General features: G+C 44.2%; 4 protein-coding genes across 5 annotated transcripts; 3 read left to right on the forward strand and 1 right to left on the reverse strand.

The window, feature by feature from the left end:
• Positions 1–45,524: 45,524 nt before the first annotated feature.
• Msantd2 (Myb/SANT DNA binding domain containing 2) lies at positions 45,525–80,222 on the forward strand. 2 transcript variants are annotated; one of them, XM_021172060.3, is made up of 4 exons: positions 45,525–46,346; positions 73,230–73,485; positions 74,756–74,816; positions 78,715–80,222. In XM_021172060.3, the coding sequence occupies exons 1-4, from the start codon at positions 45,573–45,575 to the stop codon at positions 79,565–79,567; spliced, it is 1,944 nt and encodes a 647-aa protein (XP_021027719.2). In that variant the 5' UTR covers positions 45,525–45,572; the 3' UTR covers positions 79,568–80,222. The 2 variants fall into 2 exon arrangements, with proteins under 2 accessions (XP_021027719.2, XP_029337435.1); XM_029481575.2 differs by having other exon boundaries at positions 73,386–73,485.
• A 3,924-nt stretch (positions 80,223–84,146) lies between these two features.
• On the forward strand, positions 84,147–94,525 carry Esam (endothelial cell adhesion molecule). Its single transcript, XM_021172515.3, has 7 exons — positions 84,147–84,354; positions 87,613–87,800; positions 90,377–90,578; positions 90,764–90,919; positions 92,839–92,961; positions 93,246–93,372; positions 93,674–94,525. The coding sequence occupies exons 1-7, from the start codon at positions 84,285–84,287 to the stop codon at positions 93,990–93,992; spliced, it is 1,185 nt and encodes a 394-aa protein (XP_021028174.1). The 5' UTR covers positions 84,147–84,284; the 3' UTR covers positions 93,993–94,525.
• A 1,258-nt stretch (positions 94,526–95,783) lies between these two features.
• Positions 95,784–100,633, forward strand: Vsig2 (V-set and immunoglobulin domain containing 2). The gene is made up of 7 exons (XM_085828235.1): positions 95,784–95,847; positions 96,222–96,436; positions 96,705–96,912; positions 97,732–97,890; positions 98,762–98,881; positions 99,000–99,144; positions 100,408–100,633. The coding sequence occupies exons 1-7, from the start codon at positions 95,784–95,786 to the stop codon at positions 100,538–100,540; spliced, it is 1,044 nt and encodes a 347-aa protein (XP_085684361.1). The 3' UTR covers positions 100,541–100,633.
• A 254-nt stretch (positions 100,634–100,887) lies between these two features.
• Positions 100,888–109,417, reverse strand: Nrgn (neurogranin). The gene is made up of 4 exons (XM_021173296.3): positions 109,175–109,417; positions 102,341–102,567; positions 102,093–102,110; positions 100,888–101,723 (listed from the first exon to the last, which is right to left on the reverse strand). Exons 1-2 carry the CDS (start codon positions 109,187–109,189, stop codon positions 102,346–102,348), a joined length of 237 nt encoding a protein of 78 aa, XP_021028955.1. The 5' UTR covers positions 109,190–109,417; the 3' UTR covers positions 100,888–101,723; positions 102,093–102,110; positions 102,341–102,345.
• Positions 109,418–143,507: the final 34,090 nt, after the last annotated feature.

Raw genomic sequence — 143,507 nt, forward strand, 5'->3', positions numbered from 1 at the left:
TGCATATCAAGTGACTTCTTTTGTGATTGGGTTACCTCACTCAGGATGATATCCTCCAGCTACATCCATTTGCCTAAGAATTGCATAAATTCATTGTTTTTAATAGCTGAGTAGTACTCCATTGCGTAAATGTACCACATTTTCTGTATCCATTCCTCTGTTGAGGAACATCTGGGTTCTTTCCAGCTTCTGGCTATTATAAATAAGGCTGCTATGAACATAGTGGAGCATGTGTCCTTCTTACCGGCTGGAACATCTTCTGGATATATGCCCAGGAGAGGTATTGCGGGATCTTCTGGTAGTACTATGTCTTCTGAGGAACCGCCAGACTGATTTCCAGAGTGGTTGTACAAGCTTGCAATCCCACCAGCAATGGAGGAGTGTTCCTCTTTCTCCATATCCTCACCAGCATCTGCTGTTACCTGAATTTTTGATCTTAGCCATTCTGACAGGAGTGATGCCGGGGATCCATCCCATAATCAGCCACCAAACCCAGACACTATTGCATATGCCAGCAAGATTTTGCTGAAAGGACCCTGATATAGCTGTCTCATGTGAGGCTATGCCAATGCCTGGCAAATACAGAAGTGGATGCTCACAGTCATCTATAGGATGGAACACAGGGGCCCCAATGTAGGAGCTAGAGAAAGTACCCAAGGAGCTGAAGGGATCTGCAACCCTATAGGTGGAACAACAATATGAACTAACCAGTACCCCCAGAGCTCATGTCTCTAGCTCTATATGTAGCAGAAGATGGCCTAGTCGGCCATCATTGGGAAAAGAGGCCCTTTAGTCTTGCAAACTTTATATGCCCCAGTACAGGGGAACACCAGGGCCAAGAAGTGGAAGTGGGTGAGTAGGGCAGCAGGGAGGGGGGAAGGTATAGGGAACTTTCGGGATACCATTTGAAATATAAATAAAGATATATAAATAAATTATATATTATATAAATATATAATTTTTTAAAAAGACAAAAAAAAAGAAAGAAAAGAAAAAAAGGAAAGAGCTGGGAAGAGAAAAGGGGGTTTTAAAGGGTAGTTGGTAAAGAAGGAAATTGACAAAGGCCATGGGGGGATGGGAGGGGTTGTGTGTATAGCCTAATAGAGTTCTGTTCTTGAAGGGAAAGAAGTGTGTGTTTACAGGTGGAGCTGCAGAAGAGAACATGGGGCAGGGGCTGATGAGGTAGACATCTTTCTGGGGAGGGAGGTTCATTTTGGAGACTGCACTGATTGTGTCATACAGGAATCTGACATGAATGGTGTTTGGGGAATCAAGTGAGTCTAAAGGGACTCCTCACCTGTCAGAGATAGAGGGGGGATCTGAATTGAATAAGAGAATAGTACCCCAGGCTAACATTTGTTGGCCTAGTGCCAGCACAAAGGCCAGAGAATGTGGTTGGGAATTTTCAGTGACCAAGCTGGGGGCCATATGTGAAGGCTTCTTGGTGGTCCTACACCCATATGCCAGCTGGTAGTGATGGGGCTGCTGGCATGTGATTGCCCCAGAGGGTAGTCTGAAGACAGCCCCTGCAGTCTCACACTGATTATTGCCTCTGCCTCTTCACACACACACACACACACACACACACACAGAGAGAGAGAGAGAGAGAGAGAGAGAGAGAGAGAGAGAGAGAGAGAGAGAACTCTGTTTATATCCCCCTAGAGCTTACTGCCTCCCACCATCCTCCCTGCCTGGATCTCTTCCCAAGGCATGGATTCCCACTGAACATATGTGTGGGTGTATGTGTTTGTTTGTGTGGGAGGGGGAAGGGACACACGGACCTAACATCTGCCCCACCCCCACTGAGCTATGCCAAGAATAACACAACAGGGTTGCTAACTTCAGAATGATGATTCCTGGGCTAGAGAGGTGACAGGAGGGGGGATCAGAGAGCAAAGAGCAGCACCCAGCTGGCAGGCAGACAGCAGGAGCTTCCCCCTGGCAGGAGCCAAGGTTCCTTGGCTGAGACCCTGTAGCTGCAGAGATAATAAGTCAGCCCCCCCCTGCCCACGAGTATCCCTTTCCCTACAGGGTTCCAATGGAAAGCCCTGCAGGGGCACACTTTGCCATACACCCTACCAAGCCCAGAAATCTGGAGGCACCTAGGTGGAAGTGTACACATCTTGCTGCAGATATAACAAAGGCTGAAAAAAAGTGGGGCTGTTTTCTCCACATTGTTAGCTCTTCTTTTGAAGTTTTATAAAAGCATCTAAGCACATATATTGTTATCCTTTGAGAACCTGAATACCACCATATTTTGCTGAACAGTGCACAACTGTACCATGCACTTACAACCAGTCCCCTACGCAGTCATATTTAGTTTATTTCTGGATTTTGTTTTGCAGACTGTGCTACAAATAAGGTTCGTACGAATACACATATGTCTTTGCATATTAGTGTATCTGCAGGATACATTTTTATTATTCTGTAATTTTTTTGTTTTGGATTTTGGTATTGTTGGTTGGGGTAGACAGTGTTTGTTTATTTGTTTGTTTGTTTGTTTGTTTGTTTGTTTGCAAGTCAGGATCTCACCATGTAACCCTGCTTGGCCAGAACCTGCTTTGTAGAACAGGCTGGCTTTGATTGAACTTACAGAATTTTCCCTGTTTTTGCCTCCCAAATGCTGAAATTGAAGGTACATGTAACTATGCCCAGCTGTTTTGGAGTTTTTGATTCAGGCTCTTACTATGTAGGCCAGGCTAGATTAAAATCTTACTGCTCAGACTCCAGATGCTGGGATTACAGCAAGCACCACTATACCCAGCTATTGGTTTTATGGAAGGTTTTGCTGTGTAGCACAGGTTGATTTCAAACCCTTTTGCTGGAATTAGAACTCTGTACTACCACACCTGGTAAGATAAACTATTTTTTTATTTTATTTTATTTTATTTTATTTTATTTTATTTTATTTTATTTATTTATTTAGGGGTCTTTGATACATGTAGCCCAGACTCACCTGGCGGTGTAGCCAAGGATAGCCTTGAACACCTGATTCTTTTTTTCACTTAACTATTGTTGTTTTAATGTGCATGGATGTCTTATTTGTATGTGTATCTATGCACCATGTGTATGCAGTGACAGAAGAGGGGGCACCAGATACTATAGGCCTGGACTTACAGATGGCTGTGAGCTGTCATGTGGCTGCTGGAAATTGAACCTTGACCTCTGGAAGAGCAGTTAGTGTTCTTAATCGCTGAGCTATCTCTCTAGCCCCAACTCCTGATCTTGCTTTGACTTCCTAACCATCACGACTAGTTGCACTTAAACAAATGTTTGTGGAGGTTAGATGGCAACCCATGGGAACCGGTTATTTCCTAACATGTAGGTTCCAGCAGGTAAAATTCAGGTTGTCAGGTTTAGTGACAATTGCCTTTACTCGCTGACCCACCTTGCTGTCTCTCCTACTGCACCTTATCTGTGGAGGCCTATGATAGGGTCCAGTCAGTAAAGCTCTTACCACCAAGCCAGATGACCTGAGTCCAAACTGCAGAACCCCGATGGTAGAACAAGAGAACAAATTCCTTCAAATTGTCCTCTGACCTCCACATGTATGTGGGACCTCCATGCTTGCGTGCACACACTCACACTCTCACACACAGAAATAAATAATAAACATTAGTTTATATATTTATTTTATGTGTACGAGTGCTTTGTGTGCACATATGTCTGAGTTACTTTCAGCTGTAGGCTGGTATGTAGGTGCTAGGAGCATAAACTGGATCCTCCAGAAAAGCAGCCATTGTAAGATCAAAAATTCAGGTGACAGCAGATGCTGGCGAGGATGTGGAGAAAGAGGAACACTCCTCCATTGTTGGTGGGATTGCAAGCTTGTACAACCACTCTGGAAATCAGTCTGGCGGTTCCTCAGAAAATTGGACATAGTACTACCGGAGGATCCAGCAATACCTCTCCTGGGCATATATCCAGAAGATGTCCCAACCGGTAAAAAAGACACATGCTCCACTATGTTCATAGCAGCCCTATTTATAATAGCCAGAAGCTGGAAAGAACCCAGATGTCCCTCAACAGAGGAATGGATACAGAAATTATGGTACATTTACACAATGGAGTACTACTCAGCTATTAAAAAGAATGAATTTATGAAATTCCTAGCCAAATGGATGGACCTGGAGGGCATCATCTTGAGTGAAGTAACACAATCACAAATGAACTCACACAATATGTATTCACTGATAAGTGGATATTAGCCCAAAACTTAGGATACCCAAGATATAAGATACAATTTGATAAACGCATGAAACTCAAGAAGAATGAAGACCAAAGTGTGGACACTGTGCCCCTTCTTAGAATTGGGAACAAAACACCCAGGGAAGAAGTTACAGAGACAAAGTTCGTAGCTGTGATGAAAGGATGGACCATTTAGAGACTGCCGTATCCAGGGATCCATCCCATAAGCAGCTTCTAAACGCTGACACCATTGCATACACTAGCAAGATTTTGCTGAAAGGACCCAAATATAGCTGTCTCTTGTGAGACGATGCCGGGGCCTAGCAAACACAGGAGTGGATGTTCACAGTCAGCTATTGGATGTATCACAGGGCTCCCAATGGAGAAGCTAGAGAAAGTACCCAAGGAGCTAAAGGGATCTGCAACCCTATTGTTGGAACAACATGATGTACTAACCAGAACCCCGGAGCTCTTGTCTCTAGCTGCATATGTATCGAAAGATGGCCTAGTCGGCCATCACTGGAAAGAGAGGCCCATTGGACTTGCAAACTTTATATGCCCCAATATAGGGGAATGCCAGGGCCAAAAGAATGGGAATGGGTGGGTAGGGAAGTGGGGGGCGCTATGGGGGACTTTTGGGATAGCATTGGAAATGTAATTGAGGAAAATATGTAATAAAAATATTAAAAATTTAAAAAAAAAGAAAAAAAAAGAAAAAAAAAAAGAAAAGCAGCCATTGGTCTTAATCATTGAGCCAATCTCCAGCCAAAATGCAAAACTCTTTATTTTTTTTAAGATTTATTTATTTTATGTGAGTACACTGTTACTCTCTTCAGACACACCAGAAGAGGGCATTGGATCCCATTGCAGATGGTTATGAGCCACCATATGGTTACTGGGAATTGAACTCAGGATCTCTGGAAGAACAGTCAGTGCTCCTAACCACTAAGCCATCTCTCCAGCCTCAATGCAAAACACTTTTAAGGATAAAAACATTATCCTTAGGCAAGTTTGTGGTGAGCAAATGCTTGTGATCCCATTACTTGGGATGTGCAGACAATCAGGAGTTCAAGGCCTCCCAGTGAGTTTTGAGGCCAGTATGAGCTATATGAGACCATGCCTTAAGTACACAGTTATTTTCATTAAGTAAACTGCCTAAAGTTTCATAGCAGCATACAACCTTCTTTCTTTTGTAATAATCTGCATTGACTAAGCTGGCCTTGACTTTGAACTCCTCCTGCTCTTCAGCCTCTTGAGTGCTGGAGCTGCATAGTCAGCATGGTCCACCATACCTAGTGAGCTTAATCTGCTTTCTTTCTTCTTCATTTTGAGATTAATAATATAAGCACAACATTTACCCCTTCCCTTTTCTCTGTCCAAACCTTCCCATATATCCCTCCCTGTTCTTTATCAAATTTATGGTCTTTTCTTTCATTAATTGTTGTTGCATATGTACATATGTATGTATATATGATACATGTTTTCAGGGATGACTCTTTGGCAGTGGATAACTATTGGTGTGCTCTTCCCCTGAGAAGACTATTTCTCCCACTCTCAGCATCTCTTAGTTGCCCCTCATGGCTCATTGTGAAAGGTTGAAACGCCCCCATGAACTTTCTCCTATTCACATTAGCATGCCTACTTTTTTGTTTTTATTCAGCTCTTCCATTATGTGATTCTATCTATAAACCAGGAAGGAAGTCCTTACCATTGACTCTGTCAGCACTTTTGCTTGGACTTCCCAGCTCTGGGAGTTGTGATGACAGTTCAAATGGACTAAGACAAGTAAAATAAAGACCAAGATGGGCCTGAATCTAATCGTGGGAATGCCACTATTACCCTTGTTAAAAGTAGATAGGAAACCAAGTGTGTATGGAGCAGAATCAAAATAAACAGAAAGAAATTAGAGTATATTGAAATTCGGTGGCGGTTGGGTGGGAGGATGAGATAGTTAAAAAATAAGATAAAGAAAATGTTTGTATTAAGTTGAGAGAAACATGTTGATATAGTCACTAAGGTTGTCATTGAAAGGGAAAACATGACAGAGAGAAAGGAGAGTTTCAGGAGCAGTGTCCCCAAGCAGGAAAGGTATAGTCTAAATGGGCAAGGTAATGAGTACACTTGGCTAGCACTTAGACTTGAGATAGCTCAAAAGATGCAAACTGTGGGACCCACATAAGGACAGAAGCACAGAACTGACTCTATCAAGTTGTCTTCTGACCTCCATGTGCACCCCAACAAGACAAAGAAGAGCATGTAGGGGTACAGTGGAGGCGGGTGGTAAGGTGTGTAGTATTGGAAGCCCACAGCAGTCCCTGCTTTTCTGATTGTTTCCTGTTCTCCATAAGATAGAAAGCAACATTATCAGGTGAGAGTGAACTTAGCAGAAACCAACCTGAGGTTAGTGGTCATGAACGACATGGCTTTGTCATTCCATTTGGCTCTCTGAGCACAGGTACAGGAGATGTGATCGGCTGCCTTTGTCCATAGCTGTAGGTGAGCCAGACAAGCTCACCTCAGTGAGAGTCAGGGAAGGATGCACACAGGAAACACCCTGATGAGTGGCCATGCCAGTTTAAGGTGAGGATGGGAATGGAGCCATGAATTAATGAACTGAAGAAGCTATGTGAAAAGAAGTGGAAGCCAATGGACGGGAATTGAGTTCAGTAGATCATCCAGTTCTGATCTAAGACCTGTTGAAACCAAAATAATAACAATGCTGTCTGAGAAGATGTCTCAAAGGATGCAAAGATGACATCCTACATCTATTCCCTGGAACCCACATAAAGACAGAAGCACAGAATTGACTCCATCAAGTTGTCTTCTGACCACCCCCCCAACATGCACATTAATAATGATAACACATTAAGAATTACTTAAAGAAATAATAATAACAAGTGTAGGCAAGACATAGGAGGTGGAGACAGAACATACAAATGCTTGAAATTGAGATCATGGAGTTGTTATTGTTTATGGCAGTCTAACAGGATGTGACCACAGGCCATAGGAACAGGTGGCTAAGGTTGAGTGGACAAGGTTGTGGGAGAACAGGAGGTCAGGAAATGCAGGTAGTGGATGGGTTGCTTGAGTTCATATTAATGTCACAGAATATTAGTGCCGAGGAAGGAAGAGTTGGTGAAAACTGCAGAGACCTGGGAGCAAACTGTATGAGAAGTGAGAGACCATAGCCTTAGAAGGACTGAGCTGGGCACAGTGGCGCTCGCCTTTAATCTCAGCACTCAGGAGTCAGAGGCAGGTGGATCTCTGAGTTGGAGGCCAGCTTGTTCTACAAAGCGAGTTCCAGGACATCCAGAGAGACACCGAGAAACCCTGCCTCAAAAAAAAAATTATTTAATTAAAACTTAAAATTAAAATTAATTTTTTTAAAAAAGAAAAAACAAAAAAGTAATCACTGGTTAGCGACGAGATGGAGAGCACCAGAATATTACTATGTTTTAGGGAGGAGGAAGAGACTAAATCGGAAATAACCATGAGAAGATTACTCCACTTCTAAGTCTGCGGATACAGGTTATGAGATTAGCTACCAGGCTTACCTTTAATAATTGTAAAGCTTTATTCTTTTATATCTAGAACAGTTTTTGTTACACTTCCTCTAATGTTTATATCACTGTTGAGTTGCAATAATAAATGCTCTTTTTTTTTTTGCTGAACTTTTTCTAACTTCATGTCTCAACTCAAAACGACTGTGCCACTCTAGTGAGTTTCCAAGTGGTAACGTCACCCCTTACACATCTCCGTTGTCGCTAGGTCAGTTTAGATTCCTGCCACCTTTCACCCAGACTACAGCAAAACCTAACTCTCTACCTTCCCTCTTCTACTGAGAATCATCCTTCCTGCACACCAGTACTCCAGGAAGTACTTATGCTTTTGTCCCGCTCCCACTTAGAACACACTTACAAAGTGCCAGGCACTGAAGTACATGTCTGCCTCTGTACAATCTGATCATGTTGCATCACAGTGGCTCCCTCCTTTCTGTAGGACACAACAGACAGCATTCACCATAGTCCCAAGGCACTGTCTACTTTCCCAAACCATTGTCATTACTCTTTACTGTCACCCCAGACCCCTAGCCATCAGAATCCCAACATCAAACTCCCTTTTCTCCTTGTCTTTGTGACAGTCTTCATACTTCTCTGCCTTGGTGCTTGCTATTTCTTCCTCCAGTACTGTCTCCCCCCCCCCCCCATTCACCAGCATCTAAATTCCTTCTACCCACTGATCCAGCCTTAGTCACCTGGTTAGTGTATCTTCCTGAATATCTTAATGTAGAGCCCTTCCCCAGACCAGTTGGTTTATTCCCCTCTTGTATGCCTTCATAGGTGATATTATTATTATTATCTTTTATTTGATGTTGCCTCAAACCCTCTGTCTTAGTCAGGGTTTGTATTCTTGCACAAAACATCATGACCAAGGAGCAAGTTGGGGAGGAAAAGATTTATTCAGCTTACACTTCCACATTACTGTTCATCACCAAAGGAAGTCAGGGCAGGAACTCACACAGGGCAGGAAATTGGAGGTAGGAGCTGATGCAGAGGCCTTGGAGGGGTGCTGCTTACTGGATTGCTTCCCCTGGCTTGCTCAGCTTGCTTTCTTAGAGAACCCAGGACTACCAGCCCAGGGTCGACACCACCCACAATGGGCCCTCCCACCCTTGATCACTAATTGAGAAAATGCCTTATAGCTCAATCTCAAGGAGGCATTCCTTCAAGTTTTGCTCCTATCTCTGTGATATCTCCAGCTTGTGTCAAGTTGACACACAAAACCAGCCAGGATACTCTCTATGCAAATAACATGACCCTGAACTTCTGATCCTCCTGACTCTGCCTCACAAGTGCTGGGATTACAAGCATATGACATTACACCCAATTTACACAATGCTGAGGAGCAAACCCAGGGCCTGGTGCATATGGTGCATACTAAGCAAGCACTTTGCCAACTGAGCTACATGTCTGGTTCTCATAGATGGTATTTTATTTTTATTTCCTCTCCATAAATTTCAAGTTCTGTTTAAAGAGCAAGGGAGTTTCTTTGTTTCTTTTATCTTTGTATTTCTGGTACCCACCATACATATGACACATTATTAAAGGGCCTCATTTAATGCTGAAGATATTATAAACATACTATTACTAAGGCTGTTCTGTGTGTGTTTGATGTATTTACTCCATTCACTCTAATAACTGTACTTAGGTACAATTATTATTCATATGTTATAGGTGGGGAGGCAAGCAGAGTGGTTTAAGAAGTGGCCCAGAGCTATCTGATTAGGAAATGGAGGGTCCAGGACCCTACACAGATAGGCTTAATCAGAAAGGCTTACAGTATCTCCACAAAAACCCTGCATCTCCTTAGAAGAAAAGCTTCCCTTGCCCCACCTCCCACACAGACATATTCTACCCTCATGCATAATTCAAGGGGCAGAATGACATCTACAGTCACTTTGCTGTATGAAATTCACCAAGACCTATGACTCCTTTTCTGCTATTCTGTTTTTAAGTCTGAAATTCTCCAGCCTCTCAAGTAAGCCTGCTGCTATCTGTATTTGCTCATATTTGTAATACCTGGCGTTTCTCCAGTCTCAGGAAAGTCCAAAATGGACTCTCTTACATTTCTTCTTAATTTCTTTCCTCTCTCTCCCTCTTTTTCCCCTCCCCTGGCCCTTCTTCTTTGGTGGGAATGAAATTAACAAAGGAAGAGACCAATTAGGATCTTCAAATCCCCTAAGTCCTACAGAGGATGTCCCACTTTTCAATTAACGAGGAATATTCCCTTGTCTCTAATGAGTCCCATTCAGAGGGAAATGCTTTTGTGTTAAATACATATGTGAGTTTTCCAGGTCACATAGCTGAGAGTTGTTCATGCTTTGTTGTTGCTTATGGGTTCATAGATTTTTTTTTTCCTATTCTCCTTGAATGCCAGATTTAGCTCCAGAATCAACAGGGACCCTTTACTCCCTGTTGGTTTCTCACACCATGAGGTGTTCTTTTCCATTGGTTCTCCAGAAGCTCAATCCTTAGCATAAAGGTGACTCCAAAAATCTCTCCGAGCGCCCCACAGAGGAGAGCAACCCGAGAAGCCCAGCCTTGCTGGAGCCTCAGTCCCCATCTACATAGAGAGCAAAGGAATAGAAGGAGAGGTTATTATGTAGAAAACATATTTTCTTTCCTTTTCTCTTCTGTCCTTTTCTCTTCTCTGTGCCTTTTGACCACCCCCCATCCTGCAGCCCCGTTTATTCTTTAAGCCTTACCTCCTCAGTCCTGATTGCATAGCTCATACATATTCAGCATTTCCTAGGAGCAACCTCAGGATGCTATTTCAGCACTGGAGTTGTTCACCCATCTCATCACAAAGGGGGCTGGACTTTCCTCAGTCTCCTGCCGCTGTCCCTTTCACCTTGCACTTATCAGCAGGAGGCTTAATCACAAAGGGATTTCCTACTGTTACTGGAACCCCTTATGGATTTGTACATTGATAGTCTCAGGCCCCTATCTCTAAATACTCCATGATGAGAAGATTTACCCATCCCACGACAAAAGCCTTGCCACTGAGAAAGGAGAAGGAAACAGGAATAGATCTGCAATTACAATGCAGGTATAAAAATGATTAAGTGCTATGCCTGGTATGTAGACACTAAACAAACTTCTGTTTTATTATGTTAAATGATTTATACATAGACAAATAGAAAAGAAGAAATCAAATGTGTAAGCAACTGTTGAATCACGTGAGAAAGAATGTATCCTTTTCTTTTTCATCCTTCCCACACTTTTTCTTATTTGAAACAGTCTCAATATCTAGCTCTGACTGACCTTGAACTCAGAAACCTCTTTATCTAATGCTGAGATTATAAGCATATGTCAAACATGCTCACATTCTGACCTGATTTTCAACATCAATAATGAAAAGAATTTTAAAAGATTACTTATAAAAGGGCTAGTTGGCTGAAGAGACAGACAGCTTGTGTGCTTAGAACCTTCAGGCTGCAGAGCTTCTGCCTCAATGGACACTTGAGAACTGCCCAAGACCAAATAACAACCATACCACCTTCCCTCCTTGGTTTGATATGATGGTCTACCTTTGCATTCGATGAAAGGAGGGAGCAGAGAGGTTAGGACGTAAGTGTGGGGAGTCAGACAATGATGGTCCTTTTGCAAACATCCCCTAAAACAGCCTTCTGTGAAATTCTAAACAAATGTCAACCCACTTGGCTTCCAGTCAGGGAATTCAAGCCTGATGTGCTATGCCAAGCAGCCCTGGGCTGTAGAGTCAGTCGCCTCTGCTGGGTTTGGTGCGGGTCCTGCCTTGGAGCTGAGGAATTGGTTTGGAAGGGAGTGGCAATAGAATTATGGTCATGAGACAGAGAGGGGAGGTCAAACTGTGAAGAGAAGAAACGCTGTTGGTTAAGAAAGAGACTGTGAACCCGGAGCTCTTGTCTCTAGCTGCATATGTATCGAAAGATGGCCTAGTCAGCCATCAATGGAAAGAGAGGCCCATTGGACTTGCAAACTTTATATGCCCCAATATAGGGGAATGCCAGGGCCAAAAGAATGGGAATGGGTGGGTAGGGAAGTGGGGGGCGCTATGGGGGACTTTTGGGATAGCATTGGAAACGTAATTGAGGAAAATATGTAATAAAAATATTAAAAAAAAAAAAAGAAAGAGACTGTGGATCCCTGACATTCACCTCTGGCCAAAACTAACATGAGGACTTAACTTGGCAAAGACTGTGGATGGGCTATGTAGCAATGACTTGGGCCAGTGTCCAAGAAAGCATCTTCATCAACCCCATTTAAACTGTATTTCAGCATTGTACATGTCGGACATAAGTTTGGGGACTATTCCATGGGGCTACCTTTAAGAGATGAAGGATGCTGCCAGAGGACACTGCAGAAGTGTCAGGGAAGGGAGCAATGTGTGTAGAGACAGGGCCCATGTGTTTTGGGCTCTATTAACTAACTCCCTCCCATCCATCACAGCCTCCCCCCAAGGCCACTGCAACCCTGGCAGCTGGGTCACCCCGGGAGGCTGGGCTGGGGGTCCCTAAAGGGAGCCAAGCTTCAGGCAGAGCAGTGGAGACACATGTGTGTCTGACTGAGTTGGGGCCGGCACCTCATTGAGAAGGGGGCCCTCCAAGCTGGGCTTCATTAGGGTAGTGGCACTAATAGGGAGGGGGTTCAGGGGGCTGGGCTGACAGCCAATTACTTGCTCGTCTGCATTATGGATTAACCCATCTGGGCCTGGGAGATTGGCTCTGAAAGGGGCACAAAAGGGGGGGCGTGACCACAATCACACACTGAATTATCCTGTCTGAACACTATTGTGCACCAACAAACGGGGCCTCTGGATGGGTGACCCCCTTGGGTGATCTCCATCCCCACTGCTTGCCTCATTGGAAGAGCCAGAGGTAAACTGCAGCCTGGTTAAAAGGCAAGGTCTTTTAACCTTGGACAAGGAGAGAGAGGGCATCATTTCAGAGAGGTAGGGGATTTAGACAGAGGAACCAGGCTGAGGTATCATGCTCTCCTGTCTTCTGTCTTCCTCTTTTCTCTCCCAACCCGTACTTTGGTTTTGATTTCAGTTCTTTCAGACAAAGACTTATGTAATAAGCTCAGGCAGGCCTCAAATCCATTATGTAGCCAAGGATGACCTTGAACTCCTGATCTCCCTACCCACCACTTTCCAAGTGCTGTGCTTATGGTCATGCACCACTGTGTGGGGTCCTAAGATTATCTTAACATCTTTAAAAAAACAAACAAACAAACAAACAAAAAAAACTTCTGCTCTTCATCTTAGCAAGGAATAAAATAAGGAACTTGCTACCCTGAATTCAATGCAGAATCCCACTGGAGAGAGATCGTTCGGGGAGATGGGGGACAAGGGGAGGTGACTAGGAAGGACCAAAGTCAGGTGCCTCCCATCTCACCCATCACCTCTCCTGGGCTAATTGATTCAAGACATGAATAGGGGCTCTCACATGGGTCTTGAAGGGCCCTGGCCCTGCTCTGGCATTTCGGATGTTCTCCCTGTGGGAGGGCCCAACCCCCTCCCCCACACTCCTCTTCCAGGAGTAAGCCCACCCTGCCTGGCGAGGGAGAGATGTTGGAAATAATGGGAGAGGGCGGCAAGCAGGGAGCTCTCCTCTAGCTAATCCCCTCATTACCATCTCATAATCAGAACCACGCTTTCAATGTAAATGGGGATGTTAAATATTGGTTTCTCTAGACTCAAGCTCCTTTGGAGAAAATTATTGATGCTTCCCTTTTTGTAGGTGCTGCTGGCTCTCACTGTGTGTGTGTGTGTGTGTGTGTGTGTGTGTGTGTGTAGCATCAGCAAGGATGAAGTTTTCAGGGTTCATTTAGTGTCTGACAAGAAAGGGCAGATAGATTTGTTTTCTGTAGACCTGAGTAACTCCAGTGTCCTTGATTCAGCAGACTAGAAGATACCCGTTCAGGAGTCAGTGAATCCCTAACTCATTCACTCTGTGTTGGAAGTTGATTGATCTCAAGCCATTCTTTTATATATATTCTCTCTCTCCCTGGTCCTCCCTTTCCCCCTCTTCTCACCTCCTCTCCCCTTCCCCCCCCCCGCCCCTCCGGGAACGCGCCAGTGTGTGATTGTTGGGTTCCGCAGGAACCAGAAGAGGTCATTGGGTCCCCTGGAACTCAAGTCACATAAGGTTGGGAACTGCCCAATATGGATGCTAGGGATCAAACTCCAGTCCTGCAAGAGCACCAAACACTCTTGATTACTGAGCCGTCTCATGCAGACTCGCAGAAGTTAAGGGCCAAGGACAGACTCTTGGAAAGATGATCATCACTATTCTCTTTCTGTTTGAGGGTTCCATCCCCGACAGTCACTTTGAGAACAGCACTATATGTAACCGGATGCTAAGAATGAAGAATCTGATAACTATGTCTGTGTGCCCTCAGTTACCAGCTCCACTGCTTAAGTGCTGAGTCACTGGATCACAGCAGACAGGTAGCTAAATTGGATGACCGCGGGCTATATGTCACGGTTCCCAGTTTCAGTGCCCTAATCTGTGGGATCAAGGTATTAATGTTAGAGTCTGCTCCGGAGAGCAGATGGGAAGAATACGTGAGAACTTCACACCAAGTTCTTATTATTCATTCCAGATAAGAGCAAGGCATGTTTAGTATGCTAGAGTATGACACGGGTTTACAGGTGCATTAGTCTCTCACAGGACTAAACCTGCCTGAGGTCGCTGGGTCGATGATAGCAGAGCTGCTTCTCAGCCCTGGCCAGGAGTGAAATCTGCAGGTGGTCTGAGACCTAGGTTCAAAGTTTCCCATAAAGAAAATAAAAGTGGGCTCTCCAGACGTCCTTTGTTGTTTTAGATGCAGGGTCAGGTTCTGTCCAGCATCCGCAGAGGAAGGACAAAATGACTTCTCCATTGAGACTGGCTGTGGTAAGAGCACTCCCCCTCCCCTGAGTCAAAGCTGAGATTGGAGCCAGGGGCACCATGTGGCTGGCGCTACCACCGCTGCCGCTGAGAAGAGGGCGGGAGATGCCTTCGGAGGGCCCCCCTCCAGGGCTGCAGAGAGGGCTTCCTCTGCTCAGCTCCACCGTTTAGCTTTCTCCTCATTAACTCCCCGGCCTCATTAATCAGCCCCGATGAAATGCGCCCCCGGGAACACTGCCCGCCCGCTCCGCCGTTTGGCGCTTTAATTATCCTCCCAGCGGGAGGAAGGAGGGGTTGGCGGGCGCGGAGCTACGCCGGTATACACAGACCCACAGATTCACACACTGGTTGAAGGATGGCTGGACTCAGGTAGCTCCAGGCGTGACCCAGCCAAAAGCACGACTTTGGGCTGTTTCCAGGATGCCATATCAATCACAAGGAATCCTAGTGTCTCTCGGGCTTCAGTCAGGAGCCACTGTGGAGTCTTTTCTCCTCTTTGTAAGGCTTCAAAGATCCTCTCTGCACAAAACTTCACCAACCCAGTTTTTTCACCTGACTTCATTTACTCGCCACATCCTCCAAGTGTTGAACATACAGACATAGCTCTGGTTAGGAGCATGGGCCCAAACACACTTAAATATCCAAACAAAGTAAAAAGCCACCAGTAGCAAGGTGCTATTTAAGGAAAACACCATGCTGTGGAAAGGCAGGCAAAGTGGTTGGTGACCTGCCAAGGCAGGTCAGAAACAGAGTTTAAGTTCAAGCCTTGAAGTGGGTCTTAACCTGTAAATGGGAATTAAAAAGCTAAGGGCTAATCGAAAGGGTAAAACTACACAGATCAGTGTGTATGGAGTCGCACAATTCAGTGTAGCTGGTCATGACCAGGTGACAGGATGGGTAGAAGGCAGCAAGACTTTGAAGACAGTGCTAAGTTCTACTTAGATGTACTATAAAGGCAATGATGAGTTAGCGGTAGATTTTAAAACCATTAGAGTAATATTTTGGAAAACCTCTGTGCAAAGGAGGATGAATGGGAGGGGCCTGAAATGAAGGCAGGGAGGTTAATTAGTAAGCAAGGTGACTGGGTGTGGGAGGTAACAGAGAGAAGCGTTTGGAATATTCCTAGTGTTCTTCTGCAAAGCATGCTCTGGGAATCAGGAAGATTTTCTTGGGATGTTCCTAGGCCCCTGGTTCAGTTCAACTAGAAGGTAGCACAGGCCACTCCTCCCCGCCCCCAACCCCAATCTGCCTTTTCCTCTTGGTAAGTAGCCAGGATACTTCCATCCAGGCCAGGTTAGGTAAATTATTGTATCAGTTTTTATGGTTTATAAGATGAGAACATTGGAATGTATCTAGCTGACCAACACACACACACACAGCTGCAACAACCCAAGGAAGAGATAGAAAAGACCCAGGCAAGATGAAGTACCCACTGGAGGGATGGTGCCCCTCAGGCAAAGCCTGCTCTAATCTTCTGGAAAAGGGACAAAGAACAGACACTTTAGCTTAGTGGAATCTCATTTTAAAGTAGCAGTCAACACATACTGAGTCTAAAACACTTCAACTCTATTTAAGTCTCAACTGTAATGATATTTTTCTTTTGGCTAGTTTTTGCAGTTCTGGGGACAAAGCTTAGGGCCTATCAAATACCAGGCAAATGCTCTACCACTGAGCTAAACCCCAGCCACCCATCTGGGTAGGTTTTGGTTTGGTTTGGATTAAATTTTAAAAGCATCATTTACCTTTAGAAGATGCCAACAAATCAACCTGGTTATTTCAAAAATACTAAGTAAGCAAGGTATGATGGTGGTCCCCGCACTTGGAAAGCAGAGGCAGGTGGATCTCTGAGACCAGCCTAATTTGCAGAGAGAGTTCAAGCCAAACATTTATCTTGCCTTTCTTACTCAAAGCAGGATAAACAAATAGTTGAAGACAGGCTCACCTTAGAAAAGTATCTTAGCTCATAATGAGGAAATGATAGAGACAGAATGCCATGAATTAGCTGTCTCCCATGAATAATGAACCTGGGCGATCACTGTCACTGGATGCTCATATAACAACAAAGCAGAGCAACAGACATTAACATTACTCCTGATAGATGGAGACACATTGCCTATGACGTATTCTAGCGGGGGGGGGATGTGGAAATCAAGCGTTAATTGATCACGCCTCTATATCTAACAGCCAATTTACAGGAAATAATAGGGACAGAAAAACATGTGAAATGACACCACAGGGATACATTCAACAGAAAACAGACTGGAAACTCCACAGAACAAATGACCTGCTTTCCCCCCAACAAATGAATTGTACGGAGGGAAAAAAAATTAAGGGATGGGAAGGACAGCAGATTAAAAGAGACAACACGCTGTATATATTCACTTGGGTCTAAGTCTGAACACTGATGGGAATAAGACAGTGGGAACAGTGGTGAAATATGTGCACTATTCCATTGGAGATGGACAAATTGAGACTTTCCTTTCCACAATTTCCTTTTCACTTGTGAGCTGGAATCCTCTCTAAAGATTATCCGTCATCAGATTTGTAGATAAAGAATTGTTATTTTAGATATGCTAATCCTATTGCTCTTTATTTTTATTTAAAACGTTTTAGTGCAATCTATTTGTGCATATATGTGTGGGACTGAGCATGCATCAGAATTCACCTGTGAAGGATAGAGGACAACTTGTGAGGAAGGTTGGTTTTTCTCCTTCGACTCTCTGTGAGTCTGGGGTTCAAATTAAAATCATATCTTAAGTTTGGCAGCAAGCACATTTACCCGTAGAGCCATCTCATTGGCCCATTACTGCTATTTAAAAGATTCCTGCATTGAAATATTTACAGAAGAAGTTGTAAGGTTTCTGATATTTGCTTCAAAACCATGAGCAGATGCTGGGGTTGATAATGATATTGACAGATATCAGATGTATAAGTGCTGAGCTGAATATTGAGGGCTCTAATTTTGTGTGTTTGTCTTACCCATAAAAATAGTCTGGATAACAGAGTGTATATAGAATACATTTATAGGCCAAAACGTGCCTGTGCTTTAAATTTGGTCCATGGGCTGTGACAGACTGTGACATTGGATCTGATCCAATCCACCTCTATAGTGAACTCAAAGCCTTTCTACCAGACCTCGCTCCCATAAACCCTTTTTAGTCCATTTTTAGGTCCTTTTCTAGGGAGGAGAGTTAAATAAGGCCACCCGAGTCCCTGGCCATGGGACACTACACGATAAGGATCTAGAACTGGTTCCTAAGTTCTTTACCCATTTCTCTCCAAGCTGTCTTCTCACCCTAGCATTAAAGGTGGACCGTACACGTAGCCAGGCTTCACCCTTGCAGAGGCCAAAGGCATCTACTGCCTAGGAGAATAAATAAACGAAGGAATGGCTGGACCCCCGCGACCCAGCAGCTAGAAAGGAGGTGTTAAACTGGAGAGCCAGAGCGCTGGGGAGGAAAGGGGAAGCTAGGGAAAGTCCGCTCATCGAAAGGCACGTTGAGAGACCCAGCCAACCCCAGCACCGTGCGATTGATTTCTGTACAGTCTCTTTCCTCTTTGCACGCCTTTATATAAGGAGAACCCCTTCGCTAGACACGCGTCTGTGGCGCTGGCTGCTCTCTTAGTGAAGAAAGGGCGGCTGGGAGAAATTGCACCCACGCGGCGCGAGCGCCAGTGGGGCTCAGGCTGACACTGCGCGGCAAACACAATGGGCCATCGCAGACGCCCCGCACAGCGAGAGGCGCGCCTCGGTCCCTCCCCAGCCCCACCATCCAGCGCCGTGCCGAGGACCCGCTCCTCCGGTTGGCCGTTGGTCCCCGGTGCAGACTTCTTCATCATCCCCGCGCGCCACGGCCCCGCTGTCTTTCTAGCGACTCGGTGGCAGCGCTCTTGGCTCCCACCTTCTCCATTAGCCGCTCCCCGGCGGGCCGAAGTAATGAGCCGCTAGGCAACTGGCCCCACGCCATTGTGTGCGCGCCGGGGCGAGGCCGGGTCTCCGCGGCGCGGTGGAGGGTGACCACGCGCGCCGCAGCGCTCCTCGCTTCACACCTGCTCCCCGCCCCCGGCCGGCGAGCACGGGCGTGGCCTCCCCCTCCCCGGGGGAGGGGCCTCAGCTGGGGCAGCACTTGGTAAAGAGGCCGTAGAGAGGACACCCGCGGCCGGAGGAGGAGTCGTAAATTTGGAGCAGATGCGTCCTGACAGTCAGTCACCCAGCTCGGGGCGGCGGGGGAGGGCTCCGCTCCGCGCCCACGCCCCTCTTCTAGTCAGCAGCTGAGTCCCGCGGACTCCACACCTAGGTGACCCCGGACTTAGGACATATGGAGCCTGTCTCCCACTCCCCCGCATCTGTCCTGTGCTTTTTTGTGTCCTTACTGCTGGGAGAAGTCATGAAGAGAAAAGGGAGATGCCTGAATTCAGCTACGACTTTCTTCCTGAAAAAGAGTGGTTTCTTCAGATGAGACTGTGACAGTCTGCCACCCTGGTCCTGAGCTGTCGCTTTTTGACAGTAGCTGAAGAGAGCAAGAAAAATAGAAGAAGCGCGTTTCGATGTGTAATGCCCATTTTAAGCTAGAAACGCAAGTAGGGAGGCACAAACAAACAAAAAAGGATAGGGTGGGGTGGGCAAGGAAGACAGAGTAAAAATGCTAAGGAATAATACTTGCTGTAGTTTATTGCCATGATACTGTAGCATTGCAACCATCCAACAGAGCAAGGGGGGTTGGTTGCCCCTGGGACTCGATGGGGCCAATTCTGTCGCACTTTCCAGTCTACCACACTATAGGGAAGTGAGGTGAGTCTTCCATGAGTCTTGAAGGGATGAAGAAAAGAATACTGGGATAGAAACAGTCCCGATTACTTATTCTGGACACGGTGGAGGTCTCTCTCTAAAGCAATATGAAATGAAGTCTGAGTCTCTGGCTCTGTATAAAGACCACAGTACCATAACCTGTCTCACCAAGACTAATTTGGAAATTATGTTCACAGCAACAGTGCCAAGTGGAGTTGGCAAAAACCCTCTGTGATGACCCTGTGTTTTTCCATTTGGAGCTGTTTTGTTCCCTCTACCACTCAGGGGAAGTAACTAGGTTGTCTGACGGGTTCGTTGGCCTCCTTCCCTCTCACTCCCAGCCTCCTCCAGGTCTGCGACTTTCTGCCAGTGCTGGTCAAAATACAGTTTGCATCACAATCACTTGGAGATCCGAACACCCACAGTTTCTGATTCTTTTCATCTGGGAAGGGGCCAGGAGATTTGAATTTCTAAGAGCTGCCGGGCGACTAGTGTGGTAATGGTGTTGTAATAGCATCCTTAGCGAGAGCTTAGTCTAGCTGGAAAGGAACAATCTGGGCTGCTGAAATTGGTGGAAGCAGAAGTACTCAGTCCTGGAAAAGCTGAGAATCTTCACTCTCAAGGAGAGATCCACAAGCGAATGCCTGGAAGATCCGCAGGTTGTGGGTGTGCATGCGCGTGCGTCTGTTTGTCTGTCTGTATTTGGAGATTTGGAGGAGTCTCTTAATAGACGCATAATTTACTCTTGCCCTTAGCCTTTCAAAGCAGGCCATGGTGGTACATACCTTTAACCCTCACATTCAGAAGGGAGAGACAGGAGGATCTCTGTAAGTTTGAGGTCAGCCTGGTCCAGGACAGCAGGATATCCTGTCTCAAAGCACAAACAAAAAAACATATCAGCAAACAAAAAACCCCACAGCCTTTCAATGGGACAAAGGGAGCAAGAGCTACCTGATTTATATTCTAACTTGTCCATCAGTCACCGGAGCAGTACAGATGTGATCTAAACATTTTTGCCTGTAAATCAACATAGGTTTTAGTACATAAGAGCAATTCAGTGTATGTGTATGAATATCCCCCCTCTGCTGCTTCTGGCTGTTTTGAAACACTCTTAAGGTGAGATGAGTTTCAGCTATCTGCTGACAATTATTCCCTAAAGTGTCAAATTATTATCGGTAAAGGGCCATTGGTTTATCACAAGTAATGCTGGAATTAACAAAAAGTAAATAAAAATTACATTAAAAAATTATTTGAGGGGCTGGAGAGATGGGTCAGAGGTTAAGAGCACTGACTGCTCTCCCAGAGTTCCTGAGCTCAATTCCCAGCAACCATATGGTAGCTCACAACCATCTGTAATGGGATCTGATGCCCTCTTCTGGTGTGTGAAGACAGCAACAGTGTACTCATAATATATATAAAATAAAGAAATAAAATCTTTAAAATTAAAAATTATTTGAAAGAAGCATTAGATGAGAAAGCAAGTGGCTTTTTATTTCTTACCACCAGGTGGCAGACCTTGACTCATTAATGAGAATCCTCCCCCAGAGCTAAAGACTGGGAGATGATTCTCAAATCAGAGCCAGGGCAAAGGGGACTGCTTCTGTACTTAGATGGGGATTGCAAGAGAGAGGGTGGGTAGTTGAAAATGCCGTTGTATCTGCTGCCAAGATACCTAAGGCATCCTGTGATTCCTCATCTGTGAAAGTGGGGCGGCGAAGCTTAGACATGCTACATTTTCCTTCTGGAAAGGGACATACTCTCTGGTAAAGGCCAGAAAATAGGCTTCTCAACTAAGAACAATGCAAAAAAAAAAAAAATCTAGTTTTAAACTAGACGTTTCTGAAGTCATAAACATGTGGCATCTCTGCACAACTTAGTGAGCACACAGCTTGGCTTCTCCTGCTTCCAGTCCATGTCTGTTGGTCACTCTCTTATGTATTGCATGGTCTGGGGTGGGTTTTAGAGAAGGATAGCTGGGGCTGGAGAGATGGTGATTAAGAGCATTGGTTGTTCTTCTGGAGGACCCAGACTTCTATTCCCAGCATCCACATGGCAGCTAACACCTGTCTGTATCTCCTGTCTCAGGGGATCAGACACCTTCACATAGACATACATGTAGGCAAAATGCCAATGCACATAAAATAAACATTACTATAAAATAAAAGGATAGTTGAACATACCCAAGGCAAAAGTGGGTGCGGACATCTCAAGATACACACACACACACACAGAGACACACACAGACACACACACACAGACACACACAGACACACACACACACCATGTATGTGTGTGTTTAAAACTTTTTATTGATTCTTTGTGAATTTTACATTATCTTACTTATCTTCCAGTCCCTTTGTATCTACTCTCTGCCCTTGCAACCTCCTCCCAGAAAGAATAAAATGTCTCTCATCCTGGAAGCTACAGTGTGCCACAGTGTGTCACACAGTATACTCTTTTGTACATATTTCTTTACTTGCAAATGTTCTTTGCAATGAGTCATTGGTCTGGTTCGAGGCTTCTGGCTTCTGCTACACTATCGATAGTGAATCCTCACCTTGATTCCTCTCAGATATCCTGTTGCTGCTCCATGTCATAGAGATCCTGCAGATTTGGATATGCAGGACTGGTCCCTTCACACACTCCAGCAGTTTATAGATGGCGTAGATGTTAGTGTGAGCCAATTCAAAGCCTTGGATCTGATTGAGCCTGGGTGGTAACTGAGTTGGTTAGCCCACCATCCCTCCTACAACCATACTACCAGGGCCACGTCTCTAGCACTGTTCCAGCTAACTCACCCAGCAAGAAGTAGGGCAAGCTCTCTCTGTTGCTGGAGGCAGTGAGGAGAGAGGGGTTTGGAAGGGCATCTTTCTCTTACTCATACCACTACTGGGCAGACAGGGCTGGAGTCTGCTCACCACCCTATCCACCTACCCTTGTGTATGTACACACACACACACACACACACACACACACACACACACACCAGGGCCAGTTCTATTTGTGCTGTCCAGGTGTGATGCAAGGCCTGCTCTCCCGAGTGCTGCAGTGAGAGGGAAAGGGCCAGCTAACTGCCAAGGTCTAACTATCTAAGTATTGAAGTCCAGCAATCAAAACCCCCCCTTTGGGTCACCTAATTAACATGCCCAGTGAAAATTAAACACCTCATCCTGACACAGGGTTTCCCCTTGTACCTTCTTTATAAACTACCATTTTTCTATGTGCCACGTCTGTCTCCTCTGTATCCAGAGGTAGTCCTTTGTCCCTCCAGGATAAATATCCCTCCTCCCTCTCTCTTGTTCCTTTCCCCTTCTCCCTTGTCCTCTATTTCCTGTCTTTGTCTCTTATTCCCTGTCCTCTGTCCCCTGGGGCAAATAAATCTTCTTTGTGCTCAGAAATTGACTTAATCTCGAGCCAATACTTAACAATCTTGACTCTCAAATGATACTCAGTGTATAACAAAACCTAAATAACTATAGGAAGAGTGGCACATAGCAAGAATATGGAGGATTTTATTGTGAGCTGAGTTGATCACTTAGTGAAAAAATTGTATGCCTAGCATGTGAAAAATCCTGGGCCTTATCCCCAGTATAATGCATACATACACATACACAAATAATGTTTTTCTCTTATAGGACTATTTTGCTTGCATACCTCATCTTAGCTTTCTTTATAATAAATCCTAATAATATAAAAGCATCCATCACAAAGTCAAGATGAGTTCAAATCTATACCTTGCACAGAAATTAAGATTGTCAAATTAGGGATGTAAGTCAATGGCAGAATATTTGCCTAGCATGCAGGGGCCTAATATTCAGTCTCTAATACCAGATGAATAATATAAAAATGTAGTATCAAATAAGTAAATAAAATTGTTTATATTAACACAAGTGAGGAATTGTCCTTTTAGCCTGAATGGCTATTCTTTTTCTGAGGACTCATTCCCCTATTTAGAGTAAGCTGGCTCTTACTCCTGCTTCTCTCCCTTGCCTCTTGCACCCTTGCTCCCCCTCTCTCCCCATTCTCTTCCCCCTCACTCTACGTGGTCATGGCCAGGCCCCACAACTCTCTACTCTTTCCTTCTTTCTGCCTTTCTCTGCCTCTGCTATTCTCATAACTCCCCTCCCCATGCCCTGAATAAACTCTATTCTATACTTAAAAAAAAAATAGGGTAAGCTGATCTCAATACATACTAACCCTCCTTTGTTATTTATTTATTTATTTATTTATTTATTTATTTATTTATTTATTTGGCTTTTCTGCAGTACTAATGATTGAACTTGGTGGCCTGTATACTAGACAATTGATCTAGCATTGAGTTATATTTCCAGACCTCTTTCATTGTTTTTGCTGTTGCCACATTTTATTTTAAGGCAGGCTCTCATGGAGCTGCTCTGGCTGGTTTTCAACTCACTCTGTGGCTCTCTTTCTCTATGAAGCAGCATATGGCTCTCTGCCCAACCATGACCTCCAGTCCAGCCTGCTTCTGTGCTCTCGATGGTACACATTTACTGCAGAGGCTCCCTTGTGAATCATACAGGTTTAAAGATGTGCTAACGGGGCCTAGAAGAAACAGTATTCGAAGACTGAAGCTATACATATTTGGGTCTTTTTCTATGTGGGCTGCAGAAAGAGTTAGTCTAAATATATTTATGGAATGCCTGCAGGCTACATAACTTAGCACTTCACCCTTCATTGAGAATCCATTAAAACAATTGCCAGGTCATGCTTGGAAGCTTTTTTTTTTTTTCTACAAAGGAATTTTCTTAGTTGTTACATTGGCAGGAACTAAGTTGAGATACAAAACTAACAATCCCATTTGAACTAAGCAGGTCTTATGTAAACTATGGCACTCTGCAGATAATATATGTAAATTTGTTCCCGTGTCCAGGCTTAAAGGCTGAAGCCCCAGTGGCCCTAACATGGACATATAAGGGAAAGGGGGTTTAAAACTAGTGAGTCATCGTATGCTAATGCTCCAAAGTTAAATGTTTACCTAGAAGGTTAGAGGCTATTAGTGACCCCAGTAAATAAAACTGTTCACATCTATAACAGTCATGGAATGCCATGCCCTCTTGCCTTCATGCCAGAAAACTAGGCTTGAAGAAAGACAGCTTTTCTTGACCAATGTAAAAACAGACTCATTCAATCCAACATATGGCCTTTACATTTGATTTATAAATGTAAGGAGATGACATAAGTTTATTTTTTTTTCATTGACAATTTCAACTTTTTTAGCATATGCGTATATTCGGTTGGTTGCATCCTCTTTCATTTATTTATTTATTTATTTATTTACTTACTTATTTATTTAGGTCTATGGTTGTTCTGACTGTGTGCCACATGCATACCTGGTGCCAGAGGAGGTCAGAACGATCATTGGATCCCCTGGAACTGGAGTTATGGACAGCTGTGAGCCACCAAGTCTGGTCCTCAGCAAGAGCGAGTGGTTTTGACTGCTGAGCCATCTGTCTAGACCTGTTATTCCAATTAGTTAGCAGGACAGTTATGTTGACTACTTCAGGTCCTGGGATAGAAAGTGCCCCCATTTCTTACATAGCATCTATGTTATGAGGTCTTATTAAAAGTTTTCAACTGCAGTGGGATGTACCGTTTCTATCTCTGTCCCGTGATCCTACTCCGGAATTTTCTAAAATGCCAATCCAAACCCTCTATTGGATTTTCTTAGGGCAGCAAAAGAAAGATCACAGTTGGGCAAGAGAACCTTCTCCTTCCCTTTCCAATCTCTCTCTCTCTCCTTTTCCTTTTTTGCCCCAGCTGTGTCCTGGAACTCTCTCTATATACCAGACTTGCCTCAGTTTCACAGAGATCTACCTGCCTCTGCCTCCTGAGAATTGGGATTAAAGGCATGTGCCACTATGTTGGATAACAAATACCATTTTTTGTTTGTTTGGTTTTTGGTTTTTGGAGACAGGGTTTCTCTGTGCAGCCCTGGCTGTCCTGGAACTCACTCTGTAGACCAGGCTGGCCTCGAACTCAGAATTTTGTCTGCCTCTGCCTCCCAAGAGCTGGGATTAAAGGTGTATGTCACCACGCCTGGCTTTTGTTTTGTTTTTTAAGGAAGGGTTTCTCTGTGTAGCCCTGGCTGTCCTGGAACTTGCTCTGTAGACCAGGCCTGGAACTCAGAAATCTGCCTGCCTCTGCTTCCCAAGTGCTGGGATTAAAGGTGTGTGCCATCACTGCCCAGCACAAATGCCGTTTTTGAAAGAGGCACAGTATGGGGAGATGGCTCATCCATTAAGAGCACATGTAGCTTTTCTAAAGGATTTGAGATCAAATTCCAGCACCCATGTCAGGAGCTCATAACTTCCTGCAACTATAGCTTTGGGAGATTCAATGCCTTTTTTCTGGCCCCTGCTAACACCAGTAGACAACACACACACACACACACACACACACACACACATACACACACGTAACATAAGTAAGTTTTGGTTTTTTCGATGTTTTAAAGACGGATAGTTTAATGGTTGGACACTTGTAGTCACTTGTAGTCCTGGTCATCAGAAGGCTGAGTCCTGGGGCTATAAGAAAACAGGCTGAACAAGCCAGTAGGTAGCATTCCTCCATGGCCTCTGATTCAGTTTCTGCCTTGAGTTCCTGCCCAGACTTTTCTGAATGATGTACTACAAGATTTAAAATGAAAAAAACTCTTTCCTCCCCAAGTTGCTTTTGGTCATGGCTAACATCAACCCTTAGACAACATCAATTCAACAAACAAACAAACAAACAAACAAAATGCACTTCTTTCTGTCATCAATTGGGAAACTGTGGTGACTAACTTTAGGATAACTGTATAAATTTAGAGCAAAAACTGGGATCAGGTAATTTTGTGACCAGAGCTCAGCTCATGCACTTTCAGTAGTATGGTGTCTTAGGGTTTCCATTGCTGTGAAGAGACACCATGACCAAGGCAACTCTTTTAAAGAACAACATTTAATTGGGGCTGGCTTAAAGGTTCTGTGGTTCAGCCCATTTCCATCATGGCAGAAAGCATGGTAGCATCTAGGCAGACATAGCACTGGAGGAGCTGAGAGTTCTACATCTTGTTCTGAAGGCAAACAGGAGACTGTTTTCAGGAAGCTAGGAGGAGAGTCTCAAAGCCCAAGCCTACAATGACATACTTCCTCCAAAAAGACCACAATTGTGGGGTGTGATGGCACACGCCTTTAATCCCAGCACTCCAGAGGCAGAGGCAGGAGGATTTCTGAGTTCAAGGCCAGCCTGGTCTACAAAGTGAGTTCCAGGACAGCCAGGGCTACACAGAGAAACCCTGTCTTAAAAAAACAAAACAAAACAACCCAAAAACAAAAAACAAAAACAAAACAAAACAACAAAAAAAAAAAACCCAAACAAACAAAAAGGCCATACTTCCTACTAGTGCCACTCCCCAGGGCAAAGCATATAGAAACAGCCCCATGTGGTATTTCAGATCCCAGACAAGTACTGTTTTGTCTTTCCAGCAACTTACTTGGGTAGTCCAGGATAGCCAACCAAAACATGCATTACTAACACTTCAAGTGATACATTATGAATCACATATTAAATCTCTCTCTCATCTCATTTCATCTTATTTTCCTCTGTGTACAACAACTGTGAAGGGCTAAAGAGACCCTAGCAGAGTTCAAGGAGTTACAAAGAGGTCTCAGAGGCAGAGACTGGGAAACCAATAAAGACTTAGAGTCTTTGTGGGGTAAGTTAGTGAATTGGCTGGAGTGGTCCAAAACCTGCTTCTGCTTCTTGAGTCAGACCACAGGCTCAGAGTTAAGCTGAAGAAGTAGGAGAGACAGGAAAAATGAAGGGCAAGACTGGGTCTGGGTGAACAAAAGGACAGATTGTCAGATGGCAGATCCAGAGGAATGAACAAACAGGCAGACTAACAGACAGCAACTCCAACAGGACCAGTCAACAGCAGGAAACAAGCCGAGCTGAAGACCCTGGCACAGTCCAGGGTTCTCTGCCTGTCAGGTCCCTGATCACACTCTGTGTTATCACAGGACAAGTTGACATTATAGTGTTCATTTTCATGGAGTCGGGAGAGGAGTTGTTCCTTTTCCTCAGCCTAGTGTGTCTGGTGAGTTCTCTGGTCTGGCTTTCCAAATGATTTTAACATCTCCATGTGTTCCTTTAGTCCTGCTTTACTTTGAAAAGTGTATAAAGTGGCACCTTTATTTACTCTTAAGAATAAGTTATTTATCGCTCTGTGCCTGTGGGTGGTGCTGAACAGCTGGTGTTGTTTACTGGTCTGCTAAGGTGCAGAGTCATTTTGGCTCTGTGTTTGCACTCAGAATGGAGTAAAAAGCTGTTTGTAAAATGGAGTCTCTTTGGGCAAGGCACAGCCTAGAGAAAGCACCATTTTTGCCCAATATAGAGTAACATAGACCAGTGTTTAGCCTAATCCCAGCATATGGTAGTACCTTCTTTTGTAAAGTAAGTGAAATTACAGTTCTTACGGAATGCTTGCTGTGATACAAAGCATTAGTGAGTGGACGTTCATAGAGCCCACCAAACCCACAAAGAAGCTGGCCTGAGCTATGTGACTTCCAACTGCCTTACCTCTGTTGTTGTGAATTATTATTATTATTATCCTCTATTTATACAAACCTCCTAATACCCTTCAGATCTCTGGGAGTGACAAGAATCCTTATCATGCTAATGAGGTGGCTGGGGCACCATCCTGAAGCTGTTCACAAAGGATAAAGGTTGGGAGTTTCAGCAGTTGACCCTCTGGAAGATGAGAGGGACCTATGGATGTAGGACCGGATTCCTAGAGACCAATGATGTAATCAATTATGCCTACTTAGAGAAGGTTCTAGAGTCCATGGAGCTTTGCATAGCTGAACAGGGGGAGGTTTCCAGACTGGTGCTCTGCAGAGGGTGAGGAGACATGGCACCATTTCTCAGATGCTTGCCCCATGCATATCTTCTATCTGGTTGCCCATCTGAGTCCTTTGTAGTAGTCTAAATATTAAATCAGTAGATGGCAAGTAAAAGGTTCCCCTAAGTTCTGTGAGCCATTCTGGTGAGCTAAATCCAAGGAAGGTGTTCATGAGAACTTCCAATTTACAGCAGGTCATTCAGAGGCCTCTAGGTAACACACTGTGAGAAGGCATCTGGAGTAAGGACACTGCTATCAGGCTGAGCCTCAGCCAGTGGACTTTGCAGCCTAAGGTCACAGACACCTCCTTGCAAGAAAACAAACCAAATGGAGATGAGAGGGATGATTAAAGAGATTTGTTACTGTTTTTTGTTTGTTTCTTTGTTTCTTTGTTTCTTTGTTTGTTTTCTCAAGACAGGGTTTCTCTTTGAAGCTCTGGGCTGTCCTGGAACTTGCTCTGTAGACCAGGCTGGCCTCAAACTCAGAGATCTGCTTGCCTCCACCTCCCAAGTGCTGGGATTAAAAGCACACACTATTACCACCTCTCCACTAAGGAAACTTTTAAAGAAACCAAATAATCCTGTGAAAACCTTTCACATTGTGATCAGTTTAGGACCCTAAGCTGTTCTTTTGGTCATTTTAAACCAGAAAATGACAAACATTTTGAGGGTTGTTTGCTGAAAATGAAAGTTTTAAGAGCTACTCTGAGGATCTGTTTTCCCTCCCAATTCCCTAAATCTTTGCTTATAGTCTCAGTTACGTCTCCCATAATAAAATGCTCTGCCAAGAGCAACGTAGACATGTTTATCTCAGCTCACAGTGTGAGGGTGTGAGTCATCCTGAGATGGTGGCAGAGTTCTGGAGGCTGGCCACATTGCCTTCTCAGGTGAGCACCACTGCTCACCTAACCTGCTCCTTCTGATGTGGTCCAGGATTCCAGCATATGGAATGGTGCTGTGCATATTTAAAGTAGGTCTTCTTACCTCAATTAACCCAATCTACCCAATGCCTCACAAACATACCCAGGGCTAGCCTAATACAGATGGCTCCCACAGGCATGCCCAGAGACTTGTCTCCTTCGTGATTCTCGAACCTGTAAAGTTTGACAATCAATATCTACCATAATCCATCTTCCCAAATGACTCTAACTTGCGTTAACAAAAATCAGCCTGCACAGTGTCTGTACTGCTAAGCTGTCTCTCCAGACCCATTATTTTTTTCTACTGCCTTTAGAAGCATCCATTAGTACAGGCAAATAGAACAAAAATCTCACTGAAGTCCCAGTCAAAAATCTCTTGTTTCAAAGGGATTTTTATGTTCTTGGAGAAAGCTCTGTTTTGAGGAGTTTTCAAAGATGAACAAGCTATCTGTACTGGCTGATTTTGTGTGTCAACTTGACACAAACTGGAGTTATCACACAGAAAGGAGCCTCCCTTGAAGAAGTACCTCCATGAGAGCCAGCTGTAAGGCATTTTCTCAATTAGTGATGTGGGGGGGGATTGTAGGTTGTACCATCTCTGGGCTGGTAGTCTTGGGTTCTATAAGAGAGTAAGCTGAGCAAGCCAGGGGAGGCAAGCCAGTAAGTAACATCCCTCCATGGCCTCTGTATCAGCTCCTGCTTCCTGACCTGCTTGAGTTCCAGTCCTGACTTTCTTTGGTGATGAACAGCAATGTGGAAAGTGTAAGCTGAATAAACCCTTTCCTCCCCAACTTGCTTCTTGGTCAGGATGTTTTGTGCAGGAATAGAAACCCTGACTAAGACAGTGTCTTATCTTCTAATTTCTGGTGGGTCAGGTCTTTTGGAGGTAACACTGAGACAAAGTTTTGCGCACAGAAGTTTATGGGGGAAATGAGTTGGCAGTAAGGCAACAGATGTATAAGAAAAAGGAATGGAGCCAATAGAAGTGAAGAGCTGGAGCTTAATCTTTTGAGAGAGGGTGTAAAGCTCTTCTCAGACTTATTCCGTCAGAGTAGCAAAGTTGGGATATCCAGCTGCAAACTCTCCATCTGCCGCATCTCCATTTCTCTTAACTGAGAGCAAGGTGTGAAATGGCCTCACAAAACCCTAGATAATAGAAAACCATAGCTTTTAAAAATGCACATGAGTGCTTTGACTGCATGTGTAAGTGTGCCAGTAAATGCAGTGCTTGGGGATGCCAGAAGGGACAGTGGATCCTTTTAACTAGTTATAGATACTTGGGAGCCTCCTTGTGGATGCTGGGAGCTCAACTCAGGTCCTCTTTCAGAGCAGCAAGCGCCATTAACAACAGAACTGGCTCTTTAGCTCTTTATTACAACTTTCTTAATGGAGTTTGTGAGAGCCTCCATGTGGCATGTTCAGCTATGAAAAATACCTCTAGTAACATGGAGTTACTGCCACATGATCCAAGCAGCAAGGCCACTCTAACTGTAGCCAGATACTGCCACAGAGCCTTTTCTTGTTCTGAGTCCCCTTCAAACCTTCTGAGCCATCTTATATATGGATGGGAAGGGTTCTGTTGTTTTTGTTTGTTTATTTTGGTTTGGTCTTTTGTTTTGCTTGCTTGTTTTATTTTCAGTGCTAGAGACGGAACCCATGGCTCTAAGAAAACTTTAACCACCGAGAAAAGGAATGAGTCAGCTATTATAAGCATCCATGCTTCACTGAAGAATGACAACCTGGACTCAAATCGTCATCAGGCCAGGTGGTGGAGCAGTTCTGATTAGCTGCCTAAAGCCTGGGTTTTTAAGCCTAATCTCCTGAACTGCCAATTTGAAGTCTGTCATGGGTTAGAAGGTTAGTGAGAAGGTTAGGCTGAAGCAAAGACAATGGGTCAGCAGTTTCCAGCCAGCCCCCATGCCCCAGTAATGGAAAGTCCTTAGAGATAGAGTAAGACAAAGTCCACCTACATCAGGATTCCCCTAAGGGCTTTAAATTGGACCTTCCGGCTCACTTTTGGGGGGTGTGTGTGTCTATCTTGGTAATGGGGAGACCCCAGCATGCTGTATTTTGCAGAATAAAACACTCTGTATTTACATACTATTTGAGTGGGGGGGCGGGGAGACTTGTGGCACCTACTTGTAATCCCAGCATTCTGGAGGCACAGGCAAGAGGATCCCTGAGTTTGAGGCTAGCCTGGCCTATAGAGCTAGTTTCAGGACAGCCAGGGATACATAAAGAAACCCTATCTCCAAAAAGAAAAAGAAAAAGAAAAAAAAGAATTCCTCTAAATTCTGCCTGTAAAAGGGATAATTTCTCCTTCTGTTCATCTGTTACAGTGATGTTTTTGTACACTGTGTGAAGATATGTCTCTGTCCTTTCTTGCCTGCCTAAGGCACTTTCTGATTGGTTAAAATAAAAAGCCTATTAAAAGGCATGGTAGTAGGTGACATTCAGCAGAGAGATAGGAACTTTGGGAGGGAGTCAGGTGTTGGATGTATGAAACTGAGGAGAGGTAACCAGTCATGTGGCAGAACACAGAGTAGTATAAAGGTGTTAATATAAGTTAACTCTAGTTGGGGACCAAGCCTAAACTAAGACCAAAAGCATTGTAAATATATAGAGTTAGGAGATACCAAATGGAATTTACACATTCTGCCCTACCACCTCCTTACTTAAAACCCTGAAACAGCCGATGAGATAGCTCTGAAGTCAAGTATCTTCTTACCTGAATATGCATGCTACGGTATGCCCCACCCCCCCCACATCTATATACCCCACAACCGCATAGCACACACACACACACACACACACACACACATACCTACACACATAGATACCACACACATACACACACATTCCCATACTATGCGCACATACAGTAAACAAGTCCAAATACTGTTTGAGACATTATTAAAGATCTTCTCTCTCACACTGCCAAAGGCCAGCCACACAAGGACTACCTAGCATGAGTTGCCACTTCTCCTGCCACAGCAACTACTTCCTCATTCTTTCCCAGCACTGGCAGCTGTTGTTCCACCATTCTTCCAGCCTTCCCTCACAGCCTCCTTGGTGGGTATCCAGTTCTTAGTACCAGCTGGTCCGAAGGCAGAATTCCAACACGGCAGTAGAAGACTCAAGCCTGCAGAGGTTAGGCTCCAGCACAACGTGGCTTCTTCCACATTTTACAGATACAACCAAATCACAGGGCTATCTCAGATCCAGGGTGTAAGGAAAGTGACTCGGATGTTAACGAAAGTTATTAAATATTGGGACGGTGTTATACAAATTGTAGCAAATGGCTCTTTGCCAACATGTGCACAGACCTGTGGTAAGTTCCTGAAGGTGAACTTACTGAGTCAAACGTCTTAGCAGTTTTCTGAGACATTCCCATGTTGCCTTTCACAGAAGTTTCACTCAATCTGAATCCCACCTGTGATGTGTGAGGCCACCAGACCAGGTTTCCCTAGGCCTTACAATGTGGTATAATATCTAACAATTTTCCTTTGCCAATCTGATGGATTAAAACGTTATCTTCCTGTAGCTTTGACTCACATATCTCACACTAAGGAAAGGGATATTTTACTTAGTTATATTGATTTTTCTTGAAATTGGTCATTCATCAATCTCCTCTTGTCCCTTTGGTTTGTTGGCTATACTAAAGAACTAACTTGCACGTGTTATTGTAGTGTGCTTGGTACCAATTCTGGGACAGTTTACACAGTCTTTACTCTGAACTAGAAGTTTCCTTAGATACCCAATTTTGCTCCTAGGGAGGTCTACAAAGTCTCTCCTCCCCTGAGAAAGTCTGATAGTATGAGAGATCATGATGCCTCTTAAATAAGTAAATGTGCCAATTGCATTCATTATGTGCAGATTCATTTAATTTTAATGAACTAGTTATATATAAATCAGGAGTTCCCATGATTACTTGAAAGTTCCAAAAATCTTCTGGAACAAGTCTCAGAACTTGGGATTAACAGATGTAGCTCAACACTAACGAAATGATACAGTGAAGAACCAGCTGCTGCATTTGGTATAGGGGCTACATGTCTGCCCCAGCACTTGGAATGCTAAAGTAGGATTGTGAGTTCAAGGTTAGCCTGGACTACACAGCCAAACCCAGTCTCAAGAAATCAAAGCAAATAACCAGCCAAAGGTAGAAACGCCTTCAACAGAGGTCCCAAGTTTTACGTCTTGGGGTCAGTATCATCCTCCCAAATTTGATGTGTTTGAGGGTATGACCCATGATGACAACTGTAGTTCTATGGTATTGAACTCAGGTTGCAGTCAGTTAGAGAAGCGTGATTGACTCAAGTGTTACCCTCACTGGTGAACTCAGTTTCCAGTCACATTCCTGCTAGTGTCAGGCTGGCTTTATTCCTCCACCTTTCAGGGAATTTCAAAAGGTCAGAGAGAAGCTCTGAGGAATGTGTACAGAAGTCAGACCTTTCCCCAGGTAAAGGCAAATCTCCATAGCATATGCATCTATGTTCTTCTTTGGGGCCTTTTTTTTTTTTTTTTTTTTTTGGTTTTTAGAGACAGGGTTTCTCTGTATAGCCCTGGTTGTCCTGGAACTCACTTTGTAGACCAGGCTGGCCTCGAACCCAGAAACTCTGCCACCGGAGTGCTGGGATTAAAGGCGTGCGCCACCACACCTGGTGTTATTTTTTTAATCTTTTAATTTTTTCATTGAGCTCTGTTTTGATATTGAGACAGGGTTTTCCTCTTCAGCCTAAACTGGCCTAGGACTAACTTACTGTGAAGGCTGGCTTCAAACTCAAGGAAATCCTCCTGTCTCAGCCATATGAATGCTGAAATTACCAGTGTTATTACATCTATCTTTCTCTCCTAATTCTGAAAGTATTTTTATTATATAGCAGCAGAATAATTAAAACTGACACTTATACTTCATGGTTTGTGTGGCCAATGTCCCATGCTTCTGAAATATTTTAATCAACTTCTTAGTGTATCATTTCTTATGAAGGTATTTGTGGCATATGCTTTCTGGTTTCTCTTCATTCTCAGCTTAAAAAACAAAACAGTAACGAAACAACTGCATTATTATTATTTATAGGTGTGTGAGAGAGAATGTATGGATGTGTGGGGTTAGAGGGCAGGTTTTGGTAGCTGGTTCTTGGCTTCCACTGTGGATATCTTCAGGCCTGATAGGTCAAGCTCTTTTATCTGTTGAACCATATCACCAGCCTCACCTCTTCTGTTTTTTGGAAGGGACTCACTATGTAGCTCCACTATGTAGCTCGGGCTGGTCCAGAACTGACTCTGTAGAGCAAGTTAGCCTCAAACTCACATTGCTTCTGCCTCTGCCTGCTTCTGCTGTTTGCTGCCATACCCAGCTCACCAAACTGCCTCCTCCCCAACCCATTTGAACAAGGTCTCTCTATTGTGTATCTCTAACTGCCCTGTTCTTTATGCTGACCAGACTAGCCTCAAACTCATAGAGACCCACCTGCCTCTGCCACTGAGTGCTGGGATTAAAGTCATGCACCACCACACCCAACAACTCTTTTCTAAAAAGTATTTTGTTATATGTTTGTGCATGTATGAGTGTGGAATATGTGCCTGTGGGTATCAGAGGATAACCTTCAGGAGTTGGCTCTTTCCTTCCACTGTGGGTTCTGGAGCTCAGACTCAGACAATCAGGCTTGCATGTGAAAGAAAATAAAACTTGAGACCTGTGATTCATGTAATTTATGTCAAATAGCCCAAAGAGTTGTTTGTGAGCTTTGAAACCTGGGGCTGAGAACATAGCAGAACAGGTCAGGACATGCCCAGGCAGGCCTGTCATTAAGGCATTCCTGAGGCTGCTTGGCCATAAAGATAAAGAGAATGACATGTCCGGACTGGCCCAGAGCCTCCCTATCTCCCGCCCTTCTGACCCAAGTTAAATGTTATCTGCATGTACAGTCTGCTTATGTTTAAATAGACCAATCATGTGAAACTGTGCCAATTCCTCCCCCAGCCCCAGACCCTTTCCTATAAAAACCCTTAGCTTCCAAGCCTCGTAATCGAATCCACTGTCTCCTGCATGAGATATGTTTCAACCCAGAGCTCCGACATTAAACTACCTAGTGTATTTACATCAAGACGGTCTGTTTGTTCGTGATTCTTGGGTGCACACTGAATCGCCGAATTGGAGTTGAGTGGGGGGTTCCCCACTAGATTCTTTCACATGTAAACACCTTTACCCCTGATTCATCTCAAGGGCTCTCCTTTCATCCTCCTAGTAATGTGGTAACACAGTGCTTTAGGACAGACAGAATGTGAATTTCATGTCTCTAACTTCCTTCTTTTAGATGATCTCCCTCTCCCTCTCCCTCTCCCTCTCCCTCTCCCTCTCCCTCTCCCTCTCCCTCTCCCTCTCCCTCTCCCTCTCCCTCTCCCTCTCCCTCTCCCTCTCCCTCTCTCTCTTTCTTTCTTTCTCTCTCTCATTTCTCTTTCTCTCTCTTTTTAAAAAGATTTGTTTGAGCCGGGCGTGGTGGCGCACGCCTTTAATCCCAGCACTCGGGAGGCAGAGGCAGGCGGATTTCTGAGTTCGAGGCCAGCCTGGTCTACAAAGTGAGTTCCAGGACAGCCAGGGCTATACAGAGAAACCCTGTCTCGAAAAACCAAAAAAAAAAAAAAAAGATTTATTTATTTATTTATTAATTATATGTAAGTACACTGTAGCTGTCTTCAGACACTCCAGAAGAGGGCATCAGATTTCATTATGGATGGTTGTGAGCCACCATGTGGTTGATGGGATTTGAACTCGGGACCTTCAGAAGAACAGTCAGCGCCCTTAACCACTGAGCAATCTCGCCAGCCCCTCTCTTTCTCTTTTTTCTCTGTGTATCTATCTATTTATTTATTTAGCCCAGGGCTTGGAGCATGCTAGATAAATGCTCTACTCTTGAGCTATAACCCATCACTTCCTCTCTCCCTCTCCCTCTCCCTCTCCCCCTTCTCTCTCCAGTATCTCCCTATGTGTTAAATAGCAAAAACTTTTCCTGGGGAGACCCAACACACACATCTACTCACCCCAGATAGGGACCCCATGACAGAACAAAATATAACTTGGTGAACCAATACATTTTATTGGGGTTACTTACAGGAATATGGGTGAGGGGTTACTTATAGGACCAAAAAAGATTCAAAGACAACATCAAAGTCCACCCCAGCGTAAGTAACAGCACACAAAAGCTGGACATATGCACACATGTTGTAGGTAGCTCAACGATTTGAAGACTGCCCTTTCTGGTCCCTCGGTTGCTCTAAACCTCTTGTAAGCAGCTCCACTGGTTTCTGCTTCTTCTAGGCAGCCGGTTTGCTGTCAGAGGCTTCTCTGCCACTTTTGTTGGTTACACTGGCAAGCTAGAGCCTAATGAATCTGGTCAATTGCAGGGATTTCCTGAACAGTATTTTGAGTTGTTTTCCTTCCTGCTTAAGGAACTTCCCTGCAGGATGGAATGTTTCAACTGTTACAGAACATGTGGCTCTGGCTGATCAGGAACTCAATATGTAGACCAGATTGGCCTGGAACTCACAAGAGATCTACCTGTATCTGCCTCCCTAGTGCTAGGATTAAAGGCATTGAAAGACTCCAAAACTCCCAAAGGGAGGCACTTACTCAAGCCTCGGGTCAGCCGCGCACCCAAGAAGACACTGAGACCGAACTTAAGATGTATAGAGAGTAAGATTTAATATAGCAATGACAAGAAAGAACATAAAAAGCACATATACCAGATATCTGGGGTCGAAACTCGCAGAGGAGATTCGGCAATTAGCCCAAACTTTTCACAAGCTTTTATAGGAAATAGCCAGGTAAAAAGTACAAGTTTTACGTCACCAAGGTGTTCTGCCAAGGGGCTTTACATAACCAAGGGGTCGTGTCCTATATTTTGGCAATGTACTCGATCTATTGGAACATTACCAGGAGGCCCCTATCTCAAAAATGTTCTTGGCATAGTCTTCAGTTGGGAGGGGTAGGACTAGGTTTTTTCCAGGAGACCCCTTATCTAAAAAATGTTCCTGGAGCAGTTTCCAATTGGGAGGGGGTACCTTGGGGTAAAAAGTTCAGGAGTGCTCCGGGAACTATCTCTGGATGGGAGGGGTAAGAGAACTCTGAGCTGAAGAGTTCATGGAGAGTTCAGGTGTCCAGTAATTAACTCTTTCAGCATGTGGCACCATGGTTAGCCAGATTATCTATCTATCTATCTATCTATCTATCTATCTATCTATCTATCTATCTATCTATCTATCTGAAGATAGGGATTTTCTGTGCAGCCTGGCTATCCTGAAACTTGCTCTATAGACCAAGGTTGCCTTGAATTTAGAGATCCATTTGCCTCTGCTTCCAGAGGGTTGGGATTAAAGGTGTGTGCCACCGTAGCCCAGCAGATTATTATTTTTTTTTTTTTTGAGTTTCATGAGAGATCAGTAATAACTCAAGGAATACAATTTGTCAACTAGCATTTCATAAACATTTATTTCTTCAGACATTCAGTGGCAGCCGGGCTTTCTCTCTCTCTCTCTCTCTCTCTCTCTCTCTCTCTCTATATATATATATATATATATATATATATATATACACACCTTCAACAAGCCTGAAGCAGGCTGAGCCAGACCTTGACTTTGCTGCCATTAAGGAGATTACCTAGGGTGGAGCCTGCCTCCATTGATCACTCTATTGTTTAGCCACTGTCACTGCTGCTACCTGCTGGGAGCCTAGCTATTCTGGAGACTACAGTGGTCACCTGCAGCTGGGCTCCAAGGATGAATTGATGGGAATGGGCCTCCCCCCTCCTTTATAAAGCGTGTCCACCATTAAACATTAGAACCTTGAGCAGACTAGTTGTCTTGGTTCCATTCTTTCTTTTTTTTTGGTTTTCCGAGACAGGGTTTCTCTGTGTAGCCCTGGCTGTCCTGGAACTCACTTTGTAGACCAGGCTGGCCTCGAACTCAGAAATCTGCCTGCCTCTGCCTCCCGAGTGCTGGGATTAAAGGTGTGCGCCACCACGCCCGGCCCATTATTTCTTGACATGAGAGCCACAGGCTGGCCCCAACAATATACATATTTATTTTAAATATTTATTTATTTTATGTATATGAGTACACTGTAGCTGTCTTCAGACACACCAGAAGAGGGTATTGGATCTTGTTACTGATGGTTGTGAGCCACCATGTGGTTTCTGGGAATTGAACTCAGGACATCTGGAAGAACAGAGCAATCAGTGCTCTTAACCTCTGAGCCATCTCTTCAGCCCCGATTAATTTTTTGGTTTTGTTTTGTTTTTTTGAGACAGGGTTTCTCTGTAAAGCCCTGGCTGTCCTGGAACTCACTTTGTAGACCAGGCTGGCCTCGAACTCAGAAATCCGCCTGCCTCTGCCTCCCACCTCCCAAGTGCTGGGATTAAAGGCATGTGCCATCACTGCCTGGTTTTTGTTTTGTTTTGTTTTGTTTTGTTTTGTTTTGTTTTGTTTTGTTTTGTTTTGTTTTGTTTTGTTTTTAGGAAATGTTTAGGTAGGCATGGTGGTGCTTGCCTTTAGTCTTAGGACTCCTGATGCAGAGACCAGAGTATCTCTGTGAATTCAAGTACAGCCACTTCTAATTAGAGGCTGGTGAGTTGGCTAAGAGCCTACACTTCTCTTCCAGAGGACCCAGATTCTGTTATTAGCACCCATGTCAGATAGCTTATAGCTAGCTACCAGGGAGTTCCTGTGATCTACATGGTGGAAAGAGAGAACAAGTTGTCCTCTGACCTCTGCACAAGCACTGTAAGCTCATGCTCCCGCCTTCAGTTAAAAAATGCACGTACATATATAAAAATGTGTATACATGTATATTCTTCCCTATGTGTTGATGGAATGCCTAGTGAAATAGTATGTTGGTATATCTGCTCAATAATTTGATTTATGAATGTCATGTTTTAGTATTTATCACCTACCCATTGGATTCATGTCATTTAAGTGGCACAAAGATAAGAATTTTTCTGACAAAATGTTTATCTTTGTTAGCAATTGAAGAAATACAAATGAAATAATGAAACACTATTTTTAACCTTTCAATTTCCAAATAATTTAAAATGATAGCATAAGCATGAATTCTCTTTATATTCAGCAAATAAAAGGAAGAGATTTCCATTTCTAAAGGATTTCATAATACCGATTTGACAATGCTACTCAGAAATAAAAGGAAATGAACTCCCTGGAGGTGGTGGCAAGAGATTGACAAGGGGTTGTGGGATAGGTGTATTTCTCCGCAATGCTAAAAAGAATGTAAACTGGAAGAAATTTTCTATAGAAAAATTTTGACAAATATCAAAATCTTCAAAAACATAAGAACCTGACATTCTTCTTCTAAGTATGTATATTAGGAAAAGATCACACTGGAAGATTTAGTTACAAGACTTCTAATCCTACATGAACAAGGTTTCATTCTGTAGAATCATTACCATATCACATTCTGAAAAAGGCAAACTATAAAGACAGTAAAGGCTGGTGAGGTAGTAAAGGTGCTTGCTCCCAAACCTGAGGGCCTCAGTTCCATCCCTGGGTACATCTGTGGATGATTGAGGACAACTTGGCAAGGTCACTCTCTCTTTCCACAATATGGATCCCCAGGATTGAACTTAAGTCATTAAGCTAGGCAGCAAGTGCCCACTGAACCAACTTAAAAACAGTAGCTCGGGCTGGAGAGATGGCTCAGAGGTTAAGAGCACTGACTGCTCTTCCAAAGGTCCTGAGTTCAATTCCCAGCAGCCACATGGTGGCTCACAACCATCTATTATAGGACCTTCCGGTGTGTCTGAAGACAGCTACAATGTACTCATATAAATAAAATAAATAAATCTTAAAACCAAACCAAACCAACCAAACAAACAAAAAACCCAGTAGCTCGATTGAGATAGAGCTAACATACAAGGAGCTGAAGCTATTTAAAGTTTGTTATTTGATCTTTTCTTTAAATGTGTGAGCCCATGAGTACAGGTGTGCTCACCCCTCTGTGTCTGCCCCACACGTGCTACCTTGCTTGTCTTTTGAATGGGATAAACATTCCCAGCAGCCCGTATAGCATCTTCCAGCACAATGAAAGCTAGTCATCATGGAGGACACTTCCAGCTCAGATCCAGCTTGAATTCCCATATCCTGCAAATGAAGCCTGTGTTGTCTTAAGCAGTAGGGCCTTACCGTCTAGTCCTATTTAAAAGCCTGATTCTACAACTAAACTACCAGCTCTTTAGAAATCTCTATCAGTGTCATTGTACTGAGCTAGCCCACACTTCTCTTGAGCGCCTCCAAAGCCAAGAGGGCTCCCCAGCTCTCTTTCCTAGAATACTATTCTACTGTGTCCTGTCAGATGCTTCTTTGTTGTCCCTGCAAGTCTAAAGAGGAAAACCTCTTACTCGGGACTCCCTCCATAAAGCTCTTCCAAGCCAAAAGACAGAGCTCCCAAAGGTCCAGTTGCCATAAAGGAAGTCTCCATCTCCTGCCCTACACAGCTTAGCACACTGTACCATATCACTGTAATGGTGGGGGGACTCCGAGCTAAGTCAGTAAGGGCAGAACCATTTCCCCTTTAAGGTGGGGCAGCTCAGACCACCCAGTTGGTTTTGCCTTGGGTAATAGGTCAAAGACCACAAGACCGCCCAAGCAATTTGCCTTAAAATAGGCAGGAACTTTACATTCTTTTTTTTTTTTTTAATTTTTTTTATTAGGTATTTTCCTCAATTACATTTCCAATGCTATCCAAAAAGTCCCCAATACACTCCCCACCCCAGTCCTCTACCCACCCACTCCCACTTTTTGGCCCTGGCATTCCCCTGTACTGGGGCATATAAAGTTGGCAAGTCCAATGGGCCTCTCTTTCCAGTGATGGCCGACTAGGCCATCTTTTGATACAAATGCAGCTAGAGTCAAGAGCTCTGGGGTACTGGTTAGTTCATAATAATGTTCCACCTATGGGGTTGCAGTTCCCTTTAGCTCCTTGGGTACTTTCTCTAGCTCCTCCATTGGGGGCCCTGTGATCCATCCAATAGCTGACTGTGAGCATCCACTTCTGTGTTTGCTAGGCCCCGGCATTGTCTCACAAGAGACAGCTATATCTGGGTCCTTTCAGCAAAATCTTGCTAGTGTATGCAATGGTGTCAGCGTTTGGAAGCTGATTATGGGATGGATCCCTGGATATGGCAGTCTTTAGATGGTCTATCCTTTCTTCACAGCTCCAAACTTTATCTGGAACTTTACATTCTTTAGCTTTAACAAAGGAAGCTTTCAGACTGCATCTCTACAGGACACTCCTAACTGCATCCGACAAATGCATTATCTCTCTAAACATACACTATATATATATATATATATATATATATATATATATATATATATGCAGGCACTCACAGCTATACACAAAATAAAAGCAAATTAATATTTAAATTCAGGAAAACACCTGATACAAAGTGACACCTGAAGGAAGTGACAGAGAGTAAAGGGATAGTCTAAAGTAGTCAGATAGTGTATATTGTTTAATACTTTATTTCATATACTGCCTTACAAGTAGATGTTTATTTATTTACTAGATGTTTATTTATTTACAACTATCATTCGGATTCACAGTTTTACTTTTTAGGATGCTACTGGAATTTTAATCTTGCTACAATTTTTTCTTATTAGGGAGGCTCAGAGGTATGGGAAAGAAGAGGAATGAAACAGAAATAAGTAGTGACTGAAGTCTGTGAGAGGGGAGCCCTATAAGTCGGCTTTATCTAGAAAGGCTTCCTGAGTGAGACTTGATTTGAGAATCATCCAGAATTAGGTGACAGAAGGGAGGACTACTGTCAGGCTTACATTAAGAGAAAAATAAATCAGTAATTTAAAAGCTCTTTGGAATTTCTCATTTTGTATATGATTTAAGAATGACTCTTGTGTGGAGATGGCAACCAGTGGGCAGCAGAACAACATCAGCATGGTGGTCATCCGAGGAAACAGCATCATCAAGTTAGAAGCCTTGGAAAGAGTCTGACCAGTGCTCAGCAAGCAGTGTGTACACATCCCTCCCCAAAGGCCTGTTTGGTTGTGATGTAGAATTAGGTCGTGTACATTTTCATATGGGACTTTTTACTAAATAAACTTTTGTGATACTCAAAAAAAAAAAAAAGACTCTCCCTTTTATGTATGCTCAGTACTTTATATTAAAAACAAAAACCTGGGCCTCATGCAGTGTTTACTGTGAACTGTCCAATATTTTCAGGTTCATCCACTATTTTCAGGTTCTTCCTGTATTTACCCATTTAACTCTTAAATAATGCTGTGAGATCTGCCTCACTTCTTAGATGAAGAAATTGTTGCAGGTCACAGAAGTGGAATTTGAAGCCAGGCATTCAGATTTCAGAATCCTTAGCCTTATCCAAGATGACTGCGTCTTGCTTTTAGATAAAAGGGAACCACTAGTACATGAAAGACAGAGCCAGGCAGATCAGGGGTTCAAGGTCATCTTTGACTATAGTTAGGACTTGTCCAAATAAATACATTCTGTAACGGCTCTTAAGAATTCTTTAGGGCTGGTGAGATGGCTCAGTGGGTAAGAGCACCCGACTGCTCTTCCGAAGGTCCAGAGTTCAAATCCCAGCAACCACATGGTGGCTCACAACCATCCGCAGCGAGATTTGGCGCCCTCTTCTGGAGTGTCTGAAGACAGCTACAGTGTACTTACATATAATAAATATATAAATCTTTAAAAAAAAAAAAAAAAGAATTCTTTATACAGCAAACTTAACAAAATACAGTGGTCTCACTTTGTAGTGCTGGCCTGGAACTCATGTAAGACTAGGCTAGTCACAGAACTCTTATCTGCTTCTGTCTCCTGAGTGCTGGGGTTAAAGCATGCTACGATGGCATTTTACTATGACAGATGAAGATAGTTATGCCTGATTTTGCCTGATTTTATTACTTAAAGCATAATCCTTTGGCTTTTCAACAATGACCACCGCTATTCTGTAACTGGCTGACTTCAGCTTTTTCTTTTCCTTTCAAAACCATAACATATATTTGTTAGTTATAAAAACACTGAGTGACTGAGAGAGACTGCATAATTTATTCATAATATCATTGGTCAGCTGCCTCAGTTACAGTCTGCTTTAAAAACAAAAAACAGAGGCAGGCTGATTTCTGAGTTCTAGGCCAGCCTGGTCTACAAAGTGAGTGCCCAGGACAGCCAGGGCTATAACAGAGAAACCCTGTCTCGAAAAAACAAAAAACAAACAAACAGAACCAACAAAAAACCCTTAATTTTTTTTTTTTTAATTATCTTGCGTTGAAGAAGTAAAACGTAAAAACAAAATTCTAGGCCTTTGGGCCCATGCTTGGGAGTGGGGCCTTTGTGGCTCAGTGCTCTGAGGTGTGCTTGTCATAAAACAGATAGTGACATTCCTTCCTCCACCCACCCGCTTCCTGGGTTCAAAGAGTGTTCATTCAAAGAAAGTCACCCTGACCATTACCGGAACCTGCAATGCAAATGTACTATTGTTAGGGGCTCTTAGAAACTGTCTTGAGATAACCTGATACTTGTGACTCTTTTTTTTTTTTTTTTTTGGTTTTTCGAGACAGGGTTTCTCTGTATAGCCCTGGCTGTCCTGGAACTCACTTTGTAGACCAGGCTGGCCTCGAACTCAGAAATCCGCCTGCCTCTGCCTCCCGAGTGCTGGGATTAAAGGCGTGCGCCACCACGCCAGGCTTCCTTGTGACTCTTAACTGGTATTTTTGGTATTTTCCAACAACGTCCTCCCCACCTCCTTGAGTTGTGGTTTCTTCCTTTAAATACCCCCTTATCCAGCTACTCGGGGCGCCACGGTCCTCTACCCCTGCATGGTGTATGACCGTAGGCCCGAGAGCGCTCTTGAACAAAAATCCTCTTGCAGTTTGCAGCAAGACCGTTTCTTGTGGGTGTTTTTGGGGTGTCACCTCTCCTGAGTCAGAACATGCGGGGGTCCTCACGTTGTGGGTCTTTCAGCGTGGGGCCTGGAGAGATTACTCATTAGTTACTCTTACAAGGGTCTCAGAACCTGCAGATGGCTTGCAAGTCTTGTAATTCCAGTTCTAAGGGATCTGATGCCTTTTGCTGACTGTTACCAACATCAGGCCCCTTCACACATAGGCAAACGTTTATACACATAAAACTAAAGGAACACATTTTAAAATGAAGTTTTATTTTGTGTGTGTGTAAGTGTGGGGATATGGGTGGCATATCCCATGCGTGACAGTCAAAGAACAAGTCGTGAGAGCCGGTTGTCTTCGGTCATCAGGCGGGCTTGGCAGCAAATACCTGTACCGGTTGAGCCATCTCTCTGTGCCACTACTGAGGTTTTAAAGTTAATGATCTGAGATAAACAGGATTTCCATTTTAAAAGAATATGTAAATTGACTAGGTTGTGATGGCAGCTCAGGCCTTTAATCCCAACATTCCAGAGGCAGAGGCAGAGGCAGAGGCAGAGGCAGGCGGAGTTTGAGGCCAGCCTGGTCTACAGACTTGGTTCCAGGACAGCCAGGGTAACACAGAAAAACCTTGTGTCAAAAACCAAACTAAAACCACACAAACAAGGTTATATCTTTTTTTTTTAATTTTTAATATTTTTTTATTATATATTTTCCTCAATTACACAAGGTTATATCTTATAGCTATATGATACTTCAATGTTCAAGACTTTACGGAAATATTCAGGAGTGAGTGATGAGTGCTAATTTACTACTAGGTCACAGGAACAGTTTCATTTCCTTGAACTTGACTGGGAAATTTTAAACCAGTTCCAAATCCCAGTGGACTGAGATACCGGAGTAGCTATTCTGCTGGGCTCTGGATCTCTTTCATGCCCCCCCCCCCCCATTATAGATGCTGTATAAAAGCAAGAAAGACATTTACTTTGTCATTGGCCACACAGTTACTCAGAGGAACAAGAAAACAAACGAAACGAAGCTTGTGGGTGTGGCTCAGTGACAGGGTGTTTGCCTAGCAGAACACGTGAGTGCAATCGGAGTTGCTATAGTGGCTGAGTTTCTTGGCTAAAGCGTGCAAACTCTAGCTCATATGAATCTGTTCTCGAAAGTCTTGTCCAGAACCACTACAAGCAGCCTTCGCGCCTTGCCTTCTTCCACATACCCTTTGTAGGGTTTCCTAGTCTCCAATTTGGACATCGGTCCCCCGTACCTAAAGGCGGGCTTAGAGGGAGAATAGGCTCAGGGGCGGAGACAGGAAGACAGAAATACCCAATTCGTCCTTAATTCGAGTGTTGTGAGGGTTGAGATTGGAAAGGAAGTGGGGAGGCTCCAACCAGTCCTTCACTCCCGCGCCCTCATGCCCCCACCCTTCTCTGCTCGGAGCTTGGGTGCGCCGGGTCCCAGCTTCTCCTCCCGGGAGAGGAGCGGCCCGCACCAACTGGCTGGAGGGGAAAGGCGAAGATCTGCGGGCTGCTTGGGCCAGCCAGACACATCCTCGGGGCCCTCTGACCGCCGCCAGCCACTCAGCCCCGAGCCAGGCCCCAGGGCAGCCCCGGAGACCCCGGTGGCCGGATGCAGGGGTGCGTCACTTCCGGGCGGTGCAGCGGCGGCGGCTTGGAAGATGGCTGCGCCCTGTGGCTCGGAGCTGCCCGCCAACTCGCCGCTCAAAATTCCGAAGATGGAGGTGCTTTCCCCGGCGTCTCCCGGCGACCTGAGCGACGGGAACCCATCGCTGTCCGACCCTTCCACGCCTCGGGGAGCCTCCCCTCTCGGGCCCGGCAGCGCGGCGGGCTCGGGGGCCGCGGCGTCCGGGGGTCTCGGGCTGGGGCTGGGGGGCCGCGGCGCTGCCTCGTCCTCGGTCTCCTTCTCGCCCGGCGGCGGCAGTGGCGGGGCTGCGGCGGCCGCTGCCGCCGCCTGCCGGGGTATGTCGTGGACGCCGGCAGAGACGAACGCGCTCATCGCTGTATGGGGCAACGAGCGGCTGGTGGAGGCGCGGTACCAGCAGCTGGAGGGAGCCGGCACGGTATTCGGCAGCAAGGCCCCTGGGCCGGCCATGTACGAGCGCGTGTCCCGGGCCCTGGCCGAGCTGGGCTACGAGCGGACCCCGTCCCAGTGCCGGGAGCGCATCAAGGTAACCGGCCGCTCTGCCCGGGGCAGCGAACCAGAGGCAGAGAAGGCGGGGAAACGGGCCTGGGGGCGGGGGCCGGGCCGAGCACGGGGCTCCCCTCCCGGGCCCCGGGTATCCCTTGTGTCTGCTCCGCCTCTTTCTTCTCTCCCTGGGAAGGGGCGCTTCTTTCCAGATGGCCGCCAGCCCGTAGGTTTCCTGAGTTTGAAGTTGGGCGTGTCTGCCGCCGCCCCTCTTTCTTGCCAATTGAGGATGTTCCTGCGCTCTGAAGTTGGTAGTTTCTCTCATTGTGCGCGGGGCCCGCAACTGTCGTGGGTGCTGTCGCCCGCACTGCTTTGTTCCCAGATAGAGGGACTCCCAGACTGAAGCTTTCCAGCTGGGATGGAATTGAGGAAGGGTAGCAGAGGGCCGGATGAGCGCCCAGTGTAAGATTTTTTTCCTTTAAGTGCTGAAGTTTCAAGAATAGAGCATTGGGACGGCTGGCCTTTTGTGTCAGTCGCTTTGCTTGTCAGTTGAGGTGATACAAGGACTAGCAAGATTTGAGGTGCTTTTGGAGAGCTGGAAAGGCTTAGTGAAAGAAAGGTCGTGTATTGTTATCGTGGACGTAGAGGACACCTTGAACGTTAGTCTGCTTGAGGGCTCTTTTGGAATTTGGAACTGGCGATCTTTTCAGAGTCAGGTTGCCTTGAGAGTCAGGAGGCTTCTAATTCCGAGGAAGCCCTTTCTTGACACCCAGGTTTTTTTCTGCTTTAGTTAGGGTGCCCGGATGCGGACAAGTAAAACCGAGTATGCATCTGGCTATCCTTATGCATCAGCATGTTTAAATGTGGAGGCTTAATGTGGGTTAATTTTACCATCAGCCTGCATATCGGTTTACTGTTTCTAATGAGTTGTCTAGGCCTTCATATCTGCCTTTGCAGACAAGGATCTGTACTTTAGTTAAGTTCTTCCCTCTTTCTAGTATCTGCTCAGAGTTTCTCCCAGTTTTCGTTGAAAACATTACATTGTGTTTACGTAGTGTTCACTTCTGATAGTGAAGGCTACTTTTTCTGGGGCCGAAGAACAGTCACAACTGAGAATATCACATTAGCAAACAACCATAATACTCAGTAAGAATAGTTGTTTAAGTAAGGGTAATCACACTGAATGGGGGAAGGGGGGGAGATTGTCCCATAGTTCATGAAGCCTTGGCTTCAAAGATGTTCATTTGGAGACGTTGCTACTTAGAAAATTTGGTCCAGAAACAGCTGTTTCATTGTTAACTGTTAGATTAATTTTACACCCATTAGAAAGCTAAGTTAGATTATTTGATTATGTACATTTGAGGATTCTTATTGAGCTCCTTTGTTAAACAAGAATGTCATTGAGATAATATGTACTAGTGAAAAACTACTGTTGCTTGGATTTCATTCATTGCGCTATTCAGGATTGTTCATGTTAAATTTGGGGCAGTTTCTTTGAGCTGTCCTGTATAGCATCCACCCACAAACTTTTCTGGAGTTCTGAGAGTGTCTTAGGCATTTGTAAATTATGCCTGTTTTCTTGATTTTTATTCATAGGATTTTCAAAGTGTACTATCAAAACCTTGCTGAATGTAAATCTCTCCATAAAATTGTTTCTCAAACAACCAGGGGATATCTAGTTGGAATGCTTCATTGTCCAGTTATGAGAAGGAAATCTAAAGCAAAGAAAGGAGATTGAGCCTCTGAAGAATTTAGAGGATCAGTTTACCTGTTTTCAGACAGGTAAGATCAAGTTGACCTCAAACTTTTAGTCTTGTGAGATTATGAGATGTTGATGGGTTGATTCTCTGATACTCCGTAGCAGTTAACAGACAAGGAGGGATGACAAATGTTTGCTTTTGATCAAGAAACACAGACTCTGTTAATGTTGATATTTTCTGCCAGAATTAAGGACAAGTTCTAGTCTGGTCCCTCCACAAACCAGCATTCAGTAGGCACTGAATAAATACTTTGCTCATCTAAGAAAGTATAGAAAGAGTTTTGGAAGGTATTCTTTTTTTTTTTTTTTGACTTTTTGTTGCTGTGATAAAACACTGACCAAAACCAGTGTGGAGGAAAGGGTTTGTTTGACTAACAGCTTATAGCTTATTATTTAGGGAAGCCAGGTATTTTAGTTTACTATTGCTTTGAAGAGATACCATGACCAAGGCAATGTATTAAAGACAGCATTTAATTGCAGGCTTGTTTACAGTTTCAGAGGGTGAGTCTTGGTCCAGGATCATCATGGTGGTCCAAGCCTGGCAGCAGGCATGGCGCTGGAGCAGTAGCAAAGAGCTTACACTGATTCTCAAGCAGGACACAGAGAGGAAGAGATTGAGCTTTTGAAACCTCAGAGTTTACCCCTGGGGACAAATCTCATTCCCCAAGACCTTACTTCCTAATCCTTCCCAAAACAGTTCTACCAACTAAAGCCAAGCGTTTAAATATGTGAGTCTGTAGGACCTGAAGCAGAGACCACACAGGAACACCACATACTGGCTGGCTTCCTTGGCTTGCTCTGCTACCTTTCTTTCATAGTTCAGGTGTACCTTCCCAGGGATGGCACCACCTACAGTAGGCTGGGCCCACCTATATCAATTAGCAATTGGGAGAATGCCTTACAGACATGGTTACAACTAGTCTAGTAGAGGCATTTCCTCAACTGAATTTCCCTCTTCTCAGGTGTATCTAGGTTTGTGTCAAGTTGATACAAACTGTGACTGAATGTATAAACATTTATAGTAGTGTTATTGAAAATTAAAAACATGGACTTTGGAACCCAATTTTAAAAATATTGCATTAAAGCTAAGCTTTAAAAGGCTGAGGAGTTGGCTCTGTGGTAGAGTGCTTGCCTATTTTCTATAAGGCCATGGAGTCAAATACAAAAAAACCCTAGCAATGAAATTTCCCCTAGCTCTATCCTTTTAGAAAACTGTAAATGTGATCTTTAGCTCAGAAGCAAAGAGTCACTGAGAACAGAGTCATGAGGTAGCTGCCTAGGGAATAAAGATTGTAATTAGGAAAAGTACAACCCTAAGTTTTTAGAACCTTTGACCCAAAAACAAATCTCTAGGTCCCAGTTTTTAGAAGTGGCAGTTAAGAACAGTAATGTGGAATTGTCATCGTGTCCCTATATATGAGAAATGCAAAAAGGAAATGCAGGGGCTGGAGAGCCAGCCCAGAGAGCAGTTTACAAAAAAATCCAGTAATACCTTTGTCTTTAGTTGTGCAAAATAAATGAAGACCAGAAAGTTGGTTTTTTTTTTTTTTTTTTTTTTTTTTTGGATTTATCAATCCTGGAGGGGAGAAGCGGTTCGGAAGTGGTAAGTTTTGAGATAGGGTCTCTCTGTGTAGCTTTGGCTGTCCTGGAACTTGCTCTGTAGACCAGGCTAGATTTGAACCCAGAGATTTTCTGCCTCTGTCTCCAGAATGCTCGGATTAAAGGATGGGATTAGCAGGGCAGTGGTGGGGCACGCCTTTAATCTCAGCCCTTGGGAGGCAGAGGCAGGTGGATTTCTGAGTTTGAGGCCAGCCTGTTCTATCTACAAAGTGAGTTCCAGGACAGCCAGGGCTATACAGAGAAACCCTGTCTCAAAACAAAACAAAACAAAACAAAACAAAACAAAACAGAAGAGGGAAAAAAAAAAAAGGATGGGATTAAAGCTACCACTGCCTGGCTGGCTATTTTGGCTGTTTATTTCCTTCCTTCCTTCCTTCCTTCCTTCCTTCCTTCCTTCCTTCCTTCCGTGTATATGAGCACGCTGTAGTGTCTTCAGACACAACAGAAGAGGGCACCAGATCCCATTACAGATGGTTGTGAGCCACCATGTGAGTGGTGGGAATTGAACTCAGAACCTCTGGAAGAGCAGTCAGTGCTCTTAACTGCTGAGCCATCTCTCCAGCCCCTTTTTATTTTAGGTGAGTGTGTGAGTACACCAAGTGAGCATCTGGTGCTTGCAGAGGTCAGATGAAAGCATTTGATCCCCTGGACCTGGAGTTATGGATGATTGTGAGCTATCAATTGGGTGGGTGCTGGGAACTGATCCCTGGGTCCTCAGCAAGAGCAGCAAGTCTTTATTTATTACTAAGTCATTTCTCCAGCCCCCAAACCAGGAAATTCTTGTGTAGAGTAATGAAGCTTATTTAAATGTACGCTCAGAGGTAGGATGTCAGTGTTAGCATGTGGTTAGTATGTGGAATTGCCCTGGGTTCAATTCTCAGCATTGCAGAGCAAACAAAACACCGTAACAGGATGTAGGCAATACTGTATATATTGTCCAATCCATGGCTTCCTTGCAGTGTTCTCTAAACTATTCTTACAAAAAGCAATCAACAAAAGCCTTAATAACAGAGGCTCACAGAGAGAAAGAATACCACACGAGTGAGTTATATTTCTTTTGTAATATATTTGAAATTCCTATAAGCATTTAGTTATGTAACGCCAGTAAAAGGGATGGACCGATGGTTCAAGGGTTACGAGCACTGTTCTTTCACAGGATCTGGATGTGGACATTCTTTCACAGCATCCACATGTAGGCTCACAAACATCTCCTTTCAGGGAATCTGATGGCCTCTTCTGGTTTCCAGGGGCACCAGCTACACAGTGATGACACGGACATATATACATGCAGGCAAAATACATGTATATTTTAAACAGGGGGTGTAGGGTATAGATAGAGATACATACCAGTAAACTTTTTCTTTTTTCGTTTTTTTTTGAGATGTGGTTTCATATAATGTAGGGTGGCTTTGAACTTGATATGTAGTTGAGGCTGGTCATAAACTTGTGATCCTCTTGCTTCTACCTTGTGAGTGCTGGCATTATAGGAAGGTGCCACCATGCCTATAAATAATTTCATGCTCTAATAAATAATTTCATCTTGATTTGAAAAGTAGTAATCAGTTTTTACACTTAGATAATTTCTAACATGGAGTTGCTGGCCTTCCTCCTAAAAAGGCACTGGGAAGCTGACTCCTATCCTAGCTCCTCGCCCAACTACTGTCTTAAAGTATAATACTTCTCTGGACTGTACTTTTTACTTATACAACAAAAATATTAAGATTATAAATATTAATAATGGGGCTGGTGAGATGGCTCAGCGGTTAAAAGCACTGACTGCTCTTCCAAAGGTCCTGAGTTCAAATCCCAGCAACCACATGGTGGCTCACAACCATCCATAACAAGATCTGACGCCCTCTTCTGGAATGTCTGAAGACAGCTACAGTGTACTTTCATAATAAACAAACAAATCTTTAAAAAAAATATATTAATAATGCTTGGCTTTTGTTACTGAAGTTCAACTTTTTAATATTGTTCGTAATTATATTTCTGAGCTACAGTACTTTAATTGAAAATCAGATACATTGTTTAGAGTTTCATTTGATGTCTGCCATGATGTTGGCATTTGTTCTGGCTTTTGGATAAATAGATGTGTTTAAAACTGCTTTACTACACAGATTGTTTATTCTGAAATTTTCTTATGTTTTTGTTTGCCAGAAGAAAATGTGTTTGGTGACAAATCCAGCCCAGTTTTGGAGTCAGATAAACAAAGATAGAGGGTTTTTTTTTTTCTTTTTTTTTTTTTTTGTTTCCTTTCTTTTTTGTGTGTCATTTTGTGTACATTGTATGATTTTTTTTCTTATAAAACTTTCCTTTATATGTTCACTCACCAAATGAACCTTGAGTGCTTGTTATTTGTGGGGCTGTCTACTAGACAGATGATGATAGAATACAAAACCCCCTGTTAAATACAGATGGCTCCTGTAATCTGAGCACTTTTACTCCAGCTGCAGCTTGTATACACACACTGAAGAGTTGAGAATGTATGAAACAACTCAAGTGATGGTTGATTAAGTGGCACTGGACTGAAGCAGATTGTAAGTGTGATAGCTTCAAAGGGGAGCCATCTTTCCTCAGTAGCTCAGTCATCCTCAGTAGCTGAAAGATCTGTCTTGACTTAGGATCCATGAAAGCCTTTACTTCTGAGCCAGATGCCACATTCACACTTCAGTCAGTTAATCTGATGCATTGCAGACCTCATTCTCAAGGCCTATATTTTTGGGTGTTGGCCAAAAATTTGCCTCTAAAGAGTTGGCTTTATGTCTGTGAACAGATGTATATGTCTAGCTTTGCCTGAAGTTGAAAGGCAAGGCATTGTGTGTGACCTAACAATCTTGCCTTTGCTTGTCTGTTCCATGCTGATTAACCATCAAACTCTTCTGTCTAGCATACAAAACAATTAATTTTTGGGACGTTGCTTGCATTTGTCCATCAATTGTCATTACATTGGAATACAGTTTGTCATTTAGCACCCAAATTACAGTACAGCATATTTGACCTTTTATTTCAGCTATGCTTTGTTTGTGAGAACCAATAGGTCTGAGATAACGTGGAGCCAAAAGATGCTTAGTTCCTTGTAAAAGCCTTTTAGTGGACTGCCCACCCCGAGAACTTTGCTTTGGTGTTTGTAGACAAGACTTTTCTTCTTTGTGTTGAAAGATCTCCAAGAAATGTTGTAAGCCACATAAGTAGATCCAGTGAGACCTTTCTCTTATCATTTGTTACATGTTCTGATTCTGTTGTCTCCATCTTACTATCACTTGAAAGTTTGGGTGTTTGGGACTGGGAGTGTGGCTCAGTGGTGAAGCATTTATTTGCCTAGCATTGTAAGGCCTTGGGTTCTATTCACAGCACTGTTAGAAGCAAAAACAACCAGTAAAATCTGTTCCTTTGTGTAGAGTATGGTGGCAAAAGCTTATAATCCCAACATTAGGGAGATTGAGCAAAAGGTTAAGGCCAGCCTGGCTCTATAGAGAGGCCAAGGTTATCCTCGTTACCATTGCTCTGTCTCACGGATCTTACGCTTGGACTTTCAGCTTTAAAGATACAACAAGCTCCCACTAGAACTGTGAATGAATGGGATTCTCAATTATTTATTGGCCTTTTAAAAATTATTATTTTAATGAAGAAAGTATCTGGGATTGGTGTCTTACATTTGTAATTCCAACACTTAGAAGGCAGAGGCAGAGGCAGAGGCAGAGGCAGGAGGATTGCAAATTCAAGGCTGGCATGTGCTGCATGAAGAGTGCCAAGCAAATCTGGGATACATAGAGAGACTATATTACTGTTTTTCATTGTTGTAACAAAATGTTTTACAAAAGCAACTTGTGGATGGAAGGGTGCACATTGGTCACAGTTTGCAGATGTAGTCTGTTGTGTCAGGGAAGTCATGGCAGCAGGAGTTTCAGGCAGCTGTGAATGTGCTGTCTTCACAGTAAGGAAGCAGATGAGTGCTGCCGGTTAGCTTGTTGTCAGACTTTTTCTCATCCTGAGAACTCATCCCATTGGAGAACGGCATTCATTTGGTTTCCTTCCTCAGACCTTTTTGGAAACACTTTTGCAGATACATCTATAGTTGTGTTTCCATAAGTAAGTCTAAATTTGGTTTTAAACATCACAAAATACAAACAAGAAAAGTAAAAGAAAAACATTTATTATTGTAAAGATATAGCTGGTCATATAGCTGTGGTAGAAATATTTACTTGCCCATCACAGATAAGCATTGGGTTCCTTCCCCAGGACAGTGAAAGGGCATGGTAGAACAGTAGAATCTTAACAATTGGGAGTTGGGGGCAGGAAGATCAGGAGCTCAAGGTCATTCATTCTTGGCCATATAGAGAAGTTGGTTTGGGTTACATCAGTGCCTGTCTGAAAACCCAAAAAAGGAAAAATACGAAACAAGCTATGTAGTATAAACATTTCCATCCAATAAAATTTTCTGTGATGATAGGAATGTTTGTAACTGTTAGTTCAGTGTGATTGATATCAGGTACATGTGACCACTGGCCCCTCAGAATGTGACTAGTGTGCCCAAGTAACTGGGTTTTAAATTATGTTTAGTTTCAATTAAGTTACTTCAAACTTTTAAATAGCCACTTTAAACTAATGGCTACTGTGTTGAATGTTGTTGGGAGTATTAAAGCACTCTAAAAGGATTCTTTTGGACCCATACTCAAGACCTCTAAGGGGAGGTCAGAATTCTTTTCATTTGTCATATCATTCTATTTCTCTACAGGGACAACTTTGAAGTGGTTCCCTGTTCGAAGTGGTGGGGATTTTAGGCCAAGAACTAAAAGTATTCTAAACTTAAGTTGACTGGGGCAAGTATTAAGTTTTCGGTTTTTTGGCACACAAAGTCCAGGAGGCCTTTCTGTGATATAATAGAAAGGCTTTACATCTATATAACTACAGGTGCTGTGAATAATTAAAACGGTACCAGAGAGACTACAGCAAAAATTTTGTTTAATTTAACTTAAATGTGAATATCTGCATGTTGCAGTGCTGGTATATTGATTGGCCAGGGCAACTCTGGAATTAATGGTATCAAGCTTTTCTGCTACAGAGTCTGCAAAGACTTTGAAATTCATGCACTCTCTAAAACATTTGTAGGTAAATAGTAAACATGTAGATCAGGGGCTGGAGAAATGGCTCAGCAGTTAGGAGCAATTGTTGCGTTTACAAAGGACCTTGGTTTAGTTTCCAGCAACCACATAGTAGTTCACAGCTATTCTGTAGCTCCAGTTCCAGGGGATTTGATATCCTCTCTGACCTCCATGGGCACTGGGTAAGAAAGTGGTGCACATAACACTCATATACGGAAAAAGATAAAATCTAAAAACATTTAAAATTTTATGGGAATTACTAGGATATATAAAATACCCTGGTTTGGGATGCATAAGACAAAAATGGGTGTAAAATTTATGAATAATGCACTCTGAATCTGAGAACTCCTTATAATATCCTTGTTGGTAAGTGTTAGCAAATTTATGGAGTAGGAGATAATTCTCATTATGTTTGAAGGAAGCAAAGTCTCAGACCCATTGTTGCTTTGGTCATACTAAATTCAGAGGTCAGACCTTTATTCCTAAAAAATATGGTGGGATGATCCCAATCTTCAAGGTTTTTAGGTCCTGATCAGTCAGCAGAGGAAATACGTAGCCCCTGGTATCTTTTGAATATCTTTCTTACCTAATACAGTGGAACTCAATCCTTGAGATCCAGGGTTTAAGTAATGAGATCTGAAATAGAGACCTTAAAGTTTCATTACTTACAGTACAGTGGTGAGCCTTTACGTAACCACAGGAGTTAGACCTGAGGAACTAGTTGCTGTGTAGTGAAGTTTGTGTGGTGGTGTTGGTATTGATACTACGCTCACTGGGCATTGTGGTTGAGCTTCAGGAGCATGTTACCCTAGGCTCCAGACTTTACCTGGAGGTAACAAGGTGGTTAGTTAGGCAGAAGGCAGCAGAATAGATGAGTTGTTGGTGTGGAGCTCAGGAGCAATGTAACCTGGATTCTTCTAAATAGTGAAAGTGTTCCAAAGTTTTTAAGTGATTTTAAAAGAGTGCCTTTTAGTTGAGGAACAACTTGCTGTGTAGTGTAGGGTGAAGATGTGGTTTAGAATCAGTGAATGATTGCCTGGTAGTGTTATAAAGAACCATCTGAGAGTAAACTGGTAATTTCAGGATGGCATTTGAATGAATGTGCCAGTTCTAGGTTATATTTTTTATTATTAGCATATTTTTTATTGAACTGTAGTTGTGTAAATGTAATGCATTGCATTCCTTAATTTTGATTTTAAGAAAACCTAAAGTTGTACATCTGTATTTGACTATCACACACAAGGAGAATATATTTTACTTTGGGAACTAGTTTATTACTATAACATGTACATATAATAGAAATAAATTTTACCAAGTAATAATGATAGCTTACACTGTACAATGATACAGTATTGTAGCATTGAGCACATCCCACAGACTGTTCTATGTGCTGACACCCTGCACTTTACTCCACTAGGTGCTGGCCTGTTTGAACATGGGCAGGCCAGCTTTGGAGCCTCTTTAAAGCTATGGATGTGGAAACACCTAACTAGACTGTGCTATATTCTCTTTGTTGCCCATGCATCACACTCATTTTCCTTCTTCCCAGTCTTTGCCAGTGTTGCTCCCCCGTAACTCCACCCGAGGCGCCCGCATGCTTCCTAGCTGAAGCAGAGTCTCAGTGGTCTCTAGACATTTTGCACCTAAAACTGGTATGAGGAAAAATGAGAGGAAGGAGGACACTTGCAGGGTCACATTGTCCCCACATAGGGTATACTTGGGACATGGCAGAATAGAAGAGCTGGAAGAACAGGGGAAGGGAAGACAGCTTACAACTCACCAGAAGAACCCTTCCTCCATGTTCCACTCCCCAGGCTTTACATTTGGAAGAGATGTTGCCCGACTTCCCTGTCTGTGTGAGTACTTCACACCAAGAGTTTTGTGGCTGTGGTTCTTTGTTCTTTTGCACTTTGATAGAGCACAGTAGGTGGTAGTCTTTGCCTTGGAGAGTCTGCAGTAGCAGGGAGCCATTCCCAGGGTCATGAAGTAGCCCAGAGATACTTGAGGCCCCCTTGATAAGGTTTGTTACAGGATAAACTGTACGGGCCAGGAAACCACCTGTTACTCAGTGCCCATAGGCTCAGCCCATCCCTTCTTCTCAGACTTGGTCTTCTTCATATGTCCCTTACTTGGCATCCATCATTCTGACCTACGCTAGCTTCTGTTCAACCATCTTATTAGGCACCCTCTTGCAGCATTAGGATCCTCCCTCCCCCATGTTTCTCTTCTACGCCCTCTCCTTGTTGCTCCTGTCTCTCAGGCAGGGAAGTAAGATTTTGCTTTGTAGCTTAGACTGGCCTAGAACTAACTGTGTGGCTCAGGTTGGTCCTGAACTCATGGTCCTTCTGTCTCAGCTTCCTGTAATGCTGAGACTACGGCCTGGTACCAGTACTATCTTTACTAGAGCAGTTTTTGTTTTCCAGTGTTCATTGTCTCTTAGTTCCTATGTGAGCAGTTTTCATAAGCACTAAAATTAACTTCTGGGGCTGGAGAGATGACTCAGCCGTTAAGAGCACCAACTGCTCTTCCAAAGGTCCTGAGTTCAAATCCCAGCAACCACATGGTGGCTCACAACCATTCATAATGAGATCTGATGCCCTCTTCTGGTGTGTCTGAAGACAGCTATAGTGTACTTACATATAACAATAAATAAATCTTTAAAAAAAAAATTAACTTCTGAACCCATCCTTAGTTAGATACAAGATGACTCATCTGAGCCATAATCCCAGTACTTGGGAATAGAGGCAGGAAGATCACTCTTGGCTACATGACACGAGACCCCCATCTCAACCCCCCTCCCCTTCCCAAAGAAAAAGAAGACTTGGAAGATATAGAGGTGAGATCAGCATTTTTTCATTATACTCTTTGAAAATTTTATTAATTTATTAGAGTGTGTGTGGGGTGTATATGTATGTTTTGTTGGACATTCAAGTGCAAGTCAGCATGACAGCTTTCGGGAGCTGGTTTTTTTTTTTTTTACTTTTACCAATGTGGATCTCAGAGATTGAACTCAGCTCTGTCAGGCTTGGTGGCAAATACCCTTGTACTATGAGCCATTTAGACAGCATTGTGCTCTTGTTTTTTTTTTTGAGGGGGGTTGCCTGAGACAGGGTTTCTCTGTGTAGCCCTGGCTGTCCTGGAGCTCATTTTGTAGACCAGGCTGGTCTCGAACTCAGAAATCTGCCTGCCTCTGCCTCCCGAGCGCTGGGATTAAAGGTGTGCACCACTACACCCGACTCATTGTGCTCTTGTTAAAAGTTTTTTTTTTTTTTTTTTTTTTTGGTAAATCTTTTTTTTATTAATCATGTAGTTGCTGGGAATTGAACTCAGGACCTCTGGAAGAGCAGTCAATGCTCTTAACTGTTGAGCCATCTCTCCAGCCCAGAGTTTTTATTTTATACTTAACATTGTTTATTTTCTATGTATGGACATCTTGCCTGCATCTCTGTTTGTGCATCACATGTGTGCCTGGTGGCTGTAGAGGCCAGAAGATGGTGTGTTTCAGGGATCAGACTTAGGTCAGCTGACCCGTGAAACAAGAGCCATCACCTGCCCACTCTATGCTCTTGTAGAGTTTGGCCTGAAGTCCCAGATTCTCCAGTGGAACACTTGGTTTAGTGAAAGGTCAAGGGAAGTAGATAGTAAGAAGAAAGGAGAGTAGTGACAATCTAGAGGTCACGTGATGTGTCAGGGGAGTGGGGCTTTATCCTTACCTAGCAAAGCATTTTAAGCCACCTAGTGGCATGGTTACTCTTCGTTTTATACCAGTCACTGCAGTAATGTGAATGAATAGAAAGGGTACGAGTGGAGGTACGAAGTCATTTTGAAATCATTCTTGCAGTGAGTTAGGCAGACAGTGAGAGCAGCAGCAATGGAAGCTTGGGAGAGGGGAAGAGTTCCTATATCTCTGGCACAGTTCTTAAGGGATTTACGTGTTGGATCTTAACTTGTTCTGGAACTGCCTATCTACTTTGCCAGTTCTTTGCTGTGGGACAGATGACCTTTCTGGCACTTCATGGCTAAGTGTTAGGCTTCATTATTCACAACCCAGTGAGATAGAAATAAGAGCACCATGTTAGGACAGCCCTGCCCTATGGCCTGGAAGATGCATTCTCTTAGCCTCTAGTCTGTCCAGTTTGGACAGATGTGGACAGAAGTGATTATCCTATCTTCTTTTCTAGCTCTTTTTCTTTGCCAGAAGATAAGAACTAAAATTCAGATCTCTAAGATTTCAGTTTTTAAAAATTTAAAGTATTTTGAGACAAGATAGTCCTAGCAGGCCTAGCCCTCACTAGGAAGATTAGTTTAGCTGTGAAGTTAGAGCAATCCTCCTGTCTCCACCTATGGAATGCTCAGATTATAAGAGTATGCTGCCATGTTGGCTAGATTTCATATATTGTCATACAAATATGCTTTTATCACTAGGCTAAGACACATTAGCACAGTGGTTCTCAACCCACGGAGAAATGACCATTTCTCAGGGATCACATATCAGATATTTATATCACAATTCATAACATTTTCAAAATTAGTTATGAAGTTGCAACAGAATTTCGTTGTCGGGCATCATCCCAACGTGATCTGTATTAAAGGGTCACAGCATTAGGAAGGTTGAGAACCTCTGCATTAGCAGTATTTTCCCTTTGTCGGAAAGAACAATCCCACCTCTACCTCTATGGAAAATGTTTAGAAAATGAAATAAAATCGGAAAGAGGTCAGTGCTTCAAAAACAACTAACAAGTACTATTCCATCAAGTACTATTAATCCATCCATCCATCCATCCATCCATCCATCCATCCATCCATCCATGAATGATTCTGAGGCAGTGGCTCACTGTGTAACCCTGGCTGTCCTGGAGCTCACTGTAGATCAGATTGGCTTCAAACTCACAGAGATCCACCTGGCTCTGCTTCCCAAGTGCTGAGATTAAAGACATGTACCAACAAGCCTGGCAGTGCTTTAGATTTTAAGCAGTTTTCATGGTCATAGGGATAAGAACATACTTAATTTTCTCATTGTAAGGGGCTTTATGTACAATGCTCTTATTCTGCCTACTTTTGGCATTGCAGAAACTTCTGTATGTATTTAAAATGGATGCTTAATGAACCAGCACCTCTTATGTGTGTGCCACAGTTATCTGGAGTTTGTGATCTGTGCTGAGCCTCTCCACTGTTCTGAGTATTAGATGAACAATGTTTGCACTTGGAAAAAGACGTATATTTAAACCGTTGTAATGATCATGTATTTGTAGTTTAGAGTCATTGAGAGCCTGTGGAAATACTTTTTGTTTTCTTGGCACTAATCAAGTGTTACACTTTCACTTAGGATGTGCTGTTAAACCTGAGTGAAATAATAACCCGTGTCTGTTCTCGGGTATTCTAGGAATAACAGTCATCACTTTGGTTTTCTGTGTGTGCTTTCAGCGGTGTTAATGACAATGTATTTTGAGTTAGCAAATATCATTGATTTAGTGTAATTGATAGAGTAAATAGGAAGTTGTTTACTTCTGTGTTTGCTAGTTGCAATTCCTCTGTGAGACTGCTTCATTGTGACAGCTCAAACTCTTGAAACTTACAGTACTTTTTCTCTTTAGATTACTTCATTTATTTGAATAAGCCAAATATATTTGTAAGTGATACTAATTAAAAATAAAAGTTCATATCAAAAACTGCTTTTATTATTTATTTAACTTATAAATATTTTTCTCTACAAGGAAAGATGGGTTGTAATTTATAAAGAAGACTGTGTTAGGAGAGCAAGTCAACCTTCTGTGTGTTATCTGAACTGCCTAGACATAATCTTAAGGGATTTTTATTCACTCACCCATCAAAAATTTGTGGAGCCATTTTCATATGCCAGGTATTGAGGGCACTGGGGGAATATATTGATGAAAAGAAACTTTATAAAGACAGCATCTCTAGCTCAGGCTGACCTCATGGTGTATCTCACTATGTAACTGATGACTATGAGCTTCTAATCTGCCTACCTTTGTTTCTCAAATTCTAGGATTACAGGTCTGCATCACCACACCTGCTTACAAAACAAAACAAAACTGTAGATCCCATATTCTAATAGAAAATGATAATTATGTTCTTACAGTGCTGGGGATTGAGCCTAAAGGCTTGCATATGCTAGGTAGGCACCCACCCTGTCATGTTCCCACATATCCTAGTCCTGAGAAAATAGGTATATTAAATAGCTAATTCAAACCAAGTGTTTTATTCTTGTAATTCCGGCATCTGACAGTAGGAGGCAGAAGAGTTTGAGCCCAGCTTGGCTTTATAGTGGGATCTTGCTTCAAAATAAGTAAGAACACTTAGCTCAAGACAAAAGCACCTCAGATGGAGATCTCTGATAGAGCCTTATTGGCCTCAGTTTGAAAACCATACTCTGCACTTTTGCATAAGGAGTGGGGTGATTGGCTTTTGCTTTTGTTGAGAAGGTTTTTCATGCTTTCTAAAAATTCTTTTGCATCGTGCACATCCAGGTGATGCTGAGATTTCCCTGCCTGAGCAGCAGAGTGCTGTTGTCCTGTCAGTGCTTAGCTCAGAGAACCCCTCCTCTTAATGCAGGGTGTGCAGCGTCCAGTCGTGAGCCAAAACACTTCATTTTCTTCTCTTGCTGAAATTAGGAAACAGCACTTGGGCTCACTGAGGTCAGTAGTGTTGTGCCCATCTCATTTTCCCTTCATTTAAGTAATGTATCCGTACTACTACACTCAGAATATGGAGAACGTTTCACGTTCTTTACTGTAGCATGACCACACATCCCCAAAACGTTTATACTTCAACAAGACAAGTAAACCTGCTGGTAATTTCGGTATGTTTCCATGTGGCAAAACCAGGAAAGAGATGATTTTATTTTATCAAACTCCAAGAAAATATACGGGTCATTCATGCACCTTATTTCACTATTCGTGTTGAGTTCCCTTGCACTTGCTTCTTGGGAATATGTTGCCAGTGAGCCAGGCTTAATTCTCTGGGTAGGGAGTGAGATTGCTTTTCCTTCTTTGTTTATATGTCAGTATGTTAATTACATGTTAAAGTCATGCTAAGCCTACAAACAGTTGGAACGGATTGGTTGGCAGAGCTGGATGTTTCTGAAATTTGATTCTGGGTAAAAGATAATAACAACATCACATGCCTTCATCTAGGTATGAAGTCCTATTGTATGTTGAGCTTATGTTACCAAACAAAATTATGTTAAAATCTTAAATACTGAAATGGGAGAAAGTCAAGGTAGCATTTCTGTAACATGTTGATTGGTGTGGATTAGTTGAAACTCTTGATTGCTTTTTCCCTATATAACTCCTTTGGTTTTTGTTTTTGTGTTTTGAAGGGGGGAGATTGTTTTGTTTGTTGTTGTTAGGGTTTTGTTGTTGTTTCTTGAGGCGGGATTTCTCTATGTAGTCCTGGATGTCCTGGAATCCATTCTGTAGACCAGACTAGTCTCAAACTCAGAGATATGCCTGCCTCTGGCTCCCTGCCTCCTAGTGCTAGAGTTAAAGGCATGCACTACCAGTGCCCAGTGACTCTTAATGTTGATTGCTGCAGTAAGGTTCTTTTTATAGAGATGAAGGTGTGTTGAAATTGAGTCTTTTTATGTAGTCCTGACAGAGAGGTTCATTTGAAGGTGTCATTCTCACTTTATGCTTACTGTGTGCTTTTGATATAACACTTTAATTTCCTGCTTTGCTCTACTTGAATTTACCTTTATTCATAAGCCTTTCTGTATACACACACTGTGGTTGCATCATTTTGTAATAATTGTAATAGCTAACATTTACTGAATGAAAGCAATTAGTTATATCACTTTAAATGTTCTACTTCTCATTCAATGCTCACAACAAATCTGGGATGGGAGCACGGTCCTTAACTCTGTGTACAGATGGAAAAATTAAGGCACAGAGATTAATTTGGATAATGTCACAGAGCTAGCAGGTGGTGACAATAGAAAAGCATTCTAGTTCCAGATCCTGTGTTTATAACAACTTGGTTTATTTCCTCCTACAGATCACCAGCCCACTTTCTTTAAATTTTGACAACTGCAATAATGTTTTTGGATCATAAAGCATAAATGTAATACCAAAACCATATAGTAGGATCCAGATGGACCCACCACTATATTTACATATTTTATTCTTCTCTCTTCTCATTTCTGTCTGTCCCCTCACCCCCCTACATAGGGTCTCCTATAGCCCAGGCTGGCTTCACACTCTCTATGTGGCTGAGGAGGGTGACTTCAACTTCTGTCTCTTTAGTGTTGGGATTATAGGCATTTGCTACCACACCTCACTTAAGTCGTGCTGGGAAGCAAACCCAGGACAACATGCATGCTAGGCAAGCATTCTACCAACTGAGCTATATGCTCAGCCCTCGGTATTCCTGTTGATTCTCTCTCTCTCTCTCTCTCTCTCTCTCTCTCTCTCTCTCTCTCTCTCTGTGTTTATTTGGGATTAAGCTCCGATCCTTATAAATACTGGACAAATGTATATTTTTCTCAGAGCTAATTTTCATCATTCAGATTTATGGGAATAAATTTAACAGATTTAATTGATTTAACAGCCTGCTGTATTCTTACTGCTCTAGACTCATTTGGTTTTGAGCCCTTAAAAAACTCTTGTAAAATGAAAACTGGCACCACATCACTAGAGATTGTTTGAATCTAAGACTGCTTTTTGGAAAGCTGTCATAGTTGGACATTAAAGTCACAAAACTTTTATAATGAAACTATAAATATGGGGGCTGGAGAGATGGCTCAGCAGTTAAGAGCACCCACTGCTCTTCCAGAGGTCCTGAGTTCAAATCCCAGCAACCACATGGTGGCTCACAACCATCTATGAGATCTGGTGCCCTCTTCTGGTGTGTCTGAAGACAGCTACAGTGCACTCATATACATAAGATAAATAAGTAAATCTTAACCAAAAAAGAAAAACAAAACAACTAAAGATTTAATTTGACAATACACTGCCTCCTGTATTGAGCATCCATCCATAGAGAGACATATCAACTGCAGATGTGTTAAGACAGATGTGTCTGAGCTTAACAAAAGGGCACATTTCATCTAACACATGAAAAGTGGAATGCCGAACCATTACATCTGAGTTCCTCACTACCCTTGCTTTAAAATCATCAACTTAAAAACATTTTATTTTATGTTGATGTGCCTCATATGTATGCAGTGCTAGAGGAGACCAGAAGGTGGCATCAGGTCTCCTGGAAACTAAAGACTGTTGTGAGTTGCCATGTGGCTGCTGGGAATTGAACCTGGATCCTGTGGAAGAGGAGCCAGTGCTCTTAACTGCTAAGCCATCTTCCCAGGCCTCCATAAACTTTTTATTTTTAGATCCAGCCTTATTATCAGCATCATATTTCTTTTCTTTTCTTTTTTTTTTTGGTTTTTCGAGACAGGGTTTCTCTGTGTAGCCCTGGCTGTCCTGGAACTCACTTTGTAGATCAGGCTGGCCTCGAACTCAGAAATCCGCCTGCCTCTGCCTCCCGAGTGCTGGGATTAAAGGCGTGCGCCACCACGCCCGGCTCATATTTCTTTTCTTATATGTATCAAAAACTTATGGTGAACATTGAGTTTTGGGTTATAAAAGAGGACTTAACAAAAAACACCAGTTCTGGTTTGGAAAGTTTTAAGGAAGCATTTAAAACACGTGTGAAAATAAGATCAAAGTCTTTATAGTAGAAGATTCATTGTCATGTGTTCACATCTTCAGTGGATGATGGTGGTTCTTAGGCTGTCAGCCCCTCTTAAAGAGGGTGAGCTTGAATTAAAGCAGAAGAAACATCTGCAAGGTACAATTACTTTTTGACAGTAAAACCAGGTAAGTATGGGGCTTCCTTGCCAAAAGGTGCTATAGATGATGGCCATTGCCTCATGCTTTCTATTATTTACTGCATGAGTACATGGTTGGGGACTTGCCCCCTTAGAGATAATAACAGAGATGAGCTGAGCTGTAATGAATACAAGCTGTGTTACACACGACGGAGTTTTTGTGAATGATAGACGTGTACAAAGGCAGTCCTATAATCCCCATTATAATAGAGCCAAAAGTTTCTTGTCATCTAATCAAGTTACTGTAGCTATTCTTATGTCCTATGACAATGCATTATGCAACATGTTGTGATGCTGGTAGACAAACCATTCAGTTGCCAATCAGTAAAAGTATAGTGAAGCCAAGCGTGAAGGCTTCTTGTGTAATCTGAGCATTTGGGAGGCTGTCCTAGTTTGCTTGCTCCCAAAAGCAGTGAGGAGGAAAGGGTTTACTTCATTTTTACATCGTACAGTCCACCATGAAGAGAAGTCTTAGGAACCTGAAGGCGGGCAAGGCCTGGACAAGAGACCATGGAGGAGGAACACTGCTTATTGGCTTGCTCCCCCTGGCTTGTTCAACTTGCTTTATTATACCACCCAGGACCACCTGTCCAGTTGTGCTAACCAGAGTCATCAGTCATCAATCAAGAAAATGCCCCATAGACATGCCCACAGACCATTTGATACGGACACCCCACCCCACCCCACCCCCCAGTTTAGGTTCCCTCTTGTCAAATGACTCTAGCTTGTAGCAAGCTGACAAAAAGTAACAAATAGGGGAAGGCTGATACAGGAGGTTTTCCAGGAGTTCCAGGTAGCCTGAGTTACAGAGTGTCTTACAAAACATAAAGCAACAATAAAAAAAAAGTCGCACAGTGGCACATGTAAGTGTGGACAGTGCATACATAACCCTTGCTGGGGACAGTGAGCTGCTGGTGGTGGTGTGGGTGCTTACCTGACTGCCATTGGTGCATAGTGTATTAAAAGTCATCCCTGTGAGCGGAATGCCTTGCTACACTGCCTGCCCCTCCCTCGTACACTGGTTAAGAGCAATTTACTCATGCCAATTAGGTTTGAGTATAAGTTCTGCTAATGGCAAAGCTCTTAGTAACACCTTTATTTTTCCTAAGATGGGATCTCATGTACCTCGGGCTGCCTTGAAACTGACTGTGTGACTGCGGGTGACGGTGAATGGATGATGCTCCTGCCTCTGCCTTCCAGTGCTAGGATTATAGGGCTGTACGCACTATATCCTGTCCTGATCTACAGTTTCTTCCAGCGTCCTAAACAAGTCTAGGTTTCTTTAAGGCAGAAACTTAGAGTAAACTTAAACTTGCTTATTGCTTAATTTTTCATAAAAATGGTAAGAGATCTAATGCAGTTGTGGCTTATACTTTATATATAGCTTTACATTTTTAGAAGTGGCTGCATCTTGATTTAATGTTTGGACCTAGAAATCTTTTTTTTTTTTCCTTTAAATTGTGTGTGAATGTTTTGCCGGCATGCCATGTCTGCACTGTGTATGCGCTGGTTGCCTTCAGAGGCAGAAGAAGGCATCAGACATGGGACTAGAATTATAGACAGTGGTAAACTGCCACGTGGGTGCTGGGAATTGAACTAGGGTCCTCTACAAGATCATCCAGTGCCCTTTGCTGCTGAGTCATCTCTCCAGCCATAGGCCAGATGTCTTGATGGAGGATTTCTAATAGCTTTAGTTTTTTAGATGAGCTATTGTGGATGTCAGGATTGATTTCATAAATGCATAAACTTACTAATGGAAACACTAAGCGTGCTAGATGGCAGTTTACAGTAAGAGAGCTAGCACAAACTAAGACAGCCACATGAAAGCCAGCACATGAAAGGGTAAAGTGCTCTGCTACTTAGGTTCATTTTAAAGATTATTCTTGGAGCTGTGCCCCACAGTGTGCATGTGGATGCCAGAGGACAGCTTTGTATAGTTGGTTCTCTCTTTCTACCTTTGTAAAAGTACTGGGATTGAACTCAGGAAGTCAGGCCAATTCAGCAAGCCTCTTTACATGCTGAACCTTCTCTTTGACCCACTTGTTTCACTTTTAAACTTTGAATGAGTGGAAGCCTGTATTTCAGCAACAGGGTAATGTTATTACTATAAAAGCCTGTCAGGATTTTTGTTGTTACTTGGGTTTTGTTGTTAGGGGAGTGGTCTTAATTTGGGGGCATGATTGTTTGTGGAATAATTAGTTCATAGTTTGTTTTTACTCTTCTCTAAAAGACTTTTTAAAAGGGGAGGAATGGCTCCCTCTGCCATGCCAGAAGTATATTTGTGACTGTGCTTCTCCCCTCATTATCACCTATTAATAAATTAATGACGATGCTAATGTTATTCGAATAGCACTTGGAGTCAGAGTCTGGAAGAGTGAAATACCGAGAAAACAAAAACAAATAACCCTGTAAAAAGATGCCGACATAGCAACTTTAAAGGAGTGCTTTTCTGCAGGACTATCCTGTTTGTGCAGCATACCCTGTTTAACATTCCCATCCGTTAGGCTTGCCTAGGGTCTATTCAAAATTTAGCATATGCGTCACTTGCCAAAGATTTCCATGGTACCTGCCACTTTCGTTGGAGTTTTTCTGTTTTGTTTTGAGATGGGGGTCTCAGGTCGCCCAGAATGAATTTTTCAACATTGCTATTGTCACTTCAGAAAAAACAATTGTTGTTTATCACATAGAAAAAAGTGCTTTAAGTGTGGTCATGCACACCTTTAAGCCCAGCACTGAGGAGACAGAGGCAGGCAGACCTCTTGAGTTTGAGGCCAGCCTGGTCTACAAGATGAGTTCTGGGACAGCCAGGGCTATACAGAGAAACCCTGTCCATAAAATAAATATATAAATAAAAAAATAGATTATTTGTTTGTTTATTGTGAGCTTTACTAAGATTTTGTTGGGAGGAGGAACGAAAAAAACCCCGTGCTTTGTATCATGCCTGTGATTCCATCTTATGGGAGGCTGAGGTGGAGGAAGTTTTGGGTTTAGCCTGGGCAACCCAGGGAGACTTTGTGAGAGGATTATGCTCAGGCCATCGGTATGGCCATGGTGCCTTTACCTGCAATCATCTTGCTGGCCCTCACTGTGCCAGACTTTAGAACCTCGTCTGAAGTCTGTCATATAAATTAAATGTACTTATCTTATACTTCCTAGTACATCTTTGATTCCTGCATGGCCCTCTCTGTGCCGTAGAGCAGGCTGTTAAGCAGCTGGGCTCATCAGGGAGACCGAGGAGTTTGTGATGTGTGCATTTTTCCCAGGAGGGAATCCTAGGTCATTGCAGGCTTAGAATCTCTCCTCATAAGAAAAAGAAAAGCAAAATGTTTAGAATTAGGAGGTTTTTACTCTTCTCTAACATGCAGAACCAGGGGAGCAAGAAATAAGTTCCTGTATTTTTCTCTTTCCTTTCTTTTTTTCCTGGTTTTAAAGGATTTAGTCCATTTGCAAGAAAATCCAGTATAATATTGAGAGTTTTGCTTTGTTTTAGGTACTTTCTACCCCAAAGTTGAAGTTAGATGTCAAAAGATGTGAGTGTAAATTTATGCTGTTTTGTGTGTTTTTCTTTTTTGAGTTAGACTTTTATTTAGCTGTAGCTCTCTTGGAACTCTAGTAGATGAGGCTGGTTTGGAGCTAACAGAGATCCTCCTACCTCTGCCTCCCAGTGTTGGGATTACAGGCATGCACCATCTACTCTGTGTGTGTGTGTGTGTGTGTGTGTGTGTGTGTGTGTTGCTTAAGATCAAACCCAGAGCCTAATAATATACTAGGCAAGCATTCCACTGAGCTGTGTCCTCAGACCTTTTCAGTTTTTATTTAAGCTTGTTTTGTTGCCTTAGTTAAGAGCCACTAGTAATAACTGTAATAGGAGTTTAAAGGAAAAGGATCTATTATTTTACAGAGACTGCTCATTTGTCTTAGTCGAGGTATTTGTTTGGTGGGGTTTTTTGTTTTCTAGAGACAAGGTCTCACTGTACACCAGGCTGGTCTTAAACTTGCAGCAGTCTTTCTGCGCTGTGTGCTGGTATTATAGAAGTGAACTGCCATGTCCAGCTTGAAATGTTATTTTCACACTTCTATAAGAAAAATAGTTACTGGAGATTTACATCCTGCCTAATTTCTCCACTTTTTGGTGGCGTATATGAATTTATTTATTTATTTATTTTTGTTTTTTAAGACAGGGTTTCTCTATGTAGCCTTGGCTGTCCTGGAACTCACTCTGTAGACCAGGCTGGCCTCGAACTCAGAAATCCGCCTGCCTCTGCCTACCCAGTGCTGGGATTAAAGACGTACGGCACCACGCCCGGCTGGAGTATATGATTTTTGAAGACTTGTCTTACTTAATCATTTGAGTGAGAGGAGTTTTGGATTTGTCCCATTCAGTTGGCTGTTGGGTAAACATGCAGGGCATGTTTAGTGTGGCCAGTTTGACAACTCCATTTGAAAAGCTGTGTGATTTTTTTTTTTTTTTTTTTTATTTCTTATAACCTTGTTTCCTACTATTATAACTAAGCTGTCCTCCTCTTAGGATCACTTTACTTCTCGTGTGACATCTTAGACCAGTGAAGCCAGTGTTTGCAAGCAGCACATTTATATAGCTGTTAAGACTTACTTCTGCTCCTCCTCATTGTATGCTCTGTTCCACTTGCTGCCAATTCTGGTAAAGCAGTGGTTTTGTTATGGTGACTGTTGTATTATATGACGTGGGTAAGTTGCCAGTAGCAGTTTTCTTGGCCTATGCCTATATGAGCTATTAAGTTTGCCTTCTCTATTCCCAAACCAGGGAAGAACTAACTAGCTCTTTCCACTTTTTAAATGTAAGAGCAGGGATTAGAGGACACTGAAGTGAAAAGCCTAAATTTCACCCTTAGAGTAACTTAATAATGTCAGGAAGGGCTTTGAGACCACTGGCCCTGCTTATAGATCTTATTTTCCAAACCTTTCATTATTTTATTTGCCCTTTTCTGAACTCTACAATTTCCCTCTCTTGTAGCTGGTTCGATGCCCAGACCTGAATGCTGTGCTCCAGCTGTGGCCTCACCGGTGCTGAATAGAGAGGAAGAGCCACCTTCATAGCTTACATGTGATTCCTCTGCTTATACAACCCAATACTGGATTTACTTACTTTGGCAAGATAGCTGCATTGTGCACTGTATTTAATGTTCCGTGTACTGTAACCCCGGGTCTTCCTCTGCATTGCTGCCGTCACACCCTCAATCCTACCAATCTAAGCCTCCTGCCTTTGTTTACCTGCCCTCCTCCCTTAGACTCCTCATGCATTCATGCACAATGAATGTCATCTTTTTATTCTCTGATTCCCTTTTACTTTAATCTCAAACTCTGACAAGACTTTTACTCTGTCCTATAAATTTTCAGCGGTCAGCCAACCTCCCTCCCCCTGCTTTGGTAATGGAACGTTCTTTTCCGTTTGTAGCCCTGAAACCTAAGCATTTGATATGGTGGATTGAGTAAGCATTCTGGCATTTCTGAATCGCCACGACTGGTTTGGCCCCTTGAAGTTGTTACCTTGCTTAGTTCTGTCTAGATTTCCTTGACTCTTTATTAACTCTGTCTTGGTGGATAGTATAGTCTTACAGCCCCTCCTCCAGGGAGATGAAAACGTACCATCAACATCAATGTACCAGGGAGATTTCTCACAGTAAGGAAGTTAACTATTATCTTTAACCAGAGTAGCCTTTAGTAGTCTTAGAGTTCTCCAGTTGAAGGTGAACTTGCTGTACATTTCTGAGATGAGTGAGGTGAATGAAGCAGTGAAGCAAGGTCCCTCAGTGTCAATGGACTGTGCTTCACCAAGCAAGCCAGCCGGTGGATCTTGGTGGATTTGGTAGCTGACTCAAGTGGGAGCTGCAGCCTCATCTTTCCTGCACTCTGGAGCATCATGATCTCTGATTTAGAGAAGTTTTTTAGTTGGTTTGTTTAGGATTGTTGATACAGCCGCCCAGTCTTTTAATGATATGCTTTGATTAAGCACTTAGAGGCTAGTGTATTGTATAATCTTTTCTGTGGGTGGTAAGAATTGGAAGGTCTCCAAATGTCCTTTTTATCTATGTGTAAGCTCTCAAGTGAATCCTAGTGCATCTAAGGGTAGCAGTTAAGCCGATATTTGAGTCCTCTCTCTCCCCACCTCCCATCTTAGTGGATATGCCCTGTTTAAACAGACTGCCCTTAAATTTGTGGTATTTATTAGCCCTACAAAGTACTGATTACATGTATTTATATCTGGAAGGAGAGAAAGTTGGTTTGGAAATCTTTTTAATGCAATTTCAGCATATCAAGTTAGACATTACCAAACACCTGGTAGATGTCAACACATTGTACTAATTTTGAACATGTGTTACAGGTGTATACTACAAGTAAAAGGTGCTTATAGCTGTCAGAGATTGCTGGTTTCAGTATTCACAGTTACATAACCAAAGACAATTGTAAGCTCAATTTGGTGGCTTGGAAAAAAATGACTTTTCTCTGGTTTCTCCCCATGTATATTTTAAAAACTTGCTGAATCTATTTTTGATGAGAATACATGTTTGCAATATAGGAAGAAAATGGTAGAGTTGCTGTGCCTTTCCTAAAAGTATAGCACCCTTCTTGGAAGGGAATGTCAGTTTGGTTCCTTGGCTTCTGGGGTAACTCTCAGTGACCATCCTGAGTGGACTTTGCTGTTGTAGGGAGCCAATAAGTGGTGAGAAGGGTAACGGTTTCCATCTCCATTTATGGTCTTAGGAGGGGAAATGGACAGGGTTGGGTCTCTATTTACAGTCTTTGGAGGAGTCAAGAGTGGTTGGGGTGTTCTTGGAGGCAGAAACTAGACATTGTAAGATAAAAATAAATTGTCAGAGGCTGTTTGCAATTCAAATTCCGATCTCTGCGAGGGTGAAGGGTGCTGGGAAAGGGGCGTGTATGTGAAGTCAGATGATCCTTAAAGTGCTTGTCTCTTTCCATCAGGAGAGTTGACCATGACACATATTTTCCAAGTTTTTGTTTCTGGATTGTTTAAGAAAGTTTTGTCCTATGGGGTCAGAATTTTCTGTTACAAAAAGAAAGCCAAGATGATTTTTAAAGAGTTTATGCAAAGCCTCAGTTTTCTGTAAGGATCGTTTGAGGTGGTGGGAGAGATTTTTTGAAAGGGAGAGTGGGTAGATGCTCATTTGGGGTCCAAGTTGCAGGTGACTGTGTCTGAGGTAGATCTCATGGCTCATGCGTTTATTATTATTTTTGCCTATTTGGATTTCTGGCCTCAGAGAGCAGACTTTAAAGTCTTTGAGGAAGTGTGTTTGTAGATTGTTAGCTTTGATTTAAAGATCCTGCGCATGGAGATCCATAAAGTTCCAGACTTGTTTCAGTTTAGTGAGAATAGGTCATATATTGGTGAATGGAAGGTAATCTCTCCTATAGGAGGAGAGTCTTATAGTCTTGGTAATGCTTATACGTTAGGTTAGAGATAAACTAGTTTTAGCAGCTAAGTTAGAAAATGTTTAGGAGCCGCTAGGGAAAGGGGGTTTTGTCTCAAGAAAATTCTGAGTGAAACCCTGTTACAGAGAAGAAGGAGACAGGAAGGAGAGCAAGGCATTCAGAGACAATGCACAGCCTGGATGTGGCTGGATGTTTCAGTTGAGAGTAAGTCCTTGGTGTACTTCTGATGTATCTGGGAAGATAGCATGAGTGTACTATTAATTTCAGGAACTGAGCCAGACTGAAATATATAGTAGAAATAAAGACCATTAAAAAAGGAAAGAGTCGAACAAGGCAGAAGGTTATTCAGGTTTTGTTTAATAAGAGTTTACATAAAGCATTTACTTGCTGTGCCAAGTGACAGAGAAAGACATGAGATGACTCCTTCCTCACCCTCCCTGAGAAGGACTGTCAGCCTTGTTTGTTGGTTTGTTGGTTTGTTTAGCTGGCAGTGTGAGTTGGTAGGTTAATAAAATGTAGGTATTAGTGTCCTGTTTTTTGGCCATGTGTCTAAGACTAGGGACTTACGACAGACATTATTTTATTGATTTGATTGCTCCGTCAGTTGTAGACATTTTTACCGTGACAGAGTGAGTTAGGAAGGAACAGACTCCGTAAGTGACCTGTTTTGTTAGCTACTTTGTCTAGGCAGCTGTTTTTCCCCTGTTCTTAACTAAGAGTAAGGAAGATGTTTTCCACTTGGGGAAATTCTTCTTTCTGTCCTCTTTCCCTCACATTTTCCAAATTCTGGGCACCATAGCAGCTCTCTCTCCTGTGGCAGGTGTGCATCCTATTGGCTGGCTGGTATTTCTTTTTTTCCTCCCCCTTATCCTTTTTAAATGGGGGAGGGGGCATAAAATATGTGTATTGGATACATGCAATAATGTTGTAATGTTTCTTGTTGTTTTATATAATTTTATAATTGTAAAATAATTGTTTGAATTATAACATGTTTGAGTAAATGCTAAATTAGTATTTTTCTAATATGATAATGAATTTGAAATAGTATTCCTGTAACAATGTGTCTGTGTTTGTCTGTCTGTGTCTGTCTGATAGTAATTAATATCTGTGGTCCGTATCTGGAGGAGGAAGTACAGCTTTAAAGGAATAACAAAAGACTTTGTGTCTTAGACCCTTCGCAGGTGTTACAGTCGGGTGAAAGAACATGGTGTTGGGAAAAGAAAGAGCAGTTACACATTTGAACAGTTGGAACAGGTGTTTGGTCAGGGAGGATGGGATGCTCAGCCCTGCCAGCCTGTACTTATTAACAGTAGTGGCTTGTACCAGGAGCTGGAGTCAGATGGCAGCACTATGGAGGACTATTCACAGGAGGACTGGGGAAACCACAGTCAGGAGCTCCATGGCTATCCAACAGATCAGGAATTGGGTAAGAAAACAACATGTGTACATGTGTGTGTGTCTACCTGGTAGTGCATTGAATGGTATTTATACCATCTGTAATGGCTTCTAGTGTTGTCAGCACAAGGCATTTGCCAAACTGTTTGAGTCAACATGGGCATCCTTGGTTTAACATCAAACTGCCAAGTCATGCTCACTATTAGCTACGTGGTGACTTTCGTACTGTTAAGTTCCTTGAAGATAGAAGACTTCCTAATCTGAGTCATACAGGAGGTTCACTGACAGAATCTTATGCAATTCAAAATACCCCTGCCTGTTCTTTGTAGCACTAAGATTTCCTGCTAAGAGCACTGACACGGCCCAACTACTTTAAATCCACACTGGTCCAATTAAGAGGCTACATGTAGTTTTGTTTGCTTGTATCCCTGTATGTCAAGTGCTCCAGTTTCTTATTTGGGAAGTACTGATCAGGTTTTAGCTATAGCCTGTGTACATCAGCAGCAAGTTGTGTAATGAGTTTTAGTAGGAAATGCCCTTCCGCCTAGTGAAGTGCTCAGGTGCCTATGAGAAAGTTCAGGCAGGATTGGCAGTGTAAATTTGCTTCCCTTGCTTAAGGGAAAAAATACAGAGATCCTGCCGATGACAGAGAAATAGAGAAAAGAACTGAAATATTATTGTATTTTCTATATTAATGCTGTTTTAATTTTCCCAAATGTTAGAAGGGAAACGGAAAGAGGCTCTCAAATTGTTAAGATTATTAGCCATATGTAAGAGAATATGCAGATTTGAAGAATAAGAATAGATGCTAAATGATCTTGTCTTTTAATCTCACAAGAATGATAACGGCCTGAGCAACAGCAGTGCATCATAGCCCTGTTTGCTGTGAAGACTTAAGTCCCCAGGCCGTGAGAAACGCAGAATATGCTGATCCTCGTATTTGGGGGAATAATTACTTACCCTGTAAAACCTACACAGGAAACCTAAATAGGGCAGAATCATTTCTATTCTTGTTCTTTTAAAATCATGTTTGCATCGAAATTAAGCTTTAAGCTCCTCGCTTGAAATCCACTGGTGACCTTGAAGAGTTTTATGCTTGTGGAACCTGGTTTCTGATCTTGCATATAAATGTTCGCATCTCATTATAAAAAGTTACATTTTTAAATCTGGTATGGGACAGTGTTAGACAGTGTTAGGATAAAGGACGTACAGAACAGGCAGTAAATAGAGCTACTTATTCACATAAATGTATACCACCACTTAGGAAAATATAATTTGTTTTACAATTCTTTGTTTTTCAGATGAAATGCCAGTTTCAAAGAGAACGTTAAAAATAAAACAAGAGTCTTCTGAAGAGGCACAGTAAGTAGATGCTCCATTTTTTTTTTTTTTTTTTTTTTACCAATGTGTCTAAGTTTAGTGACCTGGGAGGATCATGGGTAGCTAGGCATGATACAGAGCATGAATGCATTTCTGCTCATTCTTCAGCCTACCACTGGAGACCTGAACTGCTGAATGTTCTATACAGGAGGAAGAAACGATTGTTCCATGAAAATGGGTGTTTCCTTGTGTAGTTTGCATTTCTACATGCTTACTAAAGACAAGATGAGCCACAGCACTTGGATTTACATGGCAGGGCTGGGTGAAATGGTAGGAGGGCCAAGGGGATGTTTAAATTCTTTTATTACAGTTTGAGAACCAGAAAGGAAGCTCTTAGGTGGCCTACTTACGCACGTAGAGAACAGCTCCTGGAAGACAGACTGAGAATGTTCAGGATAGAGCCTGTCGCTAGCCCAACTGTTGTTCTCCCCCAAAGAGTTAACACCATCTGTTAGATCCACAGTTCTTTTTAGTGGCTTTAAATGAGTTCCATATCAACGCCATTAAAAAGACTAAAAGATAAAGTTCGGGGCTAAATGAAGAGCACCACTCATTTTTCTTCCTGGTAATATTGGATTCTTAGCACACGTGACTTGTGTGATGCATTCCACAATGTGACCTTGAAATTTGATAGACAGAGGAGAAGACAAGCTGCAGATAGCTAATAACCACATAGGAAGGCAAGTCAGTTCAGCAAGCTACCACTGCAAATCTTTTTTTTTGCAGTGCCTTTAAAATGAAAGAATCCCCAGTGATGTCTAATTAATCCTGTATCTGGGGAAAAGGTGAGTATTCAGGAATAAGAAAGTTTCCCCTAGTCCTCTTCAAAAGCAGGATGTGACACAAATCAGCAAACCCAAAGCCAACTCTTACTGAGAGGCGGTAGTTACCTTTTTGAAATAGTGACATTAAAATAGAAAGGAAGGAAAACCGGTAGCTTAACTTAATTCTCATTGCACATGCATGTATGGGTATGGGCACACGCTGGCTACAGTGCATTTATGGGGGTCAAAGGCTCTCTCTCACCTTTACATGGGGCCAAGGATTGAACTCGAGTCATCTGGCTTACATAGCAAGGGCTCTACCCTCGGCACCATCTCACTAGCCCTGGCAAATGATTTTTAAAGTGATTTTTAAATCCAAACTTTTAAATTCCTCAATCTCCAAAAATGCCTCTGCTTTGTAACTAAAGTGCCCTATGTCTCCCACATAGCCATTTAGGACCTTCAGGAGATGGTCATTTGATGTAACTAGGTATAGACCCATCACAGAGTCTTAAACCCTGCCACTAGCCTTAAACCCTGCAACCTTTTTTGGCATTGGATCTTCAGAACCCAAGAAGTGGGCAGTTTTCAGGAACTACTCAAATAAGTATGGTGCCAAATTGTTCCAAGCTTCTGAAACACTGTCGTGCTGAGTCCAGCAGAACTCTGGTGTGCTCTTTCTCTGGTGCCAGCTCACTAAGGAATGAGAGGTTCTGAAGAGCTTCCAGTTGGCCATTTGTACCTCAGTCTGGCACTTCTGAGATTCTCTGCAGTGTCTGACTTGCTCAGAAAATGAAGTATCAAATAAAATACAGACATCTTGATCTGGGTAGTGGGTTGGGTTTTATTTGGTTTTCTCCTTCCTTCTCCACCTACCTTCCCCAGCATCTATGTCATTAGTTTACTGACGAATCCATGCTTCATTAAGATTATTTCCCAAACTTGTTTCATTAACTTTTGTTTTCTAAGTGTCTGCTGTATGCAAGGCATTAAAATACATCAGTGAGCAAGATGAACACAATTCTTCACTCTCCTCCATCTCCTAGTGTACTCTTCCTTGAGATTAATAAACCATGGAGAGATGTCTCAGTGTTAAGAGCACCTCATGTAAAAGCATGCGGATATGAGTTCAGGTCCCAGTACCTCTGTCAAAAATGGCCATGGCCCATTCGCACCTGTAAAGCTGACAGAGATGGAACCAGGAGGATCTTTGGGTTAGTGGCTGCCTACCCACTCAAACCATGAAAGCTCCAGGTTCAGCGAGAGACACTTTCTCAAAAGAACACAGCTGAGAGTAGTAGGAGAGGAGACTTCATCCCTCTTCTGACTTGTGTACATGCATACACACACAGGTGTGCATATACCAAACACACACACACACACATACAACTTTAAGAGAAGGGAGTTTATAAAACAATTTGATGGCTATAAAAGACAGTATTCCTTTGAACTCTTGTCCCACTCAGAAACCTATCTGCCTCACAGAGCATCACACTTGAATATTGTGAGTGAGTGAGTACCTTCCTACTTCCTCAGCAGAGAAGTGGTCCGGGAATCAATCGAGCGCTTCCTTTAGGTGCTTACTTGAGAAGATTGTAAGTCAGACTCATGAGGGAAGGTACCCTTAGGGTCCCCTTACTGTAACACAGTGTTAGCTCTTTGCGTCTTGTACAGATAGACCAGGGTAATAAGAGGCTTTGTGAGGCCTCTCCAGAATGTTTCAAAGCTCTTCTCCTGGAAGATAGAAGATTTTAAAGCGAAAGTCTGAAGGACCATCGCCTCTTCTGAAGATGCTCTTAGCTGAGGGCTGGAAACAAAGCTCAGTGGTTAAGAAAGTGCTTGGTGCTCTTGCAGAGGCCTCAGGTTGAGGTCCCAGCTTTAGTGTTCAGAGACTCACATCCTAGGCCTCCAGCAGCCCTTGCACATACTGCCCCTATTCATAAACAGTAACTAAAACCAAACAAAACCCCAGTACTCTTAGACAAGCTGCTTTTCTTGATTGTGAGTAAGCAAGTAAGCACTTTTGTAGTTAGACTTATAGTTAATTTTTAAAAAATATAGCAGCTCAATTTCCAAGTTAATATCTGATAAGCCAGTCTTACCATATCAAAGTTTGGCCATATTTGAGGAACCATTTTTTTTCCTCCCCTCCCCTCTCCTCTCTTCCTTTCCTTTTTTCACTCTCTTGCTCCTCTCCCCTCTCTGCATAGCCCTGGCTGCCCTGGAACTCACCATGTAGATCAGGCTGGCCTTGAACTCAGAGATCTACTTGCCTCAGCCTTGTAAGTGCTGAGAGTAAAGGTATACACTATCATTTCTAAAAAGAATGTAAATTACTCAAAGTATCAGTCAATACATCATTTAAGTAGCTTGTGGAACAGGAATTCCATCCCATGTTCTATCTTAATCTGCTAATTATGCAAGACATAATTGAAGCATTTCTGAAGTATCACCTTGAATGTTCATTGGAGAGGCATGTTGTCCTTTGTATTAGGTCCTCAGTTATAACCATGTACTTACTTTCCTCCAAAACATGTGTGAAAAATTACTGACTCATAAATCCTGTGTTAAAAATTAAGGTATTGTTTTGAGGCAGCACTGGCGTTTCATGTTAAAGTGTTCCTTGCCTTTGGAACTTTGATCTGAAGACCACTGTGAAGGTCTGTGATGGCGCATACCTTTAATTCTAGCACTGGAGAGGCAGAGGCAGGTGGATCACTGAGTTCAAGGCCAGCCCAGTCTACAGAGCAAGTTCCAGGACAGCCAGGGTATACAGAGAAACCCTATCTCGGACCCCCCCCCCAAAAAAAAGACTCCTAGGAGCATAAGTATTTATATTTATTAAAATTGATCTGTGACCATGAAAAGCTGTTTGTAATTCTAGGAACCTTTGGAGGTATTTCTGACATTAAATGCAGTGACTTTCCAGCATGGAAGCCTTTCTGAGGTGTGGGTGTTTTAATGTAACATTTCATTCCTGTTGACTGTATTTTAAGTTCTAGTGGCTCTTATGGTGGGCAGTCTAGGTAATGAACATTTCCACCATCATAGAAAATTCTGTTAGATATTGCTGCTCTAGATACTTGAAGAATTTGACCATTAACTTCTCTTTCTAGGAAGCGAGATACCATGCAGAATATTGTACAGATTTTGGAGTCGGTGCAGTTGAAATGGGAACTGTTTCAGAGCTGGACAGACTTCTCAAGGCTCCATCTTTCCAATAAATTGGCCATTTTTGGAATTGGCTATAACACCCGCTGGAAAGAGGATATCCGTTACCATTATGCTGAGATCAGCTCACAGGTGCCCCTTGGCAAGCGTCTTCGGGAGTACTTCAACTCCGAGAAGCCTGAGGGACGGATCATTATGACCCGGGTGCAAAAAATGAACTGGAAAAATGTTTACTACAAGTTTTTAGAGATCACCATCAGTGAAGCGAGGTGCCTAGAGCTGCACATGGAGATTGACTGGATACCCATTGCCCACTCGAAGCCAACCGGGGGCAATGTTGTTCAGTATTTATTGCCAGGAGGCATTCCTAAAAGCCCAGGCCTTTATGCCATTGGCTATGAAGAATGTATTGAGAGGCCTCTCTCACCAGATGTGGAGCACCATGCTCTGGACCCAGGGAAAGAGGGCCGAGTCGACCTGGAGACCCTCTCAGCACAAGCCTCATTACAGGTGGAAGTGGAACCCACCAGGATCATCTACTGCTACCTCGGTATTGCTGAGGTCAGGACTCTGCAGCAGTGCTTGTTTTTACATTTCCAAGCAAATACCAAAACCTTCAGTAAAGATTGGGTTGGTATTAATGGGTTTTTGTCTCAGAACTGTATTGTGGATCCTGGAGTTTCCCCCAAATCCATCTATATCAAATTTGTAGAAGTAGAGAGAGATTTTCTTTCTGCCGGCTCATTAGTTGAGTGTCTGGAAAAAGCCATCGGATACCCCTTAAAATTTAACAACTGAGTGTCATCCTTCATAAGGATTTGGGCTTGTGCAGTCTTGTCCCTTCTTCCCATTACCCAGACTACCCCACGTCCAGATGCTGCCGACGGACTCTTCATGGGAGCTTTTTCCACGATGAGACCAATACAACCTCTAAGAAATCATAGTAGACTCTGGGCAGAAAAAGCAGACCTCACCTGAAATGCTCATTTTGAGCAAGCAGGTCTTGCATGGTGGGTCAGTTCTTTTTTACAAAAAGAAAACATCGATTTTAAAACTGGTTTTAGAGCCTTGATATAAACAAATGTAGGTACATTCCATATTGGACAAAACTTATACTTTGAGTTTCATATGAAATTGAAAATTGTATTTTTTTCACTGTTTCATTTTTACACATCTCTATAAGTATTATTTACAACCTTGAATAAATAAGCAATAGATAATGGCGAGTAAATCAAGTCACAGTAAATACAGCTGTTTTTAAATATTACCTTTAGCTACTATTGTATATAATTTAGAATTCATTTTTTCACCGACCAAGTGTTTTACTATTTCCAATCAGTGTTGCCTGCAAAGACTTTTGTTTATGTGATGTACCAACTTTTATGGTTGTGTTGCCATTTAAACTTAAAAAAAAAAAAAATTAAAGGAATTCCTGACTTCTTGGGTGTGCTAGTTGAGCCTTTTGTAGCGGAGTGTGGCTGCACTGTTTGTGGGGATTTGTCTGGCTTTGCTGTAAGAATGGGCAGATAGGCTGTATGTGGCTCATCTAGATGTACAAGGCCTAGGGTTCTATCCCCAATACTGGAAAGAGAAGAAAAAGGAAGGACCAGACCGCCAAGCCCTGCAAATGCACTATTTTCTCTATATATTAACAATGAAGATAGTACTTTCTTGTCAGTTCCAGAGGTCATTAGAAGTCATATTGTATTTCTTTCTGTTTCTTCTAACTTTAGTGGTATAAAGACACTTAGATTCTCCATGTTTTTCACTTACTAATTGAGGTAAGTCTGCTAAGTAGTAAAAGGACAAACTTGATGCCTTGATCTTTCTGTGTCTAAACAAAAGAAAATGAGGATCCAGGAAAAATACAATACTAATGCCTTTGAAGAGTGATCCTTGAGAGAAGAAACTGGAAGGTGCCAGTCCATTAGGCAGTGACTCATGCACATTCCTTTTCTGAGACTCCAGTGGGTCAGGTGCCACTCCACGTGGAGGTTAGTACCCTTGGCTAAGAACAGTCGCTGGTGGTCAAGGATTGCAGAACATGGGTAACTCATCTTCAGTGGTTCCTCAACATTGCTCAAGTGTTCTGCTATAAATGGGCAGCAGGTCCAGGTGAGAACCCATAAGCCCTGATTTTCTGTACTGTTGAAAATAAAATCACAAGTCAGAAGGTAGTGGTACAGTCTTTTAGTCCCAGTGTTTGGGAGACAGAGTATGATGGATCTCTTGAATTTGAAGATAGACTGGTCTACAGAGCAAGTTCCAGGACAGCCAGGGCTACACAGAGAGACCTTGTCTCAAAAAAACTAAAAATAAAATTGCATATTTAAAAAAAAAATTCTGTCCTACAACCCTCAAATGAAGACAAACCAGTGATTCCCCTCCCCCTTCTTAATATGATACCATTTGGCTAATTGATGCTTATATGTTTTTTTCAGTGATTTTAACCACAGGGGTGGTCTGTATTCTTTGAATCTAAGCTTAAGAAGTTACCTCTTTTTCTAATGTAAGCTGCTAAAAATAGGTGCCACTTCAGGGAGAGTATAAATACCCAGGTACTGTCAGCACTGCACCTGCTCTTAGTGTGTGCAGCATTTGTACGTGGGGGCCTTGGGAGATTCTTGTGGGTTTCCTCTTTGGTTCTCAGGCGAGGATGCACTGATGGTGGGTCATACATGGTCATTCATGGTCACCAGTGCTGAAACAAACATAGTCACAGGCAGAACAAACATTACCAGGAACACTGCATGGCCCCTCCAATGTGACCACTGACCAGTCCAGAATTATCATTAATAGTTGCTGAACTTACCTACGTGTATCCCTTTCCTTCACTAGTTAATAGATGGGGCACAATATTTTAGAAACAGTTGGTGAGGACTTTTTAGACCTGCATAATTGGGAGTGTGGCCTTGTTAGACTCCTGTGACCAAGATGGAGGGCAAAGATATGATCAAGCCTGAGTTTCCGAGTGGCTTGAAATGGGCTAAAGGTCAGGGAAGAGGACAAAACTGAGCTTTGGGAAATGGAGGCTTGTGAGGACAGTGGCTTGCTGATAGGAATATCCTATCTGACCAGAGATTCTAGAAAAGAAGACAATAGGCTGTCAGGTAAATTGACATTGAGCATTGTCTCAGACAAGGGGACTGCCTAAGACCTTAAGCCTTGTAACAGATCCAGGAGGGAGAGAGGCCCTTTTAGTCAAGCTTTGTTTTCACTTCTGGAAAATTCTTAAGTTAAATTGTTTTTATGTTTGTGAGTGTTTTGCCTCCGTGTATGTATATGTACCTACCACATGCGTGGAGGTCAGAAGCATCAGGTTCCCTAGTATTGGAATTATGGATGGTTGTAAACCACCATGTGGATGCTGTGAATTGAACCTTTGTCCTTTGCAAGACCAACACGTCCTCTTGACCGGTGTGAGACATCTTTCCAGCCCAAATATAAATTCTTTCTAAGATCTTACATGAAGTGTGGTTGACAGAAACCTATGATGAACCTTCCTTGCACTCATCGAATGTTTAGGTTTTGACTTCCTCAGGGTCAGAGTGGTTAGAATAGGGGTCAATGAGGAAAATTCAGGGGTAAAAGCCTGCAAATTCTTCTGTGCCATAAGACAGTCACTCTCCTTGGGTCCTTGGCTGATTTTGTACTAGAGATTTTGGGAAGCAGCTCCTGGGGCAAGGATGGACACACCTGTGTCATCAGAAGCTTCAGTGTCACTAGGCAAGAGCCAAAGCTTTGTACTTCCTTTTCCTGGGAGGAGTTATTCATTTGGAGTGACAACGTGGTCCAGGCAACAGATGAAGGGTGTTTGAAAGAGGTACTTATGGACTGGAGACATGGCTTTGGGGTTAAGGGTAAGGATCTTCCAGAGCATTGGGGTTTGATTGCATCTGCTCATATGGCAGCTCAGAATCCAGGGGATCCGACACCCTCTTCTGGCCTCTACAGGCACTGCACACGTGGTGCAGACACATGCAGGCCCATACACACTTTAAAAAAAATGTTTTTAGTATTCTCAAATCTAGAAAAATCGGATCGGCAAGGAAAACCAAGACAGCCCATCCCCAACACCACCTTTTGACAGTCCAAAGTTTGAAAGCTGAGCTGCCAAAGAGGTAGATTCCATAGATGTCAGGAGCCGTCTAGTGTTTGTATAGGCATTTCGTAGAGCCACTGCATGACTGGTATTTGAAGAGGAGCCAGGCTGGCTGCACTAGGAAGAAGCCGCAGGGGCTCTTTAGGTAGGAAAAGCCATTGCACAACTCTGGAGCTGATGGGGTGTGTAGAGATGAGGAGGCCAGGCTGCCTCTACTGCCTGACAGTTCTGCTCCCTCGGAACAGGCCACGTCAGACATCCGTGGCTATGCCTTCTGCCCTGCACAGTGAAGCCCTGCCCAAATACTTGAAGCATATTTTTATTTATTGGCTGTTAGGCTGGAACCGGTGGATTCCCTGCTGAAGCAGCCCGGGCCATCAGGGGGCGCAGAGGTGCCGCCACCCCCCGCCCCCAATGACATGGGTGGGGTGTGGGGTTGAAATTAAATTCACAGCGGAAAGATCTAGTCCTGGGAATTAAAGGATCAGAACTGGCCTAAGCCGTTCACTACATGATGGGTGGTTGCGAAGACACCAGCGGCTGTACAGAAGGGAAGGAAATTATTTATATCCCGTCCTCCTGCAGCTGCTCCCTCCTCCCTGGTCAGCATTAAGCCTGTGACTGTTGCCTCAGTTTCCTGCTCATCGCCCTTGTACCAGGTCTTCCGTGTTTTCAACAGTGAGACAAAGGTCCGAGACTCCCCCAGACCCCCATACACTCCGCCTTGGGCCTCGGTTTCTGGAACTCTGGAGAACCAGCCCCTCTCTCGCCTTAGGAGCAGGAAGGCCTGTGGCGTCAGGGCTATGTTGGATGTCTTCCCCAGAAGCCTCGGGCCTGAACCGGGCGGAGACGGATGGGGGCTAATAAAGTTCGAATCCCCATTTCAGCGGCTGCTCCTGACCCACCTGAACCCACACTACACAACGTGGGGGCTCCCCTCTTCCTCCGAGAAGGCTGCTCTGCTTTGATTCGGGATGCGGCACGCCAGGCTTGGAGCGGCCGTTCTGGACCCAGATACAGGGCTTTTATTGTCGGGTCGGGGTCCCTTAAATTTAGGTTAGTTCCCCCATTCCTCCTTTTTCACCCTCTATTCCTGACACCTGCCCGGGAGGTATGAGGTAGAGGCCGCCGGATCTGGCTGTTTGAGTCTGGGGAGAGCTCTCTTCCCCCGCTGCGGGTCACTAGCGCGCCGCGCCCGGCAGGACGGTGACCTCTCCACCCCTTTGAATGCCCCGCCCACTGTCCAGTCGGTCTCCACCCCACCTCCCCATCCGCACACCCGCTGACTTGGGTTGGAGCCACCCTGGTCAGTAGCCTGGTTCCTGTACACATTCGGGTTGCTGCCGCTCACCCACAACACCTGTAGACACTGTGTGTCCAACTCTCCCTGAGTACTCCGGGCCAAGGAGGGCCATGATTCTTCAGGCTGGAACCCCCCAGACCAGCTTGCTGCGGGTTTTGTTCCTGGGACTGAGTACCCTTGGTGAGTCAAACACCGGGTCTGGAGGGGCTTTGATCAGGTAAATCTGATCCTAGGGGAGGACTTTAGAGAGTGGGTTTGAAGGGACTTTTGTTTGACATTCTTGTCTTTCCTCATTACTCTCCACTTCTGGGCATCACTGGTTGGTGCTACACTTTCTGCCTTCTATGGCTAGAACGGCTTCCAGCTTTGGTGTGGTGTGTGGTGTTGGGGAGGGGGATAAAGGCATCTCCAGCCAAGACCTCTGGGATGAGTTAAGGCAGTTATTCCTGTCTACTCTCTACCCCCACTCATCACAGCTGGATAAGCTGAGGCACTGGATGAGACAGTGACTAAAGGCTTAAGGACTTAGTTCCAGTCCCCCCCTCCCCTCACCCCTCATTCAAGCTGATGTGAAAGATCCCCGAGGGAATGCCTGGTCCTCAGCCTTGACGCAAGTACTTCAAGCAGTACTTCACGTCCCAGCATTTCCCCACCAAGCTCTTTTCTTTCCTTCCTGCTTCCTGCCCTGGAAATCAAAGGAGATGCCCCCAAAGCCTGACCATGAGGTCATTTGGACACAGGAAATTCGGGAAGAGGTCAGTTGCTCAGACTCCAGCACACAGCACATTTTCAGGTCTACCATCGTCCTTATCTTTTCTCAGATCCAAAGGAACAAGGAAAATAGGGAGAGGGTGTCAAAGGGTCCAAGAGAAGGGGACCTCGTGAAGCAAGTGTTTGGATGAGCTTCCCAGGACAACTATCTTAAGCAGGAGCTGGAGGTGGCCCACCCAGTACTATATCTGGAGAGAAATGACTCAGTAGGAACTAAGTCCTTATAAGCTATTCCCCAGGCTGTTTTGCTCTCTGGGTTTAGAATCCTAGCTTTAACTTCTTCCTTGGGCTAGAGGATGTCAGAGCAAGTAAGACCTGGAAGAATGTAGAGTAGATTCAGTGACATTGATGGGGATCTCCCTGCTCCCACCCTTGGTTTCTTTCAGCCTGGTCTGTGTCCTAGTGGTATTGAGGGAATGAGATCTTAAGGTTCTCAGATATGAGTCTCACGAGCTTCTGCGCCCTTCCCTCCAAAGCTTGGAGTGTTTCCTGTTCCTTCAGCTTCTCAGCTCTGCTTTTGCACCTTCAACCTCAGCTTCTGTTTCTTTTCTGCATTCTTCCTCAACTTGGCCCTTACTGTGTTGGAGAGGGCAATGTCAGCCTCCAAGCAAGGGAGGAAAAACCTATATTGGCTATCTGAACATCACAGGCATCCTCTGTAGGTCACCCGTGGCCCCTCCTTTTTCTCTTTCAGCTTTTGAGTTTGGTTTTGTCATATCAAAGATCCAGAGCCTAAAATGCTACTAATAATGCCACGAAGGCTGCCCTTCTTGGCCTCTGGAGGGTTAAATGCTCTCACTTCTGCTCCTGGGGAAGGCACAAGGCAACCCCCCCCCCCCATGTGATCTTTCGTGGCTCAGAACTGCCCCTGGAGCGTGAGAAGCCCACAAGGGGAGTTTCTCAGAGAAAGAGGGAAACTAAAAATAGTAGCCCTGGGGAGAAGGGCCCATTCGCTCTGCTTAGGTCCTTGGCCTGCTCTCTCCCTCTGGTCTCAGATTGGGCTGAACGATGCTATTCTTGAGCAGTCCTTCACTGGAACCCAGGAACTCCCCATTTTTCTCCTTGCGGCACCCAGTCACAAAAAGGTTTGATCAGTTAGGGGATTCTTCCGTTCCAAGTGACTCTAGAGCAGAGAGCTGGGAAATCCCAGGAGTCCCTTGCTCACCTTGAAGCAAGGGTGTCCACTGCTGCAACTCATCTCCCACTCCCAGCCCCTGCCTCTCGCTTTGCAAACTGCAAGTGCAATACCTGGAAGAGGCAGCTAGAGCGCTCTTGGGGAGGGAAGCTGAAGTCTATCTGATAAGACATTTTTCCCTCCTTACTGGCCTTACCCCAAGAAGGCTAGGAAGGTGCGCCTGGCGGTAGCGGAACAACCTGCAGGCAGAGTCTCTGGAGGGAAGTGGACCTTCTCAAGGCGGGGTTGTTTTTGCCTGCAGAGCCTCCGGTCTAACAGCCCGGCTTCATTGTCTTCTACCTTATCGGCGGGCGCAAGTTTCCTGCTCCGACTGCAGGGACCCGCCAGGAAATGTCAGGGGTGGGGGATGCCACGAAAGACAAGGAATAGGGTGGGAGCCTTGGTTAAGACGCGGCCGGGAAGCGATGGGGGAGGCGCGCATCCTGGCTCGGTAGGGTTCTAAGTCTCCCCAGCCTTCCGATTGGCTTTGCCGGCGCAGATGGTCTGGAGCCTCCGAGCCTCGGCTGCCCGCTCACCTTCTCCAAGGTGGCAGCTTGTCCTGCGTGCAGAGTGCTATGATCCAGGAAGAGCAGGGCCCAGGAAGAGAGCTGCTGGTGTCCCCAGGCTCGGCTTTGTGCTAACCCAAAGTTATTCCCAAAAGGCTTTAGCACTCCACGCCCTCTTGCATCTCCGAAGGGCGGAAAGCAAGTGTTCTTGGCACTGGAGTGTCATCAGTGTCCCCCTAACCAAAAGGGACACTCCCTTTCCCCTCCCCAACACATGCTGGGGAAGCTTTTTGTACTTGTGGGAAAAATGTCCTTAACTCTCATCCTGAAACTTCCTACAATTCAGTGGCATTTCGCTTTGATAGTCAGGACCCCCAAAAGTGTTCTTGAGGGTTTGGCTGAGTCTCAGGCGTGCGTTTCCCTAGGGCAGCCGACTCATTGGGACTGAGCCGAGGCCTGGGATTTTTCTAGTCACCAGCAGGCGCTGGAGCTGGGGAGCACAGGATGCTGGCTCTCAGAGTTCAGAGGGAGCCGCGAGGTTAATGAGTAACTACGTAGCGATCTGCCATCCCGTTGCGAGCTCGGGCTTGAAGAGTCTGGGTGACCTGGGCTGGCATCTCCATTCTCCCTTGCCACCAAGGAGACCGGAGGAGCAAATGTGTGCCTTGGGGGTGTGGGTCAAAAACAGGTCTGCTTTCCCTTCTGGAATCGCCCTTCTGGAGGTGAATCTGCTCAGACTCTGTACCTCAGGATTAGAATGAATATATAGAAATGTGGTTCCGTCCCTACTCTGAACACTAGATGTCGGAGTGAGGAGAAGCAGGACCCTGGGAAAGAGGTCTCTGGGCCACGTCTCCAGGCTTTGTTCTCCAGGCTTTGTCCTCCAGGGACAGGTTTTCCCCTCAAGCGACGGAAGTTAGGCAGGCTCCTTCGGCTGACTAGGGATCCCACCCTAGGAGCTTACGACCTCCTTGCTCTCTCTTTCAGCTGCCTTCTCCCGAGCTCAGATGGAGTTACACGTGCCCCCGGGCCTCAACAAATTGGAGGCGGTAGAGGGAGAAGAAGTGGTGCTCCCTGCCTGGTACACGATGGCACGGGAGGAGTCGTCGTCCCACCCCCGGGAGGTGCCCATCCTGATTTGGTTCTTGGAACAAGAAGGGAAGGAACCAAACCAGGTGAGGGGAAAATCTTAGCCAATGACAACTGAGGGGTGTAGGGATGAGCTGGCAGAGAATATAGGGAAGAGAAGATGGCCTTATCAGTGTTGGTTCTCATTGTGGATCCCAGTACACAAAACTGAGGTAAAAGTGCCAGTGGGGGTGGGGTGGGGTGGGGTGGGGTGGGGCAGGGCCTAGGGTGAGACTGAGGATAGAAGAAACACCGTGTGATTAAAACAAACCCTTTTTCTTTTATGGTCTCATCCTATATACCCAGCTGGCCTCAAAACTCACAGAGACATGTCTGCCTCTGCTTCCTGAGTGCTGAGATTAAAGGCAGGGGACACCGACCCTGCATCACCAACTTAAAAAGCTTCCCATGCTGTGTGCTGACATCTTCTGGGCTTGAGATTGTCAAGTACAGGCCACATCTCTTCCTGGATCCATCTGCCATTATCAGCCCTCCTCCTCCTCCTCATGTTTGTGTAGAGTGGGCTTGTACAGGCCATGGTGCTAGTACGGAGTTCAGAGATAAACTTTCAGGAGTCACTTTCCTTCTATCTTTATGTGACTTCCAGGGACTGAACTCAGATCATCAGCCTTGGTGGCAATGCTTTTTTTTTTTTTTGCCCCCCAACAGTGAGCCATCTTGCCAGCCCCAAACCCCTAAATTCTTTCTATCTGTGAAAGACAGTATGGGTCCCTGCCATTACTTGGCAGCTCTGTTCCTCCACTACACAGGATTACCACTCAGTGGTTCTTTTATCCAGAAGCTAAATGAAACCATTTTCAGACTCCTTCATGGTCTTGGAAAATGTATTCAAGGAAATTATTTGATCTAGTTATCTTGGGTTTTGTGTTTTCTTTTCTTTTCTTTTCTCTTTTCTTTCTCTCTCTCTCTCTTTCTTTCTTTCTTTCTTTCTTTCTTTCTTTCTTTCTTTCTTTCTCTCTTTCCTTCCTTCCTTCCTTCCTTCCTTCCTTCCTTCCTTCCTTCCTTCCTTCCTTCCTTCCTTCCTCCCTCCCTCCCTCCCTCCCTCCCTCCCTCCCTCCCTCCCTCCCTCCCTCCCTCCCTCCCTCCCTCCCTCCCTTCTTTCTTTCTTTCTTTCTTTCTTTCTTTCTTTCTTTCTTTCTTTCTTTCTTTCTTTCTTTCTTTCTTTCTTTCTGTCTTTGTCAGCATCTCTCTAAATAGTCCTGACTGTCCTGGAATTCATTATGCAGACCAGGCTGACCTTGAACTCCCAGAGATCTGCCTGCCTCTCATTCTGCCTGCCAAGTGCTGGGATTATGCAGTGCTGGGTATGGAACGTAGGAATTCCTGAATAGACTAGGGCAAGGCAGGCAATCTTGTTCAATCCCCCACTGAATTTTTTTTGTATATATATGCATGTTTGAATGTGTATGCATATTGATGAATATATGCATATGTGTGTGTGTGTGTGCCTGCTCATGTGCAGGCCAGAGGTCAAACTTTGGGCATCATTCTTCGAGTGCTATCTATCTTGTTTTTGAGACAGGGTCTTATATTAGCAGCCCTGAAACTCATCCATTGGGCTATGTTGGCTCGTCCCCAAGTCTCAGAGTCCACCTGTCTGTGACTTTCCAGCTTTAGAGTTATATGTGCTTCATGTACATGACCCTATATCAGCTTCTAGAATATTTGTCAGGAGTGACAAAGTAAAATGACACTGGCCAGTACAGTCTTTGGATATTTAGGAAGAAGTTGAGGAGAAAGTCAGTTCTTGGAACAAAGTAGACAGCCTGGAAGGTGAGATGTTTTAGGGGCTCAACGGGAGAAACTGGAAGTGTTTTAGTCTTTTTAAAAAGGGTTGGTCTTTCTAACGTAGCTATTTTCTCATTCCATCTTTTCCATTTCACACACACTGTGTGCTAGGTTAATGGCTGGTTCTGTACTGACTCTGCCGAAGGCATTTGTAGGGAGCAAGTGGTGGTTCTTCCAATCTGTCAGGTGCTGAATATCAGTGCACGTTGCCACTCCAATTCCGTCCCAATCGTATCAGACATTACTGTACTTAATGGTTAAGAAACTGCACAGTGCTGTTAAAAAAAAAAAGCTCCACCCTGTTGAGATTTTGTTTGTTTTGATTTTTAAGCACGAGTTCTGTGGTCTTAACTCAGATTTTCATGTGTGCAGGTCAGGCATATCAGAGACTGAGCTCTCTTCCCAGCCATACCTCTTTCAATTACAGGGGGAAAAAAAAATCTTTTTTTTTTTTTTTAGTGTGGCTTTTAAAGGTAGAACCTTTAGGCCTTACAAAGTTGTAATGTACAATCTAATTATTTTTTCATACATGCTTCCTCTTGCATTGCTCATTCTTCTCCCGGTATGGTGCTCCCCTAAAAGCCACCATAAAAGCTGAAGAGATGATGATCCACACGGGAAGTGAGAACTGCCTGGAGTTGTGAGCGGGTGGGTGAGAAGATGGGTTACTAAAAGGTGGTTCAGGTCAAGTGAGGAAGCAGCGAGGACGTCCAGTTTGGAGGAGGAAGACATGCTGAGCTGACATATACCAACAGATGCTGACAATGCCGACAGATGCATTGGAGACCATTAACAGATGTCCTGTCTCCACTAGGTGTTGTCTTACATTAATGGAGTCATGACCAATAAACCTGGAACAGCCCTGGTCCACTCTATCTCTTCACGGAATGTGTCCCTGCATCTGATGGCACTCCAGGAGGGAGACTCTGGGACCTACCGCTGTTCTGTCAATGTGCAGAATGATGAAGGCAAAAGTATAGGCCACAGCATCAAAAGCATAGAGCTCAAAGTGCTGGGTGAGTAAGACACACACACATCTCTGGATTCTTTCCCACCTCAGCACAGGGAGGTGAAGCAGGTCTCCCTCTCAAGTGGCTGAGCATAAGACCTGGGGATGAAAGGTGGAATGACTTAAGAGACTGAGGGATCAAAACCCGTGGGCCCTTGGAGTGTGGATTTTAACCTGTCTTCCCCTCTCTAGTTCCTCCAGCTCCTCCATCCTGTAGTTTACAGGGTGTACCCTATGTCGGGACCAATGTGACCCTGAACTGCAAGTCCCCAAGGAGTAAACCTACTGCTCAGTACCAGTGGGAGAGGCTGGCCCCATCCTCCCAGGTCTTCTTTGGACCAGCCTTAGGTAAGGGGGTTCCTGGAGGTCTCTGAGATGGTGGCTGAAGATGAGGAGAGATGAGAGGTACCTCACAGACTGGAGTGATGAGGACAGGCTTTACAGAAAGGGACATGGAAAGGTGATATATTAGCAGGTGCTATGCTCAGAGCTTCTAAGAACTGGGGATACTTTTATTGAGGTCTGGAACTAATCAGCCTGATTTGAGTTCCAGTCCATATAAGAAATATTTGGGGGTAGTGTGTGTGTGTGTGTGTGTGTTACTGGCATTTAAGTCAGGACCTTGTACATGAGAGATGGACGCTCTACTACTGAATTACATCCCTAGTTTCTTCGGTTTTGAGACGGAATCTTATCTATAGCTAATACTGGTCTCAAATTAATGATCCTTTGGTCTCAGCCTCCTGATTATACACTATGATCAGCAACTGAAATATTTGAAATATGAGTCATGAGATGGCTTTTAAAGGGTCATTATTAATTGCCAAGGCTTTGCAAGTAATTTTGATTGTATAACATAATAAGAGTTGTTGCTGTTGTTTTTGTGTTGTTTTGTTTTTGAGGAAGGGTCTCATGCATCTATCTATGGCTGTTCCAGAACTCAAAATGTGGACCAGACTTACCTTAAACTCACAGAAATCTGGCTGCCTCTGTCTCCCAAGTGCTGGATTAAGCGTGCACAACACTACACCTAGCTTCATGGATACTGTTTTTGAAGATACATTTTGAATTATTTAAAGTTTTAAGCAAATTAATTATTATTGTTGTGGTGGTTGTGTGTGTGTGTGTGTGCGTACATGGCGGGTGTGTATGTGTGTCGTGGCATATGACTGAGGACAACTTTTTGGAGTTGTTCTCTCCTTCCACTGTTAAACTCATGCGGCCAGGCTCTTGTGTCAAGTGCCTTACTCACTGAGACATCTCATTGGCCTAAAAGCATTACTTTAAAATGTCAGTAGAGGAAGAGGAGTAAATCACAGAAGTACACCAAAGTGTTAACCACTACTGGGTGTCGGTGGTGGGTATAAATAGTTTTATTTTTCCCCTTTATACTTTTTATTGGACCATTTTATTTTATTCGTGCTATGGATAGAATGCAGGGTCTTGCACACACTAAGCATCAATTTTACTATTGAACTAAACCCCTGGGACCCATTCGCCTTTTTTCCTGAGCTGTACATTGAGTGTGCGTGCTTGAGCTTGTGTGTGGAGGCCAGCTGTTACCCTTGGAACAGGAGCTGTCTACCTTAGCTTTTAAGCAAGGGTCTCTCACGGAGGTCTATGCTTATTGATTTGGCTAGGGTGGCAGGCCAGCATTTACTGAACTATATCCCCAGCCCCTCATCTGAGCATTTTAATAATTATATAATAATTTTCAAAAGGGCTCAGTGAATAGGTTTCTTGTGAAGGATAAGCAGGTACAGAGTTTAGGCCAGGCTCAGCACAGTCAACAGCCAAACGGTCAGCATGCTTAGACTGACCATGCTTCACAACCCCAGTGGCTGAAGAGCATTATCCCTATTTTACACATGAAAAAGTGGGGGCCCACAAGGGTCACATGGGCATTTGGGATAACAGCTCTTCCAGTTTCTAGTCAAAACTTTCCGTCTGATCATCCCCCCACATCGCCTTTCAAGAACAAATGTCAAAAGGATGTTTTGGTTTTTCTGCATAGTACTTTTGTTCAGAGATCAGTTGGGACCATTGAGGAATAGCTCAATGGAATAGAGGAATGGAGCGGGCATTGAGCTAGCCTGTCTGCAGAGCCCAGAGTGCTGCCACTTTCTTCCTGCTCATGAGGCCAGAAATAAGCAAAGACTCTCAGAGACTCAAAGAGTCCATTCCAGAACTAGGGCATAATATATATGGTTGTTTGTTTTTTAATGGAAAAGTTAGCCCCTGGACTGACAGCTGAATTGGTTCCATAGATGCCGTTCGTGGATCTTTAAAGCTCACTAACCTTTCCATTGCCATGTCTGGAGTCTATGTCTGCAAGGCCCAAAACAGAGTGGGCTTTGCCAAGTGCAACGTGACCTTGGACGTGATGACAGGTCAGTAAGGGGTAAGTGTAGTGAAGAAGTGTGGTCAGTGGGTGGCTTTGCAGGAAAGAAGAGGTCTGTCTGCTACAGCTTCTCATTGATTCATGGCTGGGAATTGAACTTGGTCAAAGGCAGGTAAGATGTTTGGTCAGTGTCTGGCCATTTTCTACTTGGCAGCCCTCTACCCCCATCTTAACAGAGAGAAGGGCAGAATGTCATGGTGATAGCTGAGTAGTGGAACTTGAGTGAACAGGGAACAGATAACTGTCCCCTTTCTGACACTAAGGCGTTTTCAGGGTCCAAGGCTGCAGTGGTCGCTGGAGCAGTTGTGGGCACTTTTGTTGGGTTGGTGCTGATAGCTGGGCTGGTTCTGTTGTACCAGCGCCGGAGCAAGACCTTGGAAGAGCTGGCCAATGATATCAAGTAGGTGTCCTTGATCTTTGAGGACGTGACAACTCTTCTGACTCCTCTCTGGCATCTGAGAATTCAGGCCTCTCCCATTTTTAAAAGAGAGGTGGGCAGTGGATGTAACAGTATTCCTATGGGAGATTTAAAGGGAGGAAGGGAGGGAAGGAGGGAGGGAGGAAGAGAGAGAGAGAGAGAGAGAGAGAGAGAGAGAGAGAGAGAGGATGCATGTCTGTGGAGGAACAGTAAAACAAGCGTGTAGAAACTCTTCTCCCTTTTCTCCTTTTGGCTTCTGATGTGTTACTTATTTGATGACCAGGGAAGATGCCATTGCACCCCGGACCTTGCCTTGGACCAAAGGCTCAGACACAATCTCCAAGAATGGGACACTTTCTTCGGTCACCTCAGCACGAGCTCTGCGGCCAAACAAGGCTGCTCCTCCAAGACCTGGCACGTTTACTCCCACACCCAGTGTCTCTAGCCAGGCCCTGTCCTCACCAAGACTGCCCAGGATAGATGAACCCCCGCCTCAGGCAGTGTCCCTGACCCCAGGTGGGGTTTCTTCTTCTGCTCTGAGCCGCATGGGTGCTGTGCCTGTGATGGTGCCTGCACAGAGTCAGGCTGGATCTCTTGTGTGACAGCCCAGGCACTCATTAGCTACATCTGGTATCTGACCTTTCTATAAAGGTCTCCTGTGGCACAGAGGACTCAATCTTGGGAGGGTGCCCACATTCTAGACCTCCAGTCCTTTGCTCCTACCTCCTATTGTTGGAATACTGGGCCTCAGTAAGACTAAAATCTGGGTCAAAGGACAAAAGGAGGAAATGGACCTGAGGTAGGGGGTTGGGAGTGAGGAGGCTTCACTTCCTCCCTGCTTCTCCCTGTAGCCAGATGAATGCTGCGGAAGATCGGCTACCCTCCAAGGGCTCTGGAGGAGACTGCCAGTCAGTGATGCCCCTGGCTCTGTGATCTGTACAACACCCTTATCTAATGCTGTCCTTTGCCATTCGCTCCATCTCCCTATATTAATATAACCTGTCCTGCTGGCTTGGCTGGGTTTTGTTGTAGCAGGGGGATAGGAGAGACATTTTAAAACCTGACTTGAAATTGATGTTTTTGTTTTTATTTTGAAAATTTCAATAAAGATAAATCGCATTTGCATGGACAAGAAGTAATTGAATCACTTTTTTTTTTTTTTTTTTTTTTTTGCCAGCTAGGACCTCTCTGAAGTTGAGTTTCAGGAGGCTACGAAGTAGATCCTACCTACTCAGGAGGCTTTACCGTTATCCACAGGGCTTCCTAGCTTTATCCACAGGGCTTCCTAGCTTATAGTTCTTTTAGAGTCTGTAGAAGGGCCATTCATTGTCATAGAAAAAGAGAAAGTACCAAGAGCCCGAGGCCAAGGAGCCCCTAACCTATTCTGAACAGCAAGGAGCTGATGAGCTGATGATGAACTGGGGCACCTGCTGCTGGAACTCTGAGACCCCGGGATTGAGTATCCACACACCCCATTGCATCTTCCTCTCCAGGACAGATGAGAGGAACCTCACCCATGTCTCCTAACCCATGCCATTGGATCCTTAACAAGCAAACTGTCCTACCCTGTGGGTTGCAGGCCCCTTCTTCATTTGAAGAAAGGATGCTGTGTGGATTGGTGTCCTAATCCTACCCCGTTCTTTCCCACCAAGTGTGGGGTCTTCAGATCTCAGGTTCTCTGTTCCCCGTGCCTCTGGGAATGGAGAAGTGGGTGTAGTTTCCCTGGAGAGACTCACACCGCAGGCAAGTGGTGGGAAGAGAATCTCTATAGAGTCTAAGAGCTCCTGGGATGCATGCTTGTTGCCTGTGACCTCCCAGGTGACATCATTATTGGCCTGTCGGTATCAGAAGCCCCCCCCCCTTTTTAAAGATTTATTTATTTACTATATGTAAGTACACTGTAGCTGTCTTCAGACACTCCAGAAGAGGGCATCAGGTTTCGTTAAGGATGGTTGTGAGCCACCATGTGGTTGCTGGGATTTGAACTCAGGACATTCAGAAGAGCAGTCGGCGCTCTTAACCACTGAGCCATCTCGCCAGCCCCAGAAGCCCTTCTCTTCTGCTAAAGATACTTTCCTTGCAAAATGCTAATTCTGAATCCTTGTCTTTAAGGTGTCCAGCACAAGCCCAGCAACTTTCCTAGGGCTGGAAAGCTTCAGAGGTTGGAGGGGGGTGAGGGGAGGAGAGGAAAGGAGAAGTTATCCCAGAATCAAGCCTGGAAGAGGGAGGAGCATTTTTCTTACCTGAGGGTGCCCGCCTCTGCCCTTGTTTGCTTTGAGATAGCCAGTCTTTCTCCAGCCTAACACAAGGCGGCTGCCCTTCGGGCTTTCCTAGACCCAACCCCTTACATCCTTCAGACCGATAGAGAACAGGACGGGGAGACAGCAGTGGCTATGGCCTGGCCCCTGGTGGGGGCTTTCCTTTGCGGGCACTTGCTGGGCTTCGTGTGCCTGAGCGGTGAGGAGAGGCTGGGTGGGCGGGATCAAGGCGAGAGCTGGGGCAGGGAAGGGCTTCCCAGGCCTGCTCAGTTCCTGCAGCTGGGAACCACTGTGCCAGGCAGGGAAGGGGGCATTGAAGAGTGGGAGGGGAAGCGAGAGGCAAGCTAATGAGCTTGGCCTCTCTCGCCATCTGAAGATTTACCATTGCAGGATCTTTTCTTGTTTCCTTTTCTGCCAACACATCCTCATACCTGGCCTAATCTTGGACCTTTTACCCACAAAAAACCGGGTTAGGCTGTGGGCTCCTCCCTCCCGGAAACCTCTCAGGAGGGAAGGGGTTGAATTGAAGAAGGGGGTTGTGCTGTGGCAAAGGAGGCCCCAGCCTTTAAACAGCCACAGTAGTGTGGGACAGACCCTCCGGATCTGTGTTGTTAGGGTCCTTGGTCCCAGGGCTAGCTGTGGAGGTGACTGTGCCCACTGAGCCACTGAGCGTGCCAAAGGGTAAGACGGCCGAGCTGAGCTGCAGTTACAAAACATCGGTGGGCGACAACTTTGCCTTGGAGTGGAGCTTTGTGCAGCCTGGGAAGCCCATCTCTGCGTCCGTGCCCGTAAGTTGAAGGCAGGGTGTCTGCTGGGTTGGCCAGGGACCAGAGGGCTCACCCAGGATTAAGTTTGGGGAGGACTTCAGCCATTTTGGTCCTACATTCTCTCTTCCTCTTCCACACAGCTCATGAGTCCCAACTCCCCTGCGCAGATGTAGTCTGGTTCAGCCACTAAATTAACTGAACCCGATGGTGTGATTGATTGATAGTACACTGTTCTGCCTTTTGCTGCTTTGCAGAAAAGGGGACTTATATGCCTTGGGCCTCTTCTCAGATTCTGTACTTCACCAATGGCCACCTGTATCCCACTGGCTCTAAAGCAGATCGGGCCATCCTTCTCCACGATCCACCAACAGGAGGACTGGCTACCCTGAAACTGACTGACCTCCGCCCTTCAGACACTGGGACCTACCTCTGCAATGTTAACAACCCACCAGATTTCTACACCAACGGGTTGGGGTTAATCAACCTTACTGTGCTAGGTAAGGCATGCTGGGGATGCACTAACCACTCTCCTATCCTGACCTGCCACCCCTACCCCACCCCCTTTAGTCTTGATATGCAGGCCAAGCACACAACTGCATTGGGAGCTTCAAGAAAAAAATGGTCTGTCACACTACAACTCCACCCCATGGTATCTCCCTTAGGGCCTAGTGTGGAGAGAGAGAGAGAGAGAGAGAGAGAGAGAGAGAGAGAGAGAGAGAGAGAGAGAGAGAGAGAGAGAGAGAGAGAGAGACTAGTCATATATGGGGTGTTGAGTCATAACATAGTTCACCAGATCCATCATTCAGGAACCTCCCACTGGTAGCTCAGATTTGGATTCTGTCCCTCCTAACGTCAGTGACAGAGAAGGGAAGTGACCATTAGAGGAACAAAGCCTACATAACTGAGTACCACATTGTGCTCAGAGCTCCCACCTCACCATTAATCAGAGCCTGTTCAAAGCTGAGTAAGATGTTTGAAAGGTGGACAAGGATGTTTATACAAAAACTAAAGGCCCAGGATGGGGTCCATGACCCATGCATTCAAATATCTGAAGGGCCTTCATGTGGGGGAGAATTTATAATTTCTCTTTATGGGCCCAGATGCCAAGAAATGAAACTGTTCCATTGACATTATATTAGCAACGTGCTTGGGCTCAGCATGAGGAAGACCTTTCCAGGATGCAGAATTCCCAGTAGTGGAAATCACTTGAGTGGTATATATAGACCACTATTTGGCAGAGGAATTGAAAAAGGAAATGTTGAACTCAGTAGGTCTGGGGTTAGAGGATTGCTGAGATCCTTCTGTGGTTTTTGCAGTGCCCCCCAGTCACCCCTTATGCAGCCAGAGTGGGCAAACCTCTGTGGGAGGTTCTGCTGCACTGGGATGCCGCTCCTCTGAGGGAGCACCCAAGCCAGTGTACAACTGGGTACGTCTCGGATCTTCTCCTACACCTCCTCCTGGTAGCATGGTTCAAGGTAAGAGTACAGGGCATTGGGAAGATTGGATTGGAGACTTAAGATCTGGTCTCTATACCCAGTTCCCCATATCTGTTATGACTAAGGCCCTTTCCTTCCTCCTTTCTTGTATTGATGCCTTCTTGTCTGTCTTCCTGCAGTGCTTGGAAAACACTTCTCAAGCTAAATGTATTCCTGGATAGCATGGAAGAGAGCAGAGAGCAGGGAACAATCTCACACTCCCTACCTGCCTACTTATTGTAGATTTGTTAAGGGTCATAAGTTTCTTCCAAACTTCCTAGGGAGGTAACTAGAGTAGCTTAGACTGGTTCACACATCGGGTGAGTTTCTTTGGAGACGAGTATATCTAGAAGGCTTAGCTCTCTTTTGTTGGTCCCCGATGCCCTGTTTCCTTGTGTAGTAACAGTCTCAGTGCACACTTTATCCAGCAAATCTCCTCCCCTAGATCATTTCCTGATGTGTTCTCTGCCTTCTGAGGCAGAAGTAGAGTTCAGGAAAGCAGTTGGCTCAGCTTTGATCCATTTTAGAGGATGAATGTTTAGTTATTAAGCCTTTTGCTGCCACCCAGGATCTGACCTCATCCAGTAAGTGTTCCACCGTCCATTATCACCTTCCTGGATATGCACTTCCTCCTCCACGAAGGCAGCAGTGTGGGGTGACAAGGGCACACAAGTTGCAGTGACTTTGGAGTTCCTCACTGCATCTTCTCAAATTACTTTCTTTCTGAGCAGGGATTCTGACTAATCAGATGAGGTTAAACCTTTCTTGGTAGTTTGTTTTAAGGACTGAATGCAGTGAGCTTTCATGGTAGTTGTATGGGCTCACTGTGAGTTGAATCCATGGTAGCACACATGTCCTTCTCACTCTCTAGATGAAGTGTCCGGCCAGCTCATTCTTACCAATCTCTCCCTGACCTCCTCTGGCACCTACCGATGTGTGGCCAGCAACCAGATGGGCAGTGCCTCCTGTGAGCTGAACCTCTCCGTGACTGGTAGGGGATGCTGGGTAGAGGCCTGGCCAAAGGCTTGGCTTGGGGGAGATTATATGACTCTATGACTATCTGAAGGTGGGCAAAACCTCCTACAACTCTGAGGTTTGTGTCTCCCTAGACTCATCTGAAGGCCGAGTAGCTGGGACTCTTATTGGGGTGCTGCTGGGAGTGCTGCTCCTGTCAGTTGCCGCATTCTGCCTCATCAGGTTCCAGAAAGAGAGGAAAAAGGAGCCCAAGGAGACCTATGGGGGTAGTGACCTTCGGTGAGCAGGAGAGCTGGGGGTGGTGCAGAGGGAAATGAAAGGGATCGGGCTCCAAGTGGATGTCTTCAGACTTCAAGCTGTTGTCATTAAAAGCCTTTCAGAGGAGGGAGTTCCTGCTTAGCCTTGGCACAGAAAGGAGAAATAGATTCATAAACTGGGATAGGGATGGCTGCTTGTCAGACTGTCACGTGTGTGTGGTACGTGTGTGTGTGTGTGGTGCGTGATATCTCAATGCATTTAAATATATATCACTTAATGCATGTAGCTATATGTCACTTACCTAATGCATTTTGGTATATATTTCTCACATAGAGGTAATTGGGGAAGGTGGAGGGTGGATACCAGGAGTTTCGTCTGTCTTAAGATTACTTATTTTGGATCGGACAAACACAAAAGCCAAAGCTCTCTTTGTTATATACTTGACAATTTCGCTGCAAGTCATGGTATCTTGCATGTAGAGATTGGTGTAATATTTCTCTTTCCTTAGACAGTGTCTCACTAGGTAGCCTTGGCTAGCCTGGAACTCTCTGTGTAGACTAAGCTGGCCTCAAACTCACAGAGATCCTTATGTTTCTGCTCCCCAAGCACCACCATACCTGATCATTTCTTGTGTGTGTGTGTGCATGTACACAAATGTACATGTGTGTATATGTTTGTACAGGTTGAGTGTGTGAGTATGTGGACAGAGGATAACTTGACCTTCCTAGGAAGGCCATCTCTCTTATTTTTACTTATTGTAGTTTATTAATATTGCGTGTTCCTACTGTGGCATGTGTGGAAGAGCATATGTTCTCTGTCACCGATGTGGAAGTAAGAGAACAACCTTTTGGAATCATTTTTCACTGAGCTGGAGCTGGCCAAGTGAGCTAGATGCCAAGTGAACCCCAGAGATTCATGACTTGTGTCTGATATATTTTATGATAATTCTTGGGGTTTGATTTAAGGTCTTCCTGCTTAGAAGTGAAGCACTTTCCCCACTGAGCCACCTCCTCAACTCCCAGGACATGTCTTAAAACGTGGTCTTCAGATGACTAGGCAAACCCACCAGTAACTTCTTTAAACACTCAGATTTAAGCCAATTTCTATGCCTCCAAAGGCAAAGTGTGTGTGTCAGTGGTGAGACTGGCCTGGATTCCCTTCATTTTAAACAAAGTTCCACAGAGGACTCTCACGACAGCAAAATTTACATGTCCCTGAGTTAGAGGATGACAGTTGCCTAAGGGATGTTTCTAGCCTCTCTGTGACTTTGCTTGTACCCTTCAGGGAGGATGCAACCGCTCCTGGGGTTTTTGAGCAAGCTTCTATGAGAGCGGATCATAGCAAAGAGCTCCTGGAGAAGTCTCCATGTGCCAGCACCGTGACCACCACCAAGTCCAAACTCTCTATGGTTGTCTGACTTCTGATCGCTGAGGGTGGTGAGCGTCCATGTTAATAATTAAAGCCTAAACCATGCTACCTCGTTCTCCTTTCTAGTGGTGAATTCCTCTTCAAAGAGTGCTATCAATAGGGGAAGGAATGAATTTGAAATCCCGGAGACGGTGCTGCATTGGGAAGTTCCGGCTGGGTCAAAGGGATAGGCTTCAACCTAGGTGTCTTTGTATCGCTCCTACTTTTATCCCACGCCTGGTCTCTGAGTTTTGGTTTGACTAAATGAGATTTGTTCTGGCTTCTGTTAGTGGCCTTATGCAAACCCTGCTCCCCCTACTTCCCATTCCCTCCCGCCCCCCACCCTGCACCCCTCTGTACACTTAGACATTCCTCTTTATTATTCATATTCCAACCCAGTATGGTAACATGCACACGCAGAGATTAAAAACCTTCCAGCCACAACCCCAGGAGCCCAACAGGGGAGAGGCTATCATGGGGCGGGGCTGCGGAAGTCTCCTCCTGCCGGAGCCTCCTGGCGCTCAGGAGGCTTTTGCATAAACAAAGGAGAGCGGGAGGGGCTGCTCTCAGGGTGCGTTCTCAAGAAAAAAAGAGGGTGACAGGCAGGTATGGGATAGGACTTCACTTTCCATTTGAGCAAGGGAAATTATCAGATAACCATGAAAACCTCCTTCCCCTCTTTCCTAGCCCCAGGTTTAGGAGGTTGAGGTTAGGCTAGGGTGGAAAGACGCAGGCGCCCCCTTTCGTTGCCCACAGAACGAAAGGACTTGGTGGTTGCTTTTTTTTCCTTTCTTTCTTTTTCTTTCTTTTTTTTTTGAGAGTATTTGGGCGACGCACTGGGCGCCCTCTGCAGTACGCGCAGCGAAGCGCACAGAGGCTGCGGAGGCAGAGCTGCATGCTGGGCGCGTGGACAGGTGGGCGTGAAGCAAAAGGACATTTTTGGGAGTATGGGGTTTGGGACGAGGGTGGGAAGAAAAGGCAAAAGGAGACCACGTTAGACTGAAGAGCTAAAAAGGGCACGGACTTGGCTACGCCACGACGAAGCCAGCCTGGGAGAGGGAGTCTCTGGGACGCGGCGGGGAGGGGGGTGGCGCTCCTGAAGCTGGCTGGTTGGTGGGAAGGAGGGGCTCACAAACACAGTAGGGAAGTCTTGTCACTGCGAAGGGGACGCGGCATCCGACTCTCCTCTGGAACTGAGGAAAGAGAAGGTCTGAGAATCTGCCTTCCGCTGGTACCATTTCCCTCTCCCTTTCGGGGAGTGTCACCCAGACCCCCTCCCTGACTCACTGAGCTGATGTGTGCCCCAGGGCAACTACGTGAGTGAGGCTCCCTGTGCTCATGACCCTCGGCCGCGCTTGTGCAGTCAAATGAGGGTGACTGTGTGTACGTGTTGGTCCGAGTGTGTCCCTGCTGCAGCCTCAGGCGTCTGGACATACCAGAGGTCTGCAAAGTTAAGTTACTTAGCCGGGAGGGATTCAGGGCTAGCAGAGAGAAGGACTAGGGAACTGGGTCATTTCTCCCACCCAGCCTACTCCCCCTACAAACTCTGCTGCTTTGGTTACCTTCTAAAACGTTCAGCTCTTCGGTCCAAGATGAGGCAGACGAGAGGAAGGGAGAAACAGGTTAGCTCTTGGCAAATCAGCATCCTTGGCCTTCTCCCACCTACTTGTCTGGGTATTCTAGGTCCCCACCCTTAACTACCTTCACCATCTTCTCCACTCCCAGCCCAACCTTAGACTTCCCCAGCCTTTTCCAAGCAGGCCTGGAAGATGAGAACCTCCCGCCTGCGAAGCACTCCAGGCAGCCTCACCTGGCCTAGTCTCCGCTGGGGCCGCCGCCCGCGCCTCCCCGGGCGCCCCCAGCTCCGCCTGGTCCCCCGGGGCCGGGTCCCTTTCGGCCACACTCTCCGCTCTTTATCTTCTTCCTCGCCATGTGGCCCCGGAAACTCGCCTGGATTTTGGCTGCAGCGGCGTTGGCTCCAGGATCATCCAGCGGGATGTCAAGAATATCGTCGTCTGGCTTGGAGCAGGCGCTCTCCTGAGGATGGGGCATATTGTTGTTTTTGTTTTAATGGGGTTGATAAAGCCCAGACACGGAGGGGATGGGGATGATAAAGACAGACTCCCAGGGAATGTGGTAAGAGTAAGATTGGGAGGACTTCAAGGATGGCGGGAGGAGTAGAGAGGGAAGCCTATGAGGATTAGCGCATCTCTTAGGCAGCCAAGAAGGTTCTGGCCCAAGTGGACACAGAAAGAAGTACATGGGAAGATGGAGAAAAGAAAGCCAGCTAGCCCCATTTGAAAGTAGCCTTTATTTTAGGGGGCTGCGGAATCGAGTCTCGAAGAGCAAAGGAAAAGCATTAGGCACTCCAGAAAGTGACCACCCTTTGCTCTCAGAAGATGCCCAGACCTTTCTTTGTACAGGATTCCTCAGGGAATGGAGATATATATATATATATATATATATATATATATATATATATATAGATATAGATATAGATATAGATATAGATATAGATATAGATATAGATATAGATCTGCTACAGAGCAGTTTTCTCCGGAGCAGAACTGCACCAGAACTCAATTCAGGAGAAGATAAACCCACCACTCCTGGAGTCAGCCAGAGGCCCAGACGTGGTCTTCCTATTGGGCTTGCTAGTTCCTACTGTCTCCCAGGTCGGACCCAAAGAACCCCAAAGAGGTAAAACAACAATAACTGAAAAGGAAACAGAAGGCAAGAAGTTCTTAGGCCAATGGCTACCATTTAAGCTTTTCCCCGTCTCGGGTGCAAGAGCTGTGCTTTTCAAATATTTTAATTCTTTCTCAACAATAAAGGTGGGTCACTCTTTTACTCTTTCTTGAGTTTACCATGATAAAACTGATAATTAAGAATGTTAAAAAAAAAAAAAAAAAAAAAAAAAAAAAAAAAAAAAAAACACTGGAGAGATGGCTCAGCGGTTAAGAGCTCTGACTGCTCATCCAGAGGTCCTGAGTTCAATTCCTAGCAACCACATGGTGGCTCACAACCATCTGTAATGGGAACCAATGCCCTCTTCTGGTGTGTCTGAAGACAGCAACAGTTTACTCACATACATAAAATAAATAATAAATAAATAAATCTTAAAAAAAACCCAAAACCTACCAGGGGTCCAAGACAGTTGTCAATAGCTGGTAGATTTGAACCTTGTTCTGTTAAGTTCTAGAGTTTTTTTTTTTTTTAATGCATAAGAAAGGAAACATGGGGGCTGGTGAGATGGCTCAGTGGGTAAGAGCACCCAACTGCTCTTCCGAAGGTCCGAAGTTCAAATCCCAGCAACCACATGGTGGCTCACAACCACACGTAATGAGATCTGATGCCCTCTTCTGGTGCATCTGAAGACAGCTACAGTGTACTTACATATATAAATAAATAAATAAATAAATCTTTTTAAAAAATTAAATAAAAAAAAGGAAAGGAAACACAACCAGCTGACCAGCTTAGCTGTATTCTTGGGAGTACTGTGTGGTCTTGGGAGGTTTTTTGAGCTTTTCCAGTCTTACAACTTCCATTTGAAAAACAAATCACGATGATAATATTCACCTCTACAGGTTTTGAAGAAGAGCAAATTGAATGGTTCCATGAAGGTTTCTGGTATACTCTAGTTGATCAGCAAACAGTAGCTATGCTATGATTGCCTTGTAAAACAATAAGGTGATGTAAAATGGTCAATTTTGTAAGTTGAAAGTGGTCTCATAACAACAGTCTTACACAGCTCATCCTAATAATGTGTTACGTACCATGATATGTTTAGCCAATGACACATCACATACATGATGGCAGTCCCCAATTATATTAATGATGGATGCTGTAGCCATTTTAGTTTACATATATATCCTGTAATGTTTCAACCATTATGAAGTTGGCTAATGTCAGACACATTTCTCAAAACATACTTCCATCATTAAGGAATGCGTGAGATCATCAAAGCCACCTCTGTTGCCCAGGGTTCCTTCCTTTCCCTTTCTTTCCCTTCCTTTCATTTACTCTTACTGCTGCTATTTTTAAGTGCTGGGAATCAAATCTGCAGCCTTGTGCATGTTTAGTAAGTGTCTACCATTGCGCTACATCCCTAGACAGAAGGCTACTTGTTTAAGGCAAGCCTTAAACTCATGTTCTTATTGCCTCTACCTACAGAATGCTGCAGGCCTATTTTCATGTTCTGTTCCTCTTCTGTTCCTCTGTCACCCTGCTCTAGGTGAATGTAGACAGGATTGAGGCCAGGTAAAGTGATAGATTTCTGAGTTTTCAGTCCTATGGAATTTTGGATTCCGAGGAATGGAGATCAGGAGTTTGAGGCCACCCTGGGCTACATAAGATCTCTCTCTCTCTCTCTCTCTCTCTCTCTCTCTCTCTCTCTCTGGTTTTTCTTGAGACAGGGTTTCTCTGTGTAGCCCTGGATGTCTTGGAACTCACTCTGTAGGCCAGGCTGGCATCGAACTCAGAAATTCGCCTGCCTCTGCCTCCCAAGTGCTGGGATTAAAGGTGTGCGCCAACACAAGATCTTCTCTCAAACACACCACCACCACCACTACCACCATCACCACCAGCCCACTACAAACAGAACAAGAACAAAGAAAGGACTTGGAAGCTGATGGTATCAATTTCAGAGGCTTACTAGGAGGACATGCTGCTATGAAGTTAGAAGGGCCTAGAAGAAGCTTCCTATGGCTTCTGGGATTTTGTCCTTATTTTTTGACCAAGAAAAGCTTACTGTTTTCACGGTCTCTCTCTTCTTACGTGAGGTGACCAAGATCTCACAATGTAAGTTAGCTTTCCTTCTGCCTCGTCCTGGCCATCAGCTAGTTGTCAGATATGGGCAGGGTATGAGTGAGGATTCAGTCATCTGTCTCTAACAGGTTTGCCCTAGGGGCATAGTTCTTAAATTTATTTATTTATTTTTGAGTCAAGGATTCATCATGAAGCCCTGGGTGATATTGAACTTGCTATGTAGGCCAGGTTGGGCTTGAAGTTCCCACAGTTCTCCTGCCTCTACCTCTGGAGTGTTGGGAATACAGGTGTGGCCTACCATGCCCAGCCTGTCAGCATAGCTTTCTACTCCAGAAGGCCAAAGCAAAGTTTACAAAAGACTCCCCCTCGTCATGATTCCCCAGCTACCCTCCTTTCCTGGGCCTCAGAGTTCCTTCATTTGTGCTCAAGGTGCATCTCAATGGATTTAAACACAGTTTCAGGGAGTTGCCAAGAGAGTGTGGACAGATAGGCCCCAAACACCCCCTGTCTTCTTGTCTTTCTTAGTTAGCTCTGTAGCTCTCTCTGACATCTTATACTTCACATAAAATACAGATCAACCCCTTTGGGTTTTCTGATTCTCCCAGTGCAATTCTCTCTTAGAGGTTGCGGTGGTTTGGGTAGTTGGTATTTTTCTCCAGCCACCCTAAGACCTGACCTCTTCACCACCCACCACAGGTGATCCAGAGTATGAAACCTGGCAAGAGAAGTAGAGCCACCCCCAACACAGCCTAGCAGAAGGCTCTACTGCTCTTCCCTTGACTCTGCCCCCTGCCCCCCCCAGCTGATTTCTTAGGATGGGCTGCTCATGGCTGCCCATAGGCAGAACTGGAGGCAAATGGGTTAGAAATCTGGGAGAAGATCATTGGTTTTGGTGCTTGGGCAGCTGCCTCTCTTAAAGCCAAGACTGATGGTTGTCTGTATTGAGGGGTTCTGAATGAGCTGGGGTCACCTGGGAGTGGGAGAATGTACTTGCCAAAAAAAAAAAAAAAAAAGGAGGAGCCATGGATGGCCACATTCCTTTGCCTCGGAGACTCTCATTTTCTTCAGGGCCAAGCAGAACTTAGCTCAGGTGAATTGTATCCTTCAGCTCCCCAAATCCGAACAGCTTTAAGAACTATGCCTGTCGGCTGCCCCTTATATATCAGGCCCTGTGCCAAGTACCTGGGACATTTTATGCCATGGAATCTCCATTTTAGAAGTCAAGAAACAACCTCAGAGACATTTTATAACTCCCCCAGGTTGCATAGCAAACCAACAGTGAAATGGTCCTCTTCAGAATTTGTACTTTTACCCCCGGCCTCAGGGCGGGTGGTTACTTCCACACTGTTAGCTGGTACACAGTCAACGAGACTACAAAGGAGAAAGGAGTGGGCTATCAAAACAAGATTTCTTTTCCTTTTCCTATTAGACGAAGGCAGGAAAGTCATGTACATTTGCGATGTCAATCAGACACTGGAACATCGAATAATAGCTCCTTTAAAAACATCCCCTTGAAAAAGAACACTGATCTGTTTTCTTCTTCCTCATTTCTCTCTAAGCTTGCTTACCAAGGGGGAAAAGAACAAGTAAGGCACAGCTAGATTCTTCCCAAACATCAGGTAGGAGGTAGGATGGTCATGGAAGAGAACCCCAGAGCAAAAAGATGAGGAAAGCATACTGTTCTCTCTACAGCACAGGGATGCCTGGTAGCAGCCCTGCCCTCTTCCAGTCCTCCACCCTTTTTTGCCCCCCCCCCTTTTCCTTCTTTCTACCTCCTTCCAACTCCACAGAATGAGACTGATGCTGAATATTATCTGGCCCTTTGGTCCAGTGGACTTGGGACATAAAAAACAGAGACTGTGTCAGGGCCCAGTGGAGGAGGTGCCCCTGGACCCTGGACATTCAATACCTCTGGTAGTCCCTCTTCCTCTAGGGGACACTGATTTCAAACACATCAACCACACCCTCAGCCATTATCTATCAGTATTAGTTATCTGTGGTGTAGCTATCTACTTGCCATGCACCAATGGCTTCCTGGGTATTTTTATAAGCACTAGCCAGGAGAGACAAGGTTGGAGGCCTAAGCCCCACATCCCACCCTTTTCATCCTTCTCAGGCTTCCTAGAGTCTTCACCCATTCATGTCTTCCCTGCTGGCATGTCTCCCGATTCCTTTCCCCATCCTTCTTGGCTTCTCAGCCTTTTCTTTCTTGCCTAGCAGTTACCGTCCTCCCCTGTTGACTCATATCTCATAATCTGCCATCTATCTATCTATTTATTTATTTTTTTACTTAATGGAACATTGCTGGGGATGAGGGGCTCTTCCTCAATTGAGACTGAAGACCCACACCTTTCCTTTCCCAGCCAAAAAGTGATTCTTGGGCTCAGTGTGTAGCTCAGAAGCAGAGTACATATTTAGCAGGCATAAAGTCCAGAGTTCAACCCCCAGCACCAAAAATAAGTAAGTAAATAAGCAAATAAGCAAACAAACTGTTCCCTGGAGAATAGCAAACCGCTTCCTTGGAAGAAGCCCTGGATAGTGTTCTTCAAAGGGCGGAACTGTATGTGATTGGCATGCTTCTTTATATATATATATATATATATATATATATATATATATATATATATATATTCTGGTCTATACATTTACTGCTATGAGTATTTATGGTAATGAAAATCAGTATGCTTCAAAGAGGGATTGGAGGGCAGTCTTTTGAGAGGACAGGGCTCCACACTTGTCAAAGGTGCCTACTTGGGGGACAAAAAAAATCACATTTCTAAGCCCCATTTGTACAACTGTAAAAGACCTACCTACCTGGGGTGATCAGGCACACTGGCAGCTGTTATTTATTTAACAAGAGTTAAAATGTCAGCAATGGCTTGCCCCTAAGTTCTCACTGCGTCCTGGCCACTGGACATCTGGATGTGTCACCTCTCAAAGATATGGGCTATTCCTCCCTTCCAAACTTATTTATTTTGCCCATTGTAGGAGAAAGGTGGGGTTCCTGCTGCCGTTAAGTAACCTCTGGAGTTTTTAGCCAGAGTGACAGAAAAAAAAAAAAACACTAGGAATTTGGAGTCGTCTTTTTCCGTAGATCGGAGGCTAAGAATAAGCAAACACATTTTATATAGGTATGGGTCACTCAACTCCTTTAGCCAGCTAGGAGACAGGACCAGTGCTGGATGCCTTCATACAAGAGCCCTTAACAAGATCTGCTTTGGCGTTAGGCACTTGCAGCATCCAGTTTCCGTGTAGGCGCTGACAGACACTTCCTTCCCTTGCCCACAGGGCCCTCTCACGGTCACTCACCCAGCACCTTCCAAAGGAGAAGGTTTTGGGGGCTGGACCAGCTCCACCTCAGAACCACACTGACTAGGCTCTTTGCTGCCCATCACCACCAAGACCAGGGTGGTTTCTCCCCGACTTCGCCACATAAGGGCTTAGACGATCATTTGAGGGTCGTGAAGATCTTGCCACAGTCCGCGACAGCAGCAGTGGGATAGGAAATCGTTTGGGGGCCAAAAATTACCAAGGGAAAGGACTAGCACACCAGCAACTTTCCTGTGTCTCCGTGGGGGGAAGTTCCACCTCTCGTCTAAGCAGCAGCTTTCCTGCATGAAAGCTCTGCTCAGATCCAGATACAACCTAGATTGTCTGGCCCATGGGCGCTCAGACGCCCCCGCGAGCTGGGGAGCATTTTCCCCAGGGCTTGGCTCAGATCAGGCAGGCGCCTTCCATCATCCAATACAATATCTCAGCACCATTCTTTCCCACATTGCTCCTAGGTCTTCCGCACCCACTTCCATCCCTCACTCACCCCCAGGGTTTCTCGTGTGCCCCTTGCCCCAGACGACGCTGAGTTCAAGTATGGACTTACCGTGCAGCAGTCCATTGCCGGTGTTGAGGGTCCTTGGCTGGGGTGGAGCCTGGCGCAGAGCGGGGGTGGGTTTGTACGATGCTGGGTGGCAGCTCAGGGGCTGTGGGGCACTCCCCGACCAGCGCAGAATCCTTGCAGAACCAGTCTCTCTCCTCTTGGGTCCGGTCTCCCGCGCTCCGCAACTCTTGCGAATGTAACCTGAGCCCTGCGGCCTCGAAGCCAATCAGGAGACACTTTCTGCAGGGTGGGCGGGGAGAACTGAAGCGAGGACCACTCCTTCTCTCGACTCTCTCCGCCTCGCTCGCTTTGGTGCTCCAACCTCTCCACCTACACACTTCCATCCATTCCTCCTACACACCCCATCTCCCAAATTCAACCCCCCACCCCCTCCGGCTTTCTAAGTCGCAGACTGCCAGGCAGATGTACGTCGGAGTAAGCACAAGGCCTCCAACATCCAGGGCACAAATACACATCTGGGTGCAGCACGCCCTACCGCCCATAGATAGAAAACCTCGAACCTCACCCACCTCCCTGTACTTTCACATTCTAGAGTCCCAAACATTACTCCCTCTATTTCCCCTCTCTGCAAAGAGGTGCCCTCCTCACTCTAGCTACAGAGAAACCTGATGATAGACAACCTACATGATGGGCACATAGTGACATAGACGCTCCAAGCCTCATGCATCCATACATACTCCCAGACGGGGTGGTGTGGCTATCTTCCCACATACAGGCACTGCAGACACAATAGGCAAAAACAACTACACAGGGCCGTGTCCCACACCCTGTGAAGCACAGGTAAACTGTAGACCTCCTGTTCGTTAGCACATAGACAAAAATACCTGCATTCTCACTGCTGGCAATGTCTGCACTGTTTTCTTTTTAAAATTTTTAGCAAGAACACTGTATTGTCACTGTATTCTACATATTAATTGGTTTCATAGTGACCTACTTGTGCTCTTTAAACCATGTTCATCTGGTTACCCTCTTTTGCCCCTTCCCACTCCTGATAACCCCTATTCTTTCCACAAGTATCCCTTTTATTGCCATATCTTTTTTTGGAGGGGGGGGGAAGAGAAGGAACCCATTGAATTTTGTTAGTGTTGTTTACAGGAGCATGGGCAAGGGCTTCTTTACAGCATTATAGGCATTGCACTAGTGACTATACCTCTAAAGTAAATGTCTATCCCTACCTCACCAAGTATTAATTGTATGTAAATCTTCAGGGTGGGGTGGGACCTCATAAGCCCCCCCCCCCTCTTTCCATGATAGAGTGTTGATGGGCCCACTCTTGTGGAGATCTTGTGCAGGTGATCCAGCTGTTGTTAACTCAATAGCCAAGTCATGACTGGAAATCATCATTCCATACCTCACCTCCCTTCTTCTGGTTCTTAAATTCTTCCTACCCCTTCTTCCATGATGTTTCCTGAGCCGTGGAAGTATTGGTATATATGTGTCCTCTCTATGACTTGACATCCAGTAGCCTCTATTTCTCAGTATTTTGACTAGTTCTAAGTGTCTTCCATCATTACCGACCAAGTATCTACTTTGTATCTATCCATGACCTGTGATCTATCTGTCTACTTATCTATCTATCTATCCTTCCATCCATCTGCACCAAATAAAATCACGTACACTCAGCACCCACTTTGAATGTATTTATATCCTGGTACAGACTTATCACACCCACCCATCCCACTCCTCACACTAGACTTCCTAACCTTTTGATTCACCGCTTCAAAATAAGACAAAAGTTAGCCACCCTCACACTTGCTCTTTGGAAGAAAATGGATGCTGTCAACCCAAGCAGTGTTGGGGTTATCACTGGTTTTGGCCCTTTGAGCCCATGCTGGGGCAGGATGTGGTTTAAAGAGAGGCTGGGAAGCAGAGATATGGAAAGGAACATCTGGGGTATGCAGCTTGACCTTTTTGTGGTCTCTAAACCTCCTAGCCTGTCAATGTAGTATAGCTGACTGTGTCACATGATACATCCTAGCCTGTCAGGGTAGTATAGCTGACTGTATCACATGATACCCAGGTGGTTGGGATCCCTTTGAAAAAACTCAAGTCCTCCTCAGCTAAGTTCTCCAAGGAGGGACAGGGAAAAAATTACTGCTTAGAGTAGAGAGGAAGAAATGCCTGGTGTCTCTGAATAGGACAAGGGACCTCAAACAGCCAAGCTGCAATGGATCCCACTGTCACAGGCCAGCCACACTAGGACTGTTGAATGCTTCTATTCCACTGAGTGTCTGGGTCATGGCTTTCCTTGTTAAAGGGAGAATGAGTGGGAGGGATATACCAGTGTCCACTCAGGTTGGGGACATGATTAGCCAGCTTGGGGCTCCAAGCTGAGCTGAAGGCTGGCTGGGATTCCAGGGTTGGGGTGTAGGGGTGTCTCTCCCAGCATGTTTGGGACCCACCCACCCCTGTAACAGCAAATCTGTTCCCCAATCTGTCTCTGGCACATCTTTAGTGCCCCCCCCTCCACCAAATGGCAGGATGTCCTAGGAACTAAGGTCCTTGCCTAAATGACAAACACATCTGTAGCCTCTGGCTGTGCCAACTTCCCCTGTGCTTTTACTCCAGGACCCAGAGGGGAGATGGAAGGGGGAAACAGAGGGGCAGAGAGGATATCAGATCTGGACTCTGCTTTTCCCAAATTAGAGCTGAGGAATTCGGGATTTGGTGAGTCTGCGGTAAAGTCTTCGAGTTGCTAGGCAACATTGCTCTGCAGGCTCTGCTGCCTCTGGGCCCTTCTTCCTGCTGGTCAGAACTAAAAGGAGGGGTATCTTTACCCCCCTCTTCCAACTCCCACACAGCACCTCCCTCCCTCCCTCCCTCCTGCAAGACACCTTTGTGTGGGGTGAGGGTGTCTGAACACTGGCAGACCCATGGGATACCAGATACGGCAACTGTCAGTTCCAACCACAAAACAACCATTTCAGCAACAGCCCACTTGAAGTGCCCACACAGAACTGGCCTCAGTGCTTGGCCTGGGGGATGGGCAGGCTTCAAGGTGAGGAAAAGACAGACAGAGAGGAAGGCAGATCCCAGATTGAGAAGACAGACACACTCACAACTCAAATACACAGAAGTAAGTGACACACACACACAGAGACGCAAAGGCACACAACATTGGCTGCTCATATATCTTCAGGAACACCCTGAGCAGGCTGTCACACTGTGACATCCAACACTTCTTCCTGTGGGATTCTATCACTGCCTCGGAGCACAGCTTAAGGCTAGTGGGAAACCTCTCTTCTGGACAAGGTGCCTGGACTTTGTCAGCAAGGTGAGCTGATTGGCCTCTGAGCCCGTGGTTTTCTAGGTGAGCTTGGAGAAGGGACAGGAGCAGCCTGGGGCCCTTGTGAGTGACTGCATGCATCTGGTCTTTGGCAACGTGATGTCAGGTTATGCTTCTTACCACAGCCTACTGAACTTTAGGGTCTGGGTGTAGGAGGTCAAGTTTTAGAGAATGTCTTAGGGCTAATTTGGCTTAGACCTTGAAGCTTATATTTTTTGACACCTCCAGTTTCAACAGTCCTGCCCATTTGCTAGCTCCCACAACTGTCGAAGGCAAGGATTACAGACCTGGAAAGAAGAGTTCTAGAAAGGGCCAGGGTTAGGGAGCATGCCAGGGTATGCCACTACTCTGGGCTGGAGCCAGCAAGAATTGTGGAGGCAAAGACTAGAAGGTAAGGCAGGTAGAAGAGATGGTGCATCCAGTGAGAGGGTAAAACATAACTTAGTGTAAAGCCTCTGTGGTCCAGTACATATCCTTCTCGGGACAGATGGAGATGGGATTTGGAGAGGATTCTTCCTAGTAAGCAGAGAGGGGGGTGGGAAGGGTGCGGTGTCACGTGACTATCTAGTTGCCAATACTTGTGGCTTCCCCTCCTGGGAGTGGGCCCTCTCTGAACATAACATCCCCACTCAAGCCCACAGAGAGACTCCATAATAAGAAGGGGTGGGAAAGCTGGAGGCTTGTGCCTTTGGCAGAGCTGATCTGGGGCTTCTAAGGTCAGGTTTTACCCATTTGAGTGGAGGGAGTGGGGGTAGCAGGAAATTCAGTTTTCTCTGCAAATATTTCAGCTTTTCTGTAGTCGTATTTTTAGCATCCTGGTTGGCAGAGAAGAAGCCTGGGTACATTTTTAAAGGGGCCTGTGCCAGACTGGAGGGCTCTTTCCACCCCTAACCCACATGTCAGGAAGGAGGGGGAGAAATGAGAACACATGGCAGAAGGGTTGCATTCAAACTCAAAATTCAGGGTTGCTGGCCCTGCTGACCACAAAGTCATCCTCACTAAGAGCCATTATTCGCCACCAGCACCCTTACCATCTACAGCATCTTCAAGACAAGTAAATATTCCCTGAACTTGTGCTGGGAAGAATGCTGTGGGGACACAATATAGAATTGTATAATATGTGGTTCACCCTCCATGTCTATGGATGTGAATGTATGGGCTAAGCTAACTGTAAGCTGCCAATATTCAGAGGGGGAAAAAAAAAACCTCATCTATACTGCTCAGACTTCCTTTCTTGTCATCATCCCATGATACAGTATAAGAATCATTTACATAGCATTTACATTGAATTAAGTCTTATGCATAAGCTAGGGAAAGTTTAAAATATACATAGAACCTGTCTAGGGTACTCGCAAACATGTTTTAAACAACTTTTAAGTTATTAAAAAAAAATCTTATGTGTGTCTGTAAATGTCTCTGTGTGGGTATGTGCTGATGAATGTAGGTGCCCATGGAGACCAGAAGAGGGCGTTAGATTTCCCCTGCAGCTGGAGTTACAGGCACCTAAGGGGAGTGCTGGAACCAAACTTAGGGTCTCTGTAAAAACAGTACATGCTTTTAATGGCTGAGGCATATTTCAGTCCCAAATATGTCATTTTGTATTAGAGACCTGAGCTACTGGGAAATCTCCCAATGGATATTCAGGGACAGACGTAGAAAGAAAGAACCAGCAACAATGAGGAATGCTAAGCTAAATCCAAATAGTGTGTCACAGAGGGCTTCCACGGACATCATCCCATGTGGCACTTTTTATAGCATATTAACACTTTTAACCCCCTTTTCTTGGGCCAAGATATGTGAAATGCCCTGTTATTTGTGTGGTACTAGGTTGCCAGTGTGATACAGAACTGGGGCTGCAGCGTGTTGGGTTTCCTTTAAAAAGCACCTCTCAGGTCTGGGGAAATGGTGCCCATCATGCAAGCATGAGGACCAGTTTGGATCCTCAGCCTTCCTGTTAAGAGCTGGGTACTAGGGGAGGGGTGGGGAGATGAATAGATCCCTGGAGCTCGTTTTCCAGGTAGCCTGCCTAATCAGTGAGTTCCAGATTTGATGTGAGACCCTGTCTGAAAAATGAGCTGGAGTCACTGAGGAAGACATCTAGTATTAGTGTCTACAAGCACTCGACCCATGTGTGTGCATGCACACCTGTCCCCCCAACTCCCACAGAACTTCAGGCTTTGTGTGGAAGGTTGTGTTTGATTTAAAAATTAGTCCTATCCACTTCCTTCTTGGTTCTTGTGCATAAGATAAAAGCAATAAACCATACATACTGAATGAGCAACACAGACAGTCACTATGATGGGAGCTGAGAATTTGGATGTTCACAAAGACTTTCTGAAGAAAGCTGGCCTGAAGCAAGGTTTGGACCCAGTAAAGAGGTCTGAGAGTGCGCAGAGCACATGGGAGGCAGGTGCAAATTTTGTGAGCCAGGATGTTCATTTCAGGTCACTGAACTCATGCAACCTTTGCCCTGACTGGAGGAACCCCGAGGACTGAAGTCTTGATCTCTTTCCCTAGATACGGGGTTTTTTTACGTTTGAAGTTCAGTGTCTCTTTGCCATCTGTGGTGACACATACTGGGGCATGTCTAGACCACGAGAAAGCAAACCAAATGTTACTTACTACCAAAGTGCTCAGCCTTAATGCTCTTTAGAGCTCTCCACAGCTTGGCCCACCACTTCTTTTCTGAGATGAGACTCCGTGTGGTCCAAAATCCTAGATATGACTTGACTCTTTTCCCTGTATTCTCTCAAACACCTGCTTCTCCTGCCTCTTCCACTCATTCAGTTTGCTTTCTGCTTATCCCATGAGTAATAGCTTCTGGCTGATCAGTACCTGCTGGACAAACACATCTTACTGGAACATTTACCCAACAAGAGTATTTTAATAACACGGCAGCAAGCATTTAATATCATCTGAATAGCAAACTCCAGAAACACCCTGAAAATAACCTCGTCATTAGTCAGAGGTCCAGACACATGCATGTTTTAACATATATATGTATATGCATATATATATATGCACACACACACACACACACACACACACACACACACACACACACACACACACACACACACACACATATTCATGTAGCACTGGCTTGCCTCAAACTTGCTATAAATAGCCAAGGATCTTGAACTGCCGATTCCCCTGCCTTCATCTTCTGAGTGCTCAGATTATAGGCATGTGCTACCACACCTGTTTTATGTGATGCTGTGGATGGAGCCCAGGGATGAGTGCTTGCTAGGAGAGCATTCTATCAATATGGCTACATTCATAGCTGCATTTTAATTGGCTTTTACAGAAAGTCAATTAGTGAGTTACAATTCTTCTATTATTCCTTAGTCTGTTTAAGGACCTTTGTGCCTTTTGTCACTTAGCTTGATAGGTGAAAAAAAAATTCTTGTTCAAGCAGCAATGTCAGTACCCATATCTAAGTGACAGTTCTAGCCACTCTGCTCTTTCTGTCTACCTCAGAGAAGCCTGGGGATAACTTCTCCAGGAGATGAATGCACATCTCCCAGCTTGTATGTCTACAGTCAGTTTTGTAGCCCTGTGCCTCATGGTGATGCTCCCTGGAAGCTTGGAGTGGTTGTTCTGATCATATGCTTTGGTCTATGAATGGTTCACTAATCAGCTTGTATTAATACTTTTAAGATGCCTTTTGATTTCACTAATATAAAAGCTAGTCACATCGTATATTTGGATACAAAGTATCTATCCATCCTTCATCATCAGTAATTTTCAACTCATCACCAACTTTAATTTATATCTCTTATAATTTCTCATTATTATTTTATTTATAGACACCTACATATGTATGTCTGAAATATAAGGCCTCATTAGTACCTATTTTTTAAACTTATGATTATTATTATTTTTAAAGATTTATTCATTTTATATATGTGAGTACACTGTCACTGTCTTCAGACATGCCAGAAGAGGGCATTGGAACCCATTACAGATGGTTGTGAGCCACCATGTGGTTGCTGGGAATTGAACTCAGGACCTCTGGAAGAGCAGTCAGAGCTCTTAACCGCTGAGCCATCTCTCCAGCCCTAAACTTATGATTATTATACTGTGAGTTTTGTAGAGAAAGATATGAAATTCTAGGGACCCAGTGTAACATGGTAGCATTTCCTAAGAGAGTGATACTTAAGTATACAGCATCCAGACACCAATAACTGGTGAGTTAATTTGATTGTGGTAATCATTTTACAATGTACATGTCTTAGTTAGGGTTACTGTTGCTATGATGAAACACCATGACCAAAACCAATTTGGAGAAGAAAGGATTTATTTTGTCTATCACTGAAGGAAGTCACGGTAGGAACTCAAACAGGGCAGAAACCTGGAGGCAGGAGCTAATGTAGAGATCACAAAGCGATGCTGCTTGCTGCCTTGCTCTCTATAGCTTGTTCAGCTGCTTTCTTATTCAACCCAGGACCACCAGCCTAGGAATGGCACCACCCACAATGTATTGGGAATCCCACATCAATCACTAATGAAAAGAAAGTACGCTATAGGCTTGCCTACAGCCCAATATTTATGGAGGCATTTTCTAAATTGATGTTCCCTCCTCTCAGATAACTATAGCTTGTGTTAAGTTGACATCAGACTAGCCAGCACAGTACACATATACCAAATTATCACATTGTATACACTTTTCATTATATTTATTAAGGAAACAGAAAGTGTAAAACAATAAGGAAACATTAGAATTATTTAACCATTGTAGCTTTAGCACATTGTATAGGATATAGTAGACAATGATATTTTTTCTATTAATTGAATGAATAAAGGGTGAAATTAATAAAAGTATCTCAAGAGGAAGTAAGATTTAGAGTGCAAAGTGCCCATTGCAGTAATCAGGCATGACCTTAAGGGAAATGGGGCAGTTTTTTTTTTCCACCCAGAGGCCCAATACTTCTTCAACAAGAACACTTGCTGTTTTTACAGAGGACCCAAATTCAGTCCACAGGACCCAGATGCCAGCTCACAACCATCTATCACTCCAATTCTAAGGAATCTGATGCTCCTTCCTGGCTTCTGGTGACACTGCACACATATTATGCGCATATACATACACAGGCAAAACACTCATACACATAAATTAAATGAATTGAAAAAAAAAAAAGAAGACTAAAAAGGGAAGCCTTTCTGAAGGAGACAGATTTTCATGGCTCTGCAATCTGGTCTTAGGTTTCCATTCTTTTGTGCTGAGACACAGAGATGTGTTTTTCATATGTCCTCATTGAAGAGGCTGCTTTGTGGGAACATGGCAGATACAATGTGTCAGGGCTTGAAGACCAGGAAAAAGCCAGGTTTGCACCCTTGACTTGGTTTAATGCTGTTATTTATTTCAGTTTTAACATTTTTTCTTTTGATCTGTTGAAGCAGTTTAATGTCATCTCACTTATGCCCAGCAATGTTCAAGGTAAAACTGTAGTCTAGGTATTGGACAAGAGAGGACAAGGTAGGCAGCCATTTTGGTAGCAGTGAGCCTGGGCAGATCCCTCAAAAAAAAACTTGCCTGTGAGCTTGAACTCACTGTCTAAGAGAGGCTCTATCTAGTGATAATATCAGAAAGCTCTATTTTGTTTGTTTATTTATTTATTGTTTGTTTGCCAAGACAGGGTTTCTCTATGTAGTCCTGGTTGACCGGAAACTTGCTCTGTAGACCAGGCTGGCATAAAAAACAGAGATCTGCCTGCCTCTGCTTCCCAAGTGCTGGGATTAAAAGTTTGCACCACCACCTCCCAGGACATTTCTCTCATGAGATATTGAGATGTTATTGATCCCATATTGCTTGAATAACTTTATATGCTAATGTGTGCTCTGGTTTTCTTTCTGTTGCTATGATAAACACCACGACCAAAAAGCAATTTGGGAAGGAAGGAGCTTATTTCATCTCATGCTTACTGTCCATCATCCAGGGAAGTCAGGGCAGGAGCTCAAGGCAGAACCTAAAGGCAGGAACTGAAGTAGAACCTGTGAGGAATGCTGTGGACTCTTGCTCAATTTTTTTTTTTAAATAGAACCCAGGGGCTGGAGAGACGGCTCAGAGGTTAAGAGCACTGATTGCTCTTCCAAAGGTCCTGAGTTCAAATCCCAGCAATCACATGGTGGCTCGAAACCATCTGTAATGGGAATGGATGCCCTCTTCTGGTGTGTCTGAAGACAGTTACAGTATACTCATATAAATAAAATAAGTAAATATTTAAAAAAATAGAACCCAGAACTACCTGCTTCAGGTAGCACCACCCACAGTGGGCTTGGTCCTCCCACATCAATAGTTACTCAAGATAATTTCCCAGAGACATGCCCACAGGCCAATCTGATGAAACCAGTTGAGGTTTCCTCTTCCCAGGTGGCCTCTAGTTTTCATCAAGCTGATAAAACCTAAGCAATACAATGGCTCCTGTGTACTAGGACAAGCCACTCTCTGTTGGATGAATAAAGACTAAGGCGTGACTACTATAAGGAGCTAAGGGTGTAACACCTACCCATGTCTTTAAACCTACAAAAATTATCTTGTGCTGAAATTTCCCAGGCGCTTCCTCACAGTAAACTTGTTGGTATAGAAACGTCTCTTACCCTTGAACTTCAGGAAGAAGGAGACATTGGTAGAATCGTTCGCACTGGCTGTTGTGCAGTGTAGCTACGATATAGGTGAACAATTACAACCCTGTCATTGTAGCTTCCTTATGGGTCCTACCCAGAATGAAAGGCATTTCACACTGCCTTGGGGGGGGGATCATGGTAGGAATTTGCTTATTTGGGCCAATGTATTTCCATATGCAAAAATAAGAATACGTTTATCCAGATAACATGCCCTTCTTGCACAACACTGGGAGGTGAGTTTGTTTTCTTGAGTTCTATTTTGAGTAAGTTTTGGTCAGACTAGAGCCCTGAAAAATATGAGATTACTAATCCTAAGCTTTTGCTATTCAGCAGTTTGTGTGGAACATTGAAGTGTGGGCGTTGATATTGTTTGGGTTGTTGTGTATTTGTGTTAGTTTTGCTTTGCCTTCACTGGGTTGCAAGTTCGGGTGGGGTGAGGGGGAGGAGAGCTGGACATGACTTGTTTCTGGGTTGGATTTTTAGTGGGAATGTTCCTATGGCTTAGAGGGCTAGGCAAAACTGTATCTCCTTCTGACCCTGAGGCATCAAGAAATTCCACTAGTACTTCAACAGTTCTTTAGTCTCTATACAGACTGTGTCTACACAGTCTTATATAGTATATGCTTTATATAAGCTGACTAACAAAATGGATAAATGTCCACGACAGGGTGCCAGAGACCAACATAACCACCCCACGGGGAGGGGGTGGGGAGACAGAGACATTTTATATATATATATATATATATATATATATATATATATATATATATATATAGAGAGAGAGAGAGAGAGAGAGAGAGAGAGAAAATGTCAAGTTTGGCCCTTAAAGAAGACATAACACATCCTGTTGCACTAGGTAGAAGAGTGTAGCCCTGATACATTACAATATGTTCAGTGGGTGTCAGCTCATGACAATGCACCCATTGTTTTGACAAGATGAGGTCCACATGTGCCTGTTACTTCCAGGTATTCTCTGATGACAGTCTCTGAAAACTCTAGGGACAACTAACAAACCAGACAGGAGTTCTTATAGCCTCATGCAGCCTCGCTCTCCTAATTGGTTGTTCTTGTTTGGTTTTGCTTTGTTGAAGGAACCGTTATAGAATCTGAGGTGACCACTCAGAGTTCCCTCAGTCACACAGGAAGCTTTGTCTCCTGGTGTCTCATTATTTCTCATTGCCCCCTATAACCTCTCCATGTTGTTCCAAGTTGGAGGCACAAGTTTGCTACACTTAGAATTACTAGCAATTAAGGAGGTGTCTCTTAAGAGAAAGATGAAAACTAAAAGGCATTGAACATTTTATCTCTTTCCAGATAACAGGTCTGCGTGCTACATCTTTAAATAAAAATAAAGGCTTTCAAGGTTAGCTCTGGAAGGAGACAAATTAAAGGGAGAGGGATGTTCATGCAGAGTTCCTTGCTTATCTAACCTTTGCAGCTCCTTAGGCAAAGAGAGTAATTGATAATCCATAAACAGCTACCAATCTATCTATTCCAATGTCTGGAAGGGGCAATTAATTGTCACCCCAATGATAAAAATTCGCTGCCCATTCTTCAGTGACTGTGTGCTTGCTTCCTTTGAAGTGGACATTACCTTTGGACAAGACTGACTTGTGCCAGGGAGCTGAGACCTCTGGGACAGTGGGGTTCTTTTTGTTTCTTTATTTTCATTACTATTACTGTCAACATCATTATTGTCATTATAAGCCAGCATGAACATATGCGTGCACAGGCTCATGGACTGAGTTTATCTTGAGTTAAAGTAGATTCTGTAACTGGGGAAGGTCTCAAAACATTTTCTTGGGAGCATTTCCTGTGCCAAATGTTTATTATGAGCATTTACTGTATTTCAACTGTTTCATGCTGAGTGATCCATGTTATGTCCGTCAAGATCCCATTTGGGTAGAAAGTATAGAAATCCAATTTATTTTAGCATAAGCATTGATTCACCGAAAGGGCCAAGTGTTGAGTTTCAATTCAGTCACCATGAAGTAAACTGACCCCGTTTACCACACATTCCCATCCTGAAGTGTGGTGTTGCCAGTAACTTCTGAAACTGCTAGCTATATAATCTTCCTTATAATCAACTGTTTTAGGTATTCTGCCATAGTAATGGAAAGCTGACTAACAAAATGGGTAAATGCATATGACAGGGTGCCAGAGACCAACATACCCCCCATAGGGGGGAGAGAGAGACAGAGAGACAGAGACAGAGAGACAAACACACATACACACAGAGACAGACACACACACACAGAGACACACACACACACACACACACACACAGAGAGAGAGAGAGAGAGAGAGAGAGAGAGAGAGAGAGAGAGAGAGAGAGAAACAGAAACAGAAACAGAAACAGAAACAGAAACAGAAACAGAAACAGACAGACAGGAAGACAGAAACAGACAGACAGACAGGCAGACAGACAGGCAGAAAGAAAGAAAGAGACAGACAGAGACAGAGAGAGAGAGATACAGACAGACAGAGAGACAAAGAGACAAAGATGCACAGAGAGACAAAGACAAACATCTTTTAAAATGATTTAATTTTTTAAAAAAAATTTTGTATGAGTATTTTGCTTGCATGTACGTACGTGCACCATGTGCATGCCTGATGAAGACCAGCATGTTGGATAACCTAGAACTTCGAGCCTCTATGTAGGTGGCCATGTGTGTTTTGGGACTCAAACCCAGGTCCCCTGGAAGAGCAGCAAATAGTCTTAATTACTGAGCTACTTCTCCAGCCCTAAGAAAGGGACTTTGTTTTGTATTTTGACACAGGGTTTCTCTGTGTAGGCCTGGCTGTCTTGGAACTTGCTTTGTAGACCAGGCTGGCCCTGAACTCAGAAAGCCACCTGTTTCTGCATCCTGGGAGCTAGGATTAAGGCATGTGCCACCATTCCCAGCTGGAGAAAGGGATTTTCTTTAATGGACCATGTGAATGGGTCAGAGAACAACCTGCCAAAGTAGGTTCTCTCCTATGTGAGTAGCAATCAGGATCTAATTCAGATGTGAACCAGGGATCTAATTTAGGACAATTCACCAGGCCTGGTGGCAAGCACCTTTACCTATGAGCCACATCACACCAGTGCAGTGTCCTTTCCTTTTAAGGGGTTGGCTTGCCAACAGTCTTCTTAGCTGCACCATATGGAATAATTAACATAGCAGTGCAGAAATGTATCTCTAGCTCCTTCTGTGTGACTCTTGGCTTTGCTTTCTTTTGCTGCCAGCACTGACCCTGAGTTTCTGGCTATTGGTCACCTTGAACTTAAGCCAGGAACTTGGGATCCAAGAGGAAATACAATCCATAAATCCTAAATTCATCAATAATACTTTAAAAATTCTTGGAGAGGTTGCTCAGCTCTAGATGGGGGCTCTTGCCCTTGCCTGTGTCAATCTGTGTGGTAAGGGAGAGGAAATGTTATAAGTAACCCAGCCCATGTGGTTTGACAGATTGCTCTCTACCTGCAGTGTCCTCCATAACCTTTTGCTTGGAGTTGGAGGGAAATCAGGGTTCCACAATGGAAGGACAGTGTGCTAGACAGTGATTAAAGAAAGCCTGCCTTATTATATAATATATAATAATATGTACTCTTAGTATATCAAGTCATGTCATGATCAAGATAATCCAATGAAGCAAATGTATTCGTAGACAAGGACCTCAAGGGGAAGCAGTGGCTAAGTAGCTTGAGCAAGGGCATACAGGTAATAGGCAGCAAACCTAGAGTTCCCTTTAATGTCAGCCTTTGCATTATTTGGTCATTTCTACTGCCCTGATAGGTTCCTTTACAATCTGTATACATCATAGTGTCAGAGATCCATTTGCACATCAGGAAATCATCTTCAACCCTTTGTTCCCTTCTAGGAGAAGCCACCTCAGCATCAAAGGCACTTTGAAGTGTGTACTTCCTTCTAGAGTAACAAGCCTAAACAAAACCAGGCACTTACTGGATGCTTAATGAGGATGGGATGGCTGGGTCCAGGGCTCAGAATGATGTTGGGTCTTTTATGTTTCTCTCTGTCTTTCAGCAAGGGTTCCCTCAGAGGCTTTCTGCTGGTTATATCCTCAGATAGGTATGATATAAGGAAGATAATCAATTGTTGACATTCTAAACCTTTCAAGGAAAAGAGATCATCTTTCTATGTATCCATACAAGACAATTTTGGGGAGGGCTCTAAGTTACGTATGCCTTGGGAATTTGCCCATTGTGTTAGGCAGCTTTACATTCCTGTGACAAAGTTCTGGAAACCATCAGTTACAAGGAAGAAAGATTTTTTTTTTAACAGCTCATAGCTCCAGAAAGTTCCAGGCTGCGTGCCTTTGGCCCTGTTGCTTTGGGTCTGTGATGGGGCAAAACCTCGTGTTGGTCACATGTGGTGGAGGAGCTCATGTTGGTCATATGTGGTGGAGGGGGTTATTTGCCTCATGGGAGCAAGGAAGCAGGGAGGAAAGGGTCAGGATCCAGAGACCTGACTTCCTCCCACTGGGAAGAAATGACTGATCTGTCAAAAATCTGTCTGGAGATCAAGTCTTTAACCCACATGGGCCTTTGGAAAGCATTCAGGATCCAACCTATAACACCCACCACACTGACAAATATTCTAGGACCACATAGAGTCAGGGTGATGGTGGCTAACCCCAGGAAAGGATGCTGGCAGTTAAAACCATTTTTTCCACCAATTTCTAGCAAGGTGAAATCATTAAGATACAGAGCTGTGTCCATATCTTTGCTTCTCAGTGTCTCCTGGCACTTCCGTCACACTTGCTTGCTCATTGTGCCTTCTTTGGAGAAGAACTCCACAGAGGCTGTCAATGCCTGTAGAACCAGAATTTGGCCCTTCATTTTGAGACCCCAGCATCTAGCATACTGCTTGACATACAGCAGACATTCAATAAATATCTACTGAATGAATGCTATATACTGTTACGGTTTACATAGTTTACAATGCTATGGTTAAAAATATAAGCATTCTCCAAAGGTCTACTACGAGCGTGTACCACAATAAAAACTGTTCAATAGCTCAAAAGCTGCTGTATAATTTATCAGTAAATTACAAGTACCTCGCCAAAAAATTTTTATGTGTGCACCTCATTTCAAATCAGACATCATGAAAATTTATGTGCCACATGTTGTAAGCCTTGCACTCAGCTGGGTGCAGAGGAGGTGAGGGAGGCTGCAGGAAGGAGGGTGGAGGCGCAGCCTATGTGGAGCCTCTGATCTTGTCAGGAGGCAAGAGAACCATGGCAATTAGGGAGCCTCTCCAGGACAACATGCAATAAGTTTCTCCATTTGAGCTCCGGTGCTCCGTGGGGGAAATCTAGGGTCTCTTTAGGTTCCCAGGAGGAGCTTGGGGTCATATTCAAGACAGGGTTAGAGGAGTGGCAAAAAGAGCTGGATAAAAAATGACACGCAGAAAGGTTAAAGACTTCAGATGACTCAGGTTGGAGAGAAGGCTGAGAGGAAACTGAATCATTTTCTTCAAGACAAAGAAGGGCTCTGGCTGGGGGATGATGGCCAGCTGTCCTCCGTTGCCTCTGCATGCAGAGCAAGGGGAACTGGGCTTAGACCGGAGGCAGGGCTAAGATTAGAGAGCAGGAAGAACTTGGCAGTGAAGGATGTTGTATAACCTACTTTTTGAGACAACTTGAGGACTGAAGAGACTCCCACACTCCTGGTCTGGGCCCAGTGGACCAGTACGCAGGTCTGATCTGGCTGGCTGGCTGCAAACGGAGGAGGTGGTCCTGTGGCTGCCTCTCTCCGTGTCCTCGATTTCCCGTTGGAAGTTAAGTTCCCAAATTTTGGAGCTGGTAAAGCAGCACCTCCCCCACCCACCACGCACTGCACCAGTGTTCCTGGGCTGGGTAATAATGCCTGTCATTTCCTTTCCCGGGGGAGTGGGGCTGCAACCGCCCTGACAGCCCGGAGGGATTGAAGGCAACTAAAAATAGTGCATTAAATATAATCTGTTGAGGGGCACATTTGCATTGCTTTTCTTTACCCCCGCTTATCTCTTCATCCTTTCTGGTGTGCCAGGTCCTAGGTCTAGCTCTGGGCATTGAGAAACAGGTTCTGGGTACCAGCTGTTCTCACTGAGTGATGGAAGGATTGGCAATATTCGAAATCTGGGGGTAGTCATCCATCAAAAATACAGCTGAGGGTTCTCAGGGGTACTCCAGGCCCTCCTCCCCCGGGCCTCTGGGTCCTTTGGAACCCTTCCATGCAGGAAGAGGAGTTGGAAGTGGGGGAGGTAGTGTTGACAAGGAGAGCCAGCCAGGGCTTTGTTCTCCCATCAGCCACTTCCGTCTGCTACACAATCTCTCTGAGGTTAAATATTAATTAAGAACAGAATGACAGTGAGAACTGAACAGTGTCACTTTCTGTCCCAACATAAATGCTAATTTCCTTACAGGTATAAAGTAATTCTGGGGTGGGATTGGCAGCCCAGAGAATAGCTGGAGAGGGAAAGGAAGCAGGAGATGGGTGGTGGTAGTGGTGGTGGTGGGGTCATCCTCAGAACTGGTAAGAGGGTCACGAGACAGGGAAGGTCTGGGTGCTGGCATTTGAGAGGAAGGCCAGGGCAGGGTTTGGCTGGTCACAGGCTCCTGTGTAGTCCTAGGCTGTCTCCATTCTAACAACAGTGATCACAGAAGTCAGAATAGCACTGGCTCCTTTCACTTCTATAAGAAAGGGACTTATTTTTCTCCATACAAAGCTCCTACCATTGAAAAAAGTAATTATAACATACACCCAGGCTTAGTACCCCAGGTCTATAATCCCAACAACTCAAGAGGCTGAGACAGTGGGGTTATATAAGTTCATGGTCACCTTGATTAGCTTTGTGAAATTCTGTATGAAAATGAAAAGTCAAAAAAAAAAAAAAAAGGGGCTGTGGATATAGCTCAGTGTTAAAGTACTTGCTTAGCCTGTAAGAGGCCCTAGGTTAATTATATAACAAAATCCACAAACAACAACAGAATACTTAACAAAGTAACAAGAATGCAATCAAATGGTCACTATTTGCAACTGTGTCTCGTTTTGCAGTAGATCAGAGACCCCAGGGTACCCAGTAGGGTTCCATGACTAAGAGACTATCTTGGCAAAGTCCAGAGCACATTCCTGTAACCCATGTGCTCTGGAGTACGGTGAGGCTCTGAACCTGAACTTTATGCATCACTTTGATGGTTTATCAGACTGTGGAAACTGCTTGTGTGTACATAGGCAGGCAATTGGAGACAGAGCTGTGAGTTTCTAGTGGAACTGGCAGATCTCCAGTGTTATTCTTAGAATGAGATACTGACCAGTAGAGTCCCTTTATGCTTAAGATGATTGCTACAGTTCTAGCTGAGTGTCTGTACCCTAGGCAGGAAGAGGAAAAAGAGAGGGGGGTCAGAGAAGCAGGTAAAATGAGTTAATGAATTTCCCTAGTAATTCACTTCCAATGTACTGTCTCCAGAAACCTGCAAGAGGGACTGGAAAATTTAATCTTCTAGCTGACTACATGTAGCCCCACATAAAGCCAGTGTTTTTGTTAATGAGCAAAGAGGAACCAATGGTAGATAGCTAGGAGTTTCTGCTATACTGTCTCAGAAGAGACAAGAACCTCTGATCCTGGGGAGAGAGACAGTAGGAAGATCCCAAGTCTAAATCCCCAGACAAAGCTGATGGACGGGAGGCTCCTGACCTTGGATGGCTGCTTCCGTTTGAGTTTGATCGACCTTCCCTAGACTCACAATTGGACTTCTGAAGCTCGTTGTCCTAATGGAGGCTGGTGGAGCTGGTGTTTCACCAGGGCTCAGTTATTTGGAAGGATGCTCGTCTTACTCAGCTATGAGCCCTGGAGACTACAGTGTGAACCTGGCAGGGCAGATGTACCCACCCATGCAATAGTGGCATGGCTGTTATGGAGCAGAATCGACTGCCTTTTTGTAAAAACATAGATTTGAGGCCTACTCCATGGGAGTGAACTCATGTACCTTTGACTTTAATTCTGTTTAAAAGTGTGGGGCTGGGGAGGTCAGAGCCTTAGCAACCTATTATTGTTGTTTTGCTAATCAGACAGGACAGTCAAATCACTTTTCAAATATTTTTGTTTATATCTAAAAGCTAGTACCGAAGTCACCTTGGCTAGAGAAACTTCTGTCTGAAGTAACAATGGTTAAGGTAAATGCTCATAACTGATTGAAGTCCTGAGAATAAATGACTATTGAATTCTCAGCCCTAAGTGGGGGGTCTATACAACAATTTTGAAGGCTCAGGGAGCGTCCTGAGGGGAATGGAAAGTAAGAGCTAGAGAGTCCGAGGGAGCACTGCAAAACACTGTCCTCAGGACATGACATAGACAAACTGTACTCACGAACTCACAGCAGCTGTCCAAGATGGAATCCATCAACATTCCATCATGGATATGTGAGAGGTGCCTGAGGCCCTACCTCCAACTGAGGAGCCTTAAATAGATGCTAAGGGAGGAGAAGTCGTTTTTCTGCATTGGTGTAGCCATTAGTAAATTGCCCATCCCTTTAATAAATAACCCCTCATCCATGCTCATGACAGTGGGCCTAATTAATCTCAGAGGGTCATACACAAAAAGGGACAACAAAAGGCCATGAAGATAGGAGGGGGGGCTTGTTGGGAAGAAGAGGGGTTCAGAGGGTGTGGGTGAAGGATGAGCAAGTATCTTGGGAGCTAGGAAATTATTAGAATATATTATACATGTATGGAAATCTCAAATAATTGTGGTGATGCTAAGAATAAGACTAAACGATGTGCTTGTTACACTGAGGGGCATACCTTGGTAGCGGGGGTGGGGTGGGGGTTGCAGTGTAGATCTAGGAAAGACTTTGTTTGGTCCCTGATAATTATCATCAACTTTGTTCCCCACAGATGAACAAAGGAAGAGAAGACATGTTTCCTTCTTGAGAAAGCTACATCTGGGAAAGATGTGGGAGGGTTAAGTTGGAAGTCTGTCTGAGTTAGGACCATAGGATAGGGTAGACCGGGTTCAGCCTGTTTCTCCTAGCTCTTTGCACCTTGGCACAGCTGGTCTGTCTGACTCCAGTGAGCATCTGTTGTGGACTCTCAACCCTTCCCCAGGGGTCTTCTCTAAGAAACTATCCTTTATTACCCTTCCCTACCATCTCGTCCCTGGACCTATCCTAAGAGCCTTCTTGCAACTCTCTGAGCGGCTCATCTTCATTATCATATTCATGGTTTACAATCTTTTCCCCAACAGGGATAAGGCTCTTTAGTGGTAGAGCAAGTTTCACGGCATACACTTCCTAGTGGGGCTTAGTATGTGCTTGGTGGGGATGGACAGAGGTTTTCTTTTTCTTTTTCCTTCTTTTTTAGTATTAGCCATTTCTCACATAATATATTCTGATTACAGTAACCCATCCCTCTACTCCTCCCAGGCCCTCCCCACCTCTCTTTCCATCCAGATCCACTCCTTTCCTGTCTCTCATTTGAAGAGAACAGGCTTCTAAGAGATAATATTAAAATATAACTCAATAAAGTATAATAAGATAAAAACTAGTGCATTGAAGTTTAAAGGGTATTAAAGAACGCCTACTATGAGCAAGACACTACAAAAGCAAGAAAAGAGCTAGCATTAACAATGACTTAGGCATCAGCTTCTAGAAGCACAGAGATAGAAGGCTAAATTCTTGATCTCGTGGAAAGGTAGTGGTATGAGGGGGCTGGAATTTTTAGAACAGAAGGCAGTGTACGAAGGGAATATGGGTTCCTGTGAAGGCTTGCAGAAAAAGTCACACACGTATCTGAGAGATGACCTGGGAGAGAATGAACCAGGGCAGAGGAAAGAGCTGTAGCATGTCTTGACAGCAAGTGTTTGGGATCTCAAAGTGTTTCTGTTTGGTTGAAGTTTTACTAAGAGGAAAGTGTTGCTGTGGGAGTTAGGTAGGTTTTAAGTGTTTTGACCTCTGCTTTTCCTGGAAGATAACTGTTATCATGTTCCCATGTGGCTGGAAAGTGCTGGTGAAGGTGTCAGAACTGGTCTGTGGTGCTGTTAGGGGTAAAAAGAGGAGGCGAGAATCTGGCTAGATTGAGATCTGGAGTGGCTATTGCTGTGGTCTGTGTATTTAGGAAGACCTTGGGAAGGAGGGCTCACGTTAGGTTCTCTTCTCACCCTTTCTTTTTCTGTATCTCTTAAAATACCCTGTGTTCTTGCAGCAGTGTGGCTGCTAATCTAAAATAAAAACAGCAGGAAATGTAAATGGTCAGGTTCTCCTAGCAACAGGAGCCAGCCCACTCAGGGCGTGTGGAGCAGATCAAAACTGTCCTGAGGCTGAGATGAGGGTGGCTAGGGTAAGGAGTGAGTCTTGTCTTCCAGATGGCCTCCTCTAACTTCTGGGAGGGACTGGTTAGTGGGCAGACACCTGCTCTGCAGAAGAAACCCCCTGTCAGCTGGGTTGGCAGAGGATCAAGTGTGGAAAGAAAGTGCAGGGCCAAAAACAGGGGTCAGAGAAAAAATACTCTGGTGTGACACCCCTCCCTAGCATTGTGGCTGCAGCTGCATCTCTCAGAGAACTTGGTGTACGAGGGCTAACTCAGTGAGTGGCTAGATGGTTGATGGGAGGGGCCTTGGATGGCTTATGTGGTCCCTTGCAATTAACCCATGGAGCGTAGTCATTTCCAAAGAATGAAAGATGATATAAGGTAGTTTAGGTTCATAAGGATAGGAAACTGACTGCAAAGACTCTCTAAGGCATCTGGTTTAACCCCCTGCTGTGAACGAAGAAACTGAGGTCAAGAGAGGTAAGTGAATTTCCCAGGACACAAAAGTAATTAGTAGCGGAGGAGGAATTGGAAACCAGGGTTCCAGGCTGAGACATTTCATCTTAAGTAGAAGCTGCTGACATCCCTCCTCTGCGCACAGCTTGCTAATTAGAAGCCATGATAACCTTGTTGGGCCCCAGGGGGAAAAACTTCAGTCATCTTGTGCACTTTCAAAAAGGCTAAAGGCATTGAGAGACAAACTGGGGGTGGGCACAAACCCAGAGAGGTGCCATGTAGACCATGAAAGTGACAAAGGTGTTGGCTGGGAGTAGAAACAAGACTACCTGTGATAATTCTTGGCATGCTTTGGGGGTCGGGGGGCAGGCTGGAGGGGTCTCTCCTGGAGAAAGGGGAGAAAGATCACTTCTTTGTCAGGACACTGAAGAAGGTGACTGTGACTTGCTCAAGAGGGTTGACCCTTGCAAGTGTAAATGATCTTGAGAGAGAACCTTGGAAAAAATTCTGGCTCCTTGGCTCCCAGAGAAGTCCACGTACCCTAAATGGTGTGGATCCCTATTACATAAGGAGCTTCTTCCTTACTCACACCCTGGCTTGCTTCTGCAAGACTCCTACGGCATCTCACCTAGAAAACACCGGGGAGAAAAGGGTTTGGTTCCAGCTGAATACTGGAGACTTGGGTACATGGTTGCTCCTACAGGTTCCAGGGGTTGTACGTAGGGTAGATGAAACAAACACCTCTGGAGAACTGGTATATCCAGAGATTGACTTCAGACCAAGCTGTGCTGGCCTATGTATGATCTCTCTGTGGCTATCTGCATGCTTCACTTCGCCATGGACATCCCCACAGCACCTAAGAGTATCTTCAGTTCTTGTTTTCCTATGCTGCCTCACCCTTCCTGGCCAAAACACAAAGTAGAGATAATCAGTTGATTATTAGAATGAACATGGAATTTTAGTGTCTGTAGTTTGACTCAAATTTTAGTTTATCAACTATGTGACCTTAGACAACTTCCCTTGCTTCTGAATATTGACTTCTTCAACTGTAAAAATGAGAGCAGTGATGTTTGCTTCAACAATCTATATGAAAACCTAGTAGAGCCAGACATACAATCGGCGCTCAGTAAGTATTGCTCTCTACACTTCGTACTTGTGGTTGCAGTTTGCTCAGAGACCAGGTGGGAGATCCAACTGCTATTGCCAAGGCAGGGAATGCTATTTTTCAGGTAGTCCAAGATGGAGCTGTGATTACAATTCTTTCTCACACAAAATGGTTTTTCTTTTATAACTGATGAACTCAGCTTTGATGGTTGATCTGGGAATGTCATTTCTCTGTCTTGTTTTTCATCAATGTATCCTGGCTGCAGCAAGCACACCATAGACATTTGATTCCTTGTTTTTGTGTAAAAAGATACATCAAGTTATTGATAGTCAACTAACAAAAAATATCTAAAACAATGAGTGGATGTTTGGATTGCTTCAGAGTTCTTTTCTTTAAGGCTAGCTCTAGGAAGACAGACTATCAAGCTGCAACACTACTCTGGACATCTCCTTCACTCAATCAAGACCATAGACTGCAAGGGTTGTTATAATTAGATTTTGACAGGGTAGGAGTGTGTATGTGTATGTGTGTGTGCGTGTATGTGTGTGTGTGTTTGTGTGTGCATGCTTGTGTGTGTATGCATGTATGCATGTTAGTGCATTCGTGCATGTGTGTATGAGTATATGGGCATGTGTCTGTATGTGCATGTGTGTGTGCAAGTGCATGCATATATATATATATATATATATATATATATATGTGACTGTGTGTGAATGTGCATCCTCCAGCAGCACAGATGGACACATTTTACTGAAGTATCTTCCAAGGAAATTGTTCTTTTCTCTTAGTTATGACTCCATACTCCTTCCACCTCTATTTTTGCCTAACTCTGTCTCTCCTTCTTGTACATTTGAATTTTGATCCTGCCATTTTAACCCTAGTTTCTATCACTGTGCACAGTACTGGTCCATTGGACTGCTTGTATATTGTTTCCTTGTAGCTGGAGTTGTAAAAATCAATGTCCCATTGATGAGATGATAGCTCCTGCATCTAAAGTGGCTCAGCATTGGACCTCTGGGAAATTCCAGAGACAACCTACCAATGACTCAGCAAGTGATATCTCCAGAGAGTCACAGCCCACCCCTCCTGAGAAGTGTGCACCCACCGAGATCACCACAACTTCTGGAGTCTCAAAAGCACTAGAGTTTAGATTCCTTTCTGTTTACCTTCTGCACAAACACATCCACTCATGCAACAGGGATTATACTTCCAGACTTCCATAGTGAAAAATAAGGTGTTTGCCTTTTCCTTTCTGAAATAAAGGTTCTGGCTCCAGGAATGAAGCTGCCCGATATCATTATCTGTGAAACAGGTGGAAAGTAAGAAAATCATATTTCTCTTCATGGGTGGGAAATCAGGTCAGGCTCTGCCAAGGTATAGCAAACTCCCTCGGGCTGTAGAGAGCATGTTCTGGTTTCTGCCCAGAAAAACTACAGAGGAAAACTGTGGCTGCCTACTACTGAGTATCGGGGGGAAAGCAGAGATATTTTTAACATACGGAATATCAGTGAACAGAATGCTAAGGAACTAGAAAACTTATTCCAATAAATATGAAGCATATGCTCTGCTCAAAGCAAACCCAGCTTTTGCTATATACAAATTTCACAAAGGAAAAATAGGTTGGAAATTGCATTACTGCTGGAAAGTGGGCTACTATACCACTGACTGCAGGAGACCTGGAAAACAGAGCGAGAAGGGTGGCTAGTGGGTCATGTCTCGGGAGCCTCAGCTATTTGGTCGTGTGGGTCCGGGTTAGTTTTGGGCCCTCTGGCACAGAAGACACCCACTCCAACACCCCCGTTTGTGATGACAGGGGACTCAAGCAACCATCAGAACGTCATCTCTAGCTTCTCTATTCTGAATAGACAGGCATGCAAAATGCCTGTCTTGGTGGCAGAGATGCCTAGGTTTAGGGGGGAAAGAAAGAAAGAAAGAAAATAAAAAACCAAAACAAAACATGACACTTTGGATTTCATGTGACAGGTTCTTCCTCTTGCAACTAAGGAAGGCAATTTATATTCATCTCATTAGCAAGGCTCTAGTAATTGGGGGATATTAATTTTATTGCTAAACCTGACAAATATTTTACTCTCTCCTGTAGAGGGTAATTGCATCCCCAACAGCCTCTCCTTTGTGCTGCCAGATGGGAAGGATGTGTGTTTGCCATTTTCATTAATACAATTAGTACCTCAGCATCTCTTCTGCTCCCTCCCTAGCTGCACACTGCCTGGGTCCCGGAGGAGGGAGAGTAGGAGGAAGGAGTGGAGGAGGCCAGCCTGACTAGGACTTAGGTGCTGGGGAGGCTGTGCCCAGGGCTTGGCAGAGAGCTGCTGAGAAACGCTGTTGAGAGCCAGCTAGCACAGCGCCTGGAGGCTGCCAAGCGCTAAACCACAACAACAACATCACCGCTGCCGCCACCACTGACAACTGTGTGGTTAGGGAGCAACAAATCATTATGCTGCCTAGAACTCCCTGGGGCGTCATCATGATCCCAGAAGGGTGTGCATGCACATGTGGGCGCCTCTGCTACCCTGGCTCCGGGACTGCTCCTGCTGCAGCTGCCCCCTGCTTGTGCTCCTCCGCACTCCATTCTGTCTACGCAGCATTTCTGCCAGAAGAGCGGGGAGCAGCTTCAGAAGGAGCGTAGATACCTGCTCTCTCTAACTTGGGAAATGGTGTAAAGACCACGCAATTCTGGCCTGGTCCTCTACATTTGCACCCAGGTCAAACTCCTTGCTTTCCCATGCCAAGGGCTACTAACTGTACTGAAATTTTATTGTGTTCGTTGCTCCTCAGCCATCGTAGGTTCAGCTGGTCAGAATCACTATGCATTTCTTGAAGAGATAGACATGATGGCTGAAGCCACAGGGTTCATGCACTTAATTAAGTCTGTGTGTCAACTCACAGGATGCCAAATGAAAAGGCCAGTGTCATATGTAGATCAGTCCACCTTCAGGTGTTGGTCAGGGGTGTCCTGAAGACCCTCAAAATAGTCCAAGCTATTGTTATTGTTTTTGTTTAGCCACCCGAGCAATGTGCTAAGACCTCGCCACTGAGAACACCACACAATATGGCTACAGGACAATGAGAAATCAAGTTGATACTGACTAGGAAACTTTCTTCCTATCAGCTAGCACCTGAAGCAGGCTGTTGGAGTACAAAAGTCATCAGAAGTCTTACCCAATTGTGAATTATAACAGTGACAAGCATGGCAAAATATGCTCATGAGTGCAGCCGTGTGTGAACACCAACTGATTGGATTTCGGGCCTGATTTTCAGGAGAAATGTGTGCCCAGCATTGTAAATCTGTATGGGAGCCAGGGGCAAAACTACTTCTATTACTTTGTTGAATGAACATAGTATTAAACCACGCTCTCTATGTACATCTCTGTGTCACTAGATTGACTAGTGCAGCTCAAATCTTATCAGGGAAGTTTGTTTGTGCAATGAATAGCTCTGAGTGCAAAAATCTGTAACTGTTTGAAATGTAGAGAGTAATGGAGTGGTCAGCCACAGATGAGATCTCTAACTCCATCCTGTCCTCCTAAAGCCCAGGGACCATGGTGAAAGAGGAGGCAGGAAGATTGCAGGAAGTAATAGAGTGAAATGGTGCCTTGTGGACATGATGGGACTGCTACACTCATGAACTCATAGCTCCTGTATAAGACCCATTCAAAATCAAGCCAGTCAACCCTCCAGCACAGGCGGGACTAAGGACCAACAAACTTCTCTTGATAGTTGATGGCTTCCAGCTGAAGGGCAGTACATTTTACTAAATGCTGTGGTCTCTGGTAGGTCAACTATGGACCACAGTGTGGTCCTACATCCAAGAATATATGAGGAACACAAATTGCAATCAATGCTCTACTAAAAAAAAACAGAAGACACTCTGGGAGGCAGGAGGTAGGGGGAGTGTCGATGAGGAGAGGCATCAAGGAAAAGATGGATTTGATGGAAATGTATCACTGCATATATGAAAGTCTCAAAAGTTTTCTAAAATTTTTTAAAAAATAAAAAAAGATTTACTTTAAAAAAAAAACAGGCAAGTGGGGATCAAGGGATAACTCAGTGGTTAAGAGCACTTTCTGACCTCGCAGAGGGCCTCAGTTGGATCCCAAGGACCCACATGATGGTTCCCAACCACCTGTAACTCCAGTTTCAGTGTATACAACTCACTTTTCTGCCTTCCTTGGGCACTGCATACATGTGGTACAAATGCATACATACAGGGAAACACTCATTCACACACACACACACACACACACACACACACACACACACACACACACACACAATTTAAAACCAGGGAATTAAAAACAAAACAAAAAGCACATTAACAACACACTGGCCACTAGTCTTCCCATGTCTATAAAAGATACACTGGAGACTGATGGCGTAAATGACAAATGGGGTTTGTTGTTGTTGGTTTTTTGTTTTGTTTTGTTTTTGTTTTGTTTTAAATGACGAATGTTTGTGTTTCCTAGTTCTGGAGGTTAAAAGATCAAGATCTAGGTGCTGGCTAATCCAGCATCCCTAGAGAGGACTGTCTTCCTAGTCTACAGACAGCAGTCTTCTCTGTGTACCCTCCCATGGTGAGGGGAGATAGATGGAAGCCAGCTCTATTTGCTTTGGATTTTCTTTTTAGACAAAGTCTCATAAAACGCACACTGGCTTGAAATTCACTATGCAGCCCAGGTTGGCCTAAAACTTGAGAATGATAGTACTGCTTCTGCTTCCTAGTGTTGGGACTACAAGCATGGGCTACCAGACCAAGGTCTCTGATCTCACCACAAGGGAATCACCCTCAGGGATGAACTGCCTCTAAGACCCCATCTTAAAATAACATCTCATTAAAGAAGAGGGTTCAGTATGGGGGTGGGTGGGTCAAACACAGGTACTTCCATCTGTTCACAGTTGTCAGGGAGGATGTATGTGAATGGTGCCACTTGTTTTTAACTTGGCCAGGCTATAGGTAATAGGGCATCTGCGTTGTGCTTTCTCTGGCCTCTCAGTGCTGAGTTGGAAACCAATAAAAAAGCATTTCAGGGGCCCTGAAGAAGTGACTCCATGGTTAAGAGAACTGGCTGCTCTTCCAGAGCACTGAGGTTTGATTCTCAGAACCCAGACACTGACTCACAACCATCCATGACTCTAGTTCCAGGGGATACTTCTGATACCCTCTCCTGGCCTCTGTGGACACATATATATTCACACACACACACACACACACACACACACACACACACACACACACACACACACACACACATTTACATGAAATGCCTAAATAAACAAAAAAGCCGGGCGTGGTGGCGCACGCCTTTAATCCCAGCACTCGGGAGGCAGAGGCAGGCGGATTTCTGAGTTCGAGGCCAGCCTGGTCTACAAAGTGAGTGCCAGGACAGCCAGGGCTACACAGAGAAACCCTGTCTCGAAAAACCAAAAAAAAAAAAAAAAAAAAAATAAACAAATAAGTAAATATTAAAAGAAAAAGATTCTCAGAAGCCAGCTCTAGACAGCAAAGTTCTGCTCCTACAAAATAAGGGTTTCAGGGAACTGTAGTTGTTTTGGAATGGAAAATATTGTTACAAAATATTTTTGTTTTAAATAACAAATGTTGAGTGTTCAAAATAAATGTTTATACTGATTTAAACATACTATGTCTGCATGTGTTGAAAAATTACATGATTTCCCATAAATATGTACAATTTTATGTTTCTAGGGATAATTAAAAATAAATTAAATAGCTGCCTCACACCTAAAATTGAGAGACTTGCTATGAGTTCAAGGTTATCCTGTGCTATATACAGTGAGACCATGTCTCAAAAAACCAAAACGGGTTTTTAAAACATACAATAAAATAAATGATCCTCAGATACATCATATAAAATGTGTCACAGCCACCACACTATGCAAAGGTTTCACCAGGGGCATTACGTCTCTTTTTTTCATTTCAGACTATTGTCTGATGTCATTTTAGGCACTGATTTCCATCCAGTGTGTGATTGTATACTTCTTCCTTTACTAAGAATCTTTCTTTCACTATAGCTGTGCAAAAACAACCATTGCAGAGACCCATGGAAATGACTGCCCTACTTGCCTTGTTCTCTGACTACCTGGACTTGTCGACCACACTTAAGGGTGGCAAGAGATGGTTCCTAGATCTTTAGCAAATAAATTCCTTATTCTGGACCCCACTTGAAACTGTCAGCCCCTTAGGAGTTTCCAGAGCAAAGGGTGAAAGCAATATAGTCACATGTGGTACACCACATGGCTCCCAGAGTCTGCAGAGACTGTCCACTCACCTGGCTTTCACTTCTTTTCTTTTGATAGCTGGGACCACATGTCCCCCCTTTTCTATCCACAGCAAAGTAAACCTTAGTTAGAGTGGACAGTTTTATTAGAGCTTAGAGGGGAGACTACAGGGCAGGCAAGCTATAAATCCCAGCAGCTGCCTGTAGGAGGAGAGAAGAAAGAAGAAGAAGAAGAAGAAGAAGAAGAAGAAGAAGAAGAAGAAGAAGAAGAAGAAGAAGAAGAAGAAGAAGGAGGAGGAGGAGGAGGAGGAGGACGACGACGACGACGACGACGACGACGACGACGACGACGACAAGGAGAAGAAGAAGAAAGAAGAAGAGCCGGGCATGGTGGTGCACGCCTTTAATCCCAGCACTTGGGAGGCAGAGGCAGGTGAATTTATGAGTTTGAGGCCAGCCTGGTCTACAGAGTGAGGTCCAGGACAGCCAGGGCTATACAGAGAAACCCTGTCTCGAAAAACCAAAAAAAAAAAAAAAAAAAAAAAAAAAAGAGAGAGAGAGAGAGAGAAGGAGAAGGAGGAGGAGAAGAAGAAGGCCTATGTAGTTTGAGTGAAGTCAGCATGAAGGTCAGATCCATGATGGACAAACAGCCACAGAGTGAGAAATACTTTAGAAAATGTATCACGACATGAACCTTTTGGATCTCCAGGGATGTGGCAATTCTTTGAGTGTTCTATCACATTACTAATACATAAAGTGTTATACTATACACAAAGTTCTATAGCATTTAAACCAGGGCATCACTATACTATTAGTGATAGGTTGAGGTAGCATCCTTTTCTTTGCTACAAGAGGTTAGAGTGCTTCTGACTATCTTTGATGATAGGAGTGGTAGGGGAAAGATTTTGTTAAGCTCATTTCTACACACCAGCTTCCAAGGGCTTCACTGTTTTCACTTCACAAAGTTACTGCATCCAGAATCAGTCACGAATGATGGCAGTAGTGAGTGCATGATAATGTACAGTCATTCTCCTAAAGTCTGTGGAGGCTGAACGAGCCACTAAGGAAACCAGTCAGGGATGCGGTTGGAATTACAACTCTGTGTATAGTCATTGTTAAGTATAATCAAGTCTGTAATCCCTCAGGACGGTGGCTTTGCTTTTGGGTTATTAAGGGAGATTGGGTTAGGTTGGCCTGATTCTAGGAGTTTCTGTTTGCTGCTTGGTACCCTCTTCTGGCCATAGTAGATCCCACTCTATGAATCAGGGGATCTCTACAGGAGTTTCCTTGTTATGAAACATTGACTCAGAATATACATTCTGAGGCCAGAAATCACAAAATCCCACTGATCTTAGACCAAAACTCCATTTTGGACCTGTTTTTGTTGGTTTATTTGTTTTGTTTTGCCCCCCCCCCCCCTTTTTTGGACAAGGTTTCTCTGTGTACTCCTACCTATCCTGGAACTCACACTGTAGACCAGAGTGGCCCTGAACTCAGAGATCCACCTGCCTCTGCCTCCTGAGTGCTGGAATTAAAGGTGTGCGCCACCATGCCTGGTTTGGACTTGTTTTTAATAAGGATACTTACATTAGTCAGCCAAGATGGCATTTTAGATTTTATCATTAGAGTCAGTTCAATTTCTTTCTTTTTTTCTCCTTTTACCGAAAAAAAAAAAAAGATTTTTTTCTCACATACTATATCCTGATTATGGTTTCTACTCCCTCTACTCCTCCCAGTTCTGTCCCAGTTTCCCTATCCAAATCCACTCCCTTTCTGTCTCTAATTAGAAAGCAAACAGGTTTCTAAGGGATAATAATAAAATAAAATATAGTAGGATAAAACAAAACCAACACATAGGAATTGAATAAACAAACAAAGAATCCAAAGATAAGTCAAAAGAAGCAGGGATGTTTGCAAGTTCAGGAAGCCCATAAAAACACCAGGACCACAAAGGACCTGGTACAGACCAGTGCAGGCCCTCCACATGCTAACTCAGCCTCTATGATGGAGAAATATCTCATTTAGGGCAGAATACTCTTCAGTCTCTCACTCTATGCATTCTGTCTGGCTGTGGGTCTCCATATTTGTTTTCACTTGCTGCAGGAGGAAGCTTCTCTGATGATGGCTGATCAAGGCCCTGATCTGTGAGTATAGCAGAATGTCATTAGAGGTCATTTGTTCATTTGTTTTGTTTTAGAACAGCAGTAGTATGTGGTTTGACCCTAGGACCATGGGTTATATATTCTCGTGTTCTTGGCCACCCAAGCAGTGTTGGATATGGATTCTATCATATAGAGTGGGCCTTACGTCAAATCAGAGATTGGTTGGTTATGCCTGCAAGCTTTGTGCTACCTTTGTTCTCGTATATCTGACAGGCCAGGCATCACTGTAGATTGAAGCGTTTGTGGTTGGGTTGGTGTTCATGTTTCTCTTTTGGTAGCATGTAGAGTAACATCCTGCACCAAAGATGCTAGAATGAATACAGGCTCTATGTAGGCACTAGTTTGACTTCACCATTTTCAATGAGTTGTGTAGATGTTGTGTTTATCAATGGGGCCTAGCTGTCAGTTTATGGAGAGCAACCTATAGTCTTGGTAACAACAGCTTGGGTTGTTTAGGGATTCTCATGGCACCCCTCGGCCATGAGAAACTCAATTAGATGTAACCCAGTCCTGGGACTGGAAGCTTCACTTGGTGACAAGAGATGGCCAGTTGGGGTTCTGTATCTCAATTGGTGATTTCATTTAGACCACTTTTATATTTGTATGTATTTTAAGAAGCTACTGTATTAGGTTTTGATACTACCCTTCAAATGGCTGTTATTTTTAGCTGTCTCTCTCTCTCTCTATTTCTTTCCTCATCCTTCCTTTTCATTCTCCATTTGGTCTTCTTGCTCCAGCCCTTCCATCCATTCGTAACTATTTTCTTTTCTGAATGAGATTATCTGTCATTCTAGTCCTTTGCTCTTTGCCTAACCTTTGTGGTTCTATTGGTTGTAGTGGATCACTGACTTAACAGCTAATATCCTTATATAAGTGAGTACATACTATATTCATCTTTCTGAGTCTGGGATATCTCACTCAGGATGATTTTTTTTCTGGTTCTATCATTTACCAGTGAATTTTATGATTTCATTTCTTAGTGTCTGAACAATGCTCCATGCATAAATGTGCCACATTTTCTTTATCAGTTCTTGTGTTGAGGGACATCCAGGTTGCTTCCAGTTTCTGGCTATTATGAATAGGACAGTAATGAACATGATTAAGCAAGTGTCTCTGTGGTAGGATGAAGCATCCTTTAGGTGTATGCCCAAGAGTGGTATGGCTGGATCTTGAGGTAGATAGATTTTCATCTTCCTGAAGAACCACAACACCGACTTCCATACTGGCTGCACAACTTTTCACTCTCACCAGCAATGAATGCGTACTCCCCTTACTCCACATCCTCAGAAGCGTGAACTGTCATCTCATAGTAATTTTAATTTGCATTTTCTGGGTGCCTAAGCATGCGGAACACTTCTTTCAGTGTTTCTCAGTCACTTGCAATTCCCGTATTGAGAATTATGTTTAGATCTGTTTTGTACCCCACTTGAAAGTTGGGTTACTTGATTTCTGGATATCTGTTTTTTTGAGATCTTTATATATTTTGGATATTAGCCCTCTATCGAATTTGTAGTTGGTAAAAACCTTTCTCCTTTCTGTAGGTTGATACTTTGTCTGAATGACAGTGTCCTTTGCCTTACAGAAGATTTTCAGTTTCACGAAGTCCCATTTATTAACTGCTGATCTTGGTGCCTGTGTTGACAGTGTTTTATTTAAAAAGTCTTTTCCAGAACCAATAATGAGTTCAAGGTTCTCTCTCTCTCTCTCTCCCCTTCTGGTTTTTCAAGACAGTGTTTCTTTGTGTAGCCTTGGCTGTCCTGGAACTAGCTCTGTAGACCAGGCTGGTCTCAAACTCACAGAGATCCCACTGCCTCTGCCTTTCAAGTACTGGGACTAAAGGCATGGACCACCATTGCCTGGCTCCTCACTGTCTCTTTTATCAGGTTCAGCGCATCTGGTTTTATGCTGAGGTCTTTGGTCTATTTAGTGCTAGTTTTGTGCCGAGTGATAAGTGTGGAACTATTTGGATTCTTCTATATGCAGCCACCTAGCTTGCCCAGCACCATTCATAAACAATGTTGTCTTTCTTTCTAGTATGTATTTCTGACTTATTACTAAATCAGGTGTCAACAGGTGTGTGGACTTATGTCTGGGTCTTCAGTTTGAGTCCATTGATCACCTTGTCTATTTTTGTTCCACTGCCATGCAGTTTTTATTATTATAGTTCCGTACTACAACTTGAAATTGGGGGTGGTGATAATTCCAGCAGTTCTCTTATTATTTAGAACTGTTTTAACTATTTTGGTTGTGCGTGTGTGTGTTCCCATATGAAGGTGAAATTTGTCCTTTCAAGATCTGTGAAGAATTGTATTGGGACTTTGATGGGGATTGCACTGAATCTGTAGATTACTTTTGGGAAAATGGCCATTTTTACTATGCTAATCTTACCACTCCATGATCATGGGAGGTCTTTCCATCTTGTGATATCTTCTTTAATATCTTTCTTTAGTAACTTGAAGTTTTTAATCATTCAAGACTTTCACTTGCTTGGTTAGAGTTACCTTACATTATTTGAGGCTATTCTGGAAGGCTTTGTTCCCCTGGTTTCTTTCTTAGTCCATTTGTCATTTGTATATAGGAGAGCCACTGATTTTTTGTGAGTTAATTTTGTATCCAGTTACTTTACAAAAGTGTTTATCAGCTGTAGGAGCTTCCATAATTTCTTAATGCCTTTGGTCCTCTGAGAAGAGTATGGCCAAGCAGCCATGGATCAAAACACATATAGCATATCAAGCTGTCCTCTAGCGTTTTAACTACTTATTCATGTCTGCTATGTTCCAAGGAACTTCTGTTGTCTCAGCTTTGCTTACTTTTGGAGAGCTTAGCTGACTCAGTGCTACTTTCTCAGACTATATCAGTAAATCCCAATTTCCCATAGTGCATCTACCTCAGCACCTTCCTCTTAATCAAATCTTGTTATATTCTTCTTGGCCTAACAACCATAAAAATCCCATTGAATACATGATCCCAGACTCCTGATTTAAGACTTTGAACTTCTGCTACTCTTTTGGTAAAAATTCTATCTCCTTTTAGGCCTAGATTTTACACTTTATCATCTGAACTGTGTTGGCATTTGATTTTCCTTGTGGGTCCGGAAACAATTGAAGACCGTGGAAGCAGATATTTAGAAAAATCACATTTTGTTAAGTGGCACCTTCCAAGGTCATGGTCCTTGAAATGTTTTAATTTACTGCAAATGAGCAGCTACCACCCTCCTTTTGGAGGGTTAGGACAGATTCAGCTTAGATTCTGGTCTCACTTGTATCTGTTTATCTCTTTCCAACATTTCAAGGTCTCATTACTTTCCCATTAGCACAGTTAGCTTATTGTGGGAGACTGAAGCTGCAGATTTTAAGGTATTTCCCCTCCGTGGTGGAGATCTAATCCAGAACCTTCTGTATGCTAGTCAAGTGCCTGATCACTTCATTGTCATACTGTTAGCAGAGTTATTAGGCTCAAGTCTGAGCCTGTCAGATCTTATAAATAAATCAGGCTTTGTCCTCTGTCCTCAAGAGGTCAATTAAGCAAACAAGAACTAGAGAAACACAGAAAAAGGAGACATATATAATTTATACATGGAGAAGAGAGATATAGAAGGCTGGCAGCCCTCCAAGTCTGTCTTCAGAGTCCTGGCATGAGGTTTAGGTATAAGTAGTTGAGCCAAGGTGTGGATAGCTAAGTAGTTTCAGCCACAGTCACAGTATGTCTGAACTGGAAGCTATTTCCATTCTTTTTTCATTTTTCTTCCTTCCTTCCTTCCTTCCTTCCTTCCTTCCTTCCTTCCTTCCTTCCTTCCTTCCTTCCTTCCTTCCTTTTTTTTTTTTTTTTTTTTGTGTGTGTTTTTGAGACAGGGTTTCTCTGTATAAGGCTGTCCTGGAACTCACTTGTAGACCAGGCTGGCCTCAAACTCAGAAATCCGCCTGCCTCTGCCTCTCGAGTGCTGGGATTAAAGGCGTGTGCCACCACACCCGGCTAGCTATTTCCATTCTTGGTGAAAATTTCTTCCTCTGGCATGAGATGCCTGGGAAAACTGCAATTTTTCAGGGACCATTGCTCTTGTAGTCTGTGAGTCAAAGCAGTGGACACAAGTGTCTCTTTAGAACATTCTTTCTGTTAGACTGATTATACTACCAG

This window comes from Mus caroli, unplaced genomic scaffold (genome assembly GCF_978045245.1).
Source record: "Mus caroli unplaced genomic scaffold, Mus_caroli_1 scaffold_11, whole genome shotgun sequence".
In the NCBI taxonomy this organism is placed as follows: domain Eukaryota; kingdom Metazoa; phylum Chordata; class Mammalia; order Rodentia; family Muridae; genus Mus; species Mus caroli.

What these genes read in the sequence shown, in the direction of transcription:
- Vsig2 (XM_085828235.1), top strand. Translation starts at nt 95,784, where the DNA reads ATGGCCTGGCCCCTGGTGGGGGCTTTCCTTTGCGGGCACTTGCTGGGC. An exon ending in GGGCTTCGTGTGCCTGAGCG is followed by an intron (nt 95,848 to 96,221) that starts GTGAGGAGAGGC and finishes GCCTTTAAACAG; the next exon opens with CCACAGTAGTGTGGGACAGA. An exon ending in CCATCTCTGCGTCCGTGCCC is followed by an intron (nt 96,437 to 96,704) that starts GTAAGTTGAAGG and finishes GCCTCTTCTCAG; the next exon opens with ATTCTGTACTTCACCAATGG.
- Esam (XM_021172515.3), top strand. Translation starts at nt 84,285, where the DNA reads ATGATTCTTCAGGCTGGAACCCCCCAGACCAGCTTGCTGCGGGTTTTG. An exon ending in CCTGGGACTGAGTACCCTTG is followed by an intron (nt 84,355 to 87,612) that starts GTGAGTCAAACA and finishes TCTCTCTTTCAG; the next exon opens with CTGCCTTCTCCCGAGCTCAG. An exon ending in CATAGAGCTCAAAGTGCTGG is followed by an intron (nt 90,579 to 90,763) that starts GTGAGTAAGACA and finishes TCCCCTCTCTAG; the next exon opens with TTCCTCCAGCTCCTCCATCC.
- Msantd2 (XM_021172060.3), top strand. Translation starts at nt 45,573, where the DNA reads ATGCCCCCACCCTTCTCTGCTCGGAGCTTGGGTGCGCCGGGTCCCAGC. An exon ending in AGTGCCGGGAGCGCATCAAG is followed by an intron (nt 46,347 to 73,229) that starts GTAACCGGCCGC and finishes TTTGTGTCTTAG; the next exon opens with ACCCTTCGCAGGTGTTACAG. An exon ending in GAGTCTTCTGAAGAGGCACA is followed by an intron (nt 74,817 to 78,714) that starts GTAAGTAGATGC and finishes TTCTCTTTCTAG; the next exon opens with GAAGCGAGATACCATGCAGA.